Genomic DNA, 139,275 nt, shown 5'->3' with positions numbered 1-139,275 from the left:
GTTCCTCCCCCTCCTCCCCTCTCTCCGGCGGCTGGAGGCAGCAGGTCCGGGCGGGGCCGCGCCGCGGAGCCCACAACCTCTAGCTCCCGCCCCGCCGCCGCGCCCCGCGGGACGAGCTGCGGAGCCCGGCTTGGGGACGAGCGGCCGCGGCGCGAGGCATGAAGTTGGGCGCGCGCGGGTCTCGGAGCGGAGGCGCGGCACAGCCGGGAGCCGCCGGCATCTAGAGCCCACTCGGTGCGCCATGGAGCTCGGGGGCCCCCGGGCGCCGCCGCTGCCGCTGCTACTGCCACTGCTGCTGCTGCTCTTAGGGGTCGGCCTCTTGCCTGGTAAGTTTAGAAACGCAGGATGGGCTTTTTTTCTCCCGGGTCCTGGCACCTGGGACTCCAGGGCCAGGGGAGAGGAGGCCCGGGGCTGCGGTGCCAAGCCTCGGGTGCGCGCAACGGGATAGTCAGACTCCTCCACCCACTACAGCTCCGACGTCCTGCGGTGCTAGCTGAGCCAGTGAGGAAGGAATCAGCCGCCAAGTGCCGGGAGAGAGGGTTTGAGGGGAGGTGCGGGGGAGGGGGGGTCTGGCTGCATTTCCGAGCTGAAACCAGAACCTCCAACTAAGATAGAGGTGGAGTCCACCTGGGAGGGAGGTTCCATCCTGCCAAATTTCGCAGCAGACCGCCCCCATGTCTGCTACTGGCTTCAAGGATATGCTTCTGCCCCTGGAGCTCCCACCTTACCTTTCTGCCCCCACCCCACCACCCCCGGCTTCCTCCACCTCTTATTCTCTAAGGGGACACCTTTCCCCCTAACTCATTCAGGGGCTTCCGGCAGTTATTTAATCTCTGGCCTCCCCGCTGAGCAGTGGGGCTGGGCCTTACTAGTCCAAGGTATCTGGAAGAATGAGGCTGTGGGGGGTACTCTAGGAGCCCCCTCCTGAGGAGTTCCTGTAGCTCTCAGGTAAGCAGAATCCTGCAGACAGCAGAGGCTCCCCTCCCTCTTCCCAACCCCCTCTTTGATGCAGCAACTCAGCAAATGGAGGCAGGGAGGCCCCCTAGCCACGTGGGGGGCCGGTGGAGAGGACACAGATGGGCTGCTGGCTGGTGGAATGGGGGACCACCCTCTTCAGGCAGCAGTGTGGAGCTTCTCCAGGGCATCATGTATCTACCCTGAACACCAGGTGCTAGTGGCCCTGAGGGTCTGCATTCATCGTCAGGGTGGACACTAGAAGCCCAGGCAGCAGGGCCACTCCTGTGGGCAGGGGCTCAAGCTCCCTGCATTCATGAGGAGCAGTGCCCGGTCCTTTCATTCGTCCCCGCCACTCTCGCTGCCCCCATGCACTTCTGCCCCCTCCCCATGCTGCTGTCACTTCATGTCCTTTGTCTCTGCCGGTCACTGGAGATAGGGCATTTCTATCCAAAGTGATTGTCTGCAGGGAAGCTGTATGCAATTCAGTGTTCACTGTCCATTGCCCTGTTTTCCTGGTGAAGTACAGGAGGGCCTGACCCATTCCAGAGGCACTGGAAAGGCTTCCTTGAGGGGAGTCAGGGAAATCAAGGCAGCATGCCCAGGGGCCCTGAGGTGGAAGGTGATGTGTAAGAGGAACCTGAAGGAAAGAAGGACTGTGATGGTATGGGGCTGGAGGGGCAGCCTTTGTGTCTCCTGTCCTTAAACCTCCTGCCCTCCCCACAGCTAGCGGCCACATAGAGACCCGGGCCCACGCGGAGGAGCGGCTCCTGAAGAGACTCTTCTCTGGCTACAACAAGTGGTCTCGGCCAGTAGCCAACATCTCAGATGTGGTCCTTGTCCGCTTCGGCCTGTCCATTGCTCAGCTCATTGATGTGGTAGGTGTGGGGATGGCCTGGTGATGTATAGGATGATAGGGTCACCCTGAGACTCCGTGTGGCTGGGTCCAACCAAGGTTGACAGAAAAATGTCATCATGAGCTTCAGCAGGTCCTCAGCACTGGGGAGGGAGGTGGGCTCTGTGTCTCTGGAACTGTTCCATAGAAAAGCTAGTGGCGATGTTTCCTAAAGTAAGCGGGGCACCTTTTGGAGTAAAGAACACAAAGCCTTCTCTGGGTATAGACGGGCCAGTGCCCTGCTCTTCAGCAGCTGGGCTGTGGGAACTTTGGTTGTGCCACCCTTGTGTGGGCACTGTGGTTCACTGGGGGCACATTGATCTCAGGTGGATCCCAGAGGCCACGGAGTACCAACCAGTGTGGAAAACAGGGCTTGGGTGAATCGAAGTCAGAACCTGCTTACCTGTTCATTTTCCTAGTAAGAGTCCAGGAAGACTTCTAGGAGGACATGTGTGAGCTAGGCAGTAGCTAGGCCCTGCTGCATGGTCTGGGGCCCAAGGGGTCCTGGAGGAAGCACCAGAGACAAGGTCTTGGCCCCGAGAAGTATACTGTAGGAGGCTACCCTTATGTGAAATGCTGTTAGCACCCAACCTTTCTTGGCCAGGCTCAGCTGCTCCTTATGGGGTAGGACCAGGCTTTGGGGAACCCAGCCAGGGGTTGGTGCACACCTGAGTTTCAGTACCACTCAAGGTTCTGCCCTTCATGCTGGGCCTCAGCATGGGTTCTGTCCTGGCTGGAGGAATGATGTTGGGAAGGCGTAACATTACTAGCGGGCATCCAAAGGCCACCTGATTTAGTAAGCTTGGGGTCTCCATACTGGGTTTTGCTGGGTTCAGGGACAGAGCCTGGATCCGGGGAGAGAGAGCTGTCCCTGCAGAGCCTTCTGGGAGGGACAGAAGGGAGGACAGAAAGGAGACTGCATGCCTTGCTTGAGTTCATACCCCAGCCCCAGTATCCTAAAGACCCACCCCACACTCGAGGCTGGCACGGAACATGCTGTGTGATTCCAGCCTTTCCATGTGCTTGCCTGATGTGAGCTAAAAGCACCTACACCCCAGGGATCCGGCTTGCTGGGATTGGACACTAAGAACCTTGCCAGTTGGCCCTATCAGAGCCGGCTACTCAGACTTTCATTCTCAGGCGGGCCTAGCGTTTGACCCCAGAATGGTTCCTGCAGTGTTCCTGGGGCTGAGGGACATCAAGGACAGTGCAAGATGTACAGGCCCCTCAACCTTGCTGAGGTTTGCAAACACCATTACCAGGTGGTGGCTGGCAAAGGCAACTGCTGGCGGCAGCTCAAGGCTCTGGGTCTGCTACCACGCGCCCAGCCTAAGCCTGCCAAGCTCAGTCTCTCTGCCTCCGGAGACACTGAGGCTCAGAGCACACCCAGCACCAAAATTTCTATAAGGGGCCTGGCCAGGCCTGACCTCTGCCCTAGATCTAGCTAAGGCCACAGGTGAACATGTATACACATGCATACAGATAGCTCCTGGGCCTGGTTGGAGTGTGTCCCAAAGGTTCACCCCACACTCTGCCAGGCACCTAACTCTTTGCTACACAGGGCAGTGCTGGCTCCAGGCTGGCCGTACATGTTGGAAGTTCACAGCCACATTGTAGAAAGGTCTGCCTTGTGTCTGGCCTACTCTTCCTTCTTACACTAGGGCCTGGAATCCAGGTGTCCCATCCAAGTGCTTGACCTGCTTGTGTTCCTTGGTGAGCTACTACATCTACTACAGATGCCCTCTCTGGGGTCTACATCCAGTAAGGGAGACTGCGCGCCTTGCTTGAGTTCATACCCCAGTGCAAGCTGCAGAGAAGGCTACTGGATCCCCAGTAATTTCCTAACCCTAATGCTGAGTCCTTGTGAAGTGTGCTCCAGAGCTCTGTGACATCTATGGGACCCAAGGGCCCCTGGAGGGTGATGGCCACATGGGGCTGGAAGGCGAGAAGACCCAGCCCAGCCACGCCACAGCCAAGTTTGTTCTGATGACTCTGGAGGCCCTGTGGGATGAAGCAAGCAGTCTTCCATCTCCAGCTTCCTTGGGTATAGGTCCAGGTCATGCAGTGATGAGGTTACTGCAGACTAGCTCATGCAGGCAACATGAGGAAGCAGCAGACGATGGCCTGTGCTCTGCATCCCATCTTCTCTTCAGAGTCCTTCCAGGGAGGGGGCTCACTCAGGCCACCTTCCTAGGTGACTGCACTGGAGAGGACCCAGGCCTGGGGCGTGGCATTCAGGGGGTGCAGTCTTCTCACACTTGATAGTCTATGTTTTTTGTGGGGTAGGAGTCATACACACATGCCGTGTTCTGGGCAAGACACTTTCTTGCTGGATGTCCTGGGATCTCCTTGATTAGGTCCCTGGAGGAACCTGTTTGTCATGCTTAGGCTGATGATGGAAAATGTTGGTCCAGATTGGGACACATACTGCCCAGTATCAGGTGGCCTCTGATAAGGCCATGCTCTTCCACAGACTGTGGGCCTGAGGTCTCAGGCCCCTCCTGAGTGCTGAGTGGCTAGAAGGTATGGCTATGGCTGCCATGCTGTCCCCACAGACCCCTGTGCCTGCACCAGGGCTTGCTTGTTCTCCAGAAGGGTCCTGTCTGTTTTAGGAACTGACTGTTCAGAACATGGGTCTCCAACCTGCTGTTCCTCACCAAGGATGCAACAGATGGGCCCATTCATATGGCACAGAGGGGAAATAAAGGCATAAGGAGGACAGGTGGATTGGGGCAGTAGCTGTAAGAGACCTCACAGAGTAGTCTATGGCCTAGATCTTCTCAGCCTGACTGGTTGTTACGTGGTGACCTTGAGGTGAAACCACCAGAATCTCTCTCCATGACATCCACCTAGGCCCTGGGGGATAATTTTGTCAAGATCTCCCTAACCGGTGGCTTTGATGGCCATAGGAAGAGCAGCAGCACATGGATCTCATCTGCAGAAGGAGCAATGTGGGTGAACATGGCTGACAGATTTCTGGGAAGGACACTCAGCCTACAAGGAGCCTGGGGTCCATTTGGAGCTGAGCTTATCCCCCATGTCTTTCTGGAAAGGTTCCAGGGTCTTTGCCTCCTAACCCTACCTGCCCTTAGACTGCCGTCCCAGGCTAGGTTGCCTTCAGGGCTGAAACACTCCTTCGCTCCTGAAGTTCGGCCCTGGCTTGTCCATGCCTGTGGCTAGCTATGGATAAGTAGATCTAGGCAGGAACATATCTGTTACCGAGGGGGACCTCAAGCTCCTTTCTTGCTTGTGCCTTAGGATGAGAAGAACCAGATGATGACGACAAATGTGTGGGTGAAGCAGGTGAGTGGGGAGGGCTTCCCCGCCTCTGCCCTCTGCCCCATAACCCCCTCACACATGGCTCTCCACTCCCACTCAGGAGTGGCATGACTACAAGCTGCGCTGGGACCCTGGTGACTACGAGAATGTCACCTCCATCCGCATCCCCTCTGAGCTCATCTGGAGGCCTGACATCGTCCTCTATAACAAGTAAGCCCCGTGGGCCCTGGCACGTGGTGAGGTTAGGTAAGGTTAGGCTCCAGCCCAGCAAGGAAGCTGCTGGGAGCAAAGAGGAGCTAGGCAAATGGAGTGGAAGTCCACCAGCACCTGGGGGTACCCACCCTGAGGTCTGGAGGTCTTCTACTTCTTCTGGTCTCCTGAGGGCAGAGAATGGGTTAGACACCTCTCCTGGCAGTGACTGCAGGTCCCATCCCAGTCAGGTTTCCTTAACCCTGCCATGCACAAATCACAGTCTGGAAGACAAATGACGCAGGGGACTTTGGGAGTAGGCAAAGAGGTGCAGGAGAAGCGACTGCTTCCCAAAGCCTTGTCTCTGCTCTTCTTGGTCCCACCTTCACGCTGTGCCCCACACTGGGCATTGGGCCAGTGGGCAATCCCAGCTCTCAAGCTCAGCTCACACCCTGTCTCAGCTCTGGAAGCCGAGGTCTGCATGGAGACAAATGCAGTCAGAGGTGACAAGAAGGAGGAGATGGGCATCTTCACACTTGTTTTTCTGGGGACCCTTGCAAAGAGACCTGAGCTAGGAGCAGCTGCTTTCTGAGCTGAGTCTACTTGGGGTGGTGCTCTCCTCCCTCAGGGTCTGGGTGGGTAGCAGCTCCCACGGCGCTTGCAGACAAAGCAAACAGAAGCCCTTCTATCCCCTAGTCTCAGCCATCTGTCCACAGACCCCTCTAGCCCCTAGGGTGCCGTCTGACCTACAAATGCTCCTATTTGATTAAGAATGACTGGGATTCTCTTTCCTCCTTCATTAAGCGGGGTACTAGCCACATCCTTGGCTTTTAGAAAGAGCTGCGGGTGTTTTCCCAAAACGTGTTATGGGTGGGCTAAGAGTAAGCAGATGGCAGGGAACGTCAAGGTCCATGGCTCCTGCTCTTCCCTCCGAAAGGCTCTCTGTCTCCTGTAGCTATCCAGCTGAACCGTGAGCCCTGGAAGACTTCTAGCTACTGGGCCTTCCTGGGGCCTACACTCTTCTCGTTCCACCCTTGAACCGTAGGATCAAGTACTGAATCTACTCTGGGGAGCCCACTGGACCCATGGCAAGGAAGGACATGCATTCCCTGGGTGGTATTGGGTAGGCAGAGGAGTAGGTGGGGGAGCCAATGAACAGCCCTGAGGACAGGCACTCAGAAGTCCCCACCCCTCCCAGGTCACCTTTGTCTCTCTCCTGCCTGCTAGGATACATGCATGGGATAAGCACTTGAGATCTATCCAAACAGGACTTGGAGCTGGTGAAGGTTGAAAGGACTCTGTGCTGTCAGGGAGGAAGGCCATTTCTAGCAGCAATCAGCAGCTGCTAGCCAGATGGTTGGTTCCATTGCTGGACAGGGGGAGTCCCTACTCTTTGGTTGACTTGGGGCTCCCTCTCCTGGAAACACAGAAGCTCAACCAGGTACGGGTCAAACAGATGGTCTCCCTTGCCTCTGAATTGCAGTCTCATTTGGTGGAGCCTCTTAGGAAGAGATAAAATCTGGGACTCACCCTCCCCCGACTACTGGCCAGCTCATTGAGTCCAAAACTAACTTACATTGGACGGCTGTGGGACCCAAATGCTTGTACTTCCTCTGGTTTTCTGGGGGCTATAAGGTGCAGAACTGGAAACTGAGGACCCATCATCTTCACCCTGCATCAGCAGCCTTGGCAGTGAAATGCCAACAGCTCATTTGAGGAACCTGCTGTCCTGGTGCATGGCTGGGCTGCCAGTGGTCCCTGGGACAGCATTATCCTTGGGCATTCTGAATACCTTACTCTTGGCACTCAGAGTGCTGAGCCCTGTGGACTGTGCTGTCAACTGGGGCTTTATGGGAGTATCATATGGAAGCAGAGCCAGAATTTGATGGAGATGAGCTGCACTGCCACCCTCAGAGACCTCCTTCCTCGGAGAGTACACTTGAGACCTGTCTGCAAACACAAGCACAACAGCAACCTCAGAGGGATCCCTCCACATAGTTTTAGGTGCTCTGAAAATCTTAAGGGGGCCCGGGTCAGACTGGGGAGAGCAAGAGTGGTGAGTAGCACAGTTGGAGGCGGATGGAGCCAAAACAGCCTGAGCTAGGACTGCTGAGTCCCCAGTTTGTCTGAAGGGTGGGAAACCTAGACCCAGTAGCCTAGGCTGCAGATGGGAGCCACTAATTCAAGTGAGCCCTGAGGGCCCCTGTCTGCCAGCTGGTTGCAGCCTCTCCTGCCTGCCCTGCAGAGTGTTTGCACAGCAGAGGATCCACTCACTTGCTGTGGGGGAATTTTAATTTGTGCCTGGAGTGTTGAGGCTTTGATTTTTGGAGAGATGGGACTGCAGGGAGGGAGCAAACCCAAGCCTGATTCCACACAGCCCGAAATGTGCCGCAAGATCCACCCCCATGTACCCGGAGGGAACCTCAGCTTCTGTAGAAGCCAGGCTGTGCACTGTGCATTGTGCAGCCAGGAACCTTATTGGGGTGCATGTAGCAAGCAGCTTTTCCAGCCTTTTCCACATGCAGCACAGCTGTGCAGGAGAAAAACCAATGGCATTGACCCAGGATGAGTTAACATGCAGGAGGGTCCAGGGTTGGCACCATCATGGGAGGCTCAGGTCTTCTGGACCTTGTGAATGGTGCTACAAGTGATTGGTTATCATAGGAAGGGCCACTAAGGGTCCCAGGTGGCCACCAGGGGTCCTGGTCAGGACCTGAGAAGCTGGTTGGGGAGCAGGGCCAGTTGGCTGATGAAATTCAGGGGACCTAGATTTCTCTGTCTAAGAACCAATGAGCTGAGCCTGTGAATGGAGGTGGGAAAAGGAACGGACAGAGGGGTCTGGGCACTTGGGAAAACAGAAGGTTCTGGAGCCTGTGACTCAGGGCTACACTGTTTTATGAGTGATGAGACCAAAGTGATGCCTGCTGGTGCCATTAGTGAGGGGTTTAATCAGGCTTCAGAGAGCTCATTAACTATAAATCGAGGTTTCCCATCAGTGTTTCGGAGCTGAGGCTGGCAGGGTTTGCCCGAAAGTGTTAGTGCAGTGCTGCTGAGTCTGACAGTCTGTGAATGCTAATCCGGGGCCAGAGTGAACGGTCTGGTCCTGTAGAGAAGCCAAGGCCTAAACGGTGGCACACGGCCACTCGGGTTTCACGGGGAAAATATGAAATACGAGCAGTTCTGGGGAGGGTTGTGGGAGGAAGCAGGGTGAGAAAGGCTTGGTGGAGTCTGCTTCCCAGTGTCATCAGGTTCCAATAACGGGTAAAACAAGGCATGGCATCACTGGTTGTGAAGCCCAGAGGTCAAGGCTGGAACTCTGGTCTAGAGGAGGGGCTTGAAGGACAGCAGGCCCATGTTCCACTGCCCAACCTGGCAAACATCCCTCAAGGCAGAGAGAAGGAGAGGCAGGATGCCAACAGTCAGACATTGGAGCCTGAATGAGGGAGGTAGCTGGAGTCCTCATCCAGCCTGTGTGCCATGGCCTATAGAGAGGTGGCTTCCAAATTCTTGGGGCAAGTAGAAAGGAAGACACCTTCCCAGTCTCCAGTGGCAGAAGGTCAGAACTGATCCATCCTGAGTGAGGGCCCAGTCCAGGGGGGATTCAGAGGGGTATTTGTCCTGGGACGTACCTTGGGCAGCTCTGCACTGTCGTTTTCATACCCAGGGTCCTCCATATGGATGTGATGGGTAGAGAGGCCCACTAGTCTCCAGCGAGATTATCCTTTCACCAATGACCTATGAAAAGCTGCTTGGTGTGAGACCTCCTTTTTCATGGATGATGAAGAAATCCTGCTTGTCCCACCCCTGTGCTCCTGGGCCCAGCAGGCACCCATTCTGGATCAGGCCTGTGTACCCATTTGCCCTGTGCTTGTGGACACATACTCCATACACAATGGGCTTGATATGGTCCTACAAGGACCTCTGGGATACCCATAGCACACTGCAGAATCCAGCGGTTAGCTCCTGAACTGAAGAAGACAGGCACCTGCACCTTCCCTCAGTGCATGAGATGCTCAGGTGGTAACCAGTGGAAAGACAAGGAGAAACTCCCATAGTGTCTCAATCTACAAAGACACAGAGGTGACCCAGGCCCCTCTGCATCGAGGAGGTACACATGCAAATTCATGGGGCAGTGGGAGCTTAGGAGAGAAGCCAGGGGTCTAGGCCCACCCCTGTATCCCTCTTAATAGTAATGGATAAGAGCTATAACACTAACTCTGCTCATTGGTGCGGGCACCATTCACACTGTTCTCTGGACCACATACCACCTTGACTCAAGGGTGATAAGCTGGAGCACACAGGTGAGTGATGGCCCAGAGCACATGACCACTACCCATAATCCTGCATTCTGCATGTGGCTGGTGGGGGTTGTTGGTCGGGCATGGGTGTGGTGTAGGGATGGGCAGACCTCACTGCTCTCTCTCTCTCTGACAGTGCAGACGGGGACTTTGCAGTCACCCACCTGACCAAAGCCCACCTGTTCTATGATGGGCGTGTACAGTGGACACCCCCAGCCATCTATAAGAGCTCCTGCAGCATTGATGTCACCTTCTTCCCCTTCGACCAGCAGAACTGTACTATGAAGTTTGGGTCCTGGACCTATGACAAGGCCAAGATCGACTTAGTGAGCATGCATAGCCGTGTAGACCAGCTGGACTTCTGGGAAAGCGGAGAGTGGGTCATTGTGGATGCTGTGGGCACCTACAACACCAGGAAGTATGAATGCTGTGCTGAGATCTACCCTGACATCACCTACGCCTTCATCATCCGCCGGCTGCCACTGTTCTACACCATCAACCTCATCATCCCGTGCCTGCTCATCTCCTGTCTCACAGTGCTGGTCTTCTACCTGCCCTCTGAGTGTGGTGAGAAGGTCACACTGTGCATCTCGGTGCTGCTCTCACTCACGGTCTTCCTTCTGCTCATCACCGAGATCATCCCATCCACCTCGCTGGTTATCCCACTCATCGGCGAGTATTTGCTCTTCACAATGATCTTTGTCACTCTCTCCATTGTCATCACGGTCTTTGTGCTCAATGTACACCACCGCTTCACCACGCACACACACCATGCCTGCCTGGGTGCGCAGAGTCTTCCTGGACATCGTGCCTCGCCTCCTCTTCATGAAGCGCCCATCTGTGGTCAAAGACAACTGCCGGAGACTTATTGAGTCCATGCACAAGATGGCCAATGCTCCTCGTTTCTGGCCAGAGCCTGAGGGCGAGCCTGGCATCTTGAGTGACATCCGAAACCAAGGCCTGTCACCCTCCCCATCTTTCCACAACCCTCTGGGCACACCAGTCGAGGCCCAGCCTACATGCAAGTCACCCCCCAACAAGGCCCCTGATTTGAAGACATCAGAGGTTGAGAAGACCAGTCCTTGTCCATCACCTGGCCCCTGTCACCCACCCAACAGCACTAGGGTCCCAATGCTTGTCAAAGCCAGGTCCCTGAGTGTCCAGCATGTGTCCAGCTCCCAAGAAGCAGCAGAGGGTGGCATCCGCTGCCGGTCTCGGAGTATCCAGTACTGTGTTTCCCGGGATGGAGCTGTCTCCCTGGCTGACAGCCAGCCAACTGGCTCCCCAGCCTCCCTGAAGGCCTATCCATCTCAGCTTCCGCTGTCAGACCAGGCCTCTCCATGCAAATGCACGTGCAAGGAACCATCGCCTGTGTCTCCAGTCACTGTGCTCAAGGCCCGGGGCACCAAAGCACCCCCTCAACACCTACCCCTGTCGCCAGCCCTGACACGGGCAGTAGAGGGTGTCCAGTACATTGCAGACCACCTCAAGGCAGAAGACACAGATTTCTCGGTAAGTCCTTGCCAATGGCTATGCATGGGAGGTGTCCCTAGCCCAGATAAGATAAAATTTCTGGCGTTTCCCATACATGGTCCAGAAACCAAGGCCCCAGACAAAAGCTGCACAACTTGAGGGTGCAGAGTCTCTGCCTAGTATCCTTTACGGGTCCCTAGGGCAAGCTGGGGTTAAGCAAAGCTCTGTCGTTGGTGGGGAGTAAACCGAGGTGCTGCCACCTCATCAGGTTCCAGGACTTAGCAGCCCTGGCAAGCAGCGGGCTGAGAGGCTGTTTCTAACTCTGTCATTCCAACACTCGCAAGGTCTTCCTTTGAAGTCTTCAGACTGTTGCTAGCTCCTTGGAACTCTTGCCCAGCCATGCCTGAGTGACAGGCAAGGTCCCACACTGGCCGTCCTCAAAATTCCATGGGACTGCTGCTGCTGCTGCTGCCGACCTGTAACCCCAAGAACAGGTCTCCCTTGAGCTTCTACCTGGTGAAAAGTGGTCCTTTGAACCCTAGGCATAGAGAGGGTGTAGAGAAGAGGACGGGGCTGCCAGGAGCTGCACCCTACTCCCACCCTATCCGTCCTTTGGAGGGTTGTGGGGTGAGGACGTATACTGCCACACTTCATGGCCCTCAGGAACCTGGAGACACAGACGGCCGGTGCTCAGCCAGCCTACCCCCATGTGTTCTTTATGCTCCAAGCTTTGACTCTACAGAGGCCTGAAAAGAGTGATCATGTCCCTCTATAGGTGTTGGCCTCCTCACCCAAGTGCTCCTGCTCTTTTCACAGAGTGCCGCTCTGCTGAGCAGTTGGGCTGGGCAGTGGTGCCAGCTCTGTCTGACCTTGCCACCAGGGCATTATGGGGTCATCTTCCCTTCACATTTATCTGTCTGAAACACAAAAGGGTCTCCAGGACTGGGGTCTGGGCTGAGACGCAGGACTCCTGGTGCTAGGCAAGTTGCTTCCCAAATCTGACTCTGCCTGTGAGAATCAGAGTCTCAGTCAGAGGTCGGGTGAAGAGGTCATGGGGGAAGTCCTGTCCTGGTCGACCTTTGTCTCTGCTGTGTCGGCTGAAATGTCTATGGCATCTGTCCTTTACATTGACCTTGCCCTGAGCTGGCATTTGCCACTGTCCCTCCTGGGACGTTGGTTTTGCTGGCTTTCTTCTCATCTTCCTACCCAGCCTGGGGCTTGCCTGTTGTCTACTTCCAGATGTCTGTGGTTTGTCTTCTGGAGCTGCTAAGCCCTGGAAAGAAAGAGGGCTGGTGTCCTACATCCCATGAGTGGGTCTCTGTCCCAGAGTCACCCCACTGAGTCTCAGGGACTCATGAAGCCATTCTGGAGTCTCTGGAACATTCTGGACCTCAGAGACCTGTCTGCAGGGAACTTTTGGTTCTGGGGCTATGTCTTGTTGCTGCTCTGGGATGGAGAAAGAGATCTAGGGATGAACTGGAGTGAGGCCACTGAGGGAGGATGGATGTGACAAGTTTAATTGAAATCCTCCTGAAACCAGTGCATTCCCAGCATAGTCCTGTAGCTGGAGCTCGTGACCTCTTCTTCCATCTCCACTGGCCTGCTGCAGCTGCCTGACCTGGTTCTGAGCCTGGGAAGCTTGCTGACTTAATAGGAACAGGACAGCAGGGCTTTGGTCAAGGCTGTGGTGTTTCATCTTCGGAGGTTTGGTCCTAGGCACAGGAAGGGGCAGAGGGACACCAAGCAGCTATTTACTCTGAGGAGCCCTTGAGGGGCTTTTTATTTAGCAAAGATCTATTTGTTCTGAAGTTTTCTAAGTGAACATGGCTACTTACTTTTGGCCTAAACCATCAGGACACCTGTGATTGCTTTGAAAACTCGGGGGTGGATGCCCTTGAAACTGGGGCAGCCACACACACTCTTCCCCAGCCCAGGCTTGCCAGTCCAAGTGTCCCTCAGTTGACTTGAGGTCTGCTTACCATGGCTTACTCCTGCTGCTCACATGTGCACAGACTGTGTCCCAGTGCAGCTCTGATCAAGCCTCGGGGTCATTGCAGACCCTTCTAGCCTGGTGACGTATTCACAGGACAGTGGTGTAACAGCCACCCTGCCTGAAGCACAAGGCCAGAGCTGCATGCTGAACTGTCTTCAGTGCAATGCTAATTCCCAGGCCTAGTTAGACCCAGGCAGCAGTCCCCTGAGTGTTTGCTTCTGGAAACAACTTGAAGTGCCTGGCTACCTTGCATCAGCCCCTGGCAGAAAGAGTTCCCGTTGTGGGATCCAGAGGAACCGTAGACACAGCCAGTAGTCCTTTGTGCCTGTGGTCACCATGTGTTATGGCATAGTCCAATGAAGACTGAGTGGCCGCAGATGATGGACATATGCATTGTGCTTTATGTGTGTTTGTTGCCACTGTTCACCCTCTGTCCCTGACCTCCTCCCTTCATGGGACATCTGGCATCATTGCTTCCACCCAGTGCCTGCTCAGGCTGGCTGTGCAGCACATGGACACCTGCCCATATAAGAGGTGGGTATGGGTAGTCAGGACCAGGCCAGGGGGTGAGTGTGGACTTAGCCCTTGCTTTTGGGCACTTAGCCACTGTGGGATGGCCTTAGTGATCAATCCATTACCCAGCATTTTCTTTGCCCTTACCTTCTGGTCTAGGACACATGGCTGACATCTCTCTAGGATCCATTTTTTTAAGTTAGTTTAATTTTATGTTATGTGTATGGGTGTTTTGATTACATGTGTGTCTGTGCACTGCATGCTTACCTGAGGCCAGCAGATACCAGAAGAGGTTGTCAGATTCCCTGAAACTGGCATTATGGATGGTTGTGAGTCACCATATGGATGATGGGAATTGAACCCAGGACCTCTTAAAGAACAGCCAGTGCTCTTTAACCACTGATCCATCTCTCCAGCCCCCACTTTTGACATCTGCATTATGGGAAGGTAGACTCAACCTCCATGTTGCTACTCAGCCTTAGCAAACTTAAGACGAGCTTCATGTCATGGGCCCTGTGTGTTGTTCAAAGTATGCCTGGTCCGCCTCCCTTTGAGCTCACGCAGCCTGCTTAGCAGGTACGGCCAGCTGGGGTACAACATGAACCCCAAGTCTCTTGTGGCAGTGTGAACTACCAGAAAGCTCCAGTGAGTCCAAATTCAAAGACCCCTCACATATACAGCCTTAGATATGGGTTCCGTAGATGCCCAGCCCACCCCTTGTGGTCTCCCTCTGCTCTGTCCTGCAGCAGCTGCTCTGCCCCAGCAGATTCTCTGGCCGTAGCTGGACAGTTACATTCTCCTTCTGCACTTGTCATTGCCCACAGGGGTGTGTGCAGATATGTATCTGATTGATGGGATGTGCAGAAACTGTGACTCCTAGTTCCAAGTTCCAGAAGTTTCTCTGGCTGCCCTTGGGCTCTGAGAGCTGACCCGTGTCTGTGTTTGCAGGTGAAGGAGGACTGGAAGTACGTGGCCATGGTCATTGACCGAATCTTCCTCTGGATGTTCATCATTGTCTGCCTGCTGGGCACTGTGGGCCTCTTCCTGCCCCCCTGGCTGGCTGGTATGATTTAGGGACACAGCAGTGGACAGGCCTGCTTGGCCCAGCTCCCTGGTCTCTGCAGGGCCATGCTACTTGTCAGTTACCCCCATCTTCCAAACCTGCCATGAAACACCTAGGAGAGAATGCTGCTTCTCCGGACCTAGAAGCTGGCACTGGTTCTAGTCCAGCCATGGGCCTGGTTGGAGCTAGCTGAGGGCTGGCACAGGGCAGAGTTACAGTCTGAGCCCCTGTTTAAATTTCTCTGAAGCAGGTGACAGTCACCCCCTGGCCTACAGACAGCACACACCCATCTGTGTCTCAGAGAATGATCCAATGTTGGTCTCAGTTTTCTTGTGGGGCCACAAGAATTCATCCCTCTTCAGCAACCAGAGCCCAGGGATTCATCAGACCTGGGAAACGCCCACTGTGCCTCTGCTGGCCGCATCCTCTCCCTACTCCATGGTGTGCCCCCTCAACCCTCCAGACTGGGCTGCTCTCTGACTTACAGGTATCAGGGCTGAGCCCAGGCAGGTTCTGTTTTGTCTAGATTGGGGTGAATTGGTAAGAAGCAGAGCACTGTGCTATGTGGATGGGCCCCAATCACAACAGAGTGCAGGCCCTCACAGCAAGACTGAAGTCCCATGGGAGCCCTGCATCCACCTCAGGGGCACAAGGGCTCTATAGTAAGTACTTCCTAGGGACCAGCAACCCCAGGAGGACAAGAGCACTGGGAGTCTCAAGGGTGTGAGGGAGCTAAATCACGTCCAGGTCCTGGGCTGTAGGTCCCCTCATGGATCTCTCTTGATACCCCTCTATGTTTCTGCTTCTTTGGGATTAAAAGACTGAAGGTAGGGCTTCTCGTCCTGGCCCTGTGGTGAGGCCACAGTTCCCTTGAGCACACCTTGTACGAGAGACCTGGGACTCTCTAGGCCAGCAGGAGTGATGGGAAGCTCCTACAATGTTATGGAATAGGGTAGATTGCCAAGAGGCTTCTAAGCAAGTCAGGCTCTCTAACTCATTGTCTTGAGAGCCACAGACCCAGTCTGCCTTGCACTTAAGTTGTAGGGAAGACCTGAGGGGCTCCTCTTCCCTTTCCCAAGACAGCACCAGGCAACCTGGAGAATCCCCAGTGATGGGGTAGGAGAAGCACCTGCTGTGCCCACCTCTTTGAGATTCCACTGTGTGAAGGGCAGAACATAGGAGACACCCAAGAAATCATCCTGTGCCGTGGTCACCTCTGCTGTCCCCACCAGCCAAGTGGGCTTGGCAGAGTGGGCCCTGCACCCTCAGTCCTAGGCCCTGAAGCTGAGGTCCCTGTTGGGATAGTTCTGGGGACTGAAGAAATGAAGAACTTAATGAAGTCTGGAGCCAACACACCAAGCTCCCTGTAGATACAGCTGCCAACCCATGGTACTACTTGCCCATTCCAGCTGAATGATGTCAAGACAGAGGTATGCCAAAGAGCCAGTGCTGTCTTTACCTGTACCTGCATTTAAACAGAGCAGCTGGGCATCTCAGGGTGCTGCTGGGAAAGGAACCCTGAGTTGGAGACCCCAGGACATTCGTGTGTACATGAAGGGCATGCAGAGGCCTGGGTTTGAACCCTGGATGTTCTAGGCCTCCCCTAGAGTCCTAAGGGCATCAAGGAAACATCTGCCATGTTTCAATCTGCCCTCACGTCACTGATTGACTGGGTCACTATCCCCTACACTGGAGCCCTCAGGACATTGCAAGATAACCCTGGTGGGTAAATTTGTCCCAGAACCTGGGAGCCAAGGGGAACACAAGCCTCGGTGAGGAAGGCAGCAGACACGCCTGTCAGATGTGAGCTCTACCATCACGTTGCTTACGTGGCTCCAACCACAAGATTTGCAGGCAACAGTAGAGCTCAGAGCAAGGTCACGGTGGTACACTGTGCAGGGCTGCTGTGCTCTTCTCTTCTGGGTCAGAAAAAGCGAATGGCTGGATGTTCCTGACAGGCCATCCCCACATGCACCCAGAAGCCAGAAAAGGAAAATAAAGCACCGTCTTCTCCCCAGGCCCTTCAGCTGTCCTTTTGTCTGCTTGTTTCCAGTGATCTATGGTCAAGACGAAGTTCAGTTAGGGCAGAGTGCTTGATTTGAGGCCTTTGGGCCAGTGAGCTTTAAAAACCAGACAGCGTGGCCCCAGTCCCTCTGATATGTAGACAGTGTCTCCCCAAACTTCCCAGCCCTCCCATTCTCCTCCTTCCCATGGACAGCATCAACTCAAATGTGAATCCTGGAGACCAGGAGTGCTGGCTCCTGGTCATGTGTCCGGGATCCCATATTGGACTCCGCGATGTCTGGCTTCTTTCACTTGTGTGGCCAGGGCTCACCTGCAGTGCCGTGTGCACTAGACTCATTGCTGTTGTGTGCTTGTTGGTTCTTAGTTGCTGTTTCTGTCCGAATAAACCGAGTTGTGGTGTCTATCCATCAGTGTGTAGCCCTGCCCTCATTTCCAGCTGTCGGTCAAGGTGCTGTTGAGTTCCTGCGTTCATCTCTGTGGGCATGTGTTGCCATTTCTCTGTGTTAATCATGTTTCTTTGCTTTCTGTATGCTATGATGTCTTGACATGTTGGGGGCCTATCAGACTCAAGACTGCCGCTTCCATGGCTGACCAGTTTCTGGTGCTCAGCTTGCTTGGCGCCTACCCACCTACATGGCTGATGATACAGTAGTACCTATCTATTCCTTACAATACTTACACCAAGAGACAGCCACAAAGGCAAAGGCAGCTAGAGACCCCTTTGTAGCCTAGCGTCTGAGGAGGTGTCCAGACTATCACAGGCTGTTCCCTCTATGCAGCCTGAGCCGCTCACAAAAACCCCTGTGAAGATGGTACTGCTTCCTTCCCTCATTCCTTCCACCTACTGATGGACCTGGTATCCCCTATCCCAGGCAGCTGCCTGGTATGACAGTTTCTTGGTAATTGCAACTGACACCCTTCCTGTAGTGCCATCAACTATGGGAGTCTCTTGTCTCCCTGGTAAACTGAGATTTGGGCACAGAGCCTTGGCATCCATCCCCAATAGATAACTCATCCTACAGGGTGGCAGTGATCTCACTGTTGCCATAGCTCTTGGACACTGGTGCTTTTCCACTAGAAATGTCTGAGAGTCCAGGGTTTCATACTCTGGGCCACCTGCCACCCATACAAATTGAGATCCATCAGCACAAAGCCGCTAACTGGTCCTGGAATTGCCCTGACCTTCGGCGGGGGTGGGGGTGGGGGTGGGGGTGGGGGGGCACCTGAGAATCCCTGGTATGTATCCATGGTATATGCACAGGTTTTTGTTTTTCCCAAAAGCTACCTGAGAACATGCCTGGGCTCCTGCTGCTTGATTCTTGTTTCTTCTATTTCAATCTGTAGAAAAATGCCAGTTGAAGCTCCCCAAATTGATTTGCTGACCCACAGCTGGAGGCATACTGCTCAGGACACAATGCCAAGGGGAAGGGTGGAATTGTCAGGCACTGGAGTTTGTGCTGGGATTTAGATGATTCAAAAACACTTTCCACTCAGATGTGCTGTTTGCTCTTTCTGTTTGCAGGTAGGAGTTTCCATTACTTTAATCCTGCCTGACATTTCTTGCTATTTGCTGACCTCCCGGGTGACATATAGATAGACTACACAGACAATCGGCATGTGTGCATACACTTTTTTTCTCACTGTGATTGCCTATGCCACCAGTACCCAGAAGTTACCACTCTCCACTGAGTGTATCCATTTCTGCATCTAGCTTGTGTGGGTTCCATCCTTTGGGCTGTACTCCTGTGCCTGGCTTCCTCTCCTTAGCCTGCTTAGGATTCATCTATTTACCATGAACAGGCAGTTCTTACGTGCTCACTGTATGGCTACTACACCATTTATTCATTCATTCTTTGGGCAGTGAACATTTGGGTTGTCCCAGTTTGTCGTTGTATAAGAAGTGCTGGTGTCGAGGTCTGCATACTTGCTTTTCATCCCAACATTGGGAGGGAGAGGCATGAGGGTCACCCTCAACTACATGTTGAGTTTGATGTCAATCTGGGCTATGTGAGACTTTGTCTTGAATAAACCACCACCAACAACAACAACAAACATGTCTAGGGCTGGGGAGGCTGCTCAGTGGGTAAAATAAGTGTTTGTTATGTAACCATGAAGACCCGTGTTCACATCTCCAGCACCCACATAAAAGCTGAGAGTGGCGGTGGCTACCTGTAAACCCTTCAAATGTTTCCTGCATTCCCCTCAGGCAGGCAGTTCCCCCGGGTTTGCTGGTTAGTCACTCTAGCCAAACGGGCAAGCTCTAATTTCAGTGAGTAACCATATCTCAAAAAATAAGGTGGGAAGCAATAGACATCAACCTCTTGTCCCCACAAGTCATAGGCGCATAAACTCATGCATGCACGCGCGCGCGCACACACACACACACACACAATAATAATAAATTATAATAATTAAAAAATGTATTACATGTTTCTATTGGGAAAACACACAAGGCTAGAGAAGACTTGAACACCATTGTTGCCAGCTGGGCCTGTATAGCATCTCCAGAGCCTTCTCTAAAATAACAGAAAGCATGTTTACTCTTTTTAAATGTACATGGGACTCTGGCCAAGCAGGAGCATGTGCTCTTGTCACACTGAAAAGAAGTGTGACAAAGTTGAGGACTGTGTTAGCAGCCTATTACCTGACAAGTGACGGATCAACTAGAACACCATGTCTTGTGTTTCAGTGGAATTTGGAGAGTTACAGCAATTTCTGCCACCCCTCCACAGAGGAAAGCCTGATCTAATCAGGACACTTACTCTGCTGGTTCTTATTCTAGAAGCTGCTCCTTGCTTATAGCAAATACTTGTGCTTCAAAGCCTTTCTGTACTGATCAGAAACATCACTGTGCCTCCACCTCCTGACAGCACATAGAATGATCTTAGACTATTGCTGTATGACTGCCCAAGGCGGAGGGAGGTTGCTGCCCCCTGTTCACAGTTTCCCCAGTCCTTTGCAGAGGTCGCCAGGGACTCCCTCCTAACAAAAGCTTCCTCCCATGAGTTTCAAAGTGGGTTTGTGTGTTACACCTGGAAGTGTTGCGGTCCTTGAAATATCCTTTGTCCTAATCCTTAATATGAAATTTGGCATTCCCCCTCTGCTCTCCTGGAACCTCATTGCTGCCTCGGATTTTCATTGTCTGGTAGTTTGGGTTATAGGTTCTCCTCAGGAGGATTTCTTGATGAATGTTCCCAGTCTTTGCAACATGTTGTATGACATCAAGGACACATTTCACAACCCACTCGTCAGCTCTCATGCTCCGTCATCAGTCTGAGATCTTAGACCTTTCTCTGCTGCTCAAATCTTCAAAGTCTTGTCATCCCAAAATGCCAGTGCTCCATTTATTGCTGCTGCTTCCCTCTGGGCCTCACGTGAGGCTGCTGTCACAAGCTCCCTGCATCTCTCCTGACACCCACACACTTCTCCCCTCTGATCCTGCAGCTTGCTGATGGTTTCAACAGCATTCTCATCTCACTGTGTCTCCTGCTGACCTGGTTCCTGTTTCTTTTTCACACACAGTCCTTCCTTCATTTATCCCTGTGATTTGGGGCTTCATGTTATTAATGTCCTTCCTTTCCTCTGTGGTCCATCGTGTGTTTTAAAAATTAATAGACCAACGAAAACAGAAATTCCTCTTCGTCTGATATAGACTGTCCATTTGTCTCTGTTTTTATCCTCGGCTGTTTCCTCCTCCTTGTCAGTACATGCCTAAACCTGCATAACTGCAGTTCATGATTGGAGTGTGAGGGTACATCTATGTACATGTATATGTGTGTCTTAGAATGTATGTGTGTGCATGCAGGTCCAGGAGGGAACTACTCATTGTTTATAACAGCTTCTTGAGGACCAGTGCTGCACACATGTGCAAACACATGCATACATGCAGTGACATATGTACACACAGAGACATATACACAGATGTGCACGCACACACAGATACTATTCACGCACAAGAGACAGGCATGTATGCAGGCATTAATGCATACATGTACCCACACACATTGAGTTGTGGTAGACTGTTCCTTCAGTCAGTGTCAAATGTCTCTTGTTCCTTGTTAAAACATTTACCCTTACCCCGGTGATGTGGGTTTCCTCTTTGTTTCTGGACTTTACTTGCTTAGCTACACAGATGGAAGTGGTGGGCCAATTACTTAATATTTGTTGAAAAAGGAAACAGAAGTCTCTGACTCAGCTGTGCAGGACTGGGAATGCAGGTGTCATGAATTCATGCCATCCCGGACCCTTGTCTGGAATGGTGGGGTAAGATGGAAGGCTTGCATGATCTCTCAGGGTGGAGAGAGACGCAGAGCTGAGGTGCTGTTGAGGGACAACCTTGCTCTGAGACCCTGAAGACAAGAGGCCATAGATACCAAGTCTTCGAGTGACATCACCACGCTAGGATCCGAGCACAGAGGCTGAGGGAAGTGAAGGGAATCTGGACTTCTTGGACTGGGCACGGGTGGGTTTGCTCACACCCAGGAGCAAAGGGGACTGAAAGAGACAGAAGGGCTGATGTGAGAGCACTGCTCTGAGGGAGACACTGTCGGGAATGGAACCCTGGGAAGAACCAAGCAGACATGACATGTAAAGGCCCAGGGGTAGCCAGAGTAGACAGCTTGCTATGCTCTACAACTGGCAGGAGGTCTGGATTTTACCCCTGAAATGACAAGGAACCCTGAGAAATGGAAGTCATGAGCAGGTTTGTGTCTTAATGGGGTGAAGATGAACAGTGAATGAGCAGGTAGTCATCTGCTGCCTTGGGTGGAGAATGAGAAGGGTCAGCACAGGATCCAGGCTGAGCCTTGATGAGGCCCAGAGGAAGGAGTCTGGGCTTTGAGGAGGCCCAAGAATCCTGGAGTTTTAAGTGAATAGGTAACATGAGTGGTGGGAGGAGCTCCCAGCAGTGACCAGACACCTCACATAGGCTGATGAGCAAGCAGAGGTTTATCTGAACTTGGACGTGCTACAAAGAAGGGACCTGAGAGGCACCACCCTTTCCCCTCCCGACTCCTGCTGCTTCAGTGTCTTCCTCTGGCTCCCCTCGCCATCCCTCCAGGACACAGTTGTTCTTAGTGTTGAGACGAAAAATGTGGGTGATGGTGTTGGGGCAGTACAGAGTGATTTGGAGCGGCAGAGGGAAGGTCCTGGCAAGAGAGAAGGGCAGACACAGCTGGACTGCAGCCTGGGAGAGCATGGCCCAGCCTCCTGGCACCGTGAGCGTAGGCTTCCCCAGAGTGACAGAACTCGAGGACTCCACACACTAGCTTTTGGTGTGACATGGGAACAGAGCAGAACTTTGGGTTGTTCTCTGGTCTCCTGAATAGGGACAAGGCTGCCATACTCACCCAGTGCTCTAGCTTGTCCATTTGGTGGCTCCCCACTCCTGCACCTCGGCACCCCTGAGCCCTTGTGCCTGCGGAGTCTGCTCCCAGACACCTCCACCTCCATCATCTACTTGAGACAATGCTGTCGCACCCGTCTGAACCCATGTGAGCCCATCCATGCCCCTTGTGCTCACTTGGCTCACCTGCACTTGTGTTCATAGAACTTACCTGTGCTTATCTGTACTCACGCCCACCTGTGTTCACTGTACCCTGCCCCCCACATGTGCACCTGGAAACACCTCCTCAGGCAGGTTTGTACATGGGAAGCTTCTCAGGACATCCAGAGACAGGAAAGAGGTCATCGGTGCTGGATCCTGCCCCCCCCCCATCTCAACTGTATCAGCCACAATCAGAACCCCCAAAGCACTCTGTCTGAGACCTCAGGAGCTCTCAGCTGGCCAGGCGGTCACTGGGGTGCCTTACTGAGCCTCCCGTTATGGGGCTCCTCCAAGGCCCATGAGCACCCACACTCCAGCAGCTCAAACCTCTGCTCTGCTCTGTGGCTCCTCCATACTTGCTGGCCCAGTGGGGGTCTGCAGGACAGCCAGCTTCACAAGTGCCAGCTCTATCCCACTCTCACAGACAGTGCCCCGTAGATGGAGGCAGCACCATCTCCCACCCTCACACTGTGCAGCCCAAGCAGGTATCTCCACACCAGCTGCCCCTCCTTCTTGCTCCACAGTTGGCATGGTGAGAGAAATTCACCTGTTCACTCCAGGGGTTCTGGGGTCTGCTCCTCCTGCAGTCCAGGGCTGCCCATGTGGCTGATAGCTGCAGACTCACCTGAGAGGAAGTGGGGACATTGCAGGACCAGGAAATGTAACAGCTTCAGCTTCCTGTTCTGTGCCCTGTCTGTCCAGGGAGAGGCTGGGTCCTCTCAGGAGAAGCATGAGGCTCAGCCCTTGGCCAAAGGCTGAGCACTCAGGACAGCAGCACATCATGTCTTTGAGACCCAAGCAAGTACCTTAGTGTGGGTTCAGTGGCCATAGTAGAGACTTTACTCCTAAATGAGGTAGGGTCACCTGTGGATACCCCAGGCTGTTCCTGGTTCATTAAGACATCTTTGGGGTAAATGGACTGATAAGGAGGAAACACACACACACACACACACACACACACACACACACACACACAGGTGCGTCGCGCTCACACACACAAAAGTATATACACCCATGTGTGTGCAAAGAACTAACCACTGTCTGCTTCTAGAATCCTTCCTAAGAGCAGGAAGCCTTGTACCTTGGTCCTCAGGATGGTGGACATGTCCCCCGTCTCCAGGAAGTAGAGCCTTATTATGTGATCCAGGAGTCTCTATAGATCCAGGTTTGCCTGGCTGTGCTGTCTCCACCATGAAGGGCATTGGGGGCCGGGTATTCTCATTGAGGAAGGAATTCAGCTTCAGCACATGTGCTGAGGAAGAAGACATCAGCCGGGCCCAGCCTTGCCGGTAAGGGTGAGGCAGGGCAGGGTGGGCTTCACTCACTCTGTATGGCCGACTCGCAGGCCTGGCTCACCAGCTGGAAGATGGTGGCAAGGGACTGTGGCTCTCCCTGGAAGGAGGACATGGCTTTGGGACCCATGGCAGGTGCCACTAGGGAGTCCCAGTCTCCAGATTATGGCCATCACCCACCTTCTCTCCTCGTTCACCTTTGGACCCCGGTAGACCCTGTAGCAGGGGTACAGGGAAAAAGCCGTCAGCACAGAGACAAGGAGCTGCTGGCATGCAACATGTGGCAGGCTTGGCTGCGCACAGGCCACTGTGGTGCCAAAGCCCAACCCAACTACCAGGGTCCAGGAATGTTTGCCCTCAGCTCCAGCCCACAGCGAGCAAGTGAAGCTGGACATCCACAGCAGGAACAGTCCCAAGTGGAGCTGGGAGGGACCTGCAGAGAGCCATCCCAGCTGTACATTTGTGCTGGGGAGTATGGGCAGAGGTCCCAAACAGCTGAACCGCTGCCTTGAGAACAGACCCTCCTTGACCCAGAGGCAGGCCTGAGCCAAGAACTACTCATTGTCCTGCTTCTTCTTCTATGTTATGCCCACGCTATGAAGCCCACTTAAGGGGCCCTGAGCTGCTGAAACCCTACTCCTCTTGCTTGAAGGCTAAGGTGGCCACCTAGGGAGCTGGATCCCCAAAAGTCAACTGCTGCCTCCTTCCGATTGTCCTCATGAAGCCATGAGAAGCTCTGACCAGGTGGATCCTCAACTGGGGAACCCCTGAACCTGTGCTCGCACCGTCCCTGTCACTTGGCTGCCTTGCTGGGAGGTAGGGGGTACTTACCGTCGGCCCCACAGCCCCTGGGGGTCCTCGCTCCCCATTGGTGCCCCTGCCCCCTGCCAAACCATGGAACCCCTGCAAAAAATGCAGATATCAGAGTTTGAGCCCCAAGGAGTCTAGGGTTGGCTTGATATCCAGGGTCCCATTGTACGACAAGGTTAACCCTAGCGGCTCTCAGGCCTTGCTCTCCTCCCCAGCATGCTCCAGGTCATGTTCCCAAACCAGTGTCTATAACAGGCCATTAATCTTCATCCAGCACCCAGGGCAGACTCTACCTATGCTCAGTACTCCGTATAGGCACTCCACTACTCACTCAGTATCTAGGGTAGACTACCCACCCCTCACCCAGTTGTCCATCTAGTTTATTCTGCACTGAAATGCTCCCTGATAGGCTCTGGGTGCTCTGGCAGAAACATAGTGGACTTCCCCCAACCCCAGAGAGTAGTCCTTGCAGCATATCCTGGTAAGTTTCAGTTTCTGGCCTGAGGTACCCTCTCAAAGGTTCATTGGGTACAGAGCTCAGAGTAAAGAACCCTGGGATTGAAGAAGGAAAGTCTTCTCAAGGTGAGGAAGCTCCAGCTTTTCTTCAGGGTCACAGGGCTGCCTTTGATGTCCCAGCTGCTGGGAAGTCTGACAGTAGGAACAGCATCACGTCCCCATAGTAGTCTAGCCACCTACCCCTACCAGGCCCAGTCAGTCCTGGCACCCCTGCCCTGTAGAGTCAGGGTATAGGTATGATTGGGCCTGTACAGGGCTTATTTCCATAGGAACCTGATCCAGGCGCAAGGGCCTTTTCTGGGGTAGAGTTGGGGTGCTCCCAGGTACAGACATTCAGATGCCAGCAGAGCCCCGTGGAAGGCTGCAGCAGGAACAAGGCCCTCCTCCAAAGTGGTCTGGACAGTGGCAGGTGATGTTCAGTGCCTTTCTCCCAAACTAGCTTTTCAGCTCCAGGGAGCCTTGGGGATTCTGGGCAGAGCCTACCCTGGGGCCAGGTGGTCCAGGCAGGCCAGCAGGTCCCTCCAGTCCCCTCATTCCCTAATGGGCAGAGGAGGAGAAAGCTGAGATGGGGGCTTATGTCAGTCCTTGCCTTTTACAGTGCCCACCCACAGCCCTGATATACTCTTCTCATTGGCATTCTCTCCTACCAACTTGATGCCCTTTGGGTCCAGGCCAGTACTGTACCAAGAAAGTGACCCACCCTAAGAAGGTGGGATGTACAAATGCCCAGCTTTGATTAGAGGAGCTGCCTCCTTCACCCCACCCCAGGGTGGCACCATTTTATCCTTAGTGTGGGCTGAGATTGCTTTCTTCCTAGCCAGGCCTTAGGGGGTAGGGAAAAATGAAGCCTCAGGTGGAAGAGGAAGCCTCCCCACTTCCTCACTCCCCAGAGCCTCTGTCTCCAAGACTCTACCTGGGCCCACTCTCTCCCACTCATCACCTCCTAGGCCTGGAGCCAGTACCTTTGGTCCTTGTAGGCCATTTTTCCCGGGGATGCCTTGCTGGCCAGAGAGGCCCTGGGAAGGAAGAGGAATGGTCCACCAGGCAGAGGCCAACATCACATGCAGAGGAGGGTCCTACCCATATCCTTTCTCTGCCACCACCCTGACCCATTACCTGCAAGCCTGGGAGTCCATGGTCTCCTTTCTCTCCTTTGACTCCTGGGGGACCCTGGAGGGGAAGATGGGCTGAGAGGCAGGGGAGAGAGACAAAGCAGAAGAAGATGGGTACAGAGCAGCACCTACCATAGGTCCCTGGACTGTGCGGCCCTGGGTTCCTGGTGACCCTTGCTGACCTCCAGGGCCTTCAGGTCCTGTCTGCCCAGGTGGCCCTGGCTCTCCCTGGAGACACAAAAGGCATTGTAAGGACTGAGAAGGCCTATCCCCTATCCCTTCCTGTTCTCTACCTGCCCTCAGCACTGTCCATCATGCTGTTGTTTTCCTACTAGGCCACAAGCACCTTCACTGGAGAACAAAGGCTCCCTTATGCCTACCCTGAGTGGGTCCTAAGGGGACCCTGTCTGTAGGGCGCCATCAGTCCATGGTCATTTATCCAGAGCCACAAACAAGCCAAAATGGCATCGGGACTTGAAGCTAGTTCTTTTTATCCCATCCCAGTTTTCCTGTTCTGCTCTGGCTCCAAAGGGGCCAGAGGAGACGTGCCCAGAAACCACCAAGGGGAGAGAAGGAACTCAGTGGACTGATGACGGGGACAAAGGGTATCATCTCCTTAAGCTATGATCCCCAAACACCAAACTCAGTTCTCACTAGACATCTAAGCTCTAAGGGACAGATGACACCGGAGATATTTAAACTGAGGTTAGGGGGGACACTTCCAAACTGCTATAAATAAAACACCACCATGCAGAGCACTGCCACCTACTGAACAGTGGTGAGGACCGTCACCACGATGGCTTCTTAATGACGCAAGAGTACTTAGCATGTGGGGAAACAGCAAAATTAATAGGAAGAGCTTCAAGAAGAAAATTGCGCCGGGCGGTGGTGGCGCACGCCTTTAATCCCAGCACTCGGAGCAGAGCAGGCGGATCGCTGTGAGTTGAGGCAGCCTGGCTACCAAGTGAGTTCAGGAAAGGCGCAAAACTACACAGAGAAACCCTGTCTCTAAAAAAAAAAAAAAAAAAAAAAAAAAAAAAAAAAAAAAAAAAAAAGGAAAATTGCTTGATCATGTCTATAACCACTGAAATAAATGATACATTTTATTTAATGTCTTTTTGATTTGTTTTTTAAAATTTCAAATAAATTAAGATTAAAGGAATTTTGTTATCCCATGAAAATGAATATCTCTTTTAGTGTCTGAATCAGCACTGCATTTAATGAATTACTATTAAGCCAAAGACATCTGTATCACCACATGACACCATATGACAGAGTTCTGAACTATTTACCAACACCACCAGGCAAGAAGAAAAAAAAAAAAACAAAGTTATAAACATTGGGCAGAAGAAGGAAAAGTAACTATACAGGTGATCTCATGTGAGCCTAAAAAACAGGGATATAAGTAAAATACACCACAAGTAGGAAACCCTCAGGAAAGAGCCTGTACACACCACAAGAGAAGCCATAATGAGAACAAAGACAACCACTTTCACTAGCACCAAAGAGAAGCATAGTTAGGCATGAACCTGAGCCTGTCAACAACAGGATGCCATGCTCCTGGATGATAAAACACAAGCTCTACAAGTACCACTTCTTCCTCAGTACAGCTACAGCCTGAACTTGGTCCAGTGAAAACACCAACGAGGACAAGTGAGAGCTACAGTCCACAGTGAGTAAGCAAAGAGAACCAGCAATGTTCTGAAGAGGATCAGACTAAGCTGGTAAGATGGAACTCATGTAAAGGTGGATGGAGAGAACAGATTCCACAAAGTTGTCCTCTGACCTGTACCTGCAAGCATACACACAACCTGCCACTCAAGGGTTGAGTCTGCCCTTGTTGAAGTTGTAGGTGTGGAAGCCAACTGTCATTCATGACGTGTGGATTTGTCCAGTGGACAGGAAAGATTTGGTCAGGCTAGGCTTTGGCCTGGTAGACAAACCAGTGAGGAGGGTAAAGTGTGCTTCAGAGATAGGTCTAGGTGAAGATGGTACTGGCCAGCAGGGATGAATCTCCAGGGGTCGGGGATAGAGGCTAACTTTTTGAGGACTGGACATAGCTCCTCCCAACTTACACCAAGCAAGCTGCGGATGAACCAACACATGCAGCTCTAAAATGCCAGCATCCAGAGAAACCAGAGGATGTCCACTTTCTACTCGCAGACCGAGGGCGGCTTTTAAATTTAATTGTATTTAATAGGCATTTATTAGTGTTGTGGACACGTGTAGAGGTCAGAGGACAACTTGTGAGCGTCAGTTCTGTCCTTCCAGCATGTGAGTCCTGAGAATCAAATACATGTAGGCTAGCTGGCAAGTACCTTCACATGCAGAGCTAGCGTGCCCACCTTGAGAGGCCTTTTAAAATAGCCTACAAAATTCAAACCCCAGAAGAGACAGAGCAATGATGTACACTAGACAAAAATTTACCTTAAAAATCTGTACAGATAGCTGGGCGGTGGTGGCGCATGCCTTTAATCCCAGCACTTGGGTGGCAGAGGCAGGCAGATCTCTGTGAGTTCAAGGCCAGCCTGGTCTACAGAGCAAGTTCCAGGACAGACTCCAAAGCTACACAGAGAAACCCTGTCTTGAAATACCAAAAAGAAAAAAAAATCTGTACAGAAACCAGTCACAAACAAGGTCAAAGGGCATACAACAAGATGGCAAGGAAGTCACAAGTCACTTTAGCAGCACAGCTGACTCCAAAAAGTTAGGAGTCCCACTGAAAAGCAAGTAACAAACAGGACAGTGGAGAGTTGGAGGACACACTCCTAATAAAATCCTGGCAGCTTCTGAAAGTCACCTAAGCTAGCATAGCAAGTTCCAGGCTAGTGTGGGCTACATAGTGAGAACCTCTCACAAACAAACAAAACCTCCCAGTAATGTCCATTTTTACCCAGCAGACTGCCTAACATCAGCTAGTTATCTGGGAGAGGTCTGGAGAGCAGATGGCTCACCATGGGAGAGCAGGTGCATGTCGTTCAGCTTCCAAGGACAGCTGACCTCTAAGGATACAGGCATCCATCCCTGAGGACTCTCGAGCTCCTGCAGAATGCGCCCACACAGCACCGCAGTGCAGGGCCGAACACTCATTTCCCTGATCGAAGGCTGACTATCTACGCATGTCCACAGTACAAAGACCTCAGCCGGCTCTGTCTGAGTTCACACAATCCTTCCCAAGAGGCACTGTACCAGGGTCAGGGCAGGACAGGATATGGGGTGAAGTCTTACAGACACCCCAGAAGGCTGAAAGAGGTGAAGGTGTCAGCGCAGAGAAGCATATTCCAATAGCTGCCACTGCTTGAATGCCTTAAACTCTGTGCATGTGGCATTGTGGCCTACCAATCTAGAATCAAGCAAGAATGGCACCTTGTAGGCCACTGGGGGTGGTGGTGGCAGTACTGCTACTGAAGTACACTGCCTTCCACTTCACATTCCTCAGACCAAGACCCTTATCCCAACACACATAGACCTCCTAGAGCCAGACCCTACCCTGTGTAATGAGACCGCTTCTCCCACTCCTAGCCAGAGGAAAATCATGCTTCAGTGGACTATCATTTAGCTGGATTATCTGCCAGACTCCAGCAAAAACTCTGTCATTTCCACAGCCAGACTATGTTTGCTGAGACTAGCAGAATCCCTGATAAGGGTAATGGAGCTCACACAAACAATTTTCCCAGAGTTAGCCTGATTTTTTCTGTGTACCATGCATGCTGTCTGAACTTGCTGCTTTGACAGTAAGCAGCGTTCTGAACCCAGATTCAAATGGAGGGCAAAAGACTATCTACATTTGTCTCTAAGTAATCCCTAGAAACTCATTTTACTCATAAAGATCAACTTTAATGAATCATTCTTTGGGCTGTTGGTGCCATCCCAGTTGATACAGATATAAATTTTACATCTCCAAAAAATTAATTTTACATCTTGACATACTCTGACACACCCACAAACCTCTGCAGAGTCAGACCTCTCTCCAACATGCCCATAGACCCTGTAGATGACACAATTCAGAGGCTAACCATGTCTGAAATCACTTTGGAATTCAGTCTCCTATGTGCTGTGGATGGAGGAGTTACCCAGTGTCTATGGAGGGGAATAATGAGACAGTTGAAGAGCTAGGCAATCTGGACTCCCACGCCTCAGTTTCCCCACCTGTTCCATGTAGGTGATCCTGCCTATAAAAATAGGTGAAGAGCAAATATCCACTAAATACTAGGTTCAAGGCCAGATGTCCTGCAGGTGATAGGGGAGCCCCGAATAATCCCTGATTTCCTTGTGATATCACACCCCTGCTTTTCTACAGTGGGAAGCCCTTCCACCTGATACAGAATGCCATGAAACTTGATCTCTGTGCTCTGAATGCGTGGGGCCCTCCCGCTGCAGGTCAGATCAGGCATATTGCTCCTGTACTTCATAAGACCTACCTTGGGCCCCGGGTGTCCCTGCTGTCCCGGAATGCCATTCCTTCCAGGGAGGCCCTGTAAAGATACAGACAAGACTGAATATTAGCCCCATCATAATCCTTAGTCCCACTCAGCTATTCCCCATACCCAGCCTCCTCCAGCCCTGAACTCCTATGTGTGTTGCTGGGAGGAAAAGGATCCTCCAAGATCAAGGGTATCCTTACTGACCTCCTCTTCACTGCTGGATACCCACTGGATTAAGGCAGATCTGAGGTCACACCCTGGACCTATATACAATGAAGCCTGTGGACCACCAAGTGCAAAGTAAGTGCTCTTAACAGGTGTCCACTGACTTTGGAAGCATTTGCAACCTTGCAAGACTGGCCCAGAAGCCTTGGGCTTTTAGAGAGAGGACCAGAAAAGGTATAGACATCCTTTAAGGATACCACAGCCTGCCCAAGGTAGAGGGCTTAGGGTGCTGGCTAACTCCTTTCCAGTACCTAAGGCAGAGCTGCCTGCAAGGCTATGGCTCACAGTTTGCCACATCATAGCTCACCAACCACTACCAGCACAGTCCTGGAGACCAGTGGGACCTGGGCTCATCCCATCAGGAACATTAGAGAAACTTTTGATTTCATGGCAGAGAAGGACCAGCATCTGCCCACAGATGGAGGACATATATAAGAGAGAAAAGCTCAAGTAGTGTGCAGAGGGGCTGGCCAGACTGGGCTTCTGGGACTGATGGCCATAAAAGAAACCTAAGGAAGCCTATCCTGTGTGTAACGTGACTGAGGAGGGCTGTGGTGGTTTGTGTTCCCCAAAATATTGTGCACCCTAATAAACTTATCTGGAGTCAGAGACAGAACAGCCACTAGATACAAAGGCTAGAAAATGGTGGCACTCACACCTTTACTCCCAGCATTCCAGAGGCAGACATCCCTCTGGATCTTTGTGAGTTCAAGGCCACATTGGAAACAGGCAGGCATGGCGACACACACTTTAATCCCAGAAAGTGAACCTTTAATCCCAGGGAGTGATGGTAGAAAGCAAAAAGGTATATAAGGCGTGAGGACCAGAAACTAGCAGCGTTTGGCTGGTTAAGCATTCGGCTGGTTAAGCTTTCAGGCTTCTAGCAGCAGTTCAGCTGAGATTCATTCTGGATGAGAACTCAGAGGCTTCCAGTCTGAGGAAACAGGATCAGCTGAGGAATTGGCAAGGTGAGGTGGCTGTGGCCTGTTCTGTCTCTCTGATCTTCCAGCGTTCATCCCAATACCTGGCCCAGGTTTATTTTTTATTAATAAAACCTGTTAAGATTCCTGCTACAGAAGGAAGCTGGTGGGTTTGTTTTCCTGAAAGCTGGTGTTGAGGTCCACCAATAGCAGTAGAAGTCCTTGGTCACCCCCAGGGGAGAAGACGCCAGACTCACCGGAGGGCCTTGGGGCCCTGGAGGCCCAGGGGTCTCAGAGGAGCAGGCACAGGCAGAAGGCAAGGCTGGGCATGTCTCTCCATCCCTCTGGAAAAAAAGAAATCATTTGTTCAATAGACCCTCCTTTGGATCTCATCCAATCTTAAGACTCACCATGGCCAAAGACACCTGACTCTAGGACACCTCTAAAGCCATTGCCAGAGGTAGGGCAGGTCAGAATGAAGGCTGCCAAGTCCTGTGTATGCAGCAGGCTCAGTGTGCCCCCTCCTGGATTCCCCTGGGAGCCTTATATCTCCTTTTCCCTTCTCCTCCCACCCTCTTAGCACAGCCAAGTTCAAGATGGGTTCTCATGGGACTAGAGAAGAAAGCTGCTAAGTCCTCAGCAGACCTAGGATGGCCCCACAGCCTCACTGAATGAGCTTCTACCTGAGTCTATAGAGAAGAGGGAATAGCTTCTCCTTAGAGCTGACCAGGGACTTCTAACTGGCATATAGCTGTTATTGACAGAAATGGAATGTCATGCACATGTCACAGTCATGACAGCTGCTATAACTGCAGATGAGGCTTCTTGGCCTTCCCCCAAATGCCTGTGGGACTTTCCTATTCAGGTCCCTGGCCACCTCATCCAGAAAGTCTGCTTTCACCTCTCTGAGCACGGGTCTATACAGGCCATCTACCCAGACTCTGTAACCCTTAGTGGCACTCTCACAGGGCCAAGGTACAGTGTCCAGGATTTTGTTTCCACTTACCAATGCAGGGAGTTCACAGCACCTGTCCTTCTCTGCCCAGGTATCACTGCACATGATTTGCAACATCTGAAGCTGAAACTGTGAAGCAGGGGGAAAGTCAGCCCCCATAGGAAGAACCCACCCATCCTACGAGACAAGGGCCAGACTCACTGTGGCTGAGCTGCTCCGTGGCCCCCTGGCCTTAGCCAGCCTCCCTAGTGTGATAAAACCAGCTGTGGGTGGGCTGCCAGCATCCCCAATAGGCCGCTCAGCTACCTTCCGACAGTCCACGTAAAGTCTGACCTTGGAGTGGCCCACAGCCACATGTACCTGCAGAAACCACAGCAAGTTTCTCACCCCAGACCAGGTCAAAACAGATTAAGGGGGCCCAGCATGTAGGGCCTGGGGTCAGATTCCCGACTCCACTCTGGGACCTACTGGGTCTCCGCTTCCCCAGGGAAAGCTACTGCAGGAGCCTCCCAAAGAGAAGAATTTGCTCTCTGACCCAAATTAAGAAAGGACCATCAGAACAGAGGAGCACCAGGGTCAAAGGCTTGACTCTCAAGGGAGACAGCCACATGCAGGGAAGGCCAGACCAGAGGGTTGGGGCCTGCAGGGTTCAGGCAGACAGTTCCCAGGACCTTGTGGAAGCTTCCGAAGAAAACCTTCTTTGCATCCTGCAGGTCAAAGGTGACCTCCTGCAAGGCTGCCCTGGGATCATGGTTGAAGTAAGTCAGAGATTTTCTGCCAGCTGCCAGGGAGGATAGGGAGCAGACGAGAATGGTAAGCTGGAAGAGGGTGGCAGTGACAGAACACAGGTCCTACCCAAGGCCCAAGTAGGGTCTCCACAATGCAAAGCTACGGTGATATCCAGGATATCTGCTCACACTGATGATGATGGGCTTCCATGCCTAGTTGCCTAGGGAGACCCACAGCTTGGCCAGCGTGTTGGCATCTTTATATGCCAGGAGGTAAAGAAAGTAAGCAGGGGTCCCATCCCTCCCAACTGCCAAGGGTGGTATGGGGGCCAGAGTCACCATCCAGCAGAACCCCAAGGATGGGCTGGAAGTCCTCAGCCATCATCTGCCACAGCGCAAAGGCTTCTCGGGGTGTTTCAGGGAGTAGGCGCACCAGGAAGACAATGGTATGTTCTGGTGGCAGAGCTGCTGGGTGGATATCGCTGGAGAGACAAGGGATTGGAACAGATTTCAGAGGACTGAACTGAGGTAGTCCTGTCTCAGTTTCTCCATAAGGAACATGGGAGTGTAGCAGAGCATCCCCTCTACCCACAACTGTTAGCTTTCAACAAGAAGTGTTGAGGCCCCTGGGCCAACAGACCCTCTCCTCTCTGAAGCCAGGCCAAGGCTATAATGGAGGCCACTGTGCAAGGGCTGCTGAGACCCTTATGCTCAGTGGCACTGTAGGTGAGGGGCCCGACCAGGGAGACTCCACCAGGAAGGTCCCTGGAGCAGTCCTGGGACTCAAGAGCTGCTCCCACTGAGTATATATGCTGAGGTATTTATCAGACTAGGCAATGGGGGAATCCATGCCCATACTGATCCAGCCTATCTAAGGGCAGTAAGAACAAAAAAACGGAGTCTGGAGTCACTCAATACAACTATTCTTATCAATCTGCAGCCTCCCTGTTTGACCTTCACCTGCTCTTAAGATAAAATCCAAGAGTTAGAAAAATACCACCTCAGCCATGATCCTGTAGTTCTTTCTTCTTAGAGATAGGAACTCACTACACAGCCTGGGCTGGCATTAGACTCATGGTGATCCTTTCTCAGCCTCCTGAGTTCTAGGATTCCAGGTGCCAACACACACAGAACAATTCTACAATTCTCCAAACACAATGATCAGCCTCTACATTCCACCACAAGAAAGGATTCCTCTACTCTCAGCAGCTATCAGGGTGGGGGCCACTTGGGCTAAGTGAGCACTCCAAGGAAGTTAGTTATCTGTCCCACCCTCTTTTGGAGCCCCAGAAGAGAGAGCTCCAAGAAAAGTCATTCATTTGAGGAGAGGAACAATTAAGGGGAATCACTACTGAGAATGTGGGCAGCTTTGATTTAGGTTTTGTGGTAAGACTAGAGACAGGGACGGCCGGTAGCAAAGACAAGGGGGGAAGGAAGAGGCTGGTGTCAGTGTCAGAGGCTAGTCAGTTTTGGACCAGGGTCATGGCAGAGCCACAAAGTATGTGGCAGGCCCCATATTGAAGAAACAGATAGTCATTAAGATGAGGGACAGCCAAATATGCCAAGCCTACATGAGGGCCAGGGACACTCCACGGCAAGGTCAAGCACAAAGTACGTGTGGCCATGGCCATGCCTGCCTCAAAGGACATTTCTCTCAGGAAAATGTAAAAATAGATCATGCAGATAGAAAAGCTCTTAACATCACTGTCACTGAAGAAATGTAAAAATAGTGAGATACCACCTTGCTGTCAGGAAAATAAAATCTATTGGGTGTTGGTAGAGTGAGAAGAACCTGGAACAGTGTTGAGACTGTAAATTAACATAGCCACTGTGGGAAAACAGAATGGAGGGTCCTCAAAAAACTAAATAAGAACTACCAAATGATCTGGCAAGTACATTCCTGGATAAAAAGGAAATGAGATCAGACTTCGTGGTCACTGGTGAATAGAGCTAAGAAACGCAATCAGCCAACATACCCATTGCATGAGAGATGGAGCCAGGCTCTGAGGACAGAGTGGAATGTGTACGCCTCGGGGTAGGAACAGTGGGGTAATGGATGAGAAAACTATGGAGAAGTAGTCAAGTCCAGGGGAGGGAGTTCATGAAGAACTAGAGTGTGGGTATACAGAGTGGTGAGTTTGTGTGGGTCTCAGCTGAGTGGACAAGAAGGGCCTCCCCAAGCTCTCCGCTTGACTAGGAGGCTTCTGCATGCACCTGACCAAAGTTTCTGTTTTCATGGAGGAGCATGAACAAGGACAAAATCTCTAGCTTGCTGCCTGCACCTGGGCCCCGAACTGCTGTGGGAGCCCATGGGGCCATGCTCTGTCCACTCATGGACTCCTTTCCTGCTCATGGGAGCATGTGGTAGTGGTGTGAAGGTCAGAGCTTTTCGGTGCTCCTTGCATGCCTCTGTGAGGCCTTATTTATACTTTTGTTACATGCCCAGGTCTCAGTTCTTTTGGGGTGTGGGAAATGAGCCTGCTGCTCAGTCATACTGTATGCATCAAAGTTCAGGCTAATGACTCATTCATGGGATAAGCAGGAATTAGTGTCTGCTAGATGCCAGGGACCTCATTGCCTTCTCATGGCTTCTTGGAAAGCACTCACTTCTCACAAATCTTGGATGGTGGTAGATTTGCCCAATGAAGATACACAGCCACTTAGAGGGAACAGTGCCATGGCTTATCTGCAGAATTTTGTGAATGTGAATGATCCCTGAGCTACATAAGGATGGCTTCAAGTTATGCTGGACATGGAACCCAATCTCACACACAAGACTTCATTAATCTGTCAAAAGAAAATTTCTGGAGTACATAGGGCTGAAGCCAACCAGTCTATGGTCTACTGACACAGTGTCAGAGGCTAGTCAGTTTTGGACCAGGGTCATTGTGGCAGGCCCCATATTGAATCTTCCCACCCCATTTTGTACAACCTCTTCTTGTACTCCCAGTTCCCTCAGCCCCACGCACCTGGCTCGCCGCATGAGTTGAGCATCCTTGAAGACCGTGAAGGTGGGGGCCACACCCAAGGCTGAGGGCTCCATGGCCACACCTCGAATAGAGGCATACTCCTTTGCCACAAGACCAAAGGCCACCATCAGGTCAAACCCTGGTGAAACAGGGAATGATGACTAGGAACAATCAGGGAAGGGGGAGGAACAGGGACAATTCCACTTGGAGAGGGGTGGCAGGTTGTAGAGGAGAGGGCCTGAAAAGATGGCTTGGGATGGGGTCACCAGAACAATGAGAGGCTGGATCAGGGTCTTGGAGGTGGCCATGGGCTCAGCACTGCCTTGCCCTCCAGAGGAGAATCTAGCTCCTTTCTAATCAGGCTGACATCTATCCCAGGCCACTCCGTTCCTCTTCCTCAATTCCAGGTCTGACACTGGGGAAATTGCTCACCTTGGAAAGCTATATACAGGACACGGCGGAACCCCTGACACTCAGACCCAGCCACCTGCCTCATACACCTACCAAACAGCACACACACTCTGCCCCAACCCAGCTCCAAGGTTGCTCTCTTTAAGGAAGACCTTGCTGAATTCCCCTCTAGCCAGCACAGAAGCTTCAAGCAGCCTCAAGAGCCCGAGGACTCTCTATGGTTCAGACCCCTGCTACAGGCTGAGGCTGGCATACAAGTCACTGGGATGATCAGTGTCATGGTGGGTCCTCCAAGTACCAGCTCCTTTTACAGCATTAACTGGCATAACTCAGAGCGTGAAATCACACATGTATTTGGTGTTTAACTGTGCACAACTAGACCCAAGGGTGCAGAGGCTCAGCCTTTCTGGGGCCTATTTCAAGGCCCTGCATTCCACGGGCCCTACCATTCACTGATCTCACCACTTACCATCCCTGCCAGTTTCAGGGCAGTAGAAGTCCCAGATAGACTCTCTTGCTGGGATGTAGGTGACATACAGCCTTCATATCACAGAGCTCTGTACACTCTACTTTTAAGGCCCTCCCTTTGTAGATAGAATCCCCTGACATGCCTCATGCTAAGCATCTGTTCTCCACCCTCTTGCATAGTACTTATGAGGACTCCAGGCTTTGCATGACTTAACCCACATGCCTGGCAGCAGGGAGCCACCTAGGGCCCTAGTGGAGCTAGCCAGCTCTGCCTCTGCCCTGCACATGCTGATATTAACTTTGGATGAAGCAGGAATAAAACTTCCCTGACAGCCTCGTGGGCTACCTGAGAAGGTACAGGAATTGATCAGTACCCTATGGTTGATCCTAGATCATGAAAGGTCTGTCCCAACCTTGGAAGGGTCAAGAAAAGCAGAGCAGGAAAATGACAGAGCAGAGCTGGCACAGATATACAGAACTTACCTGAGAGGGAACTGTCCGGGTGCAGGGCTGGACAGGCTGCTGAGAGGACACAGAGGGTCCGGTGAGTCACATCAAAGCTAGCCCAACTACCAAAAGGACCACTTCCTGGGCAATGTCAGGCCTCTGGTGACAAGGCAGACCTGCACAAGCCCCACTTTCCTCCTTTATGCAATGCCCACCCTGCAGTCTCCATTCCTCACTGCCATGCCAGGACCTCACTGAGTGGGCAAGTACCCCTGCCTACCCTGTGCACCCAGGGCCAAAACCAAGGTTCCCTGGGGACCGCACCCAAAAAGTTATGGGCCCAGAGTGAGCCCCAAGTACCAGATGGTAGGGCCAGGAAGATGACTGGATACAGTGAGCAACACAGGCCTGGAGGCAGAGATACAGGCTGACCCTATAGCTAGATACAAGTCAGATGAAGTCACAGGACTCCAGGCATAATGGTCATCCACTGAGCAGTGAGGAGCCAATCATCATAGGCATTTGGGCTGTAACTGAATGATCCAAGATGGGGCACTAGAGTTGAGGCAGTGGCTTCATGGACTCTGAAGGCCTAATGCCCTGAGCAGCTGTGGCTCTCAAGTGATTCCTCACAGCTGAGTCTGCCCTTGTGGGTTAGAGGTTACCAGGCCACAAGAGACCTGACTATGTCCTGTGGCATCAAGAACAGGTCTCTCCTAGGTCAAACTCTCCATACTCTCTAGCCATTTCCCAGTCATTCTGATCCAGTCTGTTCTGTTTATTTTGGGTACCACAACTCTCCGTGGCCTCTCCATAGTCTGTGTTGGGCCTGGGCCCTCACTGGCTCTGGGGTCCACTGATTTCTGAGGTCTCACTGATTCTGGTATCTGGCCTAGTCTGCGGTCTGACCAGATCTGAGGTCTGACTAGGTCTAGTATCTAGCTTGACCTTGAGTCTGGCTTGGGTTTGGGGTTTAGAAGGAGCTGCCTACTAACCAGTCTTGGTGCCTACTAACCTGTGCGGTATGTGGCAGACACTGCTATACTCTCCCCTGCTCCATAGACAGCTGAGACCAGGACTCTGTACTTGGTGGCAGACAGCAGGTCAGGAAGTACAACATGGCTCCTGGTGCTTGGCACAGAGATCTGTTGGGGGTGAGGGGAGGCCTCTGAGCCTTCCCTCTTAGACTGCCTTCTCCTTTCAAGGCTGTACTCCTTCTGCCCATCTTTCCCTCTATAAAGAAGCTGCTACCCACAAAGGATAGATAAAATCAGCATCTAAATCCCTGGGTAACTCCCTGCTCTTTATAGACTCACCGATTTCTCTGGTCCAGAGCCTGAGGCCAGTGTATAGTTGAGCCGGTAATGTAGAACATGGCTACTTGGTGGTGTCCAGCTGACCTGTAGGCTGTTGGGGGTCTCCGAGGACAAGACCAGACTGGATGGGGGGCTCCTGCTTGCTGAAGCTATCCAGTGGCATAGACAATGTGGAATTCAAGGCTCTCCAGAATGGAGGTACCCATGGCCAGAAGGCCAGCCAGCCAACCAGCCAGTCCTGCATCATTATCTTATGCTCTGCCCTGCCCAACCCTAACAATGCCCCTGCTGAGTCCCCCAATACTCCTAGGAGGTCTTGCACAGAAGCTGTGTCACCCATGCTGGGGAATCTGGACCTTAGCCACACCAAGAGCCTGAACCCTTTATGGGCTTGGATCCAGTGGTCCAGCCCAGGGTCTCAGGGACTCAGGGAGCCTGCTTGCCAGTGGGAGTATGAGACCCTGGGCATGTGGATCCAGGAGGGTCTGGGTCCCCTCTGTGCTGCTCCTGTCCCAAGCCCATCTGAATGGAAGAAAGGCCACCTACAGGGGATGTAGCGGAGGGACACAGGGTCACTGCGAGTGCCGTCCCTGTAGTAGGCAAGGATAGTGATCTCATATTCCACATGACTCATCAGGCCAGGTAAGATGGCTGTGTCAAGGGTCCCTGGGACAGAGATCTAGAGAAAGGAGAGTCCAGGGATCCACCTGAATCATAAGGAAACTCACCTCAAGAGGCTGGCTCACAGGCTATGGCAGACAGGTATTCCCAAGATATAGGACTTGGATGGACACAGAGTCTAAGCCCCACTTGGCCTTAGGATCTGGGGCCATAGCAATTTCTCTGAAAGCTCATCTGCCCCTTGTCCCCTTACCTCATGGGCCTTCCCCTCTCCCAAGGGCATCCACTTGATTTGATAAACAAGTACACCAGACAAGGCGGTGGCCACCCATGACAGCTTGACTGCATCTCCCTGGAGCTCCGTTACAGACAGCTGGCTAGGACTGGGAGCTTTCTCTGGAAGATGGGGTGTAGAAATGGAGTCTAGAGTGCTGACCTGAGCTGTTGCTTTCCGATAAGGGTCAGTCATATTAAGGAATGTTCCTGACCTCTTGTCTCTCTGCAGACCTTCTATCACATCTGCCCAGATGCTGGTTCCCACCTGGCCTAGCACAGCCAGAACAGATGCCCAATACAGGCCCTTCAGCAGACATAAAGACACAGTCCAGCTCCACCCCAACCTTGACTTCAATGACTCACTTGTGGTCACATGGCCAGTCAGCATGGAGGAACCAGCCCCGAAGTAAAAACAGGTGACTCGGACGATGTACTTGGTAGAGGAAGAAAGGGGACCCAAGGTGGCTGAGGTAGTATTTCCAGAAACCTGAGCCTGTGGGAGGTATACAGAGCAATCAGGCACCTGAGCCCCTGACAGGATGGGGACCCAGGCTCAGGACCTACAGCCATGGCCAGCCTATGACTCCCAAAAGAGGAAAAATGTGATCAGCTGTGGGTCCCCAGAATGGCCCATGAGTGGAGACTCCTCTCCCTGCCTCACCTTTTAATCCCACAAGCCACTCCACCTCTAAATCTGGTGTGGCCACAGTCTTAGCATGACATCACTATTGCATGTATGTGCGCATATGTGCGCATGTGTCTTTGCTTCAAGTCTTCCCCCAATTCCTGACAGACACAGCCCCCTTGAGGGCTGGGACATTATCAATACTGTGTCCTTTGCACCATCTCAAAGGCTGTGTAGCAGGAGGCTAAACAGATATGGAATGAAGGTGTCCATAGGAAGAACATGTGGAGCAAGAGCCTAAGGATGTGCTAGGCTTCCAGTGCCTGTGTGAATGCTCAATCAACCTAGGATTCCGGGTCCCCCAAGAGGCCCTTGGGAGTTTTGAGCCCCTGCTCTTACCTGCCCAGAGTGGCTGCCATCACTGGAGACATAGCTGACCTTGACCAGGCGCACAGGCCTCTGGGCTTCCCAGGACACACAGGCTGAGTTGTAGCTCACATCTGAGAAACTCAGGTGTCTTGGGGGCCCCGGGGTAGCTGCAGAGCATAACAAGGCCTTAGGGGCTGGCATTGCTATGCTTGGGACTGGGAAAAGGAAGTGCTAGGACTGAAGAACATATGGGGCATCTGTGGTCACCTACCCTGGAGCAGGCTAAAAAAATAGAGCCGAGCATCTACTATGTGAACAAGTGGCCTGGGAAGGATACTCACTGGTCCTGGCATTGATGCTCCGGACTTCACTGGCCTCTGGTCCCCGAAGGCTCTGCACTGAAATCTCATAGTCCCTGCCCGGCTCCAGGCCATCCAGCAGTACCTCAGGCTGCCCCACGTGTACCTGGCAGGGATATGGCAACACATGTCTCAGCACCAAGCCCCACCATCTGCCCCACCTGTCTCCCTGCCCCCACCTCTCACCTCTCTCCTCTGCTCCTCCCCAGGGGAGGCAGCCAGCAAGTACTGCACCAAGTACTGAGTAGCTCCAGCAGAGGGCTGCCAGGTGAGGTGGAGGGTTCTCGGTGTCACTGAGGCTAGGGTCAGTGCCCCCGGTGGAGGCAGGGGTGCTGGGGAGGGGATGACCATCAGGGGACTCTTGCGAGTGTGGCATATGCAGAACTCATAAACATAAACAAAGGAACCCTTTTTTCTAATGATAAGACTTTCACTAGGCAAGGTTATACAGATGGGGCACAGCCAGGTAGGCAACCACCAATCAGAGCACAAGATTGAGTCACTTGTCTTAAGTGTCAGTGGACTCTGTTTTTCAGCTCACAATTCTGGGGGAGCCAGATCATCTTACTGGCCTAAAGCAATTTGCTACAAAGGTAGTGAAGGATGTAACCTCCAGGTTGAAACACACACACACACACACACACACACACACACACACACACACACACACACAAAACATGTAATACATGAAGCCATTTCTGTGAATGACCGGAAGAGGCAAATATAGAGGCAGAGTGGAGTCGAGGTTGCCAAGGCTGAGTAAAGGACCTGGGGTGCCAATGTAATGTACAGTTTCCTTGGGGAACAAATATGATCTATGATGGCCTTAGTGTAAACAGCCTTGAATATACTGTGCTGTTGAATAATCCTTCTGTACACCGTGTGAATATATGTCTATATGATTGGTTTAATAAACAAGCTGACTGGCCAACAGCTGAATAGGATAAAGTTAGGCAGGAAAGTCAAACTGAGAATGATGAGATGAAGAAGAATGGAGTCAGAAGAGATGCCAGCCAGCCCCTAAGGAAGCAGGATGTATAGAAAATAAGGTAACTCTGGGCAGTAGTGGCACACACCTTTAATCCCAACACTCGGGAGGCATAGCCAGGAGGATCTCTGTAAGTTCAAGGCCAGCCTGGTCTACAAAGCAAGATCCAGGATAGGCACTAAAACTACACAGAGAAACTGTCTTGAAAAAAGCCAAAAAAAAAAAAAAAAAAAAAGAAAAAGAAAAAGAAGAGAAAAGAAAAGAAAAAGAAAGGAAGAAGAAAAAGAAAGAAAAGAAAATGAGGTAACAAGCCATGAGCCATGTGGCAAAGCATAGATAAGAAATATGTGTTAATGTAAATGTAAGCATTAACTAATAACAAGCCTGAGCTATTGGCCAAGCATTTATAATTTATATTAAGTTTCCAAGTCAATTATTTGGAAAGTGGCTGTCAGTTATTGGGGAGCAGGCTGTTAGGACAGGAAAACTCTACCTACAATACTGTTCTTTTTTGTTTGTTTATATTTTTGTCTTTTGAGACATGGTTTCTGTTTGTAACCCTGGTTGTCCTGGAACTCACTATGTAGAACAAGTTGGCATTAAACTTACAGAGATCCACCTGTCTCTGACCCTCTAGTTCTGGGATTAAAGGTGTGTCCATCACACCTGGCAAAGTCCTGTGTTTGCTATCCCATGTTCCCTGTAAGTGGGTGGGCATGAGTATATGCATTCTATCTCAATGCAGCTGTTATCCAGGAATCATGGTGGGTCCAGCAACAGCTGAGAGCTAGTGGCCTCAGCCATGTGCTGTTGTTAGACAGGATGGGAGTCTTAGGATATCTTTTTGTTTGTTTTTTGTTTTTCGAGACAGGGTTTCTCTGTGTAGTTTTGGTGCCTGTCCTGGATCTCACTCTGTAGACAAGGCTGGCCTCGAACTCACAGAGATTCACCTGCCTTTGCCTTCTGAGTGCTGGGATTAAAGGCATGTACCACACCACCAGGCTGCTTTAGGATATCTTAAGCAGCAGTAGTAATGAGCCATGTGCGACACCACTGCATTCAAAAGAGGATACCAGGGTCAGAGAGGCTTGGAATGGAGGCTTGTGGGAGCAATCCAGACCCAGGATTACCTGTAGTTGTGCCCTGATAGTCCCCAAGGGGCAGGACTAGACAAAGGTCACCCCTCTACCTGTGGTTGCCCGGCCTTGCAGGCTCTTGCCAACCCCACTCTCATAGACAGGAAGCACAGAAACCAAGTATTCTGTGTTGGAGGTCAGGTTTCGAAGCTCCATGGATGAGACAGGTCCCTCCACCACCACCTGGGCAGGAAAATCCCATCAACAGGGTATAGGCTTGGGAGACGTGGTACCATCATCCTGAGACATTAGGTCCCTACACAGAACAGAGTAGCACCAGCCACCACGGAGACAGGAGAGATAGTAAAACAATCCATTTGTCTATCAGTATGTCATCAAAACCACATCCAGGTGTCTGCAGTCACTGCCCAGCACTCCTCACTCTGACTTGGTCTGATTGGGTGCATCTGTATATAGCTACCCACTCCCAACCCCACCCTCCTTGGCTTTCCTTTCTCAGGTGGTCTTAATCATCTGTAGACCTTCATTCTAGTGCTCATCCATAGCTCAGCAGAACCCACCTGAGCCATGCTGGTAGAGTCCTGTCAGCTGCCCCAGCTTCCAAGGAAAGGCTGAACCAGGGGCCCCCCCTCTTACCTCCTTGGGGGTACCACCCCTAGAAGGCTGCCATACAATTAGATACTTGAGGGGTGGGTATAAGGCCGGAGTCCAAGACAGGTGGACACTGGATGAGGTGACGTGGGTCAGGACCAGTCTGGTGGGCATGGGGAAGGGGTCCAGGGCCAGAGTAGCTGCTGCTGGTTTGACTATGGGGAAAGGTGGTCAGGGAACAAGTAAGCACATCTATTTGCTCCCCCTGGTGGCCATGTACAGGAGGGATGGGAAAAATCCTCTCAACATATCCAAGGACAGATTTCCCCTGGTTTAATCTACAGACCCTCATGAGCCATGGAAATTGGTGTGGCTCCAGTCTCCCTGTCCCTTGGTCACTGTGGTGTTGTATTCTTACCTGGGCCCCTGCCCTGGATTTTTTGGCAAATGAGGCGGCTGAGCAGAGCAGCTAAGGTGGCCAGCTGAGGGAAGTCCAGTACATTGTGGACAGTGATGTCTAGTGGCTGGGATGCCAGGAGCTTCAGCTCGGCTTCATCGGCATTCTTCACACCTGCTTTGGGGGAGTGTGTGCCAATCTCTCTGAGACTCTGATCCTATTTACAGACAGGACCATAGAGGAGAGACCTGCCAGAGTCCCCAGCATATGGGAGGGCACAAACTGATGCCATGTGTCCTAGATCCCATGGGGTATCAGTGGAACATAGGAATGGGCCAGGAGAGGCCAGTGTGCTTAACTCTGGGAGCTATGGGAAGAGGACCAGACTATGTGGATGCTGGTGCCAGGTGCCCACAAAAGAGGGGGATCCTGGGGAGAGAGAGCCTCCTAGAACAACTTGAAGTTTCCTTCCCATCAAACAGGGCAGTGAGTGTGGTTGATGCCCCAGAGAGCACCAGGGACAATCCTTGCTTGGGGAGCAGAGGGGGAGGTAGAAGGGTTGTCAGACACAAGTCAGCTGCCAGGCAGGGGGCCAGTCTGAAGGCTACTTGGCCATGTGAGTTGAAGGGTGGCAAGGAGTTAGGGGAGTGTCGTGCAAAGCAGGCAGGAACAGACTTTGCAGATGCTGCTGCAAGGTGCGGCCATGCACCTCTAGGGAGCAGGACTTACTCTCTGGGCTCTATGGGTGTGGAATGTGTCTGTGACCCAGAGCCCACCCTGGCCATGAGCATTCCAACCCAGGGCCCAGGCACTATGTGGGCTCACCCACGACAAAGACATCAATGTCCTGATCCTTAAGAATTCGGGCAGCTGTGTGCACATCATCCTGGGACTTGCCATCCGTCACCAGAATCAACACCTTGGCTGCCTCTGGACGGGCACCTGCTGCTGGCTTCAGGTTCTGACCCAGGACATGGGTTAGGGCGAGGCCTTAGGAACATCAAGGACAAAGTGACAGGCAGCCACTAGGACTTCCTCCTCAGGTACCTTCTCAACCACAGCTGCTCCCAGCACTTGATCCCAGGGCTCTCTGTTCACATGTCTTGTCTGTCCTGCTTGTCAGGCTAAAGACACTTGAGATCAGGGACAGCTCCTCCTGTAGAGGGTACCCATAACCCAGCAAGGCCACGCTTATGTCTTCTAAGAAGCCACCTGCAAGGCTGACTGTCCAGCTGAGTGGGACCCTGACAGAAGCTGCCTATGACCAGTGCAGACACTTGCTCTCAACAAGATGCCGAAAGTTTTCCACTTTTGCTAAATATTGGGGCAGGTGGTGGAGGTCGAGTTTGCTCCCTGAAGTGTGAAGTGGGCTCAGCACCCACCCATCGCGCAAATGTTCACGGGTGGAAGGGGCATAAAAGGAGGTTGGCCAGAGGCTTCAGAACAGCCAAACCCAAGGCCCAGGCATACCTGTGAACGTGTTTCCTCCCCTGTAGCGGAGGCTGTGCACTGCGGCCAGCACCTGCTCCTTGGTGTGGAAGGACTTCAGGTCCCACTCGGTCTGGGGGTCTCCACTGTACTGAGTCAGACCTGGGGGTGGACTCTGGTTGCTGGGCTGAGGGTTTTTTGTTTTGTTTTGTTTTTTAATCTCTGTCTTTTTTGCAGCACCAGGGGGCTAGCATGCTAGGCAGGGTGCTACTGCATCCTCAATGCCAGGGCTGTTTAAAGACCATATCTACGAGTTGCCTGCTCTGGGTACAGCCTTTGTGGGTCCCATTCCCAGGGAAAGACACATTTTCAGGGCCCAAGGCTTTCATAGGGGTATCATCAGAGGGGCTGACTGGGAGCCAATCATTCCTGCAGACTATAACAGCAGCCCTGGTTCACAGGGAAAGGGAATCAGACACATGATCCGATCCAGACAAGTAGGCTTTCATCAGCCAGGTTTCTCAACTCTCTTGGCAGCTTATGGACTCTGGGAGGTTATAGCATTTCCCATCCTATTATGAGGGCAGCTACTCCCCTTCTGCTGGTGAGGACTTAAGAGGTCCAATCTCCCCCAAGGCAAGGCAAAGGAGGTGGTACCTACCTACTTGGACTTTATCTGGTCCTATTTCAAAAGGTGTGATGATGCTGGCCAGGAAGTCTTTGACCTGCTGGAAGTGGCTGTGGCCGATGCTCCAGGACCCATCCACCAGAAAGATTATATCAGTAGGAGTTGGGGGTGTGCAGCGGAACTGGGTGTCAGCTGTGGCAGGTAAGGGTGGGTGAGACTTATGGCCTCCCCAGGACACCCGAGGTATTGTAGACCTGACTGAAATCCTCAAAATATCCTTCCCTGGGATCTTGGGGGTAAGGGTTTCCAAGGACTTTGTGTCTTACCAGGTTTAGAAAAGCCCTCGTGCATCCTAATTTGGGGTTTCAGCTCCGCTAAGTCCTAGCAGAGAGGGCTGATCACAGTCTCAGGTCTAGGGGTCACCTATGCCTTCCAAGGCCCTTGGCAGCACTATGTCTGAACCTACAAATTTAGTCCCTGGGCTGATCAGGCTCCAGCATCTACATTTCCAGGCCCAGTTGCCTGTAGGTGGGCACCAGTCATGAGCAGGAGTGTTAGCACCACAGATAGTCCAAACTGGGTAAATTGGCAGGAAGATCAGGCAGGGCTAGTAGCAACCAGAAACTACTTCTGTGGCCTCGGGATCTTCCATCTTTATGGATAAAATGCTCCCTGGGGCCCCATCAATTGACACAAACTGCACCTGGCAGGCCTTATGAGATTTCTAAACATAGCCAGGTGATTCCTCTGTGGCTTCTGATCCTCGGTCTAAAGGGGGAGGCCCAGGCATACCTGTAAGGCCCTCAATAGTAGGGTAACACTGTAGTAGAAGACCCAATCCATAACAACACAATAGGGCACAGGGCCTGGCCAGGAGGAAGTAATACCCAAGTCTGAGGACAGAAGCCCTCCCACAGCTCCGTGTTTGGTGGAGAAAGTAGTGTCCTCCTGATATGGGGGGGGACAGGTAAGAAGATACCCTCACTGCATCTGACCCCACAGTACAGAGAGTCACCTTACCTAGCTTCTCTTGCTCTCCCACAGAGTCTGCAATGTGGCTCTGCCTCTCCAGGTCTGTGGTTGGCTGAGCTGTGTCCTGTACTCCAAGGCCCTGCTTGAGTTTCCTCTGATCCTTATTGGCCACTCCTGGGGGCAGGGGGAGGGGTCACAGCTGCTACCATGCACCTCCCAGACCTAAGCTAGGGCTCTGGGGTACCTGGCCCCTGTACCCGAGATTGTGAGTCCAGGAATATGACTGATAAGCCTAAATCAAAGCTAGAGCACATGGTCAAATACAAACAAGAATTTCTGGCCATATGACGAGAGTCACAAGAAGCTTCAGAAGGCTCTCCTCACCCCCAGGATTTGATCTCACTCCACTCTGACCCACCAAGAACGGGCTGGTCTCTGCTTGAGGTGAAGGCAATACTGGGCTCAGGTGTTTTCTCAGGGTCTGAGGCCCCCAGAGGGAAGGAGGTGGGTTCCGGGGTGGGTTCCACCAGTCTCCGACTGCCTCTGCTCAGAGAGTGGCTCTTCAGATCCTCAACTGCAGAGAAAGGAGGGACTGACTCTTAGGACACCGGTCCAGAGTGGAAGCAAGGGCTTGGGATTTGAGGGTTTATGGACCTCCTGGACCTGCCCACCTCATGGGAGGTGAGCAGCAATGTCAGGAACAGGAAACAAGACCCAAGTACCTTATAGGCAAAATGCCTCAGGTCACAAGCCCAGGCCATGAGCTCCCAACCTGGAGGCCTTCCACTCACATCCACCCCATCTGTGTGCAGGAGGACTTACTCACAAACTCCCTTCGTGCCAGAAGGACAGGCCCAGAGTCAGTGAGCTCGAAGATCTGCAAGGTGTAGCCCTTGGAAGGGCTCAGGCCACCCACGGTGGCCTTAGGTGTCTTGGTGGTTAATATCAGCTCCTGCTCCAAGTCCCCTAGGTGGAGGTGGAGAATTGTTGAGGCTGCCAAATTTACAATACATGTGTGCATACATGTGGGTCGATGTGTATGCATGCTGACATGTGTTTACTGTACATGTTTGTGCATATGCATTTGCATATGTACTGTGTGTGGTATGTAAAAGTGTATATGTGGATGTGAGTGGATGTTTATATGTGTGTGTTTTGCATGTTCACATATATATGGAATGTATGAATGTGTGTGCTACATGTGTGTGTGAATCCTAAGGTAATATTCATGTATTCATGTACATGTGGCTAGGTGTATGTACATTACATGTGTGCATTGCATGCATGTAGGTACACAAATGTGTATGTGTGTATGTATGAGCTATGCATGCCCTTCATGCATGTGTACCATATAGGTATATATATGTACATGCCTATGTGTACATATGGGTGTTGCATTGGGTGCCTTGAATGTATGTGTACCATACACCCATCCTTATGTATGCACATGTGTACGTGGATTATGTATATAATGTAAGAAATCATCCAAACTAATCCCTCTTGAGGTTAGGGAAGAGAACAGGATGAGGGTTGGACTGGAGAGCCAGGGATGGGAAAGGAAAGAAGTTCTGTCAGGGAAGAAGTTTCTTCTTCAAAACCTCTGCAGTGGAGCCTGTCCTGTGGGGAAAGGTCCACTTTTCCTGCTCTGGAATGCTGTCATCTAAAGACAGGGATGGATCCCAGTATTAAAAATCACAGCCAGGCCTGGTGGTGCATGCCTTTAATTCTACCTATTGAGAGGCAGAGACAGGCAGATCTCTGTGAGTTCAAGGCTAGTGTTGTCTATATAGCAAATTCCAGGCTGGCCAGGACTATACAATGAGACCTTGTCTTAAAAAAAAAAAAAAAAAAAAAAAGTCATACTATTCCAAAGAGAACTATGTGGGGGTAGGTGGGGTGGAGCTGAAAGAAGTGACCTCATAATGGAGCTGGGAGGTATAACGAAACTTATGGACATACTCACAGAGCCTCTGGGTCTCAAACACCAGGGAATAAAAACACTTCCCACCTGGGAGGAATACAACAAGGTTTTCAAAAAGTGGGCAATCCCCAGACCTGCACCCAGTCTCACAGTAAGCAGTGGCCATACAGGGAGGGAGGCATGGGCTAACATGCTTCTGTAGTTTATAATAATGTTAGCAGAAGATGGGTTCCAGCTGGCTGTGGTGGCACAGGCCTGAAGTCTAAGCATTCAGGGGACTGAGGCAGAAGAATTGATGAGTTTAAGTCTAGCCTGAACTATGGAGTGAGACCCTATCTCAATTAAATAAAAAAAGGAAAACAAACTAGGATATGAGCCCACTTTCATAGATCTTATGAGATTTAATATATCTACAGAATTAGGATTCACGAAGCAGGATAGACAGAGATGTGATGTTCGGTGGTTGCAGCGCCACCCATGAAACGTGACACAGCTATCAGGCTTGCTACATGTTTATAAGGATGTGTGCTGCTGTGTCTAAGGTGGTCACCAGGACATGAACTCTTCATCCTACACCTGCCAGCCAACCTTAACTCTACAGTAGAAGTAAGCACTGTGGTCAGCCATCTGCCATACGACAGAAACACCATACCACTAGCAACAATCTTCACTAGCAAATACAGCCCAACTTGAACCTGACCAAACTGCAGGATCCGACTACCAATCTGCAGGAGACACAGGGGAGAGAGGGATAAGTCATACAGCTTCTCAAAGATGCCATTGCTAGACAAGGACACAGGGATCTGGCTTCTCCTACAAGTAAATACCAAGGGGAAAGGAGAGAGGAAAAATTATGTGACGCACAGGACTAGTAAGATGTATGTATACCTCAGCCTAGTGTGTGGTACATGCACACTTGGCAATCTCAGTATTCAGGAGGCTGAGGCGAGGGAATTGTGAGCTCAAGGCCAAGCTAGGCTACACAGAAAGACCCCATTTCGGGGGAGGGGAGGAATAAGTGTGTACTCGTTTGGGGTCCTAATTAAGACTGCTCAATTGTAGAAGGTATTTATTGGATGAGCTGCAAAGTTGTGGTTTTAATGTGGAGGCATACCAACAGCACTTGAGCTGTGTTTGAGTCCTTCCTTCTTCAAGGTGAGCAAACACAGATAGACTTATACAATGTCTCAGCTTTGCTTTAAGATAATGCAAGGAGGGAAACAAGCTGGGCACCACATTACCTGTGGAGCTTAGTGCTGAACACCAGGCTCCATCACACTCTGCTGCCTTCCAGGTATTTAAATTTTTCCATAAAAATCTTAGACCCAAAGAAGAAGAGAATAAAAGTATATAAAAAAAGAAAACAAATTGGAAGAGTGTAGATTTAAAGCCAAATAAATCAATTACTTTGTTAAATAAAAAAAGATAAAATGTTTCAACTAAAAGACAAAGATTGGGGTTGGAAAGATGGCAAGCAGTTAAGCGAATGTGCTACTCTTGTAGAGGATGAAGTTTAGTTCCTAGGCTATGTTGGGTAGCTCACAGCTGCCTGTAACTCCAAACGCAGGAGTATCTGTCTCCTCTGGCTTTTGAGGGCACCTGCACTCATGTGCATGTGTGCGTGTGTACACACACACACACACACACACACACACACACACACACAAATTTAAAAAGAAAGATTGTCTCACTGGCTAAAAAGAACGCTCTGTTGCTATTCATTTAGAAGCTTTTCTAAATAAAAAAGAAAACAAATCAGAAGAGTGTAGATTTAAACTCAAATCAATTACTTTGTTATTGATTTTATTAGTATTGTGTTATCTATTTTATTAGTATTTTATAAGATCTTTTGGCTTTGTTGATTCACTTCACTTTATGTTTTTTTATTTCTATAATTTATTCACTTTTCTATCATTTCCTTCTAGTCTACCTGAATTTCTATATAACTTAATATGGATGCTTACATTCTTAGTTTTTCTTTTTTCCTTTTTCAATACTGGGACTCAATCACACCAGGGCCTTACATAAGCTGGACAAGCACTACCGCTGATCTACATCCCCATCCCTGCAATTTTTCTTTTATAACTAATAGAGCTAAAGCTAGTCATCTTCCTCTAAGCCATAGGAAAAAAAACTAAAGACAGCATCTATGTAGCTCAGGTCAACCTTGAACAGGGGGATACTCTTGTCTCGGCCTCCCAAGTATTAGAATATAGATGTAACCTCACCACACAGAGCTTGTAAGCCTTTCCTGTGTCATCATGACCCTGCCCCTGTAACTGGAAAACTAACTGCTCTCTCACTTGCTCACTGCATGCAGGATCCAGGCTATTCTTAAAACCCCTGGGAGTCACCACTTCTTCAAAGCATATATCCTGAGCACCTTGTGTGTGTGCTCATGTTGGATATAGGGGAATACAGAGGCCTCTCCTACTGCATCTGCTCCACATGATTGAGGCTGACAGGGGAAAGGAACATAGGAAATGCAGAAATAGCCCTGCCAGAGAGTGGGAGCCACTGGACGGTGTGAGGAGATGCTAGCTGGAGCAGGCTCAGTGACCACCTGCTAGGAAAGTACCATTCCCATTGCTTTCCTTACCTGGAAAGCCTTGGTCCTACAGTTGTGAATGAAATGCACTGTCTCTTCTAGTAAAGCGTTAAATGAGACAAAGGAGTTCCATCTTTAAAGAAATTTGTCAAAAAGGCACATCTGGGAGGAAAAGTCCCTGTCCACCCTTCAGCATTTTCATAAGATCCAAGTTTGTGTTCAAGGTTGCAACATACTCTCAGAAGTTGTCCTCTGTTAATCAGCTGTTGTTTTAAGTTAGCCCATCTGTAAGAATGTGAGACCCAGTTTGATCACACAGAGTGCAGTACAACACTTCTTTGGTTAGGAACAAAAATACAGTGGGGCCCCTGACTGGGTGTACTCACTTACTTGCTTGCTTAAGCTTGGCTATACACCATTCTGCAGAAGTAAAATTTCATGCTTTGCCAAAATACTTTGGACTGTGTGGTCATTTTCTTGAGATCCTAGACCCGTTTCTGACAGTCCTAACAGGGAAGAGGCGAGAAAGCCTGGTAGGGAGACATGAGCTCCATACCTTCCATAGGTGTCACCTGCACCAAGTAGCCAAGGCCACTCCGCTCTGCTTCCCTCCACTTCATCTGCAGCTGGTCCTCGGGCAGTACTGCCAACCTCAGACGGCCACTTACTGTAAAAACAGGGTCGGAAGTTGGGGTGCGAGACAGACTTACCAGTGATCAAACAGAGGGAGGCCTCCCCTAAGAGGTTTGAAGGGACATAGCCCTAGGTGTCTGAAGAGTCTGTGGCCCCACGAAGATCTGTGGAAGAAAAATCCTACATCCATCTATGACAAGACCACACTGTTAGCTTCAGCAGGAGGGAGTCTAATTCCACCCAAGGGAAAGCCCCTGCTGCAAAGGAGGCTCAGATAAGTACCCAGGTGGGGCAGTGTCTACCATGTGATGACTAGAGGTGCAGAGATAAAACAGTAGCTGCTGACCCACTGCCCAAGGTCTTAGAAGCTGCCTTGGGTCTCCTAGTCTCAAGAAAGACTGTAGAAGCAGCTGTGCTTCTGAAGACACTCCCCCGGCCCCACAACTGCCAAAGTCATGCTAGGTTGATGCATCCTTTGTGGGCAGACTAGTTAAAGGACCTCAGCTGGAAATGTGGTGGTGGTGGCTGTCTGCTTATGTGCACTCGGCATGTCTGTGTGCACCTGTGCCTATATGTGGGCACGTGTAGGATGCACACCAAGCTTCAGCCCTAGGGATGGCAGTATGATGGTTAGTATTGTCAGCTTGACAGAATCTAAAAATCAGATTTCGAGTACACCTGTGGGGGATTATCTTGATTTTGTTGGCTGATGTTAACAATGTGGGAAGACACATTTTAATTGTAGATGGAACTACTACTTTGGCAGGAGATCCCAGACTACATGACACTGAAGTAGTGAGTTGAGCACAAGCATACATTCGCTCCTCTTTGCTTTCTGATGGTGGATGCAATGTGATCAGCTGCTTCCAGCTCCTGCTACCTTGACTTCCCTGCCATGAACTAAACCTTGACTGTGGGCTAAAATAAATCCTTTCTCCCTTCAGCTTTTGTCATGGCAACAGGAAAAGAAACAAAGACAGGGTGATCCTGTCATGGAAGAGGGGGAACCCATGGTCAATGGGGAGAAGGCGCAGTGGGGTCTGTGCAGACCTCCCAGAAAGCTTCCGGACTCTGTGGTGCAGGCAGCTATTTTTGGGAAATGGGGACAGAGGCCTCTTCTAGTCTCCTCAGCATGTGCTGGGGAAGAGAAAGATGGGCAAAGACTGAGGGTGTCTGCAACAGACACAATGACCCATTCAGAATGAACTGTTTCCAGATGGGCTTGGCTGCTCAGACAGTGATCTGCTGAAAGGCAAGAATGTGTCAGGATAAGGTGGGGGCTCTGACAGGCCAGCTGTGAAAGGGGCCCCCAATTCTGCCCATGAAGAGCCTTCTGTTTCTCCCCTCTTCCTGCAATGTGTTAGAGGCTTTTAGAACTTCCCTCTCAGAGATAGCACAGGCACGTGTTCCCCTCCCTAACCTCAGCTGCGCCTCCCAGCTGGTTGCTGAACATGTGGGCCCTGTCCCTTTGGTTAGACTCTGAGACCCCAGTCCACCCAAGCCATGCAAAGGGCTGATGAGGAGCAGCCTGTCATGCTGAGACCTGAGGTGGGGGAGCAGTGCATTTGTGGGTCTTGCAGAATTGCAGAATCACTTAAGTTGGTCATACAGTAAAGGCTTCCTTTTTTTTTTTTTTTGGTTTTTTGAGATAGGGTTTCTCTGTGTAGCTTTGCGCCTTTCCCGACACTCGCTTTGGAGACCAGGCTGACCTCAAACTCACAGAGATCCTCCTGGCTCTGCCTCCTAAGTGCTGGGATTAAAGGTGTGCACCACCACCACCCGACAAGGCTTCCTTATTGAAATCCCAGCTCACAAGCCCACCTTGGGGTTTCTCTGTCTGAACAGTCACCTCCCTGGATGAGAAGACATGCTGGGAAATGAAGTCTGCTGGGCTCCAGGCCAACCTGAGTTGGAACCCCTACAGTGCAGTGGGTAGTAGTGGCAGGAAAAGATGTCCTTAACTTGGGTGAGGCTAGACCTTGATGTAACCCCAGAAACAGATTCAAACCAGCCAGGTGCTAGGAGGGACATACATATTGCTCCTGGGAGCTAGGTGTAGTCATGAGCATGAAAGCTATAGGGACACAGCAGCCTGCCTTCCAGGGATCCGCAGCAGCTCCACAGGAAGAAGTCTGCAACACAGACCCTCCCCAAGTGCACATCCCTTGGAGGGGATAGAAAACACCAGGAGAGCCTTTCCCAGGGAGAGCAGTTGGAGTGGCCAAAGAGGAAGGGACCAGATGGAAACTCTTGTCTCAAGACTTGTACAGAGTAGAGGGATGCACCACCTATCTAAGACAACACAGGAAGGCGTTCCCCAGGCAAGGCTGAAAGACCACAAGGCCAAAGGTCAAGACAAAAGCTAAGAATGAGGACTCTCTCCCTTTGTTCCGACAGCTTGCCTGTTGCTGCAACAGCTCTTACATAGGCATTTAATCTGCGAGGAAATGCCAGTTACAGAAGGTCAAAGGCAGGGTTCCTCCTGCAGGCAGTGGGGGCATTGTCTCCTTACCTTGTCCCTGCCCCAGTGCCAAGGTGGCACCCAACAACATCCAGAGGCAGAAGTGGAGGTAGGAGCCTCGGAGGCTCATGGTGAGCAGCCTGTGGGAGGAGAGGCCACAGCCCTTCACTACTAATTCATCTGTCTGCCCCCTCCCTGACCAGAAAGCTAGTTTCTCCATCCACTCCCATGGAGCAGCAGGATGTCTCCACAGACATGTGTGTGCCCAGAGGCCTATGACTTGTCATTGTGGGGATGGTGACAGAGACTGAGGATCTATGACCAGCCCTGAAGCCATACTAGGCCCCCCCACTGAACAAAGGGCCCTCAACTGCACAGCCTCCCTGTGTGCTCCAAAGTGCCCTCTGCAGGGAACCAATTCCCCGAGTGGGGTCCAGTGCAGCACACCTGCCTGTGTCCCTGCTGGTGTTCACATCCACAACAGATGTACAGTGGGGATCACCAAGGGTGGCAAGACCTTGGGGCCCCAGGACCCCACATGGTACCTGGGATTGGCTTGGATAGAATCCTACCATTAAGGCCCTCATATTAGGTGGCTTGCCCTCAAGCAAAGGAGACATTTAAGACCAAATTCTGATTAGAGCAGATGCAGGAGGGCACATCAGGGACACTGGGTAGGCATGAGAAGTATTGGGAAACCTTTGAGATCTCTCAGAAGTTGGGAAACAATGCTTGAGAGGCCAATGGGGTAGAGATCCAAGAGTCCACTGCCCAGGGGTGGCACTTTGGAGGAGGGGACACAAGCATGACCCAGTCTAGAATGTGTGAATCTGAGGTGACCAGAGTCCTGAGGAATCCAGATACCCCACCCCACTGAACAAAGGACCTGTAACTGCACAACTTCCCTGTGTACTCAAGGGTACCCTCTGAAAGGAAAATCCAGCTCTCTCTGAGCAGGGCCCAGACCTGCAGGAAGGCAGAGCACTGGTTCTCAACCTGAGTTGTGACCCCGGATGGTTTGAAAAGCCCTTTCACAGGGATGGCCTAAGGCCACTGGAATACAGATACTTACAATTCATAACAGTAGCAAAACTAGTTATAAGCAGCAACAAAAATAATTTTATGGTTGGGGGTCACCACAGCATGAGGAACTGTATTAAAGGGTCGCAGCATTAGGGAGGTTGAGAACCACTGCCCTAGAGTGAATATACGTATCCATCTTGGGAATTTAAACTAAGGTCTCAGTGCTATGGACCACTGTTCCGTCTGCCTGCAGGACCCACATAGATGGCCCTGCACCTATCCCAAACTTTCCAAAAGGTCAAAGTCACCCTCCAGTATAGCCCTGAATGGATTCTCCAGTGGCTCCCTCACCCACCCACCCAGCCCAGGGCTGTAGATGAATCACTAACCTGCTGCTCCAGAGACAGTGTTCCTCACTCCCCAATACCTTTTGATCCTCCTGGCCCAGCTGTGCCCACTGGAAGACTGGGGCTTATGAAAGGTCCTCTTCCCTAACATCACCACTTGTCCCGCCCTCAAATCCTTTCTCCTCCCCTTTATCTGCTGCTGTCTGGGGCATGTTTCCAAGAATGAGATGGTGGTCCCAGCACAAAGGACCCCATTGCATGCTACAACGGGAGTCCCATTAGTAGTCGTAGGGAACAGCAAAAGCCTGTCCCACAGGCTTCTTGAGAATAAAGGCCAGTGTGTGTGGCCCTGGGTGCCAAGTTGGTAGGTGCTGGGCATTAGGAGTCTCTGCCAGTAAACTTGGGGGAAGGACCACTTAAGACTCTACCAACCACTAGGGTTTATGATCTCTATTCCCTTCCTTCCTGTTTGCCCTAGAACCCAATAAGTGTTTACTAGGAGTAGGCCCATGCCTACACTACCTGGGATGCCCTTGCACTCTCTACCTTCCTAAGCCACTCCAGCCTGAATGGGTTAGGCAAGTTCTGTCCTCAGCAAAGCTCTCCTGATCCATCTTGAATCCCCCATGGTCTAACTCTATAACTCTTAGCAGGCTGGCCCAGCAGACTAGGCCTGGGATAAAGGACCCCTGCTCCCACCTGAAGGCATGGCTTGTGAAGCAGCCACTCTAGAGTTCCCATGAGTCCCGCGCAACCCCAGCTTTGTTTTCAACTACACAATGGCTTCAACCCACCATATCCTAGCCTGATCCAAGTACTGCCTCCCTTACCCCCACCCACCCTAACCCTACCTTAGCCCAAGAACCCAGCAGGATTGGAGGTTGTAGAACTGTCAGCCTTTCCTGTCTTACAGGACCCTGTGGGTCTCCCTATTGAGTTGCCCAGATAAGAACTCATACCCAGGGATATGTTCCTTGAAGCTGGATGATTTACATTCCACTTGATCAGATTCATGTCTGTGGGACCAGGCACCTCCTGCCTAGGTACTCTTCTTTGAGCTCATCACCTCCCCTGCAGGTTAGGTATGGCTGCCAATTGTTTATAGCAGCTCCTCATACAATACCACCCTGGCCAGAAGACAACCTGAGTTACACATGGCCTAGGGCAAACCTGGCCAATGACCAATATGTAATCCATGCAAGTGGGGCAGTCTTCTTTCTTGATGCCATGCTGAAAGCTCCTAACTCTGGGACATAGCCCTGTTTCTAGGACCCCAAACAAACCCCCACAACCTGAGATCAAGGCTCACAGTCTCTGCAGACTTTCACCGTGGTCAGATGAAGGAATTCATCCTAGTAATCTCTGGGTATATGCATGTGTGGCCACAGCTCACAGGCATCTTGAAACACCTACATATATTTACAAACACCTCAGCACTCCTCTGCACTACGGTCCTCAGGTGGCCTACTCTGTATCTTCTACCTCATGCTGCCTGGTGATGCCCTAGAAGTTCTTAAACCAGCCCAATGGTCCTGCTTCCCCTAGCAATGGCATGTGTACACCCCATCCCCATGCTCTGGGATCCATGTCATAATCCATGCCAACTAAACCAGAACAGAGTGCCATCGAGTCTGCTCATCTTTCTTCTGGACCACAGCCTGACAGAAGGGATACCAAGATGGGCATGACACAAGCAGTGAGGACTGTGATGAAGTGGCTAGCAGTCACTCAGAATACTGTCTGAATGGTTTCGCGAAGAACAAGGCTGACCTAAAGTACCCTCTTGTCTGGCTGGTGTTTTGAGCTGGAAGTCTGGAGCAAAGCTTGACTTGAGAGACAGATGCCCCTGATGGTCCAGCAGGTCAGTTGCCCCTTTCAAACTAAAGCCCACACTTACCACAGCTAGCCAGAGGCCAAGACCAATTTCAGCTAAGCACTAACTCCACCAAGGATACTTGGTGGGAGACCACGCATCAGTATCTGCGTAACTCCTGGCCCTTTAGTGCTACGCATGGACAAGCCCCTCTGTGGGCCATTACTCATACGGGGGGCTCCACACTTCCCCACTGGACAGCTCTTAGCCAAGGACAGGAGGATGGAAGGCAGAGGCCAAGCCAACACTTGCTCCAAGAATGTGGAGTCTCTGGTAAGAGCCCACCAACATGGCCCAGAAATGGCTACCCAAGCCACAAAGCTCAGAGCCAGTCCAAGATACCACCACCTTCTCCTCCACCTTCCAAGCTACCTGACCAACCAGAGAGGCAGCTAGGGCTGCTCAGCGCCTTGCCAGGTCACCTAGGCCCAAACTATCTGACATTAAGTCTAACCAGGCCTATCCTGGAACTGTTGCCTCCCTGAAGCCCAGAAATACACAGCATGTGTTTGTCCACGTATACCAAAGGGAAGGAGTCCTCTAGGGTTTGTGTATGTAGTATATAGTCTGGCAAGTTCCCTACATACAGGCTCCAAAAACCAGCCACAGGCTCTAATACCTTGACCTAGGCCTTACTCACCTTTTTTTTTTTTTTTTTTTTTTTGAGGGGTTGCAGAAGTGGTCTGGAGGGTTCTGAGTTATGTCAGAACAAGCCTCAAAATTTGCAGTTCCTAAACACAGTACCAGAGGAAACTATAGGTAGCTAGGGCCATTTCCCACTCCTCAAAAGGCCTAGAGCAGGCAGCTTCCCAGACCAGAACCAACGCATTTCATCCCCCTTATACAACCCTATATCCACTGAATCACAGTCTCTGCTCTGGGGATATACCAGCACTGGTGTAGGTCTTTCCTCCATGCTCAGGATCGACTTTCTATGTGCTCCCACAAATCCCATCGCTTCTCACCCCAAGTCTCTAACTCTGATCTCATCTACCTGTGGCTGCTCTGTCAGTCATGAGTTCTGGATATCTCCCCTTGCTTTCCTAGCTCAGAGATGTTCTGCGACCTGAATACTTTATTTCTGACCGAGCAGTGTCATATTCACTTGAGGATAAAGCACCTAGGCTCCCCAAACCTAAGGCCTACCAGTTCTGCAGAGAACTATGACTTCCCAAGGCGAGACAAGCACTGGAACCTTAGGGCCCAGACAGCTCAACTCAAACAGGAAACATGACACACACAAACCACACAGAGCTTAGGTCATGCACTGCTGGTCAAACTGAAGGTCAAGACAGGAGTGGGTTTAAGGAGACAGAGACCCAGCTGGGCTCTCCAGCCACAGCACACAGCAGTCACGGAATCCTGGGAGGAAAAGGCTGTCACTCCAAACACTGATAACACATGGGTCTCAACTGCAGTGTTCCACAAAGTCCACAGGGTGGGAAATGGGGCTGTCTGGAGGGACCGCTGCATGCTGAGGAGACATGACCTAGTGTGCTCTGACCCTGAGCACCCTGAGCAGGCTGGAGAAGGCCTGGGCTGTCGTAGACACAATACATGGCAAAATACCAACAGGTGCTCTGCCTGGATGGTCCCCATCAAGATGCCCCAACCCTGGGCAATGTCAGCAGCTCGCCCTCCATGTTCAGGCTCCCCTGGACCAGGGGGGAGTGGCAGACAGGCTGACAGTGCTCCCAGCCCCTTGACTCTCCTCTCCTCCTTTCTGAGCTATCCAGGACTGGCCAAGTTCAAGTCAGGTGTCCAGGGAGGGCCAGAGCCCACGCTGCCATGTGTGGCCATCTGTGGAGAGTTGTCCCATGAGACTGAGGGCTGGACAGGCTGATGCAGGAAAGGCAGAGGGTCACAAAGTGAGTCTCACAGCACAGCCCCAGGCCGTGGACTTAGGTGAGGGTGTCGGTGGCAGTGCGAGCTCCAGTATTGCTTCTGTCATTTCCTCTCCAGCTTTAAGACTCCAGGCATTTTCTTCAAGGAAAAACACAGAACTAGAGCAAACCTTTCAGGTTTTAAAAGACATTTCAACAAAAGCAGAGTCTGGCTTGGCTGACATTGCAGTTCCAGGCTGTGCCATGGCTGCAGAGATGGTGCCTGGGTCCCAAGACCCCAGAGTTCAGGAAGGCTGCTCAGAGGACCCAAGAGGCAGATGGATGACATGTCCTCTGCGGCCTAAGAGAAAGCCACCCCACACCAGGCAGGCAGCACCGACTCAAGTCCTGCCTGAGCTGCTGTCTCCACACTGAGGTCAAACGAAGGAGGAACAAGAAAGGTAAAGTGCAAACACAGCAGTCTCCCAGCAGAGCTGGGCCAAGGTGCAGCAAGGCTCCTACCAGTTCTGGTTGTCCCAGCCCTCGTCAGTGGCCGTAGATGGGGCAGCCTTCTTGGTGGCCTTTGCCCTGACCTCCCCACTGGCTCCCTCCCAGCTCTCCCAGCCATCACTATTGCTGTTCTTGTTGTTGGATGCGGAACCCGAGCCCCAAACATCCCAGCTGTCCGAGCTCCTCCTCCCTGTCGAGGCGTCCGCGTAGGTCCAGCTGTCACTGCTTGGGGACTTGGCCTTGGGGGGCTCGGCACTCCCGAAGGTCTCCCAGAAGCTCTGGTCTATGTTGCTGTTCTGGGAGTTGTCTCCACTGCTGTTTTGGTAGCTGTGGCCCTCTAAGGGTCTATTACAGAGAGGAACAAAATCTCAATAGTTGTCACAGAAAGATACTTGTGCTGCCTGTATCCCTCAAGCTGCCCAATCTGCTCAGGTCTCAGGGGCTCTCTAGAACAAGATTCACCACTTCATAAGCCCAGCCTACATTTGACCAGGGTGTGGCAAATGCCTACAACAGCTCCATGCTCTTCCTAGTCAGACAGGTTGCTGCTCTTCCACGTGCTTCCTAGCCACCCTTGTAGGGTCAGAGTACCCAACTAAGTGACGGACCCTTTTCTCTGAGAGTTAATTTGGCCTTGGTAAGGGTCTACCCTGGTGCTGAGAGCATGGAACTTTTAGAAGGGATCGAGTTCCTCCTGCTACCTCCATCCATATTCCCAACCATCACCCAAACCGTAGGGTATTTACTAGGGCCCTGGGAAAGAGCACGCAGCCTCTGTCCATGAGCCAGGGGCTCTGGTGGTAAGGGTGAAGAGGGCAGTCACTCTGTCTCTAGTAAAGGACGATGTGGACAACACCGGGCAGAGGGTGCTAGGTCAGGCCACCAGCTATCTCTCAGGAGCCCAAAAGACCCAGGGCCTGAGGTGGGGACATGGCCTACCTGTCCGATGTGTCTTCAGCTTTCCCGGAAAAGAAAGTAGTAACATCACGCCATCCCTTGCTGCCAACTCCCTGGACCTACAAGGAGACATGAAAAGAAGCTGGGACCCCACTCTACATAGCACCTCTGGCTCTACAACATGAACAAAAATGGATGTTGCTCTGCTGAGAAGACCTGGACAAAAACCTGGAGGAGTATCCCGTATGGATGCATGCACACATATGTGTACAGTAACACAGCAGCAGTGCTGAAGCAACACTAGTTGTTGGCTGCGTAGTTAGATGCTTACAGCATCTCTCTCTACCTTCTCTGCAGAAGCAGCTCCTGTGATGGGTGGGACAATTCGAAATGGGTAGTAAAAAGCATGGCCTTACACCAGGAGGTGGTGGTGCCCGCCTTTAATCCCAGCACTCAGGAGGCAGAAGCAGACAGATTTCTGTGAGTTTGAGGCCAGCCTGGGCTACAGAGTGAGTTCCAGGAAAGTCAAGACTGTTACATAGAGAAACCTTGTCTTAGAAAACAAAACAAAACAAAACAAAACAAATCATCAAACAAACAAAAACCATGGCATTCCCAATGTCACACTCAATACTTTGAAGGTGTTCAAAAGTTTCAAGCCACCACAGGCCTTGTCTTTACCACTATGCAATGAAGGTCTTCAGGAGGTGTCCTCCATTGCCATCACACTGGGAAATCTGATGACCCCACCCTCATTCCACCAGACTCGGAAGAGGTCACAGGACCAGCAACAGCTAACAAGGGCATTGGCACTTACCGAGGACAGGCCCACAGCAGCCAAGACAGAAAAGAAACACAGGTTAGTGGCTGGCAAGTCCCCAGTAACCAAGCTGTTTCCATATTCCTCAAGCCCCCAGAAATCAGAGGGAGTGGCCACTGCCTCAGCTGGCCCAAGGCCCTGTGGGGCTCCAGTGTCTGGAATATGGAGACTGGCTTTGGCTGTGCAAGTCAGCAGGGTCACCCTACCTTGGATGCCAACTGAGAGACCCCACTGGACACATCATCAAAAATCCTTCCCTCCTTCACCTGCACAATTTAAAGGGCACTGTTAGGAGGACTGAAGTTTCAGAGTACAGAGAGACCTGTCACATTAACTTCCTCAAGTTCTACCAGGAGCCCATCTGGCTTCAGCTTCGTAAGACCTTATCACTACCAAGAGGACCCTGTGCCTTCCTGGAGAAGTCAACTGCTGTCCAGACTCCTGTTGTGAGGAAGGATGGGGACTACTGACTCCTCCCAGGGCTAAGAACGTTCTGAAGATAAGCACCACTGCCTGTGGCCAGGACACTGGGATAAAAAAGAAGAAGAGCAAATTCAGAGACACCCTTGGGAACTAACTGGAGGGACTAAGGAGCCCAAAGCCACCCTCAGACCAGAGAAAATTATAGGCAAGATTTTGCTGATCTCCAATACACCCATTTCCCCAGTCAATAAAGAGCCTCAGTGGTACACACAAGCACCTTAACCATTGGTGCCACCCATACCTTCTCCTGTGCAGGCTTGAGAACATTCTCATTCAGGCTGTGGCCCAACTCCGAAGCCTGTGAAAAGACATACTATGTGAGCTTTACATGAAGCAACATTAGTTGCTGGACAATAAACACAGGACAGCACAAGCTTTGCCAACAGAAAGGAAGGCAGTGGGACGTGGATACACATGGGGAATCAGGGTCATAGAAGTGACACCAGAATGGAAGAACCAAGATATGAAGGAAGCTCCCACACAATGCTGGAAGCAGCTCTGGCTCTAGTCCACAAGTAAGGAGGACAGACATGGACCTGCTCACTGCAGGCACCTCTTCATCCATTTCCTGAAGCGGTCTCTGAACCTTACATGGAAGAAAAGCCTATGTGAGAGGCTCGGTGGAGATGGAGAGAAGGTTGTGGCAGAGCAGTAGCAGACAGTGGGTACAGCTTTTCCTGGTGCCACCATGGTTAATGGCCATGAAGCTTTGAGCCACCTTAGGAATATGACTTGTCTAGACCTTAACCTCAAAACAAGACCAGATAAAAGGCTTGAAGGGGGATAATTCATTAACATAGGAAGGCTCTTTTCCAGTAGGGTGTGATTCCAGGAGTTATCTGGGTTGAGATAATCCATGAAATGAAAACTGAATTAAGCAGCCTTTCTCGCCAGAGCCCACAGGGCCCAAACAACCTTGCTAAGGGAACATCTGGGCTGTGGCTCTTGGGGAAGATGAGCTTCCAGCACCAGCAGGTTAGGAAGGTGACACTGGTAACCAAACACAAAGGGAGACACAGCCAGGAGCAAAGCACATGCTTAGCAGACATGGGGCAGCATGCACCAGTACAAACAGGGTTTACCGGCTCTGATTGCTGCTTGTAACCCCAAAACTTGACCCAGTTGGCATGAAGGCAGTTACAGAGAAAGAGCAGGCAGTGGGAGTCGCATTAGCAATGCCCAAAAGTGCCAGAAAACACACCCCTCACCTTAACTTTTTTCTTTTTTCTTTTTTTAAAGAAAGGTCTCACAATGCATCCATTTAACAATCCTCAGCTACCTGATTGCTGGCATTACAACTGTGTACCATCATACCCTTTTATTACCTGTATCAGAACCACACCAATCTACTTTGGAACCTGGCATCATTATTTCTCTGCTCCAAAATATCACAGTCTAGACTCCATAATATGCCTGAGGAGCCGGAGTCTACCTTAGAAGCTCTGAGGCAAAGCCGGGAAGGCTTCTCCAAGGTGGAAACTAGGGATGCTGGGCTGGAAAAGGCCCTGAGAGGCAGAAATGCATATGAATAGAATGCTGCGGGCCACAAGGACCTAAAACCCTGCCCACCTCACCATGGAGGACAGATGACCAGAGCTCTAAGCATGGCAACTATTCTTATACTCAGCTTAGAAGAAAAGCAAACTGCCAAGCTGAGACTGTCACTGCTGACCACACAAACCAAGCTGCCACGTGGGGATGCAGTGACCCCTTTCCAGCTGAACAGCCCAAGGCTGAGAGCCATGGCCTAGACAATTCTTCCCATATAAGGCAGTTATGGCACAGTGGCTTCATGTCTATCAGTGGCTGTGGTAGATGAGGAAGCCCTGAACACAGGAAGGCCCCTGCTCACAGCAGCTGGAGGCAATAAGGATTCACAGTGACACATGAGGACTGAGGAGGAGGAGGAGGAGGAGGAGGACCTTCTTCACTAGGACCTCAGAACCTGAGCATTTAGCCCAGTATGCTTCCAGACACTGCATATAAGACTGAAGAATTTTAAAACAGAGAATAAAAGCTTCCCCTTTTTACCTTCTGACTTGCTTGGGATCCAAATTTTGTAGCCTAAAAAGGAAAAACAAAAGCCAGCATTTTGTAGTCAAATGTCTTGACCCTGATCATAAGGCTTTATCTATATGGGGCTCAAGTGGAGTTAGTTCCAGAACTCCCTCCTGGCAAGTACCCCGGCAGTCAGCGCCAACCTGGCAACAGTTCTCAGGGACCAGGTTGCCTGGCTTAGCAGATGCTGTAACAGCCCACAAACTGCCGGGATAGGACATGGGCTGAGCAGCCACCCCTCCCCTACTTGTTCAACATGTGGGCAGCACAGTATCTAACTTATCTGGACATAAAGAACTGCTGACACTTGAGAAAAAGTAGGCCTGTCTACAGATGCCCAAGCTGGAAAATAACTACACCTCCCCTGGCCTTTCTAGAGATGAGGAAACACACCTTCTCAGCAGCCAGCATCTTCTCCATGGCAAATGGGCAGGAAGGCAGATACAATGGCTTCCAGCTTGTTTGGGTGGCTATGGGCACTATTGGTCAGGTTCTTGTGGACCAGTGGGCCAGTTTACCTCCATCCCTGTTCCTCGTAATACCATGACCACACAGCCCAACCCAGGCTGAAAGCCTGTATCTTCTGGTTTCTTCCTATCAGTGCTTGCCAACGAATTGCCAGAGTCAGACATGCTCCCTATGCAGCATAGTCTATCCCAACAAGGCCTTTCAAGTTCTTCTCATTGTAAGTAAGACTGAGGGAGAGAAGCTCGACTATCCCAACTCTACTCTTAAGACCTAAAGGCAAAAATTCAGGCACAGGTACCCATCAGCTATTCACTAGTATTGTGTCTGTCTCCACCCACATGAAGTCAAGTCAACTTCTGCAAGTAGTTTGTCCTGACACACACAAACCACCTGCTGCTACAGTAAGTGTTCCTGGGCCATCTTGCAGTGGACAAGGCCCCATGCTTGTATGTTAGAAGGGGGACCATATGTGGAAGGAGCCCAGAACCCTAGGCCAGTGGTGGACAGCATACACCCCAGAGTTACTTACACCCTCCTTCGCTGCAGAAGCAAACTTGCTTGCCCCAGTGGTAAAACTGCTCCAGCCCTGAGAAGACAACAGAGAATGGTGGAGCATGGCTTTCCTAGACCTTGTACATGACATACTCTTGACACTTAGCACAGCAAGGCTCCACAGAAGGCACATCAAACACCGCTATAGCTCTGTGACCAGCCAAAGGCAGCCGAGTGCTGTAGTATCCACAGTCCCCTTGCCAGCTGCAGCATACAGAACACTTGCGTGCTGTCCTTCCCAAGAGGAAGGACTCAAACACCAACCACAGCACAGGATGGCTACCAGGCCTCTTGGGCAGATATAAAAGGTGTCAGCAAAGCTGCACTCACTTCTTTCCTTACTCCTTCCTGCCTCCCAGAGGAGCAGACAGTGGTGGGAAAAGGCCTTCCTCTAAATTCAAAGTTATTTCCTCACCAATACCTTCCAAAGTAAATTAAAGCTACTTCAATATAAAAACATCTCACTTAAACCACAACTGGCTTTTGTCCCCATAAGATAGTGCAGAGAAACCGATATACTTTAGGAGACATCTATATTCATTGGTGTTCCTTAGAAAAGGTCATCAGCACAAGACAGGGAATACAGCTTGCAAATAATGAGGAGGGGCTTTAAATAAAGCTCTACAGGGCCTGACATGGTGGAGCACACCTTTAACCCCAGCACCTGGGAGGCAGAGGCAGGTTGATCTCTGAGTTTGAGGCCAGACTGGTCATGAATGAGTTGTCAAAAGAGAGAGAGAGAGAAACACCTCTCAATAGCAATATGCTTTATGATAAAAGCCTGCTTTTCTGTCCTAAAGAAGACCCAGTGTGATAGCAGGAAAATGACTGTCACTGCCACAGTCCTACAACGACACTCCCTGGGGGCAAAGAGGCAGTTTAAAGCAAATCTTTGGTTTTTGAGACAGATTCTCACTATGTAGGCCAGGGTGGCTCACTGCAATCTTCCTGCTTCAGCCTCCCCAGGGCTAGGGCTACAGGGGTGCATTACAATTCGACTTCAGTTTTAAAACGATTTTTGAGCCAGGCCTGGTGGCTCATGCTTGTAATCCCAATATGAAGGAGGATGGAGCAGGCAAAACATTGCAAATTTGAGACCAGCTTGGTCAACATGAGTTCAAGGAGGCCACACAGAGCTATAGGCAAGATTCTGTCTCAAAAAAAAAAAGTAAAAGATTCATACATTCATGATACAAAAGAATGCTGGTCTTTCATCTGTGCCTGTCAGTCTAGACTCCAGTGCACATGGAGAGCAGCAAAGATTTCTGCATTCTGTCCCTTTTCACAGTAAGCATTTATTCCTCTTATGCATTGTGCTTATTCATTTGTATTTTGAAGATCCGATATCAATATAAAAAGCCTTCCCTCCTCTTTTTTTTTGAGACAGGGTTTCTCTGTGTAGTTTTGGTGCCTGTAGCCCAGGCTGGCCTCGAATTCACAGAGATCCACCTGCCTCTGCCTCCCGAGTGCTGAGATTAAAGGCCTGTGCCCGGCGTCTTTCCTCTTTCTTATTAGTTTGTTGTTGTTGTTTTTGTTTTTCAAGACAGGGTTTCTCTGTGTAGCCCTCGTTGTCCTGGAACTTGACACTGTGCCCTGTGTCCTGGAACACAGGAGGCACTCTAGACCAGGCTAGCTTTGAACTCAAGAGATCTGCCTGCCTCTGCCTCCCAAGTGCTGGGATTAAAGGTGTGCCCTACCACATCTGGCCTATTTCTTCCTCTTTTCATTTGCAGCATCCAGGAATGGATGTATCATCTGATATTTAACGCAGCCCCTGCCAGCCCTTCAGGATGCTTGCATTTATGATTACTACAGAACACAGCACTGCAATGAACAAAAGTAGCTTTAAAAAGATTAGTTTCCTTGGAAAAGCAAGCCTAAGACACCACACTCTGAACTTCTGACCTAGAGCTTCCAAGTTGCCTTGAAAGCAGACAAATGGCCCCAAACCCAAGCATCACACTCCAGCAGAATGCCAGAACCTTGGGCAGTCTCTGCTTGGGGCATCACTTCTTCACTAACTGTGTGAGGCTAGGTTGGCCTTCCACTGAACTCAGGACATAACCTGGAGATAAGAACTACACAGGCTCCATAGAAAACTTTTAGTGCTTTGAGGTAATCTACCTTGGTAAATTTGAAATACATGTTTTATGGTCAGAATAAGTAAGTGGCTGCATACATCTGGGATATGAATAAAAGGCCATTTTTTAAAAGAACCATTCACTGAAAGTAAACAAGAAGGGGCCTTTAATCAGATCAAAGGGTATGTGCATGAAGGCTCCTCCTTGTCTTGGCACTAGACAACCCCTCTGGCTAAGCCTGCCACAGGAGGCACTCTGCAGGTCTCCTTACCGAGTACAGGGATGACATGGCATTGTTGAGGAAGTCGTCTTCTCTCTTCTGAGGTGGCACTGTGTTCCCAAACCCTACGTAGCGATTCTCCTGAGCCCTGAGAATAAACAGACATCACTAGCCACAGCCATGAACAGGCCAGCAGGAGAGGTGCCTCCTCCCTCTCACAGGACATACTGCATTCTGCACAATGGGAACAGGAACTATACAGATACTTTTTACCACATGACCTGAGGTTCCTCAGCAAGACCCAATCCCAATAAGTGGGGTTATTGGAAAGCATCATTTATAGGCCAGGGAGATTCCAGGAAGAAAATGCATCATCTTTAATATTAGGGTTTCTTCATATTCAAAACCTCCACTCAAACCTGGGCCATCTTGGGGCTTACCGTAAGTGAACCCTGGATTACACACACTATGAACACATATAGAAGGAGTGGGCCCAGCTTACCCTAAAGGAAAGAGCCCCAACCCAACGGAGTAAACCCCTGCAGAGTGGTCTGTCAAAGATGCCCTCAGCTGCCTGTTTGCTATCCCTGGCTTGAGAGGCCTTACCCCTGATAGGAGCCCAGGTCATCATTCAGCCAGTCTTCAAAAGCCTTGTCCCCAGAGGCAGTCACATTCTGTGGCTGGCCAGAGGGTCTGAAATAGAAAGTTAAAGGCCAGTAAGGCCTTGACAACACCAAATGAAACCACAGTCTTTGTGACATTTCATATCATATAGGGGGGTTAAGCATCAACCAGCTCTGACCCACAGGCTGCTCAGCCACATCTGAGTACAATGGTTCTCTGCCCCAGTCTAATAGCAGCTGACAGTGAATTCTGCACTTGCCAGGAAGGGCTCAGAGCTGGGAAAGAAGACTGAAGCCATCAGTGGTGCTAGGACCTTCTGATCAAGTCCTGCAGGACCTGGGAGTGGAGGATGTGCTGTCATTTAGTACACAAAGTCATCTCCTGTGCCTCGTCCATCTTACACCAGCCTCCAGAGGGGACACTCTTCACAGTGGAACTTGGTGCGCACAACAGGGATCTGTACCATCCTGGGGCCTATTCTATGGTATAACCATATGGCAAAAAAGACACAACCCACATCCCCACAGGTACTGTTCACAGGGTTGTACGACACACACATAGGGTTGTATGAATCAACCCTCCTGCAGAACAGGTTGAGATGCTACTTCTTATTTGGGGTAAATTTTTATTAGAAGTTTGCACTGTTTCAGAAATGTTAAAAAGCTACTTTTCACTGACTTCTGGGAATAGCTGACAATTGGAGCTCTTTCCACAAGTGGAGGAAATGAGGTCTCTATGGGAATCCTAAGCCACCACTAACTCGAGGGTGAAGCTGAGATCTGACCAGCAGGTCAGAGGAGCTACCGGTGAGCAGTGGACTGCAGCATCTTGGGCTGAGGTGGGGTCCAGTTCTGTGCAGGCGATGACTCCAGAGACCACTCTCTACCTTCTGCCAAAGTAGCCACCTAACAAGATGACACAAGACATAAGGGGATATACTCAAGCATGTCCAACTCTACAAGCCAGTACCACAAAGCCATGAACCAGGGCTCTTAGGACAATGAGAGTGTCAGTGACCTACTGGCCACTATGGCTGCAACTTTAGATGCACAAGGACTCATTAATTTGAACCTCAATCTGAGGAAGGCCAAATTCTCAGAGGGTCTGCAAAATGAGCTAGTCTAAGGCACTATGATCACATAGGTCGTTTTTATTACCTGTGGGCAAGAAAAGCCTACCCTAGGTTTAGTAAAGGCCACTTGTCCTTGTCTGTTCTTGGACAGTACATGGCCTCTACAGATGTTGAAAGTGACAAAAGAAACCTGTCTCTCAAAGCCACTAAAGCCAGATTCTGGCCACTATGGAAATGTGTGCTATGCATTCACCTCTGTGTATGAAGCAAGCTAGATTAGCCCTTACCTTATCCCTAAAGAGTGCTGCGGCTCTGCTGCTATACTTGTCCTGCAAGGACCAGTCAGGCTCATAGTCCTCTTGTGCCTCCAGGAATTCTCGGAACTTGGCATTCCCACCAGCCTTCATCTTCTCAAGCTCGATGTCCTTCCATTTGTCCATTGTAACAGAGCGTACAAAGCTAGAAACCAAATATCTGATCTGATTACCAAGTATGAGGGGCCCCAAGTAGCCTCCCAACCTAAGATCACATCCTGAGCTAGATACAAGTGCTCCCTTTATTGAGGCAGAAGCCAGAAGAAGCTTCATGGAAGCAAGCTGGACAACAGCTGATAATCTTGGCAGGGGTTAGTGGAGTGAAGACCATCTAACAAGGTGGAAAACAGCTCCCTAACATCCTGCCAGACAGCAGTTTGGGCAGCAGGCCCCACAACACGAAAAGTAGGATAGATGCAGGATGTGCAGGGCTAACTGGCGGGACACTGACCTGAGGTGCACCCCAAGCCCACGGTGTCTCCCAGAGCATTCCAGGCAGATCCAGATGCCGTAAGTCACGCTGACCCACTGAGGATTGAATGCACCACACTCAAAGCAAACCTGCAAAGGGAGGCCACACGCAACTCACCAGGCAGCTCAGGGTGGGGTTAGGACCCCAAAGACGCCCCAAAAGGATGCAGAAGAGGAGCAGGCCACATGTGCAAAGACTGAACTAAAGAGCTAGTACCAATAAGCCGGACAGGGCTGCTCAGGGTGGTCAAAGGATGTGGGTTCAGAGCAAAGCTGGAGGTGGCAGAAGCTGCCTAGAAACTGGCATACAGATAAAAACCTCTCATAAGAGAAACGTTCAGAAAGGAGACCGGGCATCCTCAGCATAGCCTGAGCAGCGTGACAGAAGTCCCATTCCCTACAGCCACATGAGTGAGCACTAAGAACAGCCGGCTGCTCCGCTATGACATGATCAGTCTCTCCAAGGAGGGACATAACCATAGCCTCATCTGACACCAAGACATTCACCAGTCTACCCAGGCCCAGCCCAAAGGTTCACACTCACATTGTTCTCATCCTGTGCTCTGACTTCTTTAAGTACTTTTCTGGTTCTTGGGCTGGCCATGGTACTGCAAGGAGGAAAACAAATCCTTACTATAAGAGAAGGAAAAATGAATTGGCAGTGCAATAACATGGCATAGTGATGACTTCTTTATAACATCTGCCACAAAACTGCTGATCTGACAGTGGTAGTCCTATACAGTACAGGAGCCACTTACCAAGGAGGCACTTCATATGGGAGGAGGGAATCTCAGGCTACAACCAGCAGTAAGAAATCAGGAATGAAGTACAAGTTCAGTCCACTCTGTGCCACCAGGCAGCATACTGGCTAAAAAGCCCTGTCATTTGGTGATAAAACTCATAAGGAGTAACACATGAAGATTAGCAACTAAATCTGCTTCCCCACTAAAAAGGGCAGCTCACTGATGGAAGAGAGTATTTTGTACTTCCTACCTCTCTGCCAGCTCTCCAAGTTGGTGTAGGAAGCCCTCAGGCTGCAACAAGGGCCAAGGAAGTATTCCTGGCAATGGTGTTAGTCTGTAAATAGGTCCTCTATGAGGACATCCTGACAGATAAATGTGAAATAATAGGATACAACAACGACCACAGACCACTGCCTGGTGCCTTTGGTGGGAACAGAAATAAGGCTCAGCTAAAGAGAAAAGCTCACTTCCTTTTTTAATATTCTCTCTTCGTTTGTACCTGTCCATCTACATGTATGCCTGTGTACACATGTGGAGACCAAAGGAGGACACAGGTTGTCTCTTCAGATTTCCATCCTATGTCCTTGGGATACTGAACTTGGAGCTCGGCTGAAAACAAGCTCCCACAATCTTCCTATTTCCGTCCTCCAATGCTGGGGTTACAAGCATGTGCAGCCCTGCCTGGCTTTTATGTAGGTACTGGAGATTTGAACTCAGATCTTCATGCATACACAGAAAGTGCTCTTACCCCTGAACTGTTTCCCTAATCACTATTCTTTTCTCATATCCGCCAGTTTCAGCAATGTTTAGCTTTAACTGGTGGTCCATTTAATTCAAGACTAAAAAAATAAAGCAAAAGCAACAGACTGTGCCAACCACAAGGCTGGGTGTAAACTAATCCCATTGTTATTGCACATAACAGCACTGAGGGGACTTGAGGCAGGACCTGGGCCTCTAGCCATCCCCCTTGCCAGCCCACCAGTCAGGTGTGGTCTTTCCAGAACTCATCCATTGCAATGGACCCATGCTGTTTCCTCTAATTCACAGGGCAAACACATTTAAAAAACAGGTGAGCACTCTAACAAAAGCTACAGGTTTTCAGTGTTTCACCTTGCTACTTACTTGCTGTTAAGACTGAAAATGACCATTTTCTATTCATGTGGTTCACATTTAAAAAAAAAAAAAGCCTCTGTCCTAGATCCCATATTTCATTTTGAATTTAAGTCTGAAGAAACATGGTGTTCAGTAAAGGGAATCTTGACTCTCAACCCACCAATTCTCCTGCATCTTGAAATTTCTATCTTTTAGCATGACTAGGATCCCCTTTTTTCTGATGTTAGGAAATATCTGTTTTCTGTAACTGTTTGAAACTAAATCCTAGTTCACTCTAGCTTCCTTTTACTGTATTAACTACATGTTAGAATGGCACCCTAAAACCACGAACACACAAATGCAGACTCCTGCATGTAGGACTCGGGCCCTGGCATGACTCATTCAGACAGAACAGTTAGCACCCCAATCATCTACTCATGCACACCCCCAGACAGTTCAGAGCATTTGGGAAGACAGAGGTAGATCTGAGTTTACAAAGCCCTCTGCATTCTTCTCCAGTAGCTACATGAACAGCCATCACCAAGACCAATGCAAGTTTCTGTACTCAATCTCAATATTCAAAGCACTGTGTCTGCCCTCAGAGGCTCACAACTACACAACAGAGGCAAACAAAGGCAAGAAGTCAGCATCTCATGACACAACTCTGCACTTCTCACTGTGTAAAATAAATAAAGGACAGTCGCAGCCACAGGACAAAGTAGATGATGTGGCTTGGATTTTGTTTGTTTTTGAGACAGGGTCTTTCTACATAGCCTTAGCTGTCCTGGAACTCACTATGCAGACCAGGCTGGCCTCAAACAGAGATCTGCCTGCTTCTGCTTCCCAAGTGCTGGGATTAAAGGTGTGCACCATCATCCCTGGCTTGGTTTGGATTGAAGGAACTCTCCTGTGTGGCAAACTTTGGGTATTAGTGAGTAATTACTTATCTTAAATGTTGTTTAATAACATGAAAACAAGTATCTCCTCACTTTCACCAGCCTAAATATGGCTCAAAAAAGGTTCAAGAATCCTTTTTTTAAAAACATTTCTTTCTTAGGTGTGTGTACAATGTGTCCACAGTACATGCCTAGAAGCCTAGAAGGTGGGAGTCTGCTATTTACTTCCACCATGTGAGTTCCAGGGATCAAACTCTGGTACTCAGTCTTGGTGGCAAGTACCCTTACCTGGTAATCCATCTCTCACCCAGCCCTAAGAATTCTTAAAGCTGAAATAAAAAACGACAAAATACTCTTCCTTCAAGCAGACATAACCAGTAAATACTGAAGCAAATAAGGATATTTTTCAGACTTTACTAAGCTACATGTCACACTACAGAGCATTTGGTTCTTAAAATGGGACATGATGAACCTTTGAGGTCGAAAGGGACACCTGGGAACATAGCGTGGCCCAAGGTTACACTATGGGTGACAAGGAGAAATACTAATTGTCTTTCTCAGAACTGCTCAAAGCACACAAAGAACCCATGTCTAAGGTATGCTTCTTCGCTCTGAAGAACAGGTGGTTTCGGAACATCACCTTGCCCAGGGCTGTAGGCAGGGCTCCGTTGCTGCGAACACAGCACAGCAGAAATAGGAAGCCTGAAACGGAGTGGATTATTTCTGACGTGTGGTGCCAAAGAGGGCAATCATAAGCACATCCTTCTAAACCCAGTAAAACTGAGAAAAGATTTAGAAGGCTGGTCCTTTGGGGGTTTTATTGTTGGTTTGTTTTGTTGTTGGTTTATTTTTTCCACTTTCGGCAAAGTACTCACTTTAAAGGCCAAGAAGGAAAATGATCAACAAGCTGAGGCTAGGCTTCCTGGCACCTCTGGACAGAATCTTCTTTCGAAGTGAAGAGTAGCGGCCCTTTCCCGGGTAACTGGGCTGTGCAGAACCGGTCTGCGCCCGAGATCGCCGAGCGACCACGTAGATCCGGGTAACCGCTAGGCTGAAGAGAGGCAGGCTCAGAGGCCGAGGGGTCTGGACCGCCGCGGCGAGGAGGTCCGCTCACGCAATGGGGCGGCCGCTGGGGACCGAGAAGGGCAGCCTCACACAGGGATCCTGGAGTTTGGGGTCCCAGGAACAGGAACGTCACGGGTCGGGGGACTGGAGAGTCCGGGGCCAGGAAGCTAGGGAATGGGAGGTAAGGGGCGCGGGAAGAACCGGGAGCCGTGGAGTCAGGGATGAAGACTGGGGGCGTCGGACAGTCGGAGTGTTAGGGGACCAGGGCCTAGGGGCGCAGTATCAAGGATTAGAGGACCAGGAACCCGGTAAACTGAGAACCGGAAGGTCATGGAACTGAGGGTCCGCGGGTCCCGGGTGTCCGGGCCGCGAGCTCACCTGCTGCCCTCAGGGGGTCGGGTCCGGCCGAGTTGCCAAGCTGGACTAGGTGCTCAGATTCCCCTACCAGCCGCCAGCAGCTTCCGGCTACGTCGAGCTTCGAAAGGACTCATGGGAGGCCTGCGAGGTGGTACTTCCGCTTCCGTGCGCAAGCCCTGAAGCGGGGCTTTCTTCCGGTCCAGCCCCTGGGCCTGGCGCCGAGTTTGCTGGGGCGCTCCGGCGTGGGCGGTGCCGCATAGCAAGGCAGAGCGGATGGATCCGGGTAGCGGTCACGGCAATCGGGCTTCTGGGAAATCCACGATGCCGACCGAGGCTGGACCAGAGCAAAGAACTGCCCGCGGCCACTGTCAACTCGAACCGCGGACTCGTGGTTTAAAAATAGACTTGGGCCGGCTGTTCTGGTCAAATCACTTGGGTTAATTGCTGGTGGTTTTTAGTTTTGTGTACACTTTGGGCCTGTCTGTGCCATGTATTCCTCCCTCGTCGACTGCTTGACTTTCTGTTCTTGTTTTGTTTTTCGAGATGGGGTTTCTTTATAACCTTGGCTGTCAGCCTGGCCTCGAACTCAGAGATCTGACTGGCTTTGCCTCCCGAGTGCTGGGACTTAAAGGCGTGTGCCACCACCGCCCGCGTTGTTCGACTTTCAGATTGACCAAACCAAACCAGACTTACCTGCAACGAAACGTACAGTGAGGCATTTTGTCAAATACATACGGTTGGTACCCGTACCACCGTCAGGGGTAATGCGTCCCTTCTTCCATCCACTGTTGGAGTTTCTGTCACAGGTTCAGAACTTTGTATAAATAGAATAACGAAAAATGTAGTGTTAGATGACTTAACCAGAGCCCCATTTTGTGGCTTGAGACAGGCTCTCACACTGTAGCCCAGTTTAGCTTGAAACTCCAAGACCTTCCATGGCAGTATTTTCTTCCACAGACTCTCAGGAGACTGGGAAGAGGAGCTGTTTCTCATGAAACCCGAAATGGGCTGACCTGCCCCCTGGAGGCCAGTCAGGGCTACATGCTTCCTGAGTTCTGTGACAGACAAAAGTGTAGGGTGCAGACCTGGGCTGCTCCCACCCACGGCCTTCAGGTCAGGCTGGCTGAAATGCTGCTTGGCCGGCGGGAACCTTGGCCAGTGTAGGTTGTGGTTCTCAAGCTATCCCCATCCTGACCAAGTCATCTCTTCCTGTTTGTGTTTGCTAGTTTTGTGTCAGCTTGATACAAACCAGTTATTTGAGAGGAGGGAGCCTCAATTGCAAACATGCCTCCAGAACAGCGGTTCTCAACATTCCTAATGCTGCGAACTTTTAGTATAGCTTCTCATGTTGTGGTAACTCCCAACCACAAAATTATTTTGTTGCTACTTCATAACTGTAATTTGGCTACTGTTAAGAATTGTAATGTAAATATCTGATATTCAACCCCAAAACAAAGGGATCACAAACTGCAGGTTGAGAACTGATGCTCTAGAAAATCAGCTGTAATCAGGCAGGCCTGTAGAGCATTTTCTTAATTAGTGATTGATGTGGAAGGGCCCAGCCCATTATGAGTGGTACCACCCTGGGCTGGTGGTCCTGGGTGTATAAGAGGCAGGCTGAGCAAACTATGGGGAGCAAGCCAGTAAACAGCTTTCCTTCATGGCCTCTGCATCAGCTCCTGCCTCCACATCCCTGCCCTGTTTGAGTTCTTCTCCTGATTCTCTTGAATGATGATCAGTGATGTGGAAGCTAAGCCAAATAAACCCTTTCCTCCCCGAGTTGTTTTTGGTCACTTTTGTCACAGAAATAGTGGCTAACCCTAAATAAAACACTGCTCCAGGAAGCACTAGTGCTAGTGCTTAAACAGCTCAAATGTGAGAGCCCTCGCGTGTTAATGTCACTCTGAAACATTCTCCATAGTGGGCTCATCCTGATCTCTGAACTGGGATGTTTCCCACCAGCATACAGTAAACATGTAGCCCTGACTGGCCTCCAGGGGGCAGGTCAGCCCATTTGGGGTTTCATGAGAAACAGCTCCTCTTTCCAATCTCCTGAAAGTCTATGGAAGAAAACACTGCCATGGAAGGTCTAGATAGTTCTGGCCAGCCACCAGGATTGGGAGGCAAAGAGTGGATGTAAGGAGGACTGGGCGGGTGCAAGTGGCTTAGGCCCCAGACATGGAAGGCTCTTGCCTTGTGTAACAACTGGAGTAAACTGACAAAGAAGATCCTGGTGACAAGAGGCCATAGTAAGGAGCCTGCTTGGCCTGAGCTGGGGCCCTTCCAGCCAGAGGGCAGAGCTCAGCCCTGCCATGTCAGGCCTACTGAGGAATTCAGAGTTCACAAAAGTAAAATAGTGGGCAATCCTGAGTCCTCATTACTGGACCTGTTATTTATCTCCAATTGCAAGTGTACCATACAGATAACACCCTGAAACAGACAGCAGAGTAAGCACAAGGCCTCTGCAGGTCACTGCCAGCCCCTGTGCAGAATTGGAAACCCAGGGTCTATACCTACATCCTCTGTAATGTACTCACCATGGGCCTTCTGGGTGCCCATAGCATATAGCATCTTTCTCCAGAGAGCCGGCCTCTGGTCTCTAGAGAACATATGCCAGTCCTTAGCCAGCACCCAAGAGGTGAGAACACAAGTGCCCCCTCCTCCAGTGGTGAGCAGGGTTGGGTCAATTGAGGCTTATCTCCATCCAAGGACATAACCTGCTGCGGCATACCCTCCTTTCTCCTGGGAGCCTCCTACACCCTCTTGAAGTTCAGATTGTTCCCAGTGCCTAGTGTAGTAGTTACAGCCTCCCTCTGCTGGTGTCATCAAGCTCCTGTCTTTGCTGTGTGCTAGGCAGAGCTGTACCACCTCCCAGTGAATATTTTACTTTGTTTTTAAGTGAGGCTGAAGCTAGGCAGCAGGCATTAGCAGTTGTATACCCACTGAAACCTCTGCTTTCCTGGTGTGTGTGTGTGTGTGTGTGTGTGTGTGTGTGTGTGTGTGTGTGTTTCTGTTGATAGCCTGCCTCCTCCAGATCCTTCCTGAATCAGGAGAGAAGAATGTGAGATGGCTCAGGTCCACCCAGATAAGGCTGCTGCAGTGTGGAGCAGCCATGATGGAGAGGGCCTGGGGTTGGGACAGAGGGAACTAGAGGACGGTCAGAGCAGGCGACACTGCAAGGTCAAGAAGCCATGAGAGCTTCGGAAGTGCAACTGTCCTTAGCAGTCTTGGGCCATCTTCCATCCTAACCCTCCAAGGAACCTGCAGCTGTGTTGAATCACATTTGGTCACAGTATCTAAGAATATGCCAGGACTGGCCAGCTCCTCAGATTAGAGGCTTGATGGTTCAGATCTCAGGACTGTAAGGGTCAGGACCTAAATACTCCCTGTGCCTTAGCCCCTCCCATCCCTCTCTTAGATGAGATTCTTCATCTAGTTGCTAGAAACAGAAACCCAATCTTAAATGGTGGACACAACAAATGCACTAATTCAGATGAAAGCTGGCCATGGAGAGCAGACAGTCCACAACCTCAGTGCAGAGCTGCCTCTGTGCTCCTTTCCTGCACACTTTCCCTGCACGGTGGGGGTGCTTTTAACTCTTTGTGTCACCAGATCCAGTAAGTCTACAGCCTTCCTGAGGAAAACATTGGTGACAGACTGGTGGGACTTTGTTAGTCTTTTCTGTTCTCTACATGTGTCTTAGATTGGGCTATTCTCCTTCAGATCCAACCATGGGAGAGCACGTGCTAGACTCTAGCAGCTAGAGGTTTGTAGATCTAGATTTTGGTAACAGCATATGCACATATATCAACTGTCCTGCATGTGTACAGGAGTCTCAGTGTGAGAGCCTCTGAACGCCCTTGTTCCAGAGACTACTGCCTGGGAGGAGGAATGGCCGAGGTGTGGTAGCTGCACCTTGCCCTGTCCAGGAGCTGAGAGAGAAACAGGATACTGACTCTTGGCTGAAGGAATGGGAAGCTTGCTGGAGGCCAGAAGGCCCAGGAAGACTAGTTGATAGGAGAGTTGGAGCCATGACTTCAGACTTGGTTATATCCAGACCTAGGTACCCAATACCAAATCCATGAGCCTGGAGTTGGCTTACAGAGAAAATACAGGACTAGTGCCAGATCTGTGAAGAAATAGAGGCCCCACAGGATGAGACCCTAGAAGAGACCCTAGGGACTGTGGAGTTAGTAGGTAGAGGAATTGGTGCCCACAGGGAAGCTGAGAAAGGAGCCAGTGTGGCCAGAGGGGACTTGGGATAGTCAACAAAGGACTCAAACCTACCCCAAGACCAACAGGACCAGTGGGTAGAGATCAGGCTATAAGAGGTCCACACAGGCCATCTAACCAAGGCTGGCACCCACCGTGGTGTTGATCAGATGAAGGCCTGTAAGCTGACAGGCCCAGACAAGTGAGGTCTGTCCCTAAGATAAGGTATGGGCTGTGCACCTCTTTTCTGGGTATGTGCTAGAGTGGCCTTGGCACCTCCTGGCTACTCTCTGTCCTAGTCCGGACTCCCAGGGGCCTTGGGATGTTCTCTTTAGCACAAAAGTGCAGTCTGTGTCCAGCTCTGGAGTTGAAGAGGCCTGGTGTCAAATATTGCCTCTGTCATTTGCAGGCTCCAGGCAAGTCACTTAGGATGAAGCTCCGGTGGAAGAAGATACAACACTAATCCACAAGGGCTTTGCCGAGTGGTGGTGGTGCACACCTTTAATCCCAGCACTCAGGAGGCAGAGCCAGGCAGATCTCTGTGAGTTCGAGGCCAGCCTGGTCTACAGAGTGAGTTCCAGGAAAGGTGCAAAGCTACACAAAGAAACCCTGTCTCAAAAAACCAAAGAGCTTTTAAGGTGTGGTCACAGAAGGCTGAATTAGAAGGCTCTGGCCTGAGAAATGGGATAGCATTCTGTAAAAAGGCTCTTGTCCTGCTGTCTGCCCCTAGGCAAGGTTTCAACAGGGGCCTGCTGGAAAGCAGTGGCCACACCAAACACAAATTCTAATGAAGCTAGATCTTGAACTTCCCACTTCCTGAACTGTAAATAACAAGCTTCCGTTCTTTATAAACTACTCTAGCTCGGGTCTTTTGTCTCAAACATTGGTTTTTTGTCAACATTTAGGGATCATGTTATGGGCTCCATCGTGAGAGACAGCTCAACAGGAAGAAACAGAAGTGGGGGCAGAGGAAATCTGTATAGGATGCACTGAAGGGGAGCAGCTGCTAGCCTCAGGAGAGGGCAGAGGGATCCAATGGGGCCTGCAGCTGGCTTTTGATCCCTTTGAGTTTGTTTAATAAAGCTAATGTTTGAAAGCTTGTGAGAAAAATATCAGCCTCGCCTGCCTCTGCTTTGCTCTGCTCTTTGATCCATGAGTTTCTAATACTAAAGATGAGATCCCAAGACATCCTGGTCAGATCCCTGGCCTTGGGCTCCTATGGAAAAGTTCTCAGAAACCCAGGTACGTGGCCACAGGGAAAGGTCTTCTCCCTCATGCTGTTAGACTCCAGGCATGGGCCCTTCTGCTGCAGGGAGTCCTAGTTTCCCAGAAATTAGTTGACTTTTACAAAGGATAAATGGGCACACATCTATTAACCCCAGATAAAGTACCAACTACAGACCAAATAAAAAATTCCATCTAGGTCTAGCTTAATTAACAAGTGAGCTTATAGGGTTTACTTACAGAAGCGTAAGTGATGGGCTGCTTACAGGACCAGGGTGATTCAAACGCAGCTACATTCACAGAAAAGTCCTCCTCAACATGACTGCTCATGCATGAGCGCTGCACCCAGAGAGTTCACTGCACAGCTTGCAGACAGCTTCCTGGGAGAGTCTCCTCAACTCAGCAACTGTTGCTTATGTAACCTTGGGGAGTGCCTTTGTGGATCTGGAAACATTCTGAGCTTCCTGAGCCTGAAAAGTGGCATGTGCTTCCTCTTCACTCCAGGAGAGAACGTTTCAATTTAGAGGAAATGGGTCCCAGGCTTAAGGCTTCCTCTGTAGCTGATCATGCTGTCTGACACCCTAGTGAACTATCAGAAGTGACTGGCCTCATCTGGCTTACCTTGCTCTGGTCTGGTGTCCATAGTCATTCATGGCATCACTATCACTGACTGCCCTGGGCTCCATTCTACACTGCATTGTCAGTGGTCTCAGTACTTGCACTTAAATTTCTCTCTGCCCTGGGACCCAGGGAGGCCCAGGCCCGTTGCTCACCACTCAGCAACATGTAAGGTTCTGTGAGGGCAAATGTGCACTGCAAGATTCAGCCTACACTTTCTCCTCCTCTCAGCTGTGTGATCTCCCTCACACGGCTTCCTCATCTGAAATGAGGATCAGACTACCTGCTCCAAGAATCAAGCAAACCAGATGAGAAGACAACCCTCTGTCCCTGCAAGGCCAGCCTACCTTACCCAAGCTGTATTAGTGAAATTCTCTAGACTCTAGAGTAGTGGTTCTCAATCTTCCTGATATTGTGACCCTTTAATACCCTATAATACAGTTCTTTATTGTGACCCCCCCAACCATAAAGTTATTTCATTGCTACTTCATAGCTATAATTTTGCTACTGTTATGACTAGTAATGTAAATATCTGATATGCAGGATATCTGATATATGACCCCAAGAGGAGTCACAATAGGTTGAGAACCAGTGCTCTAGAGTGTGTGTGTACATATATATTCTGTCAGTTATGTTTCTATTATGTAATATATGTATATGATTTCTTAAAGTGACTCACAGGATGTGGTCCTGCTAGTCCAACAATGGCTGCCTTAACAATGGAAAGTCCAAGAATCTAGTAGTTTGTTCAGTCCATGAGGCTGTCTTAGCTGGTCTTCAGTAGACACTGGAATTCCAAAGAAGTAGGCTCTAATGCCAATGAAGGAATAGACTTTCCAAACGAGAGTGAGGACAATCAGGCAAAAAGAGAGAGGGTACTTCTTTCTTGTGGGTACTTTATATGGGCTGCCTGCAGAAGGCATGGCCCAGATTAAAGGTGGATCTTCTCACCTCAAGAGAGCCGGGTTAAAAACGAGTCTTTATTGCAGATAATCCACAGATACTGATAAAAGAATTATTTATTAAGAAATGATACTGGGGAGAAGAACTCACTAAACAGGATAAGGCAAATCTGTTGCAGAGTCCTGGAAGGCTGATGGCTGGTCCCATGCTGCTTCTGCCGCCTGAGTCAATCCCCACCGTCCAAGCCCATGAGGGAGAGAAGAAAAGGGGCCTGTGTATGTGCCCCTCAGGTCTTAAGCTAGCTCAGAGGCCACACCTTAGGGGCTGGTACTTCAAGGTCATAGGTGAAACAGGTATCCACTACAGGTCTCCCCATTTTAAAGTATTTAATTAAGAAAAAAATCTTTCATAGGTATACCAGCTGCTTCAATTTTAGTTGATTCTAGATGTAGTCAAGTTGACAAGGAAGAATAACCACCACAACAGGCAGTGGTGGCACACGCCTTTAATTCCAGCACTCAAGAGGCAGAGGCAGGCAGATCTCTGTGAGTTCGAGGCCAGCCTGGTCTACAGAGCAAGATCCAGGACAGCTAGTGCTGTTACACAGAGAAACCCTGTCTCAAAAACAACAACAACAACAAAATAGCCACAAGTCCACTCCTTGTCAACGTGACACACAGATTTATCTCTTTATATCATGTTTGATTTCCAAACAAAAATAATAACCAGTTCATAAGTAGGCCTATCATGATAAAACTATCCCACATACAATTGCAAACAAATTTTATATTTAACCACATCACCATTATGTCTAACATGATATAACTATCCTGCATATAACCAGAAATGCATTATCAATTTTAGAATAGGTGGCAATATCCCTTGAGGGACATTCTTTACCATTCATAAGAAAGGCAGTCAATGGTTTACCCCAGTAATCAGATCGGTGAATACCCTAACTGTCATCATAGAGCCTTCATCCTGTAACTGATGGAAGCAGATGCAGAGATCCACAGCCAAGCACCAGGCCGAGCTCCAGGAGTCCAGTCAAAGAGAGGGAAGAGGGATTCCATGAGCAAGGGGCATCAAGATCATGATGGGGAAAACTGCAGAGGCAACCAAACCAAACTAGTGAGACCTCATGAACTTTAGACTAGCAGCTGGGAGCCTCCATGGGACTGGACTAGGCCCTCTGCATAAGCAAGATAGTTGTGTAGCTTGATCTGCTTAAGGGGCCCCCTGACAGTAGGATCAGGATCCATCCCTGGAGCATGAGCTGGCTTTTTGGAGCCCACTACCTATCTATGGTGGGACCTTACACAGTCTTGATGCAGGGGAAGGGACTTGGACCTGCCTCAACTGAATGTATCAGGCTCTGCTGACCTCCCATAGGAGGCCTTACCTTGTTGGAGCAGGGAATGGGGAGTGGGCTGGGGGTGAGAGGAGGGAAGGGGGGATCTGTGGTTGGTATGTAAAATGAATAAAAAATTTCTTAAGAAAAAAAGAAAGAAATGCAGTCACAATGCAACAAGACCTGCTGGTCTATAAAGATGGAGCTTGGCACAGGGAGTGGAGGCAGATCCAGAGGGGGATGAGACTGAGCATGTGCCTAGGTTTGGCATAAAGTCACACTGTGACACAGATGAAATGTGTGGATCTGGTGTCTAACTCTGCCTGCCCTTCTATGTCCCCAAGGTGCGCTCCAGGTTAGGAAGTTGGGATGACCCAGAAACTTAAGACGGCATGCTCCTGCTCTGGATGCAGAAAGGTGAATTCCCACAGACAGACCAAATAGCTGAGGCGAAGCCCTGAATCCCAGTCACCCCTGAGCTACAGGGTGTGTCAGGAAGACTTCACTGTTCATGTCTGTTCTCCTGTGAATAAGAACACCCCTCTTGTCTCAGAGAGAGTCCTAAAGAACCTCAGGGAGATGGCCAGGTGGTGGTAGCACATGCCTTTAATCCCAGCACTCAGGAGGCAGAGCCAGGTGGATCTCTATGAGTTCGAGGCCAGCCTGGTCTACAGAGTGAGATCCAGGACAGGCTCCAAAGCTACACAGAGAAACCCTGTCTCGAAAAACAGAAAGAAGGAAAAAAAAAAAAAAAAAAAAAAAAAAAAACCTCAGAGAGGCGATAGCCAAGACTCAGAACCTGCAGACACCAGAAACAAAATGTCTACCAAGAGAACTGGGAAGAACACAGGCTGGGCACTGTGGTGATAGTTTGTTGTACTCTAATAAAATTTGCCTGAAGATCAGAGGACAGAACAAGCCCCTAGATCAAGGGGCTGTATTAAGATAGAGGTCAGGCAGCGGTGGCACACACCTTTAATCCTAGCACTGGGGAGGCAGAGATCCATCTAGATCTTTGTGAGTTCAAGACCACACTGGGCTACATGTGATTGATCCAGTCTAGGAGAGAAACAGAGCCAGGCAGTGGTGGCACACACCTTTAACCCCAGTATTTGGGAAGCACACACACCATCAATCCCAGCACCAGGAAGGTTGAGATAGGAAGTGAAATGGCTAGGTGGAGAATGGCATATAAGGCATGAGGAGACAGGAAATAGAGCCTTTTTTGGCTGAGGACTCAGAGGCATTCAGTGTGAGGATTCGTGGAGACAGGATCAGCTGAGGAGTTGGTGAGGTGAGAAGTGGCTGTGGCTTGTTCCTCTGTTTCCTCTGATCTTTCAGCATTTACCCCAACATCTGGCCCCAGGTTTTTATTATAAGACCATTTAGGATTCATGCAACAGGGCACCCACCTGGTTGGAGGTATGGAGGTGTAGGCTTGGACCATAGAGTATGCAGGTAGGGTCATGCTAGGCTCACTGCTGCACTCCGATGTTTGGTACAGTTTAGGTACCAAGGTAGTTGGAGACAGACAGCAGGCTGCAGAAAGAATGTGTGCTTGTATGCAAAACATGCAGTGAAGCCTGTGGCCCCCACACATGGCCATGGTGAGAATGTACCCAGAGGTGTGCACAGTGTCATGTGGTGCCCTGTGCCATCGAGCTGTCTACACAGTGTTTCCCTTCATATGACACCAAACCCACACTGGAAGGGACTGAGTGGACATTTGTCCACACTGGAGACATGTGTAGCTGTCACAACTAGAGAAGAGTGTCATATCATGGTAGAAGTTAAGATTCATTCTACTCAGCCTAGGAGGGCCCCACCTCAGGAAATTAATCCAACCCCACATCCAGTCAAACACTCTCTGGCACATTGCCCTGTTACTGAGTAACTTTCCATGAAAACCTGCCCAAGAAATCCTGTTATCATCTTCACACAGCTTGCTCTGATGATCAGGACTTCTATGTAGCTCTGTCTCTTCCCCAAGCCTAGGTTGCCCCATTCAGGACACAGCTGTTGAGTCTCTATCCTTGGAGAGAGCTCATGAATCCCAGTTCAGTTCCATCAAGACTACTCTGAGTGGGCAGGGGCGAGTGGATTTTTGCCTCTCATCAGCCTAAAGTCTATTGTCCTGATGACACACACACACACCCCTCTCTCTAAACGTTCCCATTTGTTGGGTCTGAGACTTGTACTTCCACAAGCTTGTATTAAGGATCTTGATTGGCTTCCTCCCCAAGGCTGTAGGACTTGACTTGCTGTTCTATGAAATGGGCTGGCATGATAGGACCCTGCAGTGCCGTATGACTGTTCACCAAACTGAGGTAAGGGGGATGTGGTAATTCATAAAATAGTATGAACGGTTCAGGAGTTAAGTAGCCACAGGAAGTCACAGGTCATTTCTCTGTGAGAAGCCAGTGGTGAGAGGGTGCTCTGTGCACAAGGTTGGCACCCAGAGGAAGGCTATCTACAGATGTTCTGAGCATCCCCATGAGGCCGGGTGAAGCTGGGATTTGGCTCTCTGTCCTGGACTGCTCAGGTCAAGGCCAAAGCTACCTAGACTCCGCTTCCTCTGAAGCCTGTCGCCAAACCACCTGGTGTGAACTGCTTTTCCTATCCACCTCCTCTATCTTCCCACAGTGAGCTACCAGGTGCCAGACTGGTACCTTCTTCCGCTGCTAGCACAAGATTCCTGCCCCAGCGACAGGCTTTTTCTTTTAAATCATTATTCACTGGAACCTGCACTACAGCCCAGTGCTTCCGTCTGACCAGGATATCCATGCCAGCCTGGATGTGAGGCTCCTCTACAACCTAGCTTAATCCCATTTTCAGGCCGCTGTGCAGCAGGGCTTTCTGAGCACTGCTGTGGACAGGACACCCACTAGAGTTCCTAATGCTGTTCCTGAGCAGACCTGGACTAGCCCTTCCAGGCAGATGAAGTACTGATGGGTGAGCGCATCATTCCTCCTGCTTCTGAGTCCTCACTCTCAGATTGGACATAGAGCTCTGGACCAGGTCAGGACTTCTTGGAGACTCACACTGAGAACGCCTCGTGGATGGGGTGAGCCTGAACCCCACAAGAAAGGAGTTTGATGCCAACAGTGCAGAGGTCAGAGGTGTCTGTCCCACCAGAGGATTCTGAGTAGGCACAGGAGCCAGGCCAAAGGCTATTGGAGGGAGACTCGGTTGCTAATTCTGGACAGACTCCTGGGCAGGTCGAATTTGTCTATAGCCACGGCTCAGCCTCTCGCTGCTCTTTGCTGCCAGAAAGCCGTGTCATCGCCCCTTTAAGAAGGGGTCCCTCGCCTCTTCTCCGGACGGCTTGAAGCCCCTAAGGGCTGCAAGTACTAGGGGTGTGTAAGTGTGGAGACAGACACGGAGCAGCTGTTACCCAGAGGGGGAAGGGGGAGGGGATGAGGAGTAGGGAGGGCGGGGTCTGAAGAGAGGGTGGGCAGGGGCGGGATCTAGAAGGGGGGGACGGACAGGGCTGGGGTCTGCTAGGCTTACCCGAGGCAAGCTGGGACGGAATCTACAAGCTGGAAAGAGGCGGTGTCGGCAAGGCAAGGAGGGCGGGGGCGCGGTGGACAGAAGCTTTCGCACGCGGAGGGCTCCAGCCCACTCTGGCAGCAAAGGTGCCCGCGGGAAGCGTGAATACCATGGGCTCTTGCTCCGGCCGCTGCACGCTTCTTGCGCTCTGCGCTCTGCAGCTGGTGAGTCCTGGTATCCTGCGTGGCTCTCCCGACCAGCAGCAGCCCAGGGAGGCCCCTGGACGGCTTGAACCTGGCTGCTGCGGCCAATTTTCCCGGCTGACAGGCATGCGAGGGGAGCGGCCACTGTGGGGGATCTCGGCTGTGCCCTGCTGTGTTTGCTTGGGAAGCGGTGTCCGAGCTGGCGGGGACAGGTGCTGGGGAGCTTCTGGGGGCCCCGGCTGCTAGGAACAAAAGCTTTCGGGCGGGGCTGCCCCTGGAGCTGCGCTCAGGTCCAGAGTGCATGGTCCGGGGATCGTGGTCCGTGGTCCGTTTGATGCGCGCACGCTCTGAAGGCGCCTGTGGTCAAGAGTGCGCGTGTTATTGTCGTGGCACCAGTGTAGGAGCCTGCAGCAAAGTTCAGTGCCTGAGTGTGGACATTAAAGTCGGATGTACCAGAGAGTGTACTCCCATCTTGTACTTGAGCACTGTCTGCTTGGGATCTCCCAATCTCCCTGACCTGTAGAGGAATGAAGCTCTCAGGTGAAGAGCCTTGTCAGAGAACTTGGACGACACCAAGCAACTCTGCAGCTCTCCCTGAGCTTGGAGCCTGGAATGTGGGTTATAGGGCTGACAAGGAAGGGGCTAAAACAAAGGTCGCTGGGGAAACTCCTTTGCGTAGATGCTAATGAGCCCTGGGTATCTGGTCTTAAAAAGAAAATGTAGCTTTGTTGTCTCTGGGCTGGGTGTGGGCCTGGGCCCAGCTGGACGGGGTGCCTCCTCCACTGGCTGAAGCTGGAGGTCCCTGAGGAAGAAGAGGTTGTTTCAAAGACTGTAAGGCTGTTTTGTGTCTTGTCCTCCCAGCAGCAGAGGGGGTGTTTTGTACTTCCAGTGACCACCAGGCATAATGTGGAATTGCAGGGAGGTCCATGGTTCAAGTATTTACAGTTCTGCAGGTTTCCACTGGGCAGGTCAGGCTTGAGAGAGCTGCTTCCAGCCTTGGAGCAGTGTTGAGTCGCCGTCTTTCTTTGAGGTGCCCCCTTAGGGGGCTCCTGGGAAGATAGAGGGCAGTCTTGCAGAGTGACCAGGTCAAGGACAGGGATGACCTGGCTGACTATGAGGTTTAGAACCTGCCCAGTATGGGAGTGGAGAAACACAGCAGCTTTGGGAAAAGGGGATGGCTTTTGTTTCCTTGCACTGCATTTGGCCTGACAGTATTCTCTGACATGTGGTTGAGAGAAGCAGGTGCTCGTCTGTCTCCAGTTCAGGGATGTGGTCCTGGGATGCAAGGGGATCAGACCAGGGCCTGTTCCTGCTTGTTTGACTTCTCCTGGATACAGGTGCAGGTCTAGGACAGGCTTTGAAAATTTAGCTGCAAGTAAGAGGAGGGGGGTCATTTTGGTGCTTGGGTTGGTTGTAGGGCTTCCCTGGACAGGGCTTCTCCAAGACTGAGTCTCAGCCAAGATAAGCCCCAGGACTTTGTGGAGCTGTACTGAGGCCTGTCTGTACCCTTGCTTTGTCCAGCAGGGCCACAGCTGAAATGCCCTCAGGGAGCTGTCAAGGGTCTTTTGTCCTGCCCTGGCTGGCAGTTGGGGGCGGGCCACCCTCCTGGCCTCTGGGAGGAACAGGCCCGATGCCACCCACTGCTCTGGTCTCTGTATGGAGTGGAGAGCAGAGGAAGCTGGGAGTACCATAGGAGTCCTGAGGCTTTCCCTTTTTTGACAAGCGTGAGAGTTTTCTTGTTACCAAGTTACTGGACAAAGGACCTAAACAACTCTCCCTGAAGAACAGCAGGAACTTTGTCGGCTCTGAGCCAGCACTATGCTGAGACCGTTCCCAGACCCCACTTTGCTACGATGACAAGACAGGATTCGGGGCCCATGAAGGGATGTGCAACTAAATTCTGCAGGGCCACTAGCTCTAAATTACCAGTCTCTATGCAGTGGGAGAGTCATACATAGTCATAGAGCTTCTGGGCATGTTAGCTCAGAATTGAGAAGATGCAAAGTACTTTCACCTCTTACAAGGTTTCTATTCCTGAGACAACCAGGGGCTACTCTTCAGACTGAGGTCCTCTAGGAGACATGTGCAATTGATCCAGCCTCCAGCTGGGCCTCACAGGACAGTGCTTTGGGTTTCTTAGTGGACCAAGGGGACCATCTTCACCTCCCTTTTCTTTTTCTCTCTGGGTGGGATGAAGACCAGTCAGAACTAGTCATTTATGAAGAGGCTGACCTCTGTCCCCTGGTGCTGTTTTTTTCTTTTTCTTTTTCCCCCCCTCCCCAAATTTGTAATTTTATATGCAGACTCCTCCAGGAACTAGGAGCCTGCTAGGATGGGGACATCTGGGCTCTGATACTTGAGATTCATTCTGAATCATGCATTTTCATGTTGTATGTAGAAATACTGTGCCTTTGGTTAGTGCTTCTAACAGTTGAATGGAACAAGTGTGCACACAGACCACCATGTGACTCCTTAGGACACATGCACTGGGAGGGGGGGGGGAGGAGAAATGCTACCACTGCCTGCCTGGGCCCAGGGTAGGAGCTTCAAGTTGCCTGTAAGCATGCAGATGTGGAGACCCTGAGTCCTGCTTAAAGGAAGGATATTCCTGTCCCAGAAAATGAGGGAGTGCACCAGGGTCTGAGCTGGTGGATGGCAGGAGAGGTGAAGGTGTATGATCGCCTGAGTGAGGGGCTTGGTCTCAAAGGCTGGCTGCTGTTAGAGCCTTATCCTATGGGTCAAGAGCAGTCTGTGGCCAGGGCTCCATCAGCAGTCCCCATATTGAACATTCAAACAGGCTTCTGCTGCTGTCCATTGTCTGTTGGGATGGACAGCCATTTGGTGCCTCCTTAAGGGAAATTTTCATTGTTAGCAGAAGTTCTGTAGCCTGACTCTTCTGGTGAAATGAGGAAGTACTCACCAAGGGCTTATCATGGCAGATATGACAATGCTGAGAGTCCTGAGTGCCTCCCCAACAGTTATGTGTTCAGTCACACCAAGAATTCAGCAGTGAGCTAGGGGTGCAGATCAGTGGTTCAGTGATTGCCTAGCATGTGTGAGTACTGGAAACACACACACACACACACACACACACACAGAGAGAGAGAGAGAGAGAGAGAGAGAGAGAGAGAGAGATTGGAAGAGTTGGAAACATTTCATTCCTTCTGTTTCCTGTCACCACTGACACTCAGAGACTGTCTTCTGAGCTATGTTACAGATGTATGCTGCTTTCTGTGGCCTTCTAGGAAGCTGAAGGTAGAAAGGGGATGCAAAGTGAGGATCTGCAATTCCTAGGCCATTTCTTACCCATATGGGTGCCCCAAGGTGGCCTTTCCATCATTCTGACACACCCTGGAACTAAAGTTTAAAATCTAGACACAGATCCAGAACCTAATAGCTCCTGGGATCTCTGACAGAGGAAGTAGGGAGGGGCAGGAATTTCTATGGTAGCAGAGAGTCAGACACCAGAGATATCTTTTAGGATTGCTGGAGCTGTTGCTTTTCTGGGGTCACAGCAGCTCTGTAGACTCTCTTGTGGTGTAAGGTACTGGCTAGGCAGTGGGCAAACAGCATATGGGAGGGGTAGCATGGTGGCCCTCTTCAGAAGGTTGTGCTGGTGGGCATCAGTCATTCTGCAAGTTTACTGTGGCCTCAACATACTGTGTTTGGCTGCTGCACTTGACTTGTAGGCCACATCAGGAGCATAGTAGGGAGGGCCAGCAGGGGCAGGGCATACAATAGAAAGGAGTTGACTGGGATCTAGATGGCCAAGGACAGAGAGAAAGATATGAATGAATTCTCAGATCAACAGAGGAAAAGGAGCCCTGCCTGCCAGGCTGATTCTGGTTGGAAGACTTGGAGAAACAGGCAGCTATGGTCAGGGTCATCCTAGCAGGACACTGGGTCCACTAGATCAGGGCAGCTTGTGACAGCCTGGAGAGTAAATGCTAGTCTTAAATAATAGAGGGAGAAGCTGATAAGGGGTTGACCCTGGCTGAGACACCAGGTAGGTAATACTGGGGGTTTGGGGATTGGGGTTGCAGAGGCATGAGGTACAGGTATCTTCCAAGCATGGGCTCTGAGACCTTATACTAAATCTGACTATTGAGAGCTCATCTTGCAAGGACTCTAGGTGGAGGCAGGCAGGGCTGAGTCCCTACCTTGGAGGCTTGAGCTACTCCTTGGGAGGGGCCTCCAAGAGTGCATGCTTCGTAACTCCCTTCTTGAATACCACTCCTCACTCCCTGCTCAGGGAACAGACTGTGATTGACAGTCCTGGTGTTGCTAAACACCCCACCCCCCACCCTGGATCAAGCTCACTGAGTCTCAGTGACCCTACATTCCAGGCCCAGAGCCACCAGGGTGCGTCTAAGCTGGAGGAGGGGCAGGTTCTGAAGGAATTTGGCAGATCACAGAAAGAATCTCCCTCAAAAAAAAAAAAAAAAGTTATAAAATCACCCCCACAGGACAGTAAGTCTGGGAACAGCAGAGCCAGAAGCACTGACTGGGTCTGTCTTTTGGCTTCTTCCTGCCTGCCGCTGCACCATACACATGCACACACACATGCATGAACAGGTGCACGCACATACCTGCATGTGGATGTATGTACACTTGGCTCTATATTTTATACAGATATGACCCACATATGGCCAAACCTACCTGAATCCCTGAATTCTTTGCTAACTTCTGGGGACAGAGAGCATCTCTGAACAAATGGCCTAGACTGGGTCCAGACAGCCATTGAAATGGATCCTGAGGGACTGTTTCTGCCATCTATTGGAAGTCCAGGGAGCCTGAGGAGATGGGGCCTCCTACTTGCTGTGTGCAGCCCTGGACCTGAGCATCCATTAGTCCTACATATCTCCTGTGGGAGAAGAGAGACCAGGGACTCTTTGGAAAGCCACAGAAATTCTCCTAGATCCAAGCTGAGAACAGAAGCCTGGACCATCTCTAGAAGGGGTACAGAAGGCAAATCCCCGTTCTAGGCATTTGTAGCTATGCAGTCAACCACAATGAAGAGGTCAAGGGGGGCTGGCCAGGGGGGCTGCCACCTCAGTCATAAGTCCTGCTTCAAATGCAGTGCTCAGTGAGTATTGGCATTTGTTGACCCCCTGATCTTCAACACCTTCTAGGGAAGTCAGCATGGCTGTCCTGAGACTGTCTTCTATTGGGTTGTGAGCTACTGTCCTTTCCACCCTGGGTCTTACTAGTTTAGTCAGGACCCACCTATAGCTTATTCTCCTAGACAAAGGCTTCTAGGCTGGCCCTGACTCCCTGCTGTTCCTCTGTGATCACAGGGTGCACATTGGCTCCTGAGGCCCAAGGTATCTTTGGAAGGTACAAGTGTCCTAGGCAGTGTGACCTCCTTAGGTCTTTTTACCTTCCACTCAAGTGGAATTAGTTTATGTCTGAAGAGGGGTTCCAGGGTGGTGCTCACCTATTCTTTGGAGGGAACAGAAGCCCCACTTACTTCTGCCGACTACTCCATTCCCTTATATTAGTGAGGTTTTAAAGAAGGATGCAGGTGGCTTGATTATGAGGTCAGACCATGGAGGCGGGCCAGGCGGCTTACCTGAGCATTAGTTATTTTTCTCATTGTTGTGACCAGATACTTGATGTGAACAACTTCAGGGAGTAATGGTTCTGAAGCCATGAACCAAAATAAAACCACTCATGTGGCTCTCTTTGGTGGTAAGAGCATGTCACAATAGCTGTTCACATGGCTGTGACCAGAAAACAAAACATAGGTGGGAACCTGGAAACCAGGGCTGAGCACAACCTTCAAAGGTCTGCTCTTGGTGACCCACTTATACCAGTTAAGTCTGACCTCCTGAAGGTTCCACCACCTCCTAAAATAGTGTCATCAGCTGGGAAACAAACATTCTAACATGAGCGTGTGGGGGACTTTCAGATTCATCCCTAACACCTGGGTCACTGGCTGTCTCTGCCTGTGCTGTTTTCCTGAATCACTTAAAAGTCACATACTTGGGTTTCTTTACTCTTTAGTGTGCATTTCTCTTGTGTAGTCCCAGCACTGTTTACATTAAGACTGTCTAATGCCTTACCACAAGGCTCTGATGAGAAGGTGGCTGCTCCTGAGCTGTCCTTCTTGTTTGGGGCCTCTAAGACTGGCTGCAGTTTCTGCTGTGGACAGTGTGGTGGCTACAGCATCTGACATGCCTGTGTGGGGCCAACACCTATGAGCACTTGCTGTATATACTGCACAGGCCAAGCAGGGTCTGGCACCACTGTGGGTGTGGAAAATCCCAAACTTATATCCATGGTCAGGAAAGGACTAGCCAGGGTGAGCAGTCCTCACCTCAGGCAAAGCCCCGAGAGGCTTAAGGGGACCCTGAGACCAGCCATCTTCATGTCACTCCAACACCAGCTTCTGCTTGTTACCTGCAGGCAGAGCAAGCAGACTTCTAACCAACCCTGGAAGGATTCTTGGCATATTCCAACGAAAAGAGTGTCCTGGTTGAGACACCAACTCCCAATTCCTTAGAGATGATGTAGCTCCAAAGCAGACAGATGATTCCTTGTCAAAATAAAGCAAAGCTCTTGCAGAGCTCTCCAGTGAGCCCTCCATGCATGCCTTCCATGTGAAAGTCATGTAAATAAAGAGACAGGAGCCATCAGCTAGATCAACTATGTCTGCCCATAGAAAGTTAGTGATGGTCCCATTCTCTTCCTCAGTGAAAACAGCCTGTCAGGCCTGACCAGGAGCCAAAAGTTTGGCCAAGCTGCTCTCTATACTGTGAAAGGCCAGAGATAAGAGCTGATCCTTGAGCCGGGCAGTGGTGGCACACACCTTTAATCCCAGCACTTGGGAGGCAGAGGCAGGCAGATCTCTGTGAGTTCAAGGCCAGCCTGGTCTACAGAGCGAGTTCCAGGACAGGCACCAAAACTACACAGATAAACCTTGTCTCAAAAAACAAAAACAAAAACAAACAAGCAAACAAAAATTGATCCTTGAGAATTGACAGTCCGTAAGGAACTGCTCCAACTTCCATATGCATCATTAAGGGGTTTACCTCTATAGGGAGGCACCTTCTCCAGGAGGCTAGCATTGTGAAGGCCTAGCATTAGGAAGGGTCTTTGGAGGTAGGAACTTGGTTAGCAGAGGCTTCCTCCACCAACAGTTGCAATCATGAGACATGTTACAGACCCACTAGGGGCTAGCAGGTGAGTGCTTTGTGACACAAAGAGAAGACAGAATATGTTAACACTGATAGAAGAGGGGCAACAGTGGATCTGTGACAGAGTAGGGGCAGTGGCTACAAGCACTCTGATGGGAGATGGAGCAGAGGGTATGAACTCTCTGGACATGGGGAGGGGATGGGTTTGGAAACTGATTGAGCAGGGAGCAGTGAGTATAAGCACTTTGTGGCTTTTATGGGGCCCTTCTTAAATGGATTCTGCTGGGTCATTCTTGATGTTGACAAAAAGTCTGCCCTTACCTTAGCAGCCCAACTCAGCGAAGTCCAGACTCCTGTAGAACATGCTTGCTAACAGTCCTCTTTTGAGACTTCTTTGAACATTCCCACCACTCCTGGGCCACTCATAGCTATCAGGGCAATGCCAGAGCATGCCCAATTGCAGGTGTTTCCTGGGTGCTGTCAGCAGACTTTGGGTATCAGTCCCATCATACAGACTCCAAGCAGCAGGGAGGAACCTGAGTACTTTCAACTGAAGTCAGTGTTTGAGGTCAAGCAACCCCAGTGACCAAACTGCTCAGCTAGAACGTGACTCAGTGGCAGGAGGTCATCTGGGATTGGAAGCAGCCTGTGCTCCCAGTTGCAGGTTCAGTACTTTCTCTTGATCTCAGCTCATCCAGCCTTGAGGAGGGCCTTCGCCGCAGTGTGGAGACTTGCATTAGGGTTTCTATTGCTGTGATAAAACACCATGATCATAAACAGCTTGGGGAGAAAAGAATTTACTTCAACTTACAACTCTCAGGTCATACTCCATCACTGAGGGAAGCCAGAGCTATTCAAACATGGCAAGAACCTGGAGGACAGAGCAGAGGCAGAGGCCGTGAAGGACTATGGCTTACTGGCTTGCTCATCCTGCTTTTCTACAGCTCCCAGGACCCCCAGCCAGCGTAACCACCTACAGTGATCTGGGCCCTGCCACATCAGTCATCAGTTGAGAAGATGCACCATAGGCTTGTTCACAGGCCAGTCTGGTGGGGACATTTTCTCACTTGAAGTCTCCTCTTCTCAATAGACTCTGGCTTGTGTCTAGTTGTGTCTGTAGCTGGAACAAGACTTGCTTCTCCCTCTCATACTAGAAGCCACTCTAGGTCAGGGAACGCCTCAGCATTTCCAGTGGCATCCTGTGAATGTCACAGGCTCAGGTCCACTGTGCTGCCCCTTTAACATTGCTTCTCTTCCAGAATGTAGCCCATCCTTTTTAGTCTTTCCTTGGCAAACTTTTGTCATCCCAAACACAGTGGCTCCAGAGAAAGTGTTGTGACCTGGTGGATTCAGCCACACTTTCTCTTCCTTCACCTATACCTGCACATGGGATGGAGTCCAGTGAAGGATGGATGGGTGGGTGATGAATGAAGGGTGGACAGATGGAGCCACACAATACCTACTCAGGGTTATGGCCAAGAAGGAGTTTGTGGCCCAACTGGTATAGATATTAAAATAGATGTGAGGGGTACTTAGGAGGGAAGCAAGACTTGGAGGTGGCTCCTTAGGGTCCACTGTTCCTCATGGGCCACCTGTTCTTAGGTCACTGCTCTGGAACGGCAGGTGTTTGACTTCCTGGGCTACCAGTGGGCACCCATCCTGGCCAACTTCGTCCACATCATCGTGGTCATCTTGGGGCTCTTCGGCACCATTCAGTATCGGCCACGCTACATTGTGGTGGTGAGTCCACTGTGCTTGGCTGCCTCTATGCAAGGAGTAGAAGCCCTGCCACTCTTGGTGGCAGCTTGGGCAGAATGTCTTAGGTTGACATCTGTCCAGGGTGGGCTTAGGTAACCCTTTTCAAGCTCAGCATTGGGAAGATCAGACTCAGGGAGTCCTGGCTTTGCAATGAGTTCAAGGGCTTTCTTCCAAGGCATTAGAGAAAATCAGATGTCTTCTCTCTGAAGCTGGGTGGTTCAACTTCTGCCCTATTCTTTCTGGCCTCCCTAGTATGCTGTGTGGGCAGCTGTCTGGGTTACCTGGAATGTCTTCATTATCTGCTTCTACCTGGAAGTGGGGGGCCTCTCAAAGGTGAGTAAAGGTGGGAAGGGGTTCATCCACTGGGTCTTGGCCAGATCACCATGTGATTCTTGATGCTGTTCATTGCATGTTTCCTAATGATGGTGGGAGCTTGATGCATAGTGCTGACCCCAGCACCAGGATTATTTGGGCTGTGATCAGTGCTTCAGTAAAGTTTGGGAAGACTGTTTTACAGGTGGTAAGCCTTGTTGGTAAGGTATTGTGAGTATCAGTGGGCCAGCACACAGGGTGGGTCTCCTAGAAGAGGTCCTTGGGACCAGGCAGTACCAGGGAGGAGTAGGAACTAAGTAGATATCTGGCCCACATGTGTAGGTGTGTCCTTCTCAGGGATGGTGGGATTGGGGCACAAACAGAGACCTTCCTCTTGTGGCCACATGGAGTCTTCTACCCTGGCCAACTGACATGTGTTTCCTGAGGAAGCTCTGGACTGGTACAGCTTTGTTCTCCTACGTAGAGTAGGAGACTCTAATATGTAGTGGTGTGGTGGACTGAGCTAGCCCTGGCTGGAGTTATGCCAGTCACTGACATGAGGCCCCAGACCATGTCGCTTGGCCAGGGACATGAATGAGGGTTTTGAGGAACCTAGATACCATAATAGTGAGTCCTGAAGTCTGCCCAAGGCAAGGGACCTTCCTGGAGGAAAAGGTATGAGGGCTGAGGGCCAAGAAAACCAGGCTTTCCCATGGAGGGACAGTTTGGGGAAACTTGTTCCTGTCCCACACAGCTGGAGAGGAAAAGGTAGAGGGGGACTGGCCACCTTCATCCTTCCCTACTCCAGGCTGTGTTTGGGAGAGGCTGGCTGCCTCCTGATACTAACTTGTCCTGTTGCTTTGTCCCTAGGACAGTGAGCTCTTGACCTTCAATCTCTCCCGGCATCGCTCCTGGTGGGAAGAGCATGGGCCAGGCTGTCTTCATGAAGAGGCAGCCACAGCTAGACTGGGGGTAATGCATGGCCAGTCCTTGGTGGTAGATGCTGGCTGTGCCATGGCGTACAGCTATATGGAAACCCTACACAGTGGTCTGCAGATCCTGCTGGCGGTGAGTGTGGGGACAGGTACCCAGGCTGGAGGCTTATTCTACCCGGGGCAGAGTCAGGGCCTTTCCTTTACCCAAAGGCACCAGCTTGCCTTGTTAAGCAGGACTGCCTCCATACCCTGCAAGAAGCAGAAGAGTCACAGGTGGCTTCCACCCTTAAGCCCGCCTTAGTCCCTGTTCTGCTGCTGTGAAGAGACACCATGACCAATGCAACTCTTATGAAAGAAAGCATTTAACTGGGAATTTGCTTACAGTTCAGAGGTTTAGTCCTTTATCATCATGGTGGGCAGCATGGCAGCAGACAGGAAGGCATGGGGCTGGAGAAGTACCAGAAAGCTACATACTGATCTGTAGGCGGAGAGAAAGAGACTGAGCCTGGCATAGGCTTTTGGAACCCAAAGCCCACACTCCCAGTGACATGCTTCCTCCAACAAGGCCAATCCTAATCCCGACAATGCTTTCAAACAGTGACTAAACATTCAAATATATGAGCCTATGGGTGCCATTCTTATTCAAACCACCACAGAGCTTCATTGTTCTTCTTGTAAGACGGGCTCAGAACCACTTTCAAACCTCAGCCTCTGGTGATACTGTGGTGTACCAGGCAACCAGGAACAGCAACAATGAAGGTGCAGGTTAGCGTGACCAAGATGAATGCTCCCATAACTCCCTAGCACAGGGCAGTAGAAGCAAGGCAGGAATGTAAACACCCCAAGGCTGACCTCAGTGAGACAGTGAAAGGGAGTTTGAAGCCCCAGACAAGCCAATAAGGCTGCAAGTGGGCCCCACTGATGGCATTGTTAAATCTCAACAGATCTGGTGCATTAAGCTAGCATTTCAGTGCTTTTCCCTGAGTCTCAGGGCCCTTGGGGATATTTCACAAGTTCTCACCTCCCCAGAGAGAAAGCAGGATACGGTGCATACTTCCTGGCACACAGTGGGCTGACTAGGCTGGCTGTGAGCCCACAGCCCTGAGAAGTCTGCCACAGACCAGATCCCGTGAGACGAGGAAAGTTTGTGGAGATCTGGCTAATTTCCTAGCACTGTAAGATACCACTGATCTACAGGAGTCCTGCTCTGTGAGCAGCAGAACAGGTCTGTGCCCAGATAGCTCCTATGTTGGTCATAGGGCTGACTGCTTCTGGGTAACTTTCTCACCACCCTACTAGGCAGGTAGAACAGTTCCTTAGCAGCGAATCACTAGCAAGTGTCAGGTGCCACCATCCTGTCGATGGTTGTATCCCCTTGGACGCAGGTTGTCCATGAAGAGCCTAGAGGAGATACAAGTCTCATGAATTCAGAGATGCAGAGACTCCATTATTTTCCACGTGTGTCTGGGAACTTAATCGAAGAGGAAAGATCAGAGAAGGGCTGATGGCACTCTACAGCTGATGAGGGAGGGTGGGAGGCAGAATTCAGGGGTGCATATCTGTGGGTTACAGGGGATGTGGGGTTCTGAACCCCAAAAGCCTTTCCCCAAGGCCTTAGCCCAGGCATTCAGCTAGCCAGGGAGCTATGGAGAGTGCAGAAAAAAACAATATGGGGGAGGCCCATGGAGGCATCTGAGGGGCTGGTGCTGAGACTGGGCTCCCTGATGCTCTCTGTCTTACAACCATGGCAACACAGGTGGCCCAGGCTTCCGCCTCCCTGCAGGGTCCGGGGTTTGGACTTGGCATGGTCTGTCAAACACAGGAAGTTGTGGCATCTTTGGGGATGGGGGATATATGGCCTACATGTTTTCTCTAAGACTTCACAGTTGACACAAGGACTAAATCCAGGCTAGACTCTTCCTTAGCTATTGATATAAAGAAAAGTATTGAGACAAACCCCGACTCAGGAACAGCAGGTGGCAAGGAGACTATGAGGTCCTCAGGCTGCCTATCAACAGCATCAGCTGCTGAAGACCAAGCTAAAGGCACAGGACCTTTCTGAAGAACACTATACCCAGGGTGGGCATCAGGGGCATGCAAACTCCCATCACAGTCTCCAGCTCTCTTTGCTCTCAAGGCCTTTCACACTCCAGTCAGGTGGTCCAGGTGAAGTGCCTCTTTCCAGAACACTCAGCTTCAGGGGCCTCTCTGGGTCCAGTATCAAGTCTGGGCTTCCCCACTGCCAGTCGCTAGACCTCTTACCATGTCCCAAGTTCTATCATTCCAGGACAGAGCCTGGTACAGTAGAGCATCTTGTCCTGGTGCACTCAGGGCCAGCTAGACATGGATACTTTGGTTATGTGTCTGGATTTGCATTGGTACAGAGACAAGAGTCTTGGAAAGACCAAGAAGATATTGACTCATGAACTCTGCCTGGATGGTCATGGAGAAAGATGATGTTACCAGGAACCTTTCCAAAGATCAGTCAGGGCCTTATCCAGCCACACCTCATCCTGCATAGAAAAGTAAGGGACAGGAGAAGCTACTACAGATGCCTTGAAGCCCATTGAACCTGGATCCCTATACTAGCTTCCACTAGGCAGGATTGTCTCCTACCTCACTATGGGTCAGGGTAGGGCCCTACACATTTGGGCCCTCATAGAGGCCAAATTCTGGCTTTATGTCTGTATAAAGTCTATAATAACAACTGACCAGACCGGAGAAAGCAGGCATAGTGACACAAGCCTGCCATCCCAGCATGAAAAACTGAGGGAGGAGGATCACCAGTTCAAGGCCAGCCTGCATACATAGTGAGACCCTTTCTGAAAAATAAAATAAAGCAGAGCTGGGATGATAGATCAGTTAGCAAGATTCTTCCTTTGCAAGCATGGGGACCTGAGTTCAATCCCCTAGAATCCACGGAAAAAATGCTGGACACCAGATGGATGGCTCAGTGGGCAACAGCACTCGCTGCACAAGCATGAGAATCTGAGTTCAGATCCCAACACCCTGTCTCAAGCAATAAGGTGGAGAGTGCCAAAGCAAGACACTTGGAGTTCTCGTCTGGCCTCCACATGCACTAACAGGTGCACACACTTGAGTAGACGTGTGTGTATACATCATACATACACACATAAAATAAATAACTATAACAAATTTTTTAGATGAAATCTCACTAAATAGCCCTGGCTGTCCTGGAACTCTGTGTAGGTCAAGGTCACCTCAAATTCATTGAGACTGCCTGCCTCTACTTCCCAAGTGCTGGGATTAAAGGCATGAACCACCATCCCTGGTTCATTAAATATAATAAAGCACTTTAAGAGATGGAATGATGGTGTGCACTTGTGATCCCAGTGCTTGGGAGGTGAAGACAAGTGGATCTATGAGGCTCACTGGCCAGCCAGTCTTGCCTGTTTGTTGAGTATCAGGACAGTGGGAGATGTCTTTAAAAAAAAAAATAAAAAGGTGGATGATACCTAAGGAATGATATCAAAGGTTTTTCTTTGGCTTCTAGGTGTACATGCACTCTCACACACACGTACCCATACATGTATACACACATGTGCACACATACACCCATGCACACACACACACACACACACACACACACACACACACACACACACACACACACTAACATGCACATACACTAACATAAAATAAAAAAGCCAAAGGGGACCAGAATAGAAACTTGCTCCCTCACAGCTCCAAGATCAGAGCCTAAAGCCAAGGAATTAGTGAGGCTTATTCTCTCTGGGGCTCTGAGGAGAGTGGCCCAGGCTTCCTCTAGTCATGGGGCCGCAGTATTCTCTGGCCTGGGGAAACACCAGCATCCCTACCTGTCTTCAGCCTTTTCCCCACATGACTGTCTAAGCCCCCTCCTTCCTCCTATAAGAATACCAGCCGGGCGGTGGTGGTGCACGCCTTTAATCTCAGCACTTGGGAGGCAGAGCCAGGCTGATCTCTGTGAGTTTGAGGCCAGCCTGGTCTACAGAGTGAGTTCCAGGACAGGCTCCAAAGCTACACAGAGAAACCCTGTCTTGAAAAAAAAAAAGAAAGAAAGAAAGAAAGAAAGAAAGAAAGAAAGAAAGAAAGAAAAAAAAAAAAAGAAAGAAAGAAAGAAAGAAAGAATACCAGATTTTGGTTTAGGGTCACTCCACCCTATATAATCTCATGCTGATGGTTTGTGGACCCTATTTTTAAATATGAACAGATTCCAAGGCACCAGAGTTGGGCTTTGAGGCATGTATTTGATATGTGGTTCAACATACAACTAAACACAACTTCTCTAGACCTTTGCCTGGGCTCTGGCCCCTGAGGACTCGTGTGGCAAGCCACTACCTGAGAGGACTACTCCAGATCCATTTTCGAAGCTGTGCCCTGCTTGTAGAGAAGAGGAAAACCTCGGCTCATAGACCCACCTTGGCCTTGGTGGTTCACTGTGAAATAGGAGCATGTGCCCTCCTGACAAGTGGTCCAGTGGGTCCCATCCACTTTTGTCCTGCCCGATTCCTTCACTGTCCCCAAGCCTGTGATGACCACAGAAACCAAGAGATGACTTTTTCCAAAACTTCAGCAAGAGCTGGTGATGGGAGATGGTGAGGATGCCATCTCCCAGCCATGTCCCACCTACCCATAGGTGTTACACAGAACTAAAGAACAGCCACAGCTGGTGAACGTGGAATTGATTCTGCTGACCTCTCCAGCGCTGCTCAAATCAGTAGAGAGCAGTGGGGAGAGAGACAGTTCCCAGGTCCAGGCGGTGCCTCCTTCCTACTTGTGTGCCTCAGTGAACCACTTGACCTCTCTGTGTCTCAATTATCACCTCTTAAAATGAATGCCGTTTTGATAGATGGACTCAATGAGGTGGGAAGGAGAGGTTTAGGCAACTGTGTTTAACAGCAGACGCAGCAGCCCATAGGATTGTGGGTGCCACACCTGGGGCACAATTGGGTTAGTCCATGGAGGAACCTGGTCACATACCAAGGCTCCCCAACCTTCCCAGCACACACAATGATTGGTAGAAGACAAGTTCATAGTACAATCAGCAACTGATGATAGGAATTGAACTTACATCTGAGGACATCCAAGATGTGAAAAAGCATGCAGCAGACAGTGCGGGTAGCTTTGCAGTCCTCACTACACCTCCACTCCTACCCTGAGCATGCTGCTTAAGTTCAGCCTCCACAGTGGGAAGCTGAAATCAGGTTTCTCTTCCACTGTAACACATGCAGAGGCAAGGGAGGATCCCCATTACCCCAAAATGTGAAGGAAGCCGGTATGATCCTCAGAAGGGAAAGAACTGATTATTCAAGGGTCCCTGTCAAGAATTCTAAAATTGCAGACTCTTAAAAGACAATAACTGGAAACTAGAAAGACAAATTAAGGTCTTGTGGAGTACAGAATGATTTTGGTGAGACTGATACTGGAGGAAGAAATTTGGCATGCCAGTGGGGAGACAGCCTTCTGCCATACTTTTTCAAATGGAATGCTAACTCACAAACCAGGTCTGCTCATGCTTGTTTTTCCCGTTTTAAAAAAAGTGCACTCCTGCTGTCCACTTTGAATAGTGTAAGAAAGTGTCAGGCTTAGCTCTTACCAGACCATTGACGAGGAAAGGCCAAGAAGAGAGAAAGCTTCCAGAAGAGGCCGAGTGGATGGATGCTCAGGATGGTCTGGATGAACAGAGTGCAGAGTGGAAGTCGTGGGGAAAGGAGGCAGGAGTGTGCAGGTAGGGTGTCATGAACCACCAGGGATGAACTCAGGCAGACTAGATGCCAGATTGTACAGAGCCTCTTCCCAAGGAGAGCCTGTCTGTTTCAGCACCGTGGCCAGCTCTTCGTGGGGGCCCACCCTGGAGTGTGACTCTCTACCTCAGGCTGTCCCATGGAATCTCAAAAGATTGTGTGAGAGACCTTTCAGGCTCTCTTCACAGTGAGGAAAATGACTTCCAGGCTCACCTCTAGACTCATTTCTAGACTGCTGTAGTTCCAGGGGAACTGTGGCCTGCACCTGAGCTAGGTAGGGTCTCACAGGCATTGAGCTCATGCATTTCCAGTTTTGGCCTCATAAGTGCAGCCCCCTTTGACAGGAGGGTTTGGTGGCCTCTTGTGAGGCTGCTGGGCCAGGTCAGTGTGGAACCATGGCTTAGAGGGTAAGTGAATCCCTTGAAGCTGCCTGTTGCTTTGCAGAGGGACCTGCCGCATATCCAGAAAGTCTTGCTTCCTTCTAGTCATACTCACAGCCACTGGACAGCTTCCTGTCTCCTCTGCAGTAGCCTCCAATGCTTTCACCAGTCAGGCCCCTTCTAGCTGTGGTGCCCTGAGACACCTCCCACTATAGCTCCTGCTTAGCTAGTACCTTTTGAAATATTTGTGTGCACCAAATCATTCAGGGTCCCAGCAAGACAGAAACAGTTTTCCCAGACCAAGCTGTTGCAGGTGGTGGTGTTGGGGGTGGGTATACACAATATAGGTGTTATGTTGGGGCCCACAGGGGACAGTGCACTCTCCTGAGGTTCATGGCAGCATAATACACAAAGACTGCGTTGTCAGCACAAGGGGAAGGAGGCAGCTTTGCAGGGAAGTGACTAGTCGTGGGGCCTTATTTTCCTTCTCTCTGATGTTCCGGGTTCTCCACTAGCCCATCTGGTCAAAAACCAGCCTGTCTACATAGCCAGTCTGACAAGCCAGGAACAGAGGCTAGATGTGGAGGGAGGATCTGTACCATGGAACTCTCCTGGAACTGAATAGAAGGACATTGTATGATGACATGGAGAATACAGACCTGACCATCTAGGTTCAGAGAACAGAGGGCATGACCTCGCCCCCTCAAAGCTACCTTTCAGGTTTCATGTTGCATAGGGAAGTCCAGCTCTGTTTTTGCATGTCCAGCCCTCTAAGCCATGAAATGGGAAATGGCTAGCATCCTTCAGACTGGCAGGGTCACTTCCTTACCCAGGTGTTGCCCACTGAGTGTGTCAAGGGACAACTGAGATATCAGAATGTAGGCATGTGGGAAGCCACACAGGCAGTGGCACAGTTCCATTTTTTCAGAGGAGGAAATCAAGGCTCAGAAGATGCAAGGCCTCCATCAGATACACATGGGACCATCCACACCATCCCTATGTGCTGTGGGATGTTCTGTATGGCAAATGTGTTGCTCTGATTGGTCAATAAATAAAATACTGATTGGCCAGTGGCTAGGCAGGAAGTATAGGCAGGACTAACAGAGAGGAGAAAAAAAAGAACAGGAAGGCAGAAGGAGTCACTGCCAGTGGCCGCCAGGACAAGCAGCATGTGAAGATGCCGGTAAGCCACGAGCCACGTGGCAAGGTATAGATTTATAGAAATGGATTAATTTAAGCTATAAGAACAGTTAGCAAGAAGCCTGCCACGGCCATACAGTTTGTAAGCAATATAAGTCTCTGTGTTTACTTGGTTGGGTCTGAGCGGCTGTGGGACTGGCGGGTGACAGAGATTTGTCCTGACTGTGGGCAAGGCAGGAAAACTCTAGCTACACCTATGCTGCTGCTGTAATGAGATGGCTTGGCATGTCTGACCTCTTGGTGTCTTTCAGCTCCTGGGTTTCGTCTATGGCTGCTACGTGGTCAGTGTGCTTACAGAAGAAGAGGACAGCTGTAAGTGTACAGCTAATGATAGTGACAGTGCTGTACTATCTGGGGTAGGACCTGAAGGTGGCTCTTGGTGATGACCCATGCCCATTGGGTCTTCACTTCATGCCACAAGTCTGACCATAATGGTGATAGTCCAAAGATCTGAGAAAAGGAGGATCTATGAAGGAGCCCTCAGGTCCAAGAACATCTATCCTCATGACCCCACAGTGGCCCCAGGAGGGTCTGAGTCCTCAGTAGTATGGGCCACTCTGCCTGACACACATGTTGATTGACATTTACTACTAGGTAGGATCCATTTGGACAGATTATCCTTTTCTCTCTTCATGTAGACCCCTTTCAATTTAACTTTGATTTGCAATGTAACACAGTAATGGTTCAAGCTATCCCTTTGGGGGCTCCCAGCTCTGACATAGTCTTATAGGAAGTCCCTGCAGAGAAGGGATTGACAGGGTGGGTAGGTAGTCAGGGCTCCTGTGGCTAGAACCTTCCCCAGAGTCAGAACTGGAATTCAAAACCATCTGCCCCTGAGAGTCAGGCCATGGAATCAGCTGTTCCCATGTTCAAGAGACTTGGTTTTGATTCTGGAGGCTGGTGAGGGACACGCCCCTGGTGCTGCCTGATCACCGAGACGGCAGTTGGCTGCTGGGGATGAAGCAGGAGCTCCACCTGCTGTTTGAATTCAGAACTGCAGCCAGCCTTGAGCTTCAGGAATATGTCCATTTTGCCCAACAAGCCTAGCATCCGTTAGTGTGTGGGTGGCTTCACGGGACAGGTGATTGATGGTACTGAAGGCAGGTGGGGTGCAGCCCCATCCAGGCTGGAGGGTCCTTGTTGGCCTCCCCATCTGACCCCCTTCTGGGAAGGTCCATTCAGACCACAGAGCCAGAAAATGGGGCACAGTACCTCAGAGAGATCCCAGCAAGATTTGTGATACAACAGGGGACTGATTTGGGGGTGTGCCTGTACCCCTTCACAAGCCTTGGCAATACTCCTCTTGCTGGGAATCTGCCACTGGGATTGTTTCCATTCTGCCATCTTTTCCATCATTTGGGTTTTATTTTATTTGGGCTTGATTTCTTTCAGTTGATTTCATTGGTGGATTTGACCCATTCCCCCTGTACCATGTCAATGAAAAGCCGTCCAGCTTCTTGTCCAAGCAGGCGTATTTGTAAGTATGGCCCACTCAGCCTGCATTAGGGTGCTCACAACACAAGGCTCTTCTCCTTGGAGACTTTATCAGGCATCTGTATGTCAATCTGTCTATTCATCTATCACCCCCTAAGATCATGCTCTGGTTAGGCATCAGGGTGCAGTGGCTGTAGAACTCAGCCCCACATGTTGAGCTCAAAGCTCAGCAGGGGTATATTCTTTGATAATCTGGACCAACTCAGCACTGAAATCTGGAGTCTCAGGAATAGGAGGGATACCAATAGGCCACTCTCCAGGGGCTTCAGTGTTTCAGTAAGTGTAGAGGGTGTGAGTATCTGTTTCTTATATTAGGCAGATCACATTCTTTCTCTAAAGCAGTGCCACAGCCCTACAGATGCCATGGCTGTGCCTGGGCTTCCTGGAAGTCCTGGAATTGAGGTCAGAAGGGCATTGAGGGGTTCTCTTGGTGAAGCTGCCTTCAGCAGACCTGGTCCCAAAGATTCCTAATGCCTGATCTCAGAGTGTCCTAGACTATTGTGGATAATGGATATCAGAAGTAGCAGGGCTTCAGCTCCTAGGATGAATGAAGGATGAAGTATAGACCTAGGAAGGGGAGGAGTCTCTGCAGGCTGCCGCTGCAGCTTCTAAGACAAGCCTGGGCTCAATAGATCTCCATCAATAGGGGTAGCCCTTGGGAGATTTCTCTTCAGTGGGGAGTCTGAGTGGATGAAAGGACCCAGGGTGAGACTCTCACTCCACTTCCAGCCCCATAGGAATTGGCCAGGGTCATCCGAGGATAAGATCAGTGCCTGCCCTGGGCGTGGAGAAGCCTACTCCCTGGTATATTTTTGCTATAGCCTGAGCAACTATCCCTTCCTTGGTTCTGTGTCTTTTGCATTTGAAATTCCCCAAGGGAAGGGATACTGTCCTTCTCTCAGGTTTCTCTGATCTCTGCCTTCTCCACAGGCCTGCATAAGTGAAGAAACAGCTGACCCTGCTCCTGCAACCCAGCTTCAGCCACGGGAACAATGAGGAGACTCCAGGCCTGGAGTCACAGCCCCACTTCCCTGCCTGCAGAGCATTTTTTCCAAATTCCCCTTGGATACCAGTGAGGGGAGGGGGCACTGCAGGCTGGGGGGAGGGGGCACTGCAGGCCAGGGTGGCTGCAACTGTGAGTTTGTAATTTTTCTTTCTTTTTTTTTTTTCTTAAAAAAAAAAAAAGTAAGAAAAGACATAAGAGAATATAGAAACCAACAAATTGCATCCCTGGTCTTCTTGGGCAGCTAACAAACAGTAAGCCTAGGCAGTTTTCCCAGGAGTCCCCTGAGTGCTCTGTCCTGGGGTTACAGGGCATCAGAGGACAATAAGAAGGTTCAGTCCCAGCCCAGTGGCAGTGGTGCATGCCTTTAATCCCAACACTCGAGAAGCAGAGGCAAACGGATCTCTGTGAGTTCGAGGTCAGCCTTATCTACAGAGAGAGTTCTACAGAGAGAGTTCCAGGTCAGGCTACAAAGCTATACAGAAAAACTCTGTCTCAAAAAAGAAAAAAAAGGAGAGAGAAAGAAAGAAAGAAAGAAAGAAAGAAAGAAAGAAAGAAAGAAAGAAAGAAAGAGAGAGAAAGAGAGAAAAGACGCTTCAGTCCCATCACGAAGTCCCTCTGAGCCACCAAGACCAAGAGTGACAAAGGCCTTGAATAAATACCGTAATACCCTAGCTGCAGGTCTTAGTCAAACAAAGGCCCTTGCCCCACTGAGGCCAGTGGAATGAATCCCTGGAACTGGACCAGGAGCCCTGCCACTCCCAAGCTAGGAGAGAACCATGAGTGAAACATGGAGCCTGGGGATATTACATAGACTCTTCTTTGTAGAAAGTGGATGGCATCATTCAGAAAGAAGGACCTTGGGCAAGTAGCCTGAGAACACCTGCCATATTGGAAAATACACAAAGTTGGTGGGTAATTAGAAGTGGGGATCTGAAGCCAGTCTATTCTGAAAGTGTAGAATACAGTGTAAGATCACAGAAATCAGAAAGAGTGTTTTTTTTTTTTTTTTCCAAAGTGGGGAAGAGTTTGTGAAGTATGTAGAGGTAGCTGGACCCCTGACAGGTGCTGCTCTGCTGGTGAGGAGCAGCAGAGACCAGCTCAACATGGACTAGTAGACATGGCAGTGGACATATGAGACGGAGCCTAGCTGAGCACTGAGGTGAGATCTTCTATTTTATTATCTTCAGATAGATCCCAAAAGCTACAACAGAACCACTCCTCACACCAACCAGGAACTCTTGCTCCATGCTGTACTACGTTTGTGGTAGATACTGAGTGTCCCCAGCAGACCCACTGTATGGTCTGGGACAGGTTGAGGCCGGCAGGGTACCCATTCTGCAGTGCAGTACCTGGAGAAAGAAAAGGAAGCATATATGAGTTCTGTTCTTAGCAGGTTTATCTGAGCCAGAGGCCACTGACCTCAGGAACTTCCTTGATCTACCACTTTGTTTTTCCAGAGAATTATCAGACACATCTTGGGGACACACTGACCTCTGAGAATATAAGAAGGCGATGCATGGCTCCTGTCTCTCAGCAAGGATGGGGTGTGACACATTTATGTAACAATTGATGTCCATGTGCCCCTTTCCCCCATCCTCTAGTCCCCACCCCCACATGACCACCAAGCTTCAATCTAGTCCATGTGCCTCTGAAGCTGGCCTCTCCAAGCCTAGCTTAAGCCCTTGATGACCAACTGGACAAGAGGTGACCCCCAGCCCTCTTTCCCTCTGCCTCCACCTAGGAAGGATTCAAAACAGTGGGACCGGGCGGTGGTGGCTCACGCCTTTAATCCCAGCACTCGGGAGGCAGAGCCAGGTAGATCTCCATGAGTTCGAGGCCAGCCTGGTCTACAGAGCGAGATTCAGGACAGGTACTGAAACTACACAGAGAAACCCTGTCTCAAAAAACAAAAACAAACAAACAAACAAAAAAACCAGTGGGATTGACTGGTGGAGGGAGTGAGTGGTGTGACCTGGCCATCTCTACAACGCCACTTCTAGCCTTAGGAAGCAAGACACTCAGGTTACACCCAGGCTGTAGGAAGAATGCTGGGAATACTCTGGACCTTACCTGGTTTAGGACAGGAAGGTGCGTACGCAGCTACAGATAGGCACCCTGCAGATGGGGCACACCTGCAGGTTGGGGGCACACTCAGTGCAGACTAAGTGGCCACAGGGCACGAAGACTACAGATACAGCTCGGTCCAGGCACACCTTGCATGTTCTCTCCTCCTGCAGCTGCCGCAGCTGTTCCTGCACATCCCCAGCTCCTGGGGACTCAAGAATTCACCAGCACCCTCAGGGCCTAGGGTACTGACTCCTCAAGGGGAATGCGCTTGTTACACGACCCGCCCTCTTACCTCCCATGTTCCCTCTGCACCCCCTCCACGAAAGAGGGTGGCCCATCCACTTCAGGTGGATCCCAACTATACCTGGCTCACTGGCATCTTCAGGCTGCGTCTGTCTTCTGGATGTGAGCAACTCAGGGCCTCCATGGGCAGGAGCTGTAGAGAGTTAGTAAAAGTGGATTCAAGGCCTAGTTTCTGTGGAGAAGGGAGGCCGAGCCCAAAGAAGGTCCAGCAGCCACCAAGGACCAGTTCTGTCCTAGAGAACAGAAAGGTTTGTATGGCACTCAGCTATTCATGAGCTCAAGACCAGAAGCTTCCTGGAGGCCACCAAAGAGCCTGCCTTCCACCAGGGTGCTCTGCCCACCCAGCCCGTCAGACTAGGTAGTCATAGATTGTATATACTTGGCATTTGGGGAGGGACAGGAAACAAAGGGTGATGGATGCCCAGAGGAGTAAGACAAGGAAAGACAAGTCTAGAACAGGTGAAGGTACCTCTGGCCCTTGCCATCTGGCCCTCATCCTCCTGGAGCAAGTCAGCCATCAGTTGTGAAGCTGGTGTGCTGGGGACACCTGGGCTCTGGTTCCGGTTGCCTCTGGTATCTTTAAGGGAGAAGGAGAGAGAGCGATCTTGTAGAAAAAGGCTGGTGGTCTGTGGCATGGATCTGTGTGTTCCCAGAAGTCATTGGGAAAGGTCCAGCCCTCTTACACTAAGGATGCTACATTTCCAGAGCCTCTATCTAGAGGTGCTACCATGACTGGGGAGGACAGTAAACAAAGCCCTGCCAAGCACCAGAGTGTCCCACAGACTCATGTGGTTTTAAAATGGGTTAGTGTTGTCACATCTCACAGCAGTGAAGCTCAGGAAAAAAGCCACTTGCATGTGGCCACAAAGTTGGCACACAGATCAGGTGGTCCCTGAAGTCAGAAGTCCCCTTAGGGGTCCCTGAAGAACCTCAGACCCCTGTCCCATCGGGCCCGGGGAAGAGATTTGAAAAGCTGTGTCCTCCATAGCTCTGTTCAACAGGCTTCTAGTTGGCTTTCAGAAGCTGTGGCTAGTGCCCAGGAGAACCAGCCCAACATGCAGCTACATTTCCAGGTTTGGCTGCTGTCTTTAGCAGCTTACTCAGTGGGAACAAAGGAATGCAGTGGCCTGACCTGTGCCTTGGACATCAACATGTATGCACAGTCCCTCCCTGCTCACTGGCAGGTGGGTACACTTAGCAGTCTTACCTACATATAGGCTGCAAATGCCAATGAAACAGTAAGGGTTCTGCATCAGGCCATCTCACCTGAGGGGGTGGCAGGGATTGTATCTTCTGGTTCTTCCCATTGGTTCTGTTGGAAAGCCATCAATGCCATAAGTAAACAAAGTAGAGACTGCCAACCCACTTGAGTCCTGAGGACAGATGGACTTACCCAGGAGCTAAGCAAGGGGGTGCAGGCCTGGATTCTTTCCACAAAGTCCCTTCCTTTTGACTGTAGCAGGAACCGACACCTGGAGAAGAGATCTCAGAAGGCAGGACTGGACTCTTAGCGCTTCACTGTTATATTCAAGTACTATGAGCCATGCCTTCTGTTCCCATGGAACCTATTATGCCCTATGGGAGGTAGTCAGGGATGTATCCCCCCCAGGGGACCTGCTGGGAAAGCTATTCAGGAGACGGGCTCTGAGCACCTAGAAGAGGATAGCAAAGGAGAATGCCCACCGTAGCTGCCTTTCCAGAGAGAACTTCATGAAGAGTAGAGTTGTCTGCTACCTTAGAGAGATCCTGATGTCCCAGGACTGTGGGAGATGAGGAGGCTGGACAGAGTTCTTTAGGGCCCTTTTCATTAATTGGACCTACAGCAATCCACACGGCCCTTACCTGGGGAACCATCGGGCATGCTCTGTCCAGGGATCATCCCCGTGTTCCCAGCTCTGCAGACCCCCATAGCAGAAGAAACACCTCACCTTGTCCTGCTGGCCTGGGTATGGCAGAGACACATGGCTGGTAACACCTAGCTGGCAACCCCAGGGTGTCCCTTCCATGACCTGATATCAGAGCTTGAACAGACAGGGCTGGGGTCTGTCAGCAGGTTAACAAGAAGGGAGCAAGGCACATGGGCATCTCTCTTGTCTCAAAGGCAAATAAAGACAATGCCTAGGGCATGTGTCAGGAGGGCCCGAGAACGCTCTGGAAAGGCTGAGCTAGCATTTATGTTGTTCTCAGAGCATGTGGGTAGGGTAGGGCCAAAGGCTTGGAGCATCTGTAGCCTGGGAGATTCGGGGCATCCGAGAAAGATTCCCATCGACAGGATACAGAGGTGACCCTCCCATACTGGTTCATAGCCAGGCGTGGTGTTAGTGGCTCTGGCCTTCCTCCTCTCTGTTCTCTGCCCATCCCCCAACCATGGGAAGATGTGTCCTTCACGACCTTGTGCAGAAGTTATAAACAGGACTGCTTACAGGCATATCCCACAGCAGACACCCCAGTCCACAAAATTCCCCTAACATCTGTTGGCCTCAGGGACACTTCTTTTCAAGGAGGTTCTAACTGTCCCAGCCATTAACCCTTTATAAGCAGTGTCCAATTGTCCTAAATCGATTTGGACTCTTGACTGGTCAGTGCAAGAAGAAAGGCTAATTCTTCCCTGATGGCCCCACTGATGACAGTTTTCTGGCTATGCTCATACTTACAGAGCCCTTCAGTGGGTCTTGCTGCCTCTTTTTCCTCAGCCAGGAGGAGAAAGAGCCAGAACCTGACCCCTACCATGAGTGAGGAGTAGTCCACGCTAAAGGAGTGAACTATTTGTAACTAGAACAGGTACTCAAAGGATCTGAATGGAGTTGATCCTTGCACTGGCCTGGTTCATGGGAAGCCTGGAGGATTACCTACAAGATGGGCACAAATCAAGATGCTTAAGCTGACCACTGCATCCATAGGATACATTGTTTTTGTCCCTCTAGGTCCTAGAATGAAAGAGACTAATCACCTCTGGCCAGGCAGGGATAACAGGACTACCTTTCATCAGCTCCTCCCTCAGGGCAGGAATGCACAGAACTCTTGGCTTGGAAGAGTGCTAAATAGCATTCAGACCACAGCAGAAAGACCCCAAGACTTACCTGTATGGAAGAAGCCAGCAGCAGCCAATGGCTCAGGCTGAATCCCAGCAGTAGATGGCCAGTCGTAGAAGGAAGCCAGACGGAGATCCTCTGAATCCATCTCAGGGAAGGCAGGCTCCCCAAGAAATGTAGCCCCAGAAGATTCTTCCTCTTCTGACAGGGTGCGCAACTGGCCCAAGATCTGCCCATCTAGGCAGTCCTGGACTAGAACGTGGCTACGTGCATGCTGGGGTCCACACTGCTCCTGTGTGGGGCCGTTGCTATCTTCCCTGTGACTTAGCTCTGGGCCACAGAACAAGTTCCTGGCCCTACCCTCAGGCCCCATGGAGAGAACCGCAGCTCTGAGCAAGTCTGCAGGAGAAAACATCACCACTGGAACGTGCCAGTGACTTATTCTAGCCCTTTCTAGAAACTGTAGTGACTCCTGCTTCTAACTACAGGCAGATGCCACTAGATACTCAAATGCTGTAGTGTCCAGGGATGTGCCACTTTCTAAAAGAGGCCAGAGTGGCAGCCACGTGCTCTCTGCAGCCAGTGTGTCATGGGGCCTCCTGGCAGGCATATAACAAAGGCAGTACTCCACAGAGCAGAAAGCATCTCTAAACAGGGGGGAGGGAGAGACAGCTTGGGGATCCCTCCAACAGCATCCCCTAAGTCTCTGGAAATAAGTCATAGACACTGACAAAAATATAGAGGAGGGGGACTCCAGCCATTCAGGGTCCAGTTCTGGGTAGAGATAGATCCAGACAGGGCCTGCAAGGTAGAGAGCTCGATTGTCCAGGACAGTATGCAACCTCAACCACATTCTTTCCATACCAAGCCTGTCCTGATGTTCAAGGATGACATCACCTGCTTATCCTGTCCCTAGCACTTAGGAGATCCCTGCTTGGCTCAGCCCGGCCTATCCTATCTGGTCTCACGCTGCCCTCTTTCTGTCTGAACAGTCTAGAGTCAAATCGAGGCTGGTACGCCCTGGGCCTTGGTCTGGGAGGAGCTCAAGGTTTAGATTGTGTTTGCTCCAGGCCAGACATCTCTATCTGCACTATCACAGGGAATATTGCCTCCCTAAATGAGCTCTGCCTCGGGACTGGTCCTAGCCAGCCCAATGTGAGAGACTCCATTGCCACAGACCTAACAGAACAAGGAGGAGGGTCATAACCCCAGAGAGGCCATAGCTACAGGTTAGTAAAACAAAAGTCCTCAGGACTACTGGAAGGGGCAAAGAAAAAGATCAAGAGGCCAACTCTGCCCCAGCTGGCACTGTACCCAGATAACTGCACAAACCCTTCGCCTATAAGCAGCTCTTCACTGCTTTTAACTTGGTGAGTATATGTATCCCAGCACTCAGGAGGCAGAGGGAGGCATATCTCTAAGTTTGAAGCCAGCCTCATCTACAGAGTGAGTTCCAGGACAGCCAGGGCTACACAGAGAAGCCATGTTTCAAGAAAGAAAGAAAGGAAGAAAGAAAGAAAGAAAGAAAGAAAGAAAGAAAGAAAGAAAGAAAGAAAGAAAGAAAGAAAGAAAGAAAGAAAGAAAGAAAGAAACTTCAGACAGTTCATTTTGGTCATATTCACCCCTATTTCTCCCCTACCTCCTCCCAGATCTATCCCCGTCTCTCCACTCCCAACTTCATTTCCTCTCTTTTTTTTTTTTAAATGTTTAACCTACTGAGTCCAATTTGTACTGTCTATCACTGTGCTGTCCAATTGTGGTGCAGCATCATCCACTGGGACATGGTCAACCTACCAGGGGCCACCAACCTTAAAGAAAACTGACTCTCCCTCTCCCAGAAGCTATCACCTGTCAATAGTCCCTCAGTCAAGGGTTAGATATTGAGAGATACAGTGAGGGGTTGGGGCTTGTGGGGTAGGCATGGTGGCTCATGCATGCAATCCTAGCATTCATGGGGCTAAGGCAGGAAGATTGCTGTGAATATAAGGCCAACCTGGACTACACAGTAAGTTTCATGCTAGCCTGAGTGAGACACTGCTTCAAAAAAATTAAAAATTAAAGTTTGTAAGGAATAGAGAGAGCAGAACAGATTGGGCAGGAGGCCTACCTTCTCAGGTGTAGGGGAGACCATCCTAGAACTCTACTTCACAGGCCTAAGGAGACACTGGGCTTGGAAAGGAGATCTGGGTCCCAAGCCTGCCTATGTATCTTACCCTGCTCACCTTCCACAGGAGAGCCCCCGTGGTATGCAGAGTCCATAGGCAGCTTTTCCAGTGTTCCTTGGCTTTAGAATGCCCTGGCAGGACCATGCTTCACAGAGCCCCCACTGCCCTTTGAGAAAGACACAGGGTTTTCACCATTTCAGAGATGTGGAAACTGAGGCAAAGAAAGGGAAAGCAGGTTCACTGAGAGCAGAGGCATGGGAGATCAGCCTAGGAGATGGTGGCCTAGCCTACTCCGTTCCATACCAGATCAAGCCCCAAAGGGCTGGAGTCCCTGGGGTATCCACCATCACCATCTCAGCAGATGTATCCCCACATGGCACAGCAGGGATTTAGGACCCTGTCTCATCCACTTGCTGGGCTCCCATGCTGCCTATACTTCCATCTATGGCAATAGAACCTTCTAGGGTATCCCCTGGGGACCTCACTACCTTTGCCTTTCTCTCTACTTGTAAGCAAAAGGGTAGAATCACAGCTTTGGTGTTTGAACCCTTCCAGGCCCCTTGCTGGACTAGGTTCTCCAGGATTGAGGCCAAAGGGGAGGATAAAGGAGAATAGGGGCGGCTTCACCAAGCTCTTTCTCTGTGCAGGTCCAGGCCTGGGTCCCTGCGGGTCTGAGTACTGGACTCTGGACCTGCTGCCTGGGCCTGAGGATCTGTGACAAAGGACAGTCTCTCCCAGCCAGGACCACAAGTATTCCCTGACAAAGACAGCTGAGCTATCCCTCTTTCCTGTTCGAGAGCCCCCCTGGCAGACAGGAACATCCTTTACCTGTGACCACAGAATGGGGATCTCAGGGCTCTCAGCAGTGCATGAGGCCTATGAGAGAGGCCAGCAATAACATGGCGTGTGCTGGAGGGGATGGGAACAAAGCACCGGGGTAGCTGTGCCAGTTGCATCCGTGCTGGGACTTCATCGAAACAGTACTAGTCTCTACAGTGCCTTGCCTGATGCCTCGGGCTCTGCCGTGAGCTCACACTGCAAGCTGAGTCCCTTGCTAATGCAGACAATACCTAGGTGGTGACAAGGCCCTGTAGCTCATAGCATAGCCATGATGTGACTTTGGGTCAGCTAAGGCCCAGTATGAGAGTGTGGGGACTGTTTGTGCCATCCTCTGTGTGGTCAAAGCCAAGAGGGAGGGCTGGGGGTTCCTGGATGTGGCAGGGGAAGAGATAAGAGAAAGGGGAGACAGGGGAAGGCCAATGCCACTATCCCCCTCTACGGACCAAGGGAATTCTTTCTGTTTGGTTCTGTAGATCTTCTGCCCTACTCTGAGCTCTACAGAGCAGATCCGAAACAGTCTGAAGCATGGGTGCCGGTGTCCAGCATCCTGCTGTCAACATTGGACTTGTTCCTGAAGGTCACTCCCCTGGGCACTCTGAGTGTATTTTTCAGATCCCAGAGACTGTGGTATCCAGCCAAAGGAGAGCACTTGGGCATCATGGGCCAGCTGAGATAGCAGTCTCCTGTTCCTGAAGTCCAGGGGAACCCAAATGCCCCACAGGTCAACCCTTTAGACTATGTACTTCTGGGCCCAGATTCCAGCCAAGGGGGAATCCAGGGTAAAGTTGGATTTGGCTTCAGGAAGAGCTAGATCAGGGAGCTCCTGGGCCTCAGGAAGGGCTGCAGGGGGGGAAGTGGGAACTATAGCCTGCAAGGGACAAGCTTGATGTCACTTCCTCCAATTTATTTTAGTCGGAGTTGCTGGAGGGCTTGTGAATAACCAGGTTCAATGAAACTGAGTGTCAGGCTCATCTGTGAGCCTACTACACATGCAGGCCCCCAACTTTTCCCAGGGACTTGGACTTTGAGTGCCCATGCTCTGGATCCTGGCTAAGTGTGGCCATTTGAATCTTGTTAAAATGAAATAAAATGGAAAATGCAGTACTTACAGTTCAAGTACTCAGTAGTTGCCAGAACCTACATAGGCACCTTTCATATCAGATGATTCTTACCTAGAACGCTGTTGTGGACAGTCTTTGAAATTGTTTTGTAAGTGCTACCGGTTGAGATGATTAGGCCTGGGCAGGACTTGGTGATTCAGACCAGACCAGCCTCCATTTCCCCCAGAATCAATTTTTTGAAGCAGAAACCTCTGCCACCTCTTGTCCCAGCAGGAGCCTAGGTGTGGGCACAGTATACCCAAGGTCCGTGTACCGATGTTGCAGGGTGGCTTGGGTGACTAAAGGTCAGCACCATTTTACCTGAGGAAGCATGGCCTTAAATATCAAGTCAGTTGAAAAACAAACAAACAAAAATCAAATAAAAAACACCATGACAGGTCTAGAGGGAGCTGGTAAGGGCAAGAGGAGGAAGTCTTTCTTGTTTTTTGAACCAGAGTTCCTGGTTTTCTTCTTGCCCTGGCGGAGAGCCAGACTTGATTGCCACATGAGTTGAATGGATATGCCTCTTACAGCAACCTGCGTTTCATGACTTAAGGTCAAGGCCTGAGGCTTACATGATCCTAGAGTACCACATACTTACTTGTTCTTCCTCAGCGTTGAAGCTGATATCCTGGAGATGTTTGGATCCTAGGCCATCTGGTACTGTCCTGGGGAACAGACAAGCACAGTCATGGTATCAGAAGTCAGCTACAATTCCTGGAAACACAGAGGCAGCCAATAGGCCATGGCACCCTCCATGGATGGTAGGTTTCTGGTCCAAGTTAGGCTGTGGGTTTTTAGGTACTGTGTAGATGGAAAAGAGACAAGGGTTGGACAGGGGCCAAGGTTCATGAGTCAGTTGAAGTTCAGATTGGCTGGCTGTGCCCTGGCATTTGCTCTAACTTCTTGGAGGCTTGCTTTCTGGTTCAGGACCACAGAGCTGCTTGGCTTTTGAGAGGTGGGCTACATGATGCATCTGCCACATGCTAGCCCAAGCACCTGCATTCAGCCATGGATGCAGAGTGGCCCCTGATATAGGGAGCTGACCTTGGGTAAGTAAGTGTCTATGTTCTGATTCCTGTTGTTCCAAGAGCACCCTGAGCCAGTCAGCACGCACTCACCTAGATTCTAGTTAAAGGACATTCTAGAGACCAATCCAGAGACTTCTTCTTTTTCATTCCTCCCTGTCCTGGCTGCCTGCCAAATCATGGGTCTGATTTATGGTGACTTGGTTAAACCACCCTTTTTGTGTCTAGGTTGAAGCACTGGGCTCATTTTCTGTCCCCATGCCCTTGAACTTCTGGTGGGTAGTCAGTGTACAGTAAGGCTGAGCAAGACTGTGTAAGCCTCCCTCCACAGGAAGCTACAAGGCATCCCAGTACTCTGTATATCCCAGGCATGAAGTAGGTGATCAACTAATGCCTTTCAATAAGTGACTAATGGACATTTAGGGAGAGGAGTTGTGAGTCATAGGAGCCTCTCAATGTTGCTGTTGAGCGGCAGAAGACAGAAGGAGCCTCAAGATCACAAGGTGGTTTTCCTGGAAGACAAACTAGGCACCTCAGAAAGTATGGAAGGACAGGGTATTCAGAAGGAGGTCTGCTACAGGGAGGTTGTTCATTCCCAGAGGGCATTCACAGAGAAGGGGTGGGGGCTGCTGCATTTGAGCAGCTGTGGTTGTCTGCATAGACAGGTGTCTTCACTGCTGGCCCCTCTAGGGCAATTTTTGGGTGAGCTAAATCCAGCACACAGCAAAGGCTTGTTCCAGCCAGGTGTCATTTGAATACAGGACTTATAGGCTCTGGACCCTATCCTTCAGCTATCCTAACTGGAGATTTCAACACGGCCTCCTTGGGGGACATCTAGCATCTATAAAATGGCCAATAGGTGTGCCCCTCAAACCAGTGATTCACCCAGAGGTGCCTCCCTCTTGTGTCCTCCTACTAATGACATGTATCAGAGGCTAGAACATTTACTCCAGCAAAGCCAGGGACCAAACACTCCCTGGAAGGGATGGGTAGGTGCATCTTGATGTTGGTGCCTAGCAATGGTCTTGTTGAGGACCAATGTTTGGTTCCCAGCACTCAGATGATGGCCCACAATTACCTGTTACTCCAGTTCCAAGCAATCAGACAGCTTTTCTGACCTCCACAGGCACCAGGCACATACATAGTGCACATATATACATGCAAGCAAAATACTCATAAACATAAAATTAAAAAATTTTTTAAAGGGGCTGGAGAGATGGCTCAGGGCTTAAGATCACTTGCTGCTCTTTTAGAGGATCCAGGTTCAATTCTCAGCACAAATTTGGGGGTCAGAACCATCTGTAACTCCAGTTCCAGGGCATCTGGCATCCTCTTCTGGCCTCCCTGAGCACCAGGCACACGTGGTGCATTTACATACAAGCAGTCAAAACACACATACACAGAAAATAAAAGTTAATATATCGTTTAAAAATTACATTTGACAGATTTGTTTTATTTTATATGTGTGTGTGCCTGCTTGTCCGTATGTGCACCAAGTGCATCATGGCACATCCAATGCCAGAAAGAGAATTTTGCAATCCCTGGGACTGGAGTTACAGGCAATTGTGAGCCACCACGTGGGTGTCGGAAACCAATCCCGGGTCCTTTGTAAGAACAGCACGTAGTCTTAACCACTGAGCCATTGCTCCAGCCCTCGATGAAAGTGATATCTGCTGTGGGGGTAACAGGGAGGAGTGTGTGTGTGTGTGTGTGTGTGTGTTGGGGCTCGCGCGCGCGGGGGGAGTGGGGGTAAACAGGTTCACTAACCAAGGAGCCTGCCTGAAAGTGAATGTCTAGTGGGGTGAGTTTTGTTGGGGACTCTTTGAGGAGTGAAAAATGAGCTGAGTTTTCTCCACGAATTTGGAGCCCAAAGGGGGCTGTCTAGCCTTCCTCAAAGGCCCCTTGTCTTTTCCTCTCGGGTGATGGGAATCGGGTTCAGAACCTAACGCGAACACTGGTCTCATACTGGCACTCCCCTCTTAAGCCCAGATTGTTGCAGGGCAGCGGAAGTAGCCTGCACAACACAGACAGAACTCTAGCCCCACTGGAACAGGTGTAGCTTAGCCACAGCCACCCACCTCCTCCTCAATAGGCACCGCCCCAGGAGCCCCACGTGACTCCCCAACTCGCCCCGCCCCCTCAGCGCGAGACTGAGTCCCAAGCGCGAAATTCTGGGCGAGGAGCGACGACGCGCAGGCGCAATGGTGGCGACTCGACGGCGCTCCCGGCCTGCCCCGCGCGCTGACGTCGCGCAGCCTCGTCCCCGCCGCCGCGGCCGCCATTCGAGTTGGCTACCCCTCAGCCTGTCCGCTACCTCCAGCTATCGCCCGCTGTTCCGGCCCGCGTGCCCACAGCTGCCGCCGCGCCCGGCCGCGCCCGCAGAATTGGCGGCGGGGCCCGGGGCCGCGCGCGGCGTGACAGGCCCGGCCTCGCGGGAGGCCCGAGCCGGCGGCGCCCCGGTCCCGCGCCGCGCTTTTCATGAAGCATGTCGGCCACCAGCGTGGACCCCCAGGTAGGGGCGCCTCGGGACTACGGTCACGAGGCCAGGTCGCGGACAGAGGTTGTGGTCTGGGCCGCGCCGGGGACCTGGAGGCTGGGCTGGGGGTGCGGGGTCCGGGCTGGGAACCGAGAGGCCGGGTCAGGGCTTGGGGCTCCGGGCCGAGGACCTGGATACCGGGCCGGGCCGGAGTTATGGGTTCCGACGTCGGGGCCCGCTGGGCCTGGCCGTGGTCAAAGTATGGGAGAGCTGAAGGCAAGGCCGGGCCGGGGTCGTATCGTCCTCTGTGGAGCATTCTGCGGATAGTAACTTTTGTGTTTCCTTTCCCGGACTGGGTGGTGTCCACCCGCATATCCTGACCTGCGGCGACGCAGAGAACAAAAGGACAAGATAATAAAGGTGAGGAGCGTTCCGGGAAGTCGACTTTGGAGGAAAACGGGGCAGCTTGTCAGTCTGTGTGGACAAGAGAAAGTCCATCAACCTTGCCTGGAATCGGAAACTTAGTTTCCTCCGCCAGTTCGGAGGAGATGAAACTTTCCATTTCCGGGATATTTGACAGATTGGAGGGGGACTAGAAAAAAAAGGCGTACCCGGAGTAGTTAAGCCCTTCCCTCTTCACTCTGCAATAACAGTTACCTGGTGGGGAGTCTGTTGCTAGGTAGTGGATGGCTCTTGGGGAGAGTCAGCTAGCCTGTGGACCTCGTAGGCTCTGCCCTCCACCCTAAATTACAGTCATTGTAAGTTTATTGTCATCTGTGATATTCTGGCTTGTAATAAACTCCCAAAACTCAGTCTTGCAAAGTGACACTAAATTTTTAACCAGTGTATGTTGTTGTTACTTGGGTGTAACCAAATATGGTTCATCGTGTTTTAAGGTTGGAAAAGGCCCAGCACTTTATTTACCATTCCTTTCCTTTCCTTTACTGGCTGTGCACTGTAACAGTGGAAAGTAAGTGGAGAATCAGATGATAGTGAGCTTGGGTTACAGCCCTTTCCAACTGAGCATCCTGCCCTCTTCCGGTCTCCATGCATAACTGGGCTCTTAGAGCATGTGCCCTCGGTTTGCCTGGCATAAATCTTCTGAGACCCTGTAGATTTCATTAGCTGGGGGGCAGTGGTAGAGCATTTGCAGGCATATTGGAAGCCCTGGGTTCAGTCCCTACCTCTGGGGTCAGGGCGGAGCATCAAAAGTCTGGCTGTAAGTTTCTTGCCATTTATTTTATTTGCAACAAAATGACCTGACCAAATTATGATTATATCTTTATAAAAATGTAATTCAATTTATGGAAAGTTGTGCAATGCCATTCTAATAAGGCATGTAAACATCAGCTCTCAAGAGTGTGCCCATTTTGAAATAAGATCATATCTACTAAAATTTGAAAATAGACTTTACTAAGGTTCCCATGCTTAAAAGTAATTTTTTGGCCGGGCGGTGGTGGCACATGCCTTTAATAACAGCACTCAGGAGGCAGAGCCAGGCAGATCTCTGTGAATTCGAGGCCAGCCTGGGCTACAGAGTGAGTTCCAGGAAAGGCGCCAAAGCTACACAGAGAAACTCTGTCACAAAAAAAAAAAAAAAAAAAAAAAAAAAAAAAAAAAAAGTAATTTTTTAAAGCCTGAAGATAATATTTTGCAACTTCTTGTTCTAGTACAAAATGGTTCTTTGCATCAGAAGGATACAGTTCATGACAATGACTTTGAGCCCTACCTTTCTGGACAGTCCAATCCGGTGAGTTTATTTTATTAGCATTTTTTTTTTTTAATAATTTCGTTGTAACACCTTTACTATCATATTTCTATTTTTCTACCCTAAACAGGAAAGAGGCAGGCTAGAAAGTATTAAAAATGATCAGTCTTGAAGAGTTGATTTGAGCAGGTCTCTCTGCTGGGCCTGAGTGATGAAGATTGTTTTCTTCTGTGGAACAGCACCCCATTGAAGTTGGGTACAGGCAGACTTCTAGCTGACCTTCAGCACTTGTGGGCTGTGGACAGAGAGCTTTTTTTGTTGTTTTTGTTTTTTGAGACAGGGTTTCTCTGTGTAGCTTTGCGCCTTTTCTGGGGTAGCCCAGGCTGGCCTCGAACTCACAGAGATCCACCTGGTTCTGCCTCCTGAGTGCTGGGATTAAAGGTGTGTGCCTCCACTGCCCGGCCAGAGAACTTTTTTTTATGTTGTAAAGGAGTGTGTGGTTCCCTGAAGCTTTGTGCTGTGTTCATTTTGTCTCTGGAGAGTTGGAGTTATGATCTAGGAGAGTAGATCAGTAGATAGTGCAACAGACCCCTTCCTTTTCTGTGCATCAGGTGACTTACCTTCCCTAAACCTTAGTTTCCTGTTGTATGAAAAAGAATAATAGAACTGCTCTTAGGATTGTTGGAAGATTGGCATTAGAAAGGGTGTGTAAAGCACCCAGAGTACCGATATGGTACAGCAAGCTTCAAGGGCCTATGTTCTCAGGTATTTCAGGATTTCTTACCTTTGGCACCATAAAACACCTCCCCCCTTTCATTTTCATGTGTATGTATGGGCACAGGTATGTGTCTGTTGAGGTGGGGTGGGTGGGGGATCAAATGCACGTATCATTCGATCCTGATGTTAATGTCCTATCATCTTTCTACCTTCTTCAATGATGCAGGGTCTCTTAAACCCAGAGCTTGCCAATGTGGCTAAGTCTCAATTGCTTTGGGAATCTCCTGTTTTTACATGTAGGCCACCACACTCACCTGGCATTTACGTGGGTTTGGGGGGGCGGGACTCAAACTCTGATCCTAATGCTTGGGTGGCAGTCATTTTAAATTGAGCTATACCCCCAGCCAAGACTTTTATTTTTTAAGTGTGTGTGTGGGCTTGAGCATGGGTGTGTGCACATGCACAAGTAACCTGGTAGTCTAGAAAAGGTTGTTAGATCCTCTGGAGCTGGAGGTACAGGTGGTTGTGAGCTGTCTACCTAGGTGCTGGCAACTGAACTGTGGTCCTCTGTAAGAGCAGCAAGTCTTAACCTCTGAGCCATCTCTCTAGCCCCAGACAATTAAAAACCAAAAAAAAAAAAACAAAAAACAAAACATTTTTTGTATTTATCCTTTGAATATTTCATATGTACATACAGTATATGTTGATCAAAGAAGTTTCACACTTCCCCAGCATGCCCCTTCCACCTTCATGTCCTCTCTTTCCCCTGACCTACTAGGCCCATGGGCATTTTATGCCAAAGCATTGTTTTGGCTGTTCCCTGCACTGTAGGATCACCAGTTATTATCCCTCGTCCCTTCCACCCACTAGATTCCCTAATTAGCTTCCCACAAAAATTGTCTGCTAGAAGTCTTCTGGCAATAGAATTGCCCTGGTTAAAAGCCATCAGCAAGGTAGGCATGGTGGTACACACTTTTAATCCCTGTACTCAAAGGTAGAGCTAGTTGGATCTCTTGAGTTCAAGGCCAGACAGGACTGTATAGTGAGACCTGTATCAAAACAAAAAAACAAAAAACCATAGTGACTGCTACTTTTAAATGCATGCTGCATATTTAGAGTAAAGCAAGATTTTGCCTGGTCCTTGTACTGGAAGGAAATGGATTACCTGCCTTGTTTTTTTTATTTATTTTATTTTATTTTCTCCTTATCTGCCCCTTCTAGATCATCTTAGAGCATTTTACAACTTTTCTCCATCTTCCTTCCCACCACATTCAGCGTGTCAGAAGCCCAAGAGTCTGAAGGAGCCTTAACCTATAGGGTTGTATATTGTTGCCCCTGAATATCTGGGCACTATGGAGTTGCAGGGCTGACTTGGCTTTAGTCATGGGCTGTTGACCATGGCAAGGACAAGAAGTTAAACAAACCTATTCTTTTGAATATCGTATTTCCTGGTTTTCTTAGTAGTGGTATGTACCAAATATTAACTAAAACAAGGAACTAGGATTGCTTTACTACATTTGAAATGTTTTTATAAAGTTGGGACTCAAGAGGGTTTTTTAAAAAGTGGAGTTGATTCCCTCCGCCCCCTGCTGTCAGTTGGGTGGCATTGCAGTCTTCTCTTGCGGAAGCCATGAAAAGGAACATTCTTCAAGGTAGCACTCCCAGTGAATAGCTTTCAAGTGGCTCTTTGGTGTCTCTATGTTCAGATGTGTACTTTTAGCAAAGTACTTAACCAGCACATTAAGAGTAAATGTGTGCTCCTGATGGCAGATTTTCTAGACATGCCCAACTTTATTAAGAGGTAGGTAGGAAGCAGCAGCACAGGAAGCTTTCAGGCTTAAGAATGAAACAGCTGAGGACCAGCATGATGGCCATTTACCTGTTTGGAGAAGCTGGAGCCTTTAGTCATTCTTCAGGGGTCTTTTGTCTTTCATGTTGCTTGTTTCTTCATTTGGGACCAAAATGCCATCTGCCTCCCTGCTTTCTGTAGTACATCCTTGTGCCCAAAGATGGTTCAGAATCTAAATAGACACTGTCACTTATGTTGTTTCATGTGGCCACATTGAAATTTGTACCTCTGTATTCATTTGTGAGGAACTGCTGGCCTTGGGAGCTCTTAGCTTATCTTGAAAATTGAGCCTACCCAGTCACCAAGTTTTCTTTTTTTTTTTTAAATCAGGCTGTGTGTGTGTGTGTGTGTGTGTGTGTGTGTGTGTGTGTGTGTGTGTGTGTGTGTGTGTTTCCACCTGCAGCCCAGAGTGAAGTAAAGTTAAATAATGCTGTGCCTTGTTAGGGCATATGCAGCCTCTGTTGTTTGTGAAGATCTGGGAGAAACTTGATACCTGGGTTACTGCCATGTCTAGGCAGTTCTGGTAGGCTCAGGATTAGCACATATGTGCCTGGCTATCAAGCCTGTGTCTGGCTTAGATTTTTGTGGTTAAGTTTCTTAAAAAGTCCAGTGGTGGTACCCAGTAAAGAGGGATTTGCTACCACTACAGCTTCCCAGAGAGGCAGTGAAAGGATGCAGTGGGTCTTTACTTGCTCCTTAGTAAATTGCTTAAACAGATAAAGAAATTCCTTATCAGAAACTGCTGTCTCCACATGTTGATCAGCCAGATAAGGAACTGACGTTTTAGTCTCAGAAGGATCAGGATCAGCTTTGAAGAAAGACAAGAAAGTGCCTAGCTGAGTCAGTGTGTAGTGTTCCGGTTTTTCTTTAAAATTTCCTCTGTCTGTGGTTATCTCCTGAAACAAATGTGTCCTGCTGCTTGACAGCAGTTCCCAGGAGTCCTAGTCACTTGGTCACTTTTCAGCTTTGCCCTCAGTGCTTTCCTTTCACAGAATTGATTTTTTTTTTTTGTTTTTGTTTTTGTTTTTGTTTTTTTCAAGACAGGGTTTCTCTGTGTAGCTTTGCGCCTTTCCTGGAACTTGTAGACCAGGCTGGCCTCGAACTTACAGAGATCCACCTGCCTCTGCCTCCCGAGTGCTGGGATTAAAGGCGTGTGCCACCACCTCCGGCCTGCACATAATTGATTTGATTCAGTGAAGTACATGTGTCTCAGCATGCTCCAGAGATGATCTGCTGGGCTTGGAAGAGACTGTTCTACATCTCCTTCCAGTGTCAGTCACCCAGATGGTCTCAGAATCCTTTGCTTTTTGGGAAAAGGGCAGAGGAAGTGTTCTACTCATTCAGAGTTGTTGTCGTGTGTGTGTGTGTGTGTGTGTGTGTGTGTGTGTGTGTGTGTGTGTGTGTGTGTCTGTGTGTCTGTGTCTGTGTCTGTGTGTGTGTGTCTGTGTGTGTGTCTGTGTGTGTGTCTGTGTCTGTCCGTCCATCCCCCATCCCTCTCATTTAAGGTAATTAAACTTGGAATTTTATTTTTTAAAGTTCTTAATTCTAGAACAGATTTATGGCTTTATTATACTTTACTGTTTCCGAATAACCTAGGGATAACAGCCATGGTCATAAAAAATTCTCTTTAATTCTTTGGAATATCTATTTTGTTTATCTAATTTTCCCAGTTATCAGGAGGAAGAGACCTAAGAGTTCCAAGTTGTATTGTCATCTGTCAGTGACCTCTGGCTTTGCCTGGAAGATGTGTTTGCCTCCCTTGTGTAGTCTGTTGTACCCAGGCTTTGATTAGAAGTCTTAGATATGGCACTACCCAGTAGTCTGGTAAGAGCTGTGGGAACCCAAGTGTTTTTACTCAGAAGTGTTTAAATGTGAAAAACAACTTTGATTTTGCTTGTGTAACTTATTCAGTTGTGTCTCTGATAAACCACTTCTTACTGGTAGCTTAAACTACCCTGTGGAGCCACCAAGCCAGAAGAGACTGTCTTGCCTGGGGCATTTACTAGTGAATGTAAACCCAAACTTGTTCCTGGACATACAGAGGAAGGTGGAGGACTTAGACAGACTCTGCATGCTTCGCTAGCAGCCCCAGTGTATTTCCAGGGTATATTTGAAATAAGTTGTTGCATATCTAGACTAGAGTAGGCAGCATATACTAAAGACTGATGGGAACCACTTCCTTCCCAGGAAAGGTATATATCATGAACTGGCTGGCATTCAGCCTGGCTTACAGAGTTGCGGAAACAGCAGCTACAGGTTTCCTCTGCATAAAATGGCCTGGTTGAGATAGCTTCACAAAGTAGCCTGATGCTTCACATTCAGAAATTGAAAGGAAATATGATAGATGTAATAGGAACAGGTCTGTCAGTGGGATTGTGATAAAAACTGGGATTGGGCTAAAGTACAGTTTCACAGTGCCTGTGGCCTCTCAGGATAGAGAGAATTAGGAGAGGTGAGGCTACTGATTCAAAGGGAGAGGGAGGGTGTGGCTCGGTGTTTGGGCAACCTCCTGGATGCCTGCAACACTTGTCAGGAGACTTAGTAAACAATGGCCTTTTTATCTGTGATTTTACCTTTTCTGTGGGGTTTAATTTTATCATTGCTTATTCCATCCTCCATCTGACAACTCAAGCAATGAGGTCTCCCACGTCTGTGCCTTCTGGACTGCTGACTGCTTCTCTTTGCTGCCTTGCTGCCTCTGTCCTACATGTGTATTTCTACATGTACATTTTTAGTTGAATCATCACACCCTTGTCTTGAGGTGGGGTGATTTTTTGCAAAGAAAGTTACCTAGGATCTTTGTGTAAGGATCTGAAAGAAGCACAGTTTTAGGATTTGGGATGCGATGTTAGGAACGTGTTGTTCGTGAATCTACTGTATTCAAGTAGCATTTCACCAGTACAGGCTGGGGAATAGTGGGGGCCACCTCTTGTGTGATGTTGAGTGTGTGGTGGGCTGTTTGCATAGCTCTGTTTGTGACCTGTGTGCTATGTCTGTTCTTTGGATGGCTTTGAGAGATATGCTGAATGTGATGGATTATAATCCTAAATTGTGTCAGTCTCAGATAAGGCTTAAGTATAAGTCAGAGTGACTCGAGCATCTTTTCTGAATCCTTATTGCTGTTTCTCTGTTGATTTGATGCCTAGTGGGTTGGAATGACATACCACTATCTTCCCTTCTCTTTTGCCTTTCTCATTCATTAAAGTGGTTACTGAGGTGGGCCAGTCTTCCTTTGTATCCGTGAAAGGAATCTGTATGATTACCTCACAGAGGAAGGCTTCTTCTACCCAGACCTCATTGATTTCTTCCTCCTGTCCCTGCTGCTCAAACTCCTTTGAGGAGTGCTGGGAGGAGGCACACAATAGGAGGTTGCAATGGAGGAGCCAGAATCACTGAAATCCTTTCAAGAGAAGATGAACTCAAGTTTTTTTTATGTTTATAGAATATTTATGATGACTCGTTTGTAGTTGCTAAAAGTTTTCATTAACAGGGAAATAGTTACTTCGTGTTAAGTGATAGTTCTGAAATGGTGTGGTGCCAAGTGGAACTTTCTTACTTCACTAGACATGTCTGCCTGAGCACAGGTTGCCACTCTAGGAAGATATCTTCATTTACCTCACTGATGCTTCACTTTCAGAGATTGAAAAGAAATACAGTGGAGGTAATAGAAACTGGTCTGTCAGTAGGGTTGAAGTAAAAACTGAAATTGAGCCTAAAGCAACTCTTTTATGTTGTCTGTGGGTAGGGCCTGATTTTGACCAAACCTCAGCTAAGTGTTTCCAAAGACATGTTATCCTAAAGCTGCCAAGTCTACACCTGCAGCCTTTGTAACTCCTTAGAGGTGTAGAAAGGCAACTAGGTCAAGATGGTGAAGCATTCCATCCTTTCTCATATCATTCTGCCCTGTAACCTATCCCTTAAAGCCACTCTCAGAAGCTCCTTTTGCAGATAGAGTTAGGGCTTAGGAAGACTCATAGCAGGGTTCTTAAACTCCAAGGACTTGATATTAGCAAAGGTGTTGGAACCAGCCAGGTAGCATCGTGTTCTCCTCTGAGCACCCATGAGTGTGCCTAGGAAACCATGAAAAGTGAAGGACAGACCCTTAGAAAACCCCAGCTGGAGTAGCTATCAGGAATGTTGTATAGAAAAGGGTCTTGAAGAGTGACCTTGAATACCAATGCCCGGGTGTGTCAGTAGGGGCAGTGAGCTGGAGCCTGCTGGTCCTAATTGACTGTTGGAGCCATCTCAGTGCACTGTCCTCATGCTTTACTCTGTTATCAGTGTTCATTTATAAACATTACTGCTGCAGGCCTGGGTTGGATTCCTCTGATGGTGAAAGCAAAAGGACTGGCTGGGTCATATCACCTGAGTTCAGGTCATTTCACCTGAGTTCAAGTACAAAAGAGGCTTTATATTTTTATATTTTGATTTTTGAGACAGGGTTTCTCTGTAGCCCTGGCTGTCCTCAAACTCAGAGATCCGCCTGCTTCTGCCTCCTGAGTGCGGGGATTAGAGGCATGGGCCACCACTACCCAGTGAGGCTTTATATTTTGAGGCAACAGCTTGGGTTGCATTTGTTACCAAATTTTCTGGGTTTGACATTGGTAACCATAGCTTTCTTTTAGGGAAAAATAATCCTGTGCTATATTAGGCTTATTTCTGCTCTGCCTATGTATGAGGTGGTTGCCATAACAGACTGTATGACAGGAATCTAACTTACCACCTATTTTGTTTTTACAGAGTAACAGTTATCCCTCGATGAGTGATCCTTACCTGTCCAGCTACTATCCACCATCCATTGGATTTCCTTACTCCCTCAGTGAGGCACCATGGTCCACTGCAGGGGACCCTCCCATCCCATATCTCACTACCTATGGACAACTTAGTAATGGAGACCATCACTTCATGCATGATGCTGTTTTTGGGCAGCCTGGGGGTCTGGGGAACAACATTTACCAGCACAGATTTAATTTTTTCCCTGAAAACCCTGCATTCTCAGCATGGGGGACAAGTGGTTCTCAGGGGCAGCAGACTCAGAGCTCAGCCTATGGGAGCAGTTACACCTACCCACCAAGCTCCCTTGGTGGCACAGTTGTTGATGGGCAGACAGGTTTTCACAGTGATACCCTCAACAAGGCCCCTGGGATGAACAGTCTGGAGCAGGGCATGGTTGGCCTGAAGATTGGGGATGTTACCACCTCTGCAGTTAAGACGGTTGGTTCAGTTGTCAACAGTGTGGCACTGACTGGTGTCCTTTCTGGCAATGGTGGGACAAATGTAAACATGCCAGTTTCAAAACCAACTTCATGGGCAGCCATTGCCAGCAAGCCTGCAAAACCGCAGCCTAAGATGAAAACAAAGAGTGGGCCAATAGTGGGGGGTGCATTGCCGCCTCCACCTATAAAGCATAACATGGACATTGGTACTTGGGATAACAAGGGCCCTGTTCCAAAGGCCTCGGCCCCCCAGCAAACACCATCCCCCCAGGCTGCCCCACAGCCCCAGCAGGTAGCTCAGCCTCTCCCTGTTCAGCCCCCACCCTTGGTCCAGCCACAGTATCAGAGCCCTCAGCAGCCACTTCAACCCCGCTGGGTGGCTCCTCGAAATAGAAATGCAGCATTTGGGCAGAGTGGAGTGGCCAACAATGACAGTAACTCCGTTGGAAATGCCCAGCCTACTTCTGCCCCAAGTGTAGAATCCCACCCTGTCCTGGAGAAACTGAAAGCTGCCCACAGCTATAACCCTAAAGAGTTTGACTGGAATCTTAAGAGTGGGCGGGTGTTCATCATCAAGAGCTATTCTGAGGACGACATCCACCGCTCCATCAAGTACTCCATCTGGTGTAGCACTGAACATGGCAACAAGCGCCTGGATGGCGCCTTCCGCTCCATGAGCAGCAAGGGGCCTGTTTACCTGCTCTTCAGTGTCAATGGGAGTGGACATTTCTGTGGGGTAGCAGAGATGAAGTCCCCTGTGGACTACGGCACCAGTGCTGGAGTCTGGTCCCAGGACAAATGGAAGGGGAAGTTTGATGTGAAGTGGATTTTTGTCAAGGATGTACCCAATAACCAACTGCGGCACATCAGACTTGAGAATAATGACAACAAACCTGTCACAAACTCCCGTGATACACAGGAGGTACCCTTAGAAAAAGCAAAACAAGTGCTGAAAATTATTGCTTCCTATAAGCATACAACCTCCATTTTTGACGACTTTTCTCATTATGAGAAGCGCCAAGAGGAAGAGGAGGTGGTGCGCAAGGTAAGTTGTCCTTAGGCACCTGTTAAGCAGGTGTCTGCATGCCAGGTGACCTGCACAGCAAGCTGGAGTGTAATGGGCAGTTCGTTGATGGTCCGGTGATATGTTCCCAGCTAGCCTTAGTCAGAGTAGTCTGAGACAGTACAAGTGTCACCTCTTAACTTAGCTATCACATCATTGGGATGAACCAGTGGTATGATGTTTGAGTAGATGTCAATAAAAATCTGTCACTTTCCTATTACGAGACATGGTAATCTGAACCACTGTGTACATACTTAAGAACAAAATGCAGGGAAGCTACTTCTGAACATGATCTTGGTTCTTCCTAGCTTCTGTCCAGTCAAGCACTCTTAGAAATTGGTGTTCATGTGGTGCCATGGAGGCCAAGGAGACTGCCCATGTAGTAGGCATTGCTGTGCCTTAATGTCCCACCTGCCCAAGCATTCATGTTTGAACACTGCATGTAGCAGTTAGAAGCTCTGGGCCTAAAGGTCATTTTCTGTCTTCCTTATAGGAACTCAAAAGGTCTGCAGCTTGGGGAAGCTTAAACCCACATCATTTAAGTACTAAGAATGGGGGGAAGCAGGGAGGGAAGCAGACTTGGGATCCAGATGTTTTATAGTTAATGATTATGGTTATATGGCTAGGTCCATTTAGCTGGGAATGGTCCTAACTGATGTGAGTCCATTTGCTCTTCAGAACAGAAATGGTTTTCAGAAATGAGACAAACGGTCTCAATATGTATTATGAAGCTTTTATTACCCAAGAGCATTCATCCTGAGATTCTTTCTTTTATGAAATGTCAGTCAGCATGGGCGGGTAATCATTGGATTGTCTTCCAGTCTTTCTGTTTTCTGAGTTAGATGACTTGCTTGTGTGAATAAATAAGTAAATATTTTGAGCATAGTGTAGAGAAGTCCAGGTGGTAATACTGCTGATAGTGCCATTAAGTTAACCCTCATCCCAAGTAGTGATAAAGCATTAAGGAAGGGATAACATTTATTTCCATAACTGAAATTATATAGGTTTAGCTTTTTAGGTATAAAATAACAGGCATTCCTTAACAGTAACATACGTTCTTAGAAATGGGTTGTTAGTGACTTTGTTCTGCTAGCCTCATTATACACACACACACAAACCAAAGATGCCAGGGGGCTGGGGAGATGGCTCAGTGATTAAGAGCCCTGACCTTCCAGAAGACCCAGATTCAATTCCCAGTACCCATGTGGCAGCTCACAACTGTCTGTAGCTCCAGTTCCAGGGGACTTGACACCCATGGCAAAACACTAATGTGTGTGTGTGTGCGCGCGCGCGCGCGCGCGCGCACACACACACACACACACACACACACACACACAAGTAAATAAATTTAAAAACAACAGAAGAAACCAAAGATCCCTGGGACATCTGTAGATCAGACCATCTGGAACCACTGTCTTAGCACAGTATTGTTAGTGCAGCATCTTCCTGCATTAAAACAGGAATAGTGAGCGAAACTTAGGTCCTTTTATGTAGTGGCTAGCTATTTGTGTTTATACTCAGTTTTCCTTTACTGAATATTTAGAGTTCCATTAAAATGCACTGGGTGGGGCTAGAGAGATGGTTCAGCGATTAAGAGTATAGGCTGCTATTCCAGACCACCTGGGTTTAGTTCTCAGCACTCATATGACAGCTAACAACTGGGACTCCTGTCCTATGGGATCTGACACCCTCTAATGGCCTCTGAGGGGACTGTACTCATGTGGTCTGTACTCATGTGGTCTGGTACGAGTATTTGAGGCAAAATACTCGTACACATAGAAATAAATCTCAAAAAACAAAACAAAAGAAAAATCAGTTCTTTAAAAAAATGTACTAGGTCTTGGAGATTGGTGCTAAGCTTAGGTATAAAATTCTGCCTCTCATCTGGTTGTGTCTTAAAAATTCTAATATCTTTTTTTTAACTGTACACCTGAATTTTGTTAAGTTTTTACATGTATGCCTTCATGAGTTTACATGCATCACATGTGTGCAGGTGCTTGCAGAAGTGAGACGAGGGTGTCAGATCTCCTGGAACTAGAGTTAGAGATGGTTGTGAACTTCCTGATGTGGGTGCTGGGAATCAAACGCAGTCCTTGGCAAAAGCAGTGTTAGCCCCTAATTCTACCATCTTATACTATTTTCTTTCTTTCTTTCTTTCTTTCTTTCTTTCTTTCTTTCTTTCTTTCTTTCTTTCTTTCTTTCTTTCTTTCTTTCTTTTTTAAGTTCATCTTTATTTTATTTGCATTGGTGTTTTGCCTGCATGTATGTCTATGTGAGGGTGTCAGATCTTGGAGTTACAGACAGTTGTTAGCTGCCATGTGGGTGCTGGCAATTGAACCTGTCTCCTGGAAGAGGAGTCAGTGCTCTTAACCACTGAGCCATCTCTCCAGCCCCCTAATTCTACCATCTTAAAAGTTAAATTATAAACTTGGTTCTTAGACAGCAGTGTCTGTCAGATCTCTGGTTAACTCTGTGGTCTTGTGATAAGCCTTTTGAGTGATCTGCAGGGATTACAAGCTATTGGTATTTGGTCAGGATCCCTGGTGGTCCTTATACCTTTTGAAGTATACTAGAGGTCATCCTGAAGAGCATCTTAGGGAGGACTGGTGACTCTTACCCAAACTGTGATAGCCCAGCCACAAAGCTTTTTATTCATGGAGTTGAATGTTAAATTTTGTTATTGAAGAAGACAAATGAATAGTCTGATCATTGAAAAATTATTCTAGCGGAATTTCAAGGATCTCTTTACCCAGTTGTGGGACAGTCCTTAGATGATTCATACTTTTTGCTGTGCCTTATGCCAGCTGCCTACCAGGTACTCCATTTTCCCTCCCAAGAGGCTGGGCTATTGGTTTATCTAGGAGTTGGAATCTCAGGTGTCTTGGGATTGAGTCTGGGCTGCTGAGGAATGCCATCTCATCTTAAGAATGAAGTGGGAAGCTGGGCATGGTGGCACACACCTGTAATCCTAGCACTCAGGAGGCAGAGGTAGATGGATCTCTGTGAGTACCCTGTCTCAAAAAAAAAAAAAAAAGTGGGATGGATAGAGTGAAGAGCTTCTCCTTCCTCTGGGCTAAAATGTGCCTGCAAAATGCTTGAGGCCCCTGGAGACACACACCCCTGCCGCACGCACGCCCCCTTCTCCTTACCTGAGGACAGACCATCTTATACCATCTTATATTCATCATTAACAGTTAGATCTTACCAATTTAAGTAACATCTGGTGTTTAGAAAGTAAAACATAGCTAACAATTTCAATTTCCCTTTCAGAGATCTCTCTCTCTCTCTCTCTCTCTCTGTCTCTCTGTCTCTCATTTTTCGAGACATGGTTTCTTTGTGTAGTTCTGGCTGTTCTGGAACTCACTTTGTAGACCAGGCTGGCCTTGGTTCTAATAACTTGGGTGCCCCCCCCCACGGTCTCGCTATATAGCTCTGGCTAGTCTTGGACTCACAAAGATCTTATCTGCCTCTGTCTCTTAAGCACTGGGTGATGAGTACGTTGGTTTTTGTTGTTTTGTTTTTGAGATAGGGTCACAGATACCTTGTTTTTTTTTTTTTAATTTAAATTTATTTTTACCTACTACGTTTTACACATGTATTTGTGTGTGTAAAATAATGGGGTTTGGTTCGTTCCTTTTGTCATGTGGGTCCTGGGGATCAAACCCAGGTTGTCAGGCTTAGCAGCACGTGTCCTAGCCTGTTGAGTCACCTTGCCATCCCTATACAGTTTTGTTTAATCTATAAACAGGCTTTTCTTAGGGTATTTAAAATAGTGATAGTTGAGTGTTCTGCATAATATCTACTGGTTGGAAATATCTACAATATTCTGACCCTAGTCTGACAGGCCTCAGGGATATGTCACATACACATTCAGCTGATCAGCCTTTGACTTTGGAGACTGGGTAGAGAATTTAAGGAGCATACTCAAGCATGTTTTCTGGGCCTCTAAGGATGACCTGAGCTTCCTCTTTCAACAATGCCTCACCCCCCTCTCAATAAAGTTTATGAGTAATGTTACTTTTTTAAAGAGCTGGTGGCAGACTTTGTAGCCATTGTTGGCTGAAGGCTGAAGGAGCCAGACATTGTCTCCCTCCTCCAGATGCTTTACTAGCAGCCATTGCATTCAGGGGAGACAGGCTTCTGCTTGAAGAGAATTTTCCTCTTTACACTTCATGGTAGAGGGTTACACATTCTTAGTAGTAATCCACCTACTCATTGATCTAGGTGCTTTGCCACTTCCTTGAGATTAGAGCCACACAGAGGTGTGAGAGGAACACTCACAGTGGCAAGGCCTCACTTTGGACTTTGGTTAGTAGTCATCTCTGTGCCTGGCATATATTTAGTTCAGCTTAGCCCCAAAGAAAAGTACTGGTGTTACTCTCATACTCTTGAGTGTAGTTAGGTGCTGTGACACACATACCTGTGATTCCAATGCTTAGGAGGTTTGGGCAGGAGGATCAGGAGTTAGGTCAGCCTTAGATACATGAAACCCTGTCTCAAAACAAACAAAATCCAAACTGAGCAAACTGGGTACTTTGCTAGCAGCTTTCTCTTAGTACGCACCTAGGGTGACCGTACTAGGAACCCAACCTTTAACCTCTAGGTGTAGTATTTATGCTCTTTCTCCAGTAACATGAATGACAGTGGTGGAGCATGAGGAAGAATGGGAATGGGGTGTGTGTGTGTGTGTGTGAGAGAGAGAGAGAGAGACAGAGACAGAGAGAGACAGAGACAGAGAGGCAGGCAGGCAACACGACTGCTTTACAGAGGGTCTTAGAAGGGTTAGGACAGAACATGGTGCTTGGTGTGTGGGTGTAGTGCATGCTCCTTGCATCAGAGATACTCTTTGTCATGGGCTGAATTTAGATGCTGCATTGTTAGGAAAGACAAGGTGGCTTCTAAACCAGGCAGGCAAACAGCAGGAAAGAGTTGTATGTAAGTCTCAGATTAATGTGTCATGCATGCTGGGGGTGGGGAGCTGGCTGTAGAAGTAGGGGGTTAGCCCAGTTGAGGAGTTATGCCCTGATTTGGTCACTACTGCTGGAGGCCAGAGGGAACTTGAGCTGGTGCAAAGGGCTTTAACTAGATGGATCTAGCTTGTCTTCCTGCCCTTCTACTTAGCCCTGACTTGGAGCTTACTTTTAGCCTGTTGGATAGACTTGATGTTCTCTGAGTCATTGGTTTGTTAAAATGAGAGAAAATTTAAGAAAATTATTCCTGTGTAGCAGGCATGCTGGAGTGCTCTGTGCACGCCAGTCCTCCCCTTGAGTGCAGATGCTTTACATAGTTCTATGTTTCTTTAGTAACATAATTGGCACATGAGGGAGAGCTGGCTGGGTTGGGGGAGGGGAGGCATGAGGTGAGTGGCTAGGGGACACATGATTAGACACAACCTCATGCCTTCTGTGCAGAGGGACTTCTTGAGAGAGGATAGGACAGTGTGTGGTGCTTGAATATAAATGGTGACCCCTGCCCTGGTCTGTGGGACCAGGCTCCTTGGTAGTTCAGAACCAGGTCCATAGGGATTACCAAACAAACACACATCCCCATCTTTGGCTGCAACCCATGAAGTGGCCTCAGGCCTCACCTTTGTGTGCCTTTACCTGCAAATCATGAGCTAACCTCTTCTCTTCTTTTTGCAGGAAAGGCAGAATCGAAACAAACAATAAGGACAAACCATTTTGTTTTTGGTTAATGGTTGACTTTGAAAACAGAGTTTTAAAGCTGTATGCTTGGTGCTGTCTCCGAGTCAGCTCCAGTGTCGTCCTCGTGCGGGGTTGATTGTTGCATCTTTATCTTTGTAGTTCATTTTTGCCAGATGGATCTGCATTCATTTGTATTTTTCTATGTATTATAATATTGTAGAACTCACTAATAAAGGAGTATTTTGTTTGTCAGCTTATCAGTCAGATTGACCTAATGCAAAATATAAATACTCTTCAAAACAAAGCACCTAATACATCCCAAAGATATTTTTATTTTGGCAGAAATTATGTTCTTACTCTTATATCCAGTCATTTAATATCCCTATAGGATATTTCATATTTCTTGCCCTCTACTGCTTTACAGTAAACAACGAGCCCATTCAGCATGTGCTGTTGACGTCTCCTCACAGTACTGAAGTGGCTTGCCATTTTATTATCTGTGGTATCCATCAGAATGCTAACCTGCCCTTTTGAGTTTCCTACTAGACAGATAACTTTTAGTTTTCAAGTGTAACCACAGCTGTCATTGGAGAAGCTGTCCATAGTTCAGTGCCCACACAGAGCGCTCTCCTTGCCACCATCTGCCACTGCATGAGGTTGGGGCTGTGTGGCAAGGAACTAGAAGGTGTTTTAAGTCTGGTTCAGCATTGTGACATTCTTAGTTGTTCAACGATCATTTTTAGTCGTCCTCTTTCTTCACTTGAGAATCCTGATGCTGTCTTAAGTTTTTATACCAGTAACGCTAAGCTTTAAATGTAGGATCTGATAGTACAGGCAGTGTGATGGATGCTGCTGCCAACTGTAAATTTCACTGTGTGTCTAATTTTTTTTTCCTGTTGAATGGGTGAAAAAAAAAGCAAAAACAAAAAATTCTTTAGAAAACGAATTTGCTATCATGTTTTGTGGAATGAGGAGCCGTGGAGGAGCTCACTGCCACCTGGAGTTGGAGTTAGCATGAAAGTGGTGCTCATGCCCGACGCCCTCGCATACTGAATCTGCACGCGCCCACTGTAGAGGATCCTTACTGTCTTAGAGAGCAGATACCTTCTAAAACTATTTACTCCAAAAGACCCTCTCCGTTACCATTTAAGCTGTATTATTTAGACTTGTATTTAGAACGTGTCACTTCCTTGAGCTGTTACTGCCTGTACGGAGTCGTGGACAACATCGGATACCTGTCCTCTAGGAGAATACAAGCCTTAATAAACACCTGTTGAGCAAGCTTGTGTGTTCTTGTCTTCTCTGCTGCATGTGCCTTGTTTCTGTTATAGCTGCAAATCTGTGGAGTGTGCTGTAAGCAGTGGAAGCCAGAGGCTGCAGTTTTGCTTAACCCTGGGTACTGAAAGGACAGAGGAACTTTCATAGTTCCATCTATAGGATTTAGGATTCAGTCCCCCAACCTTGTGAGAATTTGCAGATGCTAACAAAGGTAGAAGAACTCTGTTAAGCAGCCAGATATCACCTAGCTTGCACAGCTGTCCCCAGAATGATACTCTTTGATTTCTCCCTTACCATCTTCATTCTTACACTTCCTTTTTTTTTTTTTTTTTTTGATTTTTCAAACCAGGATTTCTCTGTGTAGTCCTGACTGTTCTGGAACTCACTTTGTAGACCAGGCTGGCTTCAGACTCACAGAGATCTGCCTGCCTCTGCCTCCCAGGTGCTGGGATTAAAGGTGTGTGCTGCCACCGCCTGGCACATTCTTATATTTTCAAGTTGTAAGTGTTGATTGTACTCCCTCTAGTAACTAAATCTTACATACTAAGACATTTAGACCGTGTGTGGAGGTCAGAGGACAACTTGTGGGTGAGCCCATTTATTTCTTACACCATCTGGGTTCCAGGGATCAAACTCAGGTCATCAGGTTTGGAGCCAGTACCTTTACCCACTGAGCCATCTTACTGGCCCCTTAATGTTTTAATGTTTGTTCACAGCATTTTTCTTGCAGGGGGAAATTGTAAATGAAACCCACAAATTCAAGCTTTAGTATGGTTAACTGCCGCCCCCCCCCGCCCCGGAAATGGTCTCATGTAACCCAGATTGGTGTTAAATTCCCAATCTTCTGGTCTCTACCTCCCAGCTGCTGAGATTGAAGGCTGTGCCTCCATGCCAGTCTAAAGCTGTTCATTTTGACATATGATTCAGATAGAGAACCTGGGCATGGTTTTTCATGCTTTCCCAAACACTAGCTGCCTCTACCTGGAAGATTACGGCTGGCAAGGAAACAGTACATGAGTCTCTGGCTTTAACTTAACTGTATTCCAACTCCAAAACACTCCCTGTATTTTAGAAAGTATCTTGTAAAGCAGGTATGGTTTATATTCTCATTTGTGTGACTTACATGTGTGTAGTCCTTGAGATCCAAAGATGAGGAATTCCTGGTTTTGAGAGCAATTGAGAAGTACACAGAGGTATGGGCTAAGAACAGGATATCCTCTGTGGGATGATTGGAGGAGTCTTTCCATGGGTGAGGTGAGCAGGATCACTACAGAGCTGGAGGTGATTACAGAGACTCTAGCTAATGGTGGTTGACTGGTTTTGTGCCATGACTAGACAGTGCCTTTGCCCCCTTATCCCTTTTATGTGGAGTCAGAGGATGTAGGCCACTGGGGAAGGGAAACTGAAGGCTCAGTCTTGTTCTGTGACTTCAGTAATTAACACCGACACTTTGTGAGAGACGGTGTTGGCATTACTAATGCCCTTACTGTTACATTTCCAGAAGCCAGATTTAACCTCTGACTGTCTCCAAAGTACACAAACCTTTAGCAAGGTGTGTTGGTTGAAGTCTGTCTCTAGATACTACTTAGAGGGCCTATGATGCTGGCTATCACGTCTGCTCCCCTTCACTGGGTAAGCTGGAGGGCACATGATGGACATGCTCAACTTGAATGCATTTTTGGACCCCAGACTCTTAGTTGGCCATCTGTTGTTCCTCTTGGATCCTTGACATCCAGAATTGGTGAACTCTTCTGTCACTTAGGACAGAAATCTGTCTGGCCAAAGACACATGAGAAAGGAATTAGTTGTCACTGCTGTGTTTCATAGGTCGGTAGATGTTGCCTTATAACTCTAAAGAAATGGTTTGTCTTTGACCTTGTTCTGCAGGAAACAATGTGGATGTAGAACAGTAGTCCCAGACTCTACAGCAATGTGTGCAAATAAATTGTGGGATTTTCTCCCTCACTATGTGGCCCCATGACTGACAGTTTTCTATAGCTTTTAGAAAAGGAATTTGAACAGTTACCCTTCATACTATTTTAAGCATTATCCTGTGAATTGCAGTCACACAGAGTACATTTGTTTAAGCTAAATGAATACCCAATTCAAAGTTTCTTCAACGCCACCAGGCTTCTTTTTGCTATGAGTCTTCAGTTCATAACCATCCACTGAAGAGTATTACTAAGAACCAGGAGGAGGCATGGAAGAGGGGCCACACTGGCCTTTTCTCTCAGGTGGGGTATGGCAGTCTTAATTCCCTCCCTACTTGTGGAGTGTGGAGCTACGTGCCTGAG

General features: G+C 49.8%; 6 protein-coding genes across 26 annotated transcripts; 3 read left to right on the top strand and 3 right to left on the bottom strand.

The window, feature by feature from the left end:
* The first annotated feature begins 15 nt into the window (after nt 1-15).
* Nucleotides 16-14,668, top strand: Chrna4 (cholinergic receptor nicotinic alpha 4 subunit). Its single transcript, XM_028885301.2, is given in 7 exon segments — nt 16-326; nt 1,681-1,832; nt 5,108-5,152; nt 5,229-5,338; nt 9,752-10,367; nt 10,369-11,127; nt 14,543-14,668. Coding segments are annotated over 7 exon segments (1,893 nt in total). The 5' UTR covers nt 16-241.
* Nucleotides 14,669-21,611: 6,943 nt separating this feature from the next.
* Col20a1 (collagen type XX alpha 1 chain) lies at nt 21,612-56,920 on the bottom strand. Of its 2 annotated transcripts, XM_037205481.1 has the most exons (38): nt 56,147-56,920; nt 54,786-54,874; nt 52,197-52,307; nt 47,994-48,137; nt 47,590-47,745; nt 47,220-47,345; nt 46,233-46,391; nt 45,614-45,733; nt 44,969-45,133; nt 44,165-44,317; nt 43,792-43,961; nt 43,248-43,377; nt 41,257-41,402; nt 41,053-41,176; nt 40,742-40,878; nt 40,081-40,210; nt 39,695-39,837; nt 39,367-39,499; nt 38,821-38,969; nt 38,520-38,649; nt 37,541-37,579; nt 36,179-36,317; nt 33,549-33,691; nt 33,153-33,262; nt 32,683-32,841; nt 32,533-32,610; nt 31,784-31,870; nt 30,379-30,432; nt 26,090-26,185; nt 25,962-26,015; nt 25,808-25,861; nt 25,329-25,382; nt 24,351-24,422; nt 23,700-23,735; nt 23,553-23,619; nt 23,309-23,479; nt 22,775-22,852; nt 21,612-21,829 (listed from the first exon to the last, which is right to left on the bottom strand). In XM_037205481.1, the coding sequence occupies exons 2-37, from the start codon at nt 54,862-54,864 to the stop codon at nt 22,779-22,781; spliced, it is 4,092 nt and encodes a 1,363-aa protein (XP_037061376.1). In that variant the 5' UTR covers nt 54,865-54,874; nt 56,147-56,920; the 3' UTR covers nt 21,612-21,829; nt 22,775-22,778. The 2 variants fall into 2 exon arrangements, with proteins under 2 accessions (XP_037061376.1, XP_028741135.1); XM_028885302.2 differs by lacking the exon at nt 56,147-56,920 and having other exon boundaries at nt 54,786-55,861.
* Nucleotides 56,921-59,037: 2,117 nt separating this feature from the next.
* On the bottom strand, nt 59,038-74,685 carry Arfgap1 (ADP ribosylation factor GTPase activating protein 1). 16 transcript variants are annotated; one of them, XM_037205473.1, is made up of 15 exons: nt 74,545-74,683; nt 73,977-74,152; nt 70,915-71,003; nt 70,351-70,460; nt 69,873-70,044; nt 69,318-69,418; nt 68,496-68,582; nt 67,941-68,037; nt 65,566-65,622; nt 64,542-64,574; nt 63,593-63,622; nt 62,752-62,808; nt 62,234-62,293; nt 61,250-61,326; nt 59,038-60,655 (listed from the first exon to the last, which is right to left on the bottom strand). In XM_037205473.1, the coding sequence occupies exons 3-15, from the start codon at nt 70,972-70,974 to the stop codon at nt 60,319-60,321; spliced, it is 1,278 nt and encodes a 425-aa protein (XP_037061368.1). In that variant the 5' UTR covers nt 70,975-71,003; nt 73,977-74,152; nt 74,545-74,683; the 3' UTR covers nt 59,038-60,318. The 16 variants fall into 16 exon arrangements, with proteins under 16 accessions (XP_037061368.1, XP_037061369.1, XP_028741136.1 ...); XM_037205474.1 differs by having other exon boundaries at nt 61,250-61,320; nt 70,915-70,978; nt 74,545-74,682; XM_028885303.2 differs by having other exon boundaries at nt 70,915-70,978; nt 74,545-74,679.
* An 11,634-nt stretch (nt 74,686-86,319) lies between these two features.
* Nucleotides 86,320-106,677, top strand: Nkain4 (sodium/potassium transporting ATPase interacting 4). Of its 4 annotated transcripts, XM_028885311.2 has the most exons (7): nt 86,320-86,544; nt 95,265-95,402; nt 95,673-95,753; nt 96,603-96,800; nt 104,246-104,306; nt 105,387-105,471; nt 106,419-106,677. In XM_028885311.2, exons 1-7 carry the CDS (start codon nt 86,491-86,493, stop codon nt 106,426-106,428), a joined length of 627 nt encoding a protein of 208 aa, XP_028741144.1. In that variant the 5' UTR covers nt 86,320-86,490; the 3' UTR covers nt 106,429-106,677. The 4 variants fall into 4 exon arrangements, with proteins under 4 accessions (XP_028741144.1, XP_028741146.1, XP_028741145.1 ...); XM_028885313.2 differs by lacking the exon at nt 95,265-95,402; XM_028885312.2 differs by lacking the exon at nt 105,387-105,471.
* A 903-nt stretch (nt 106,678-107,580) lies between these two features.
* Nucleotides 107,581-112,994, bottom strand: Birc7 (baculoviral IAP repeat containing 7). 2 transcript variants are annotated; one of them, XM_028885314.2, is made up of 8 exons: nt 111,945-112,994; nt 110,707-110,806; nt 110,258-110,336; nt 110,131-110,176; nt 109,334-109,441; nt 108,926-108,997; nt 108,565-108,763; nt 107,581-107,843 (listed from the first exon to the last, which is right to left on the bottom strand). In XM_028885314.2, exons 1-7 carry the CDS (start codon nt 112,309-112,311, stop codon nt 108,570-108,572), a joined length of 966 nt encoding a protein of 321 aa, XP_028741147.1. In that variant the 5' UTR covers nt 112,312-112,994; the 3' UTR covers nt 107,581-107,843; nt 108,565-108,569. The 2 variants fall into 2 exon arrangements, with proteins under 2 accessions (XP_028741147.1, XP_028741148.1); XM_028885315.2 differs by lacking the exon at nt 107,581-107,843 and having other exon boundaries at nt 108,568-108,770.
* A 6,283-nt stretch (nt 112,995-119,277) lies between these two features.
* On the top strand, nt 119,278-136,985 carry Ythdf1 (YTH N6-methyladenosine RNA binding protein 1). Its single transcript, XM_028885316.2, has 5 exons — nt 119,278-119,541; nt 119,901-119,925; nt 121,176-121,255; nt 128,520-130,040; nt 135,701-136,985. Exons 1-5 carry the CDS (start codon nt 119,515-119,517, stop codon nt 135,725-135,727), a joined length of 1,680 nt encoding a protein of 559 aa, XP_028741149.1. The 5' UTR covers nt 119,278-119,514; the 3' UTR covers nt 135,728-136,985.
* Nucleotides 136,986-139,275: the final 2,290 nt, after the last annotated feature.

This window comes from Peromyscus leucopus, chromosome 4 (assembly GCF_004664715.2).
Source record: "Peromyscus leucopus breed LL Stock chromosome 4, UCI_PerLeu_2.1, whole genome shotgun sequence".
NCBI classification, from domain to species: Eukaryota; Metazoa; Chordata; class Mammalia; order Rodentia; family Cricetidae; genus Peromyscus; species Peromyscus leucopus.
The sequence above is the reverse complement of the archived record's forward strand: the minus strand, read 5'-3'. Positions and strand labels throughout refer to the sequence as shown.

What these genes read in the sequence shown, in the direction of transcription:
- Col20a1 (XM_028885302.2), bottom strand. Translation starts at nt 54,954, where the DNA reads ATGGAGAAACTAGCTTTCTGGTCAGGGAGGGGGCAGACAGATGAATTA. An exon ending in CATTGATGTCTTTGTCGTGG is followed by an intron (nt 44,318 to 44,968) that starts GTGAGCCCACAT and finishes CCCCCAAAGCAG; the next exon opens with GTGTGAAGAATGCCGATGAA. An exon ending in GTCCCTCCGCTACATCCCCT is followed by an intron (nt 38,970 to 39,366) that starts GTAGGTGGCCTT and finishes GCCACTGGATAG; the next exon opens with CTTCAGCAAGCAGGAGCCCC.
- Arfgap1 (XM_037205473.1), bottom strand. Translation starts at nt 70,974, where the DNA reads ATGGCCAGCCCAAGAACCAGAAAAGTACTTAAAGAAGTCAGAGCACAG. An exon ending in TCTCTCAGTTGGCATCCAAG is followed by an intron (nt 61,327 to 62,233) that starts GTAGGGTGACCC and finishes GTCTCCTTGTAG; the next exon opens with GTCCAGGGAGTTGGCAGCAA. An exon ending in GCTGAAGACACATCGGACAG is followed by an intron (nt 60,656 to 61,249) that starts GTAGGCCATGTC and finishes TCTCTGTAATAG; the next exon opens with ACCCTTAGAGGGCCACAGCT.
- Nkain4 (XM_028885311.2), top strand. Translation starts at nt 86,491, where the DNA reads ATGGGCTCTTGCTCCGGCCGCTGCACGCTTCTTGCGCTCTGCGCTCTG. An exon ending in GGCCACGCTACATTGTGGTG is followed by an intron (nt 95,403 to 95,672) that starts GTGAGTCCACTG and finishes TGGCCTCCCTAG; the next exon opens with TATGCTGTGTGGGCAGCTGT. An exon ending in AAGTGGGGGGCCTCTCAAAG is followed by an intron (nt 95,754 to 96,602) that starts GTGAGTAAAGGT and finishes CTTTGTCCCTAG; the next exon opens with GACAGTGAGCTCTTGACCTT.
- Birc7 (XM_028885314.2), bottom strand. Translation starts at nt 112,311, where the DNA reads ATGTTTTCTCCTGCAGACTTGCTCAGAGCTGCGGTTCTCTCCATGGGG. An exon ending in CATGCCCGATGGTTCCCCAG is followed by an intron (nt 110,337 to 110,706) that starts GTAAGGGCCGTG and finishes TCTCTTCTCCAG; the next exon opens with GTGTCGGTTCCTGCTACAGT. An exon ending in CCAGATGGCAAGGGCCAGAG is followed by an intron (nt 108,998 to 109,333) that starts GTACCTTCACCT and finishes AACTCTCTACAG; the next exon opens with CTCCTGCCCATGGAGGCCCT.
- Ythdf1 (XM_028885316.2), top strand. Translation starts at nt 119,515, where the DNA reads ATGTCGGCCACCAGCGTGGACCCCCAG. An exon ending in TTTCTGGACAGTCCAATCCG is followed by an intron (nt 121,256 to 128,519) that starts GTGAGTTTATTT and finishes TTGTTTTTACAG; the next exon opens with AGTAACAGTTATCCCTCGAT. An exon ending in AAGAGGAGGTGGTGCGCAAG is followed by an intron (nt 130,041 to 135,700) that starts GTAAGTTGTCCT and finishes TTCTTTTTGCAG; the next exon opens with GAAAGGCAGAATCGAAACAA.